Genomic DNA, 136,405 nt, shown 5'->3' on the forward strand with positions numbered 1-136,405 from the left:
GGTGCTGAGGATCGAACCCAGGCCGCACGCATGCCAGGCGAGCACGCTACCGCTTGAGCCACATCCCCAGCCCTTCAAATATTTTAGTAAATTGTAGAGAATGGAAAATGGGATTCTAAGTAATTATAAACTTATTTAATAAAATTCATTGTTTCCTTTTTGGATGTATAACTCTGCAACATTTAAAATGTAATTTACAAAATAACAAGTTAGTGTCAAGATTTCATTTTAAGTAAATATTACATTTTGAAATGCTTAATATTTTCTTCATTAGTTTTTACAAATCAGGATGCACATAACTTGAGGGTTACTAAAAAATGCTCCCAGAATTAAGGAAAGCTATTGACAAGAGAGGCCTCAGAACTACATTCTAGATTCTCCCAAAGCATAACTACAAGCATTAGGATACAGAGAATGGTGTTAATTTGAGAAATAATTCTGAGAAAATTTTTCTCTTCACTGTTTCCTATAGGAAGCCATTGTTTGTAATGTCACAAAGCAATATGACTAAAAATCAGACATTTTTCAAAGTTTAAAACTCTGTAGATTTTTAAAACAACCTAGATTTTTAGCTACCTTGTTTCAGCAGGAATTCGTCTTGTTGAAACACCTGATCGTCAAGGTTAATTGAACAATTAACTTTTTTTCATATAAAGAAACCATAAAATTATACAACCACCATGATATATCCACAAAAGAAATGTTCTCTCCTTTTTATGGAAGAGTCTACCTCATAGTTCAGTCTAGTCAAATTGACACATAAGAAAGCCATCAGTGCTGACAAAAATATTTTAGAATCTACAGTTTAGTCAGTCTAAGTGGTCAGTGAACTTCACCTAGATATCCTTTCTGGAAACTTGGTAGAGCAGGTTTCTAATTTTAACTGTCACAATATAACTGGAGATAAGTGGAAGAACCTGAATGCCTAATGTGAATCCTGTTGTCATCTAGGGTAGAAACTTGTGGAGTTTCAGAGGTCTTCCTAGTGGCCTAATGGTTCCCTAAATAGGTGGTCTAAAGGAGGGAAAACTGATATTTGTGGCAGACTTCTGCTTGCTTGCAACATCTGTTCTTCCATTCTTCTGTAGTGGTATGGCTCTCTCTCTTTTTTTTTTTTTTTTTTTTTTTTACCTGAGCCCGTGACCACTCAGAGTAAAAGCTACTGGGTTATGGTTATTTGTGGCCACTATATTAAGTGCTGTCCAGTGGAGTATAAGTAGCTACAGGTAGTGCAGGCTAATTCTGGAAAGTTGCCTCTACTTGGACTACACAGCAAAAGGCTTCATAGAGGAGGTAAGGAAATTACTTATGACCTTTATGTAAGTCAGCGTCAAGGCCAAATTTTCATATGGAGGCATGATCATTATGTCTTACTGGGACATGTTTGTGTAAGTACACTTGTCTCCTATGTTGGACAGGGTCCAGAGCAGCCTTTGGCACAGAGTAATCATACAGTAGTGCATTACCGCAGCAAAAATACAATATGATAGTAAAGGTTAATGAGGGTAAGTGAAGGATTGAGTGGACGAATGAGCGCTCCTCTGGGGTGGTGGACCTTGTCTTGTTTATCTTTCAGTCTTGGCTTGGCTATATATACCCTGTGCACCGCTGGCGGGGCGCTGGTATTCCACTAGTAAGGGTGGGAATCCTGGTCCAAGGCCCAGGGTGGGAGTGACGACTCCCGAGCGGTAGGGGGCGCCGTCGTGCGGCCGGGTCGGGCCGGGTGGCTACCACAGCCCTGCACAGAACCGCACAGTCGTCTACGCCATGCGCGCGCTGCTGTCGCTGCTGCGCACCGGTAGCGGGTGGCGCGTGGGGGCCCCTGCCGCCGCCCGCCTGCCTCAAGCAACGAGCGCGGGGAGCGGGCCGCGCCGCGCCATGGCCCTGTACCGCACGGAGGAACGCGGCCAGCTCCACTCGCAGGATTATCGCATCTTCTTCAGTAAGTAGCTCGAAGAGGTCCGCGGCGGGGCGCGCCGGAGGAATGTGGCTGAGTAGTGGAACCAGGGGGACCTGCGCTGCCCGCGCGGCCTGCCTCTCTCTTTCAGGCCTTCCGCGGTCGCCGCGCAGTCCAGGCCATCTTCTTGCACGCTGGAGCCCGCGCTGAGCCATGGGAGCTTCCAGCGAGGGCCTCTGACCAAGACCTCAAACGCGGATTGTGGAGACTTAGGACGACAGGCATCCCCGGCGCCGAGTCGCCCTCGGCCCAGCCAACCGCCCTCTCGGAGCGCATCCGAGCGCGCGGCCACCCCTGCGGCCCGCAGCCTTTCGCGGAACCGGGGCGGCAGTCTGGGTTCCCACCGCTTAGTTGAGGAAGGAGGCCGAGTCCGCCAGCGCCCTCCCTTCCGATGGCGTAAGAAAGCCCCTCCTTTCGCGCAGTGGAGAGGCAGGCTGAACTCTGGAGATACAGGGATCTTCTCTCAAAAACACACGTTTGTGCTCACAAGTTTGCACCCCGAGTGCTGTCCACAAGCAAGAGCCGCCCGGGCCTTCTGGTAGGGAGATGGCCCTACTTCCTCTGCAAATTGCACTAGCTAGAGGGTCAAGCGACATGTCGGGCACTGTGCTGGCCAACTAAGACTTTCGGAAAAGGACCCAGGTCTCCGTGACTGTCATTTATGTTTCTATGCACCCCAGGCTCCCCTTTGTACGTTAGCAGCACCCGGAAAGTAGCAACGTCGATTGATTGGTTTTCACACTCCATTGACTTCAGAGCCCCGAGGGGAGCTGTAAAATCCACCTGGTACTGTTACTCACCTATTAGTAATCGAGGTCCTGGAGTAAACCGTGAAGGGCTTCTTCACTGTTTAGCTCTATAACCCTGATTCCGGGCGAATTTCTTACCTTGCCAAACCGTGATATTTCCCCTCCCCCCCCTCTTCTGGAAAACAGGCCTGCAAACATCATATGACATATTGTGTATGTAAAGTGATTAGTTGCAGGGCCTAATATGAATTATTTAACAATAATAATATCTGTAAGCATTTTTGGTATCTGCTATTTTTAAAAGGTTTATAGTTTTTCTGCCTGAGATTACCGTCTAGGGTTATTTTATGGAAGAGATAACAGAGCTTGCCTAAACTCTTGTGAGGCAGCTGGTACTAAAATTTGTTTTCTTCAACATTGGTTGTTCTTTTCCTTTATGCTACAAGCTTTTTTCTCCATCCTCCTTTGGTCAACATTGATCAGGTCGTGTTAAAAAAAATGCTGAACCAATGTTGTGCGCACCTGTAATCCCAGCGATTTGACGAGGCAGGAGCATTCAAAGTTCAAAGCCAGCTGCAGCAAATTAGCAAGGCCCTCAGCAATTTAGGAATCCCTCTCTCAAAAAGTAAAATGGGCTAGGGATGTGGCTCAGTAGTTAAATACCCCTGGGTTCAATACCTGGTACTCCCCCACCCTAAAAAAAAAAAAATTTACAGTGTAATTTTTACTGGAACTAGTTTTCCATAGAAACAATGCTGTACAGTGGCATTTAGCTTTTTAAGCAGATAAAAGCTTGTCCCCTACTGCATAATACATGGAAGTAACCTAGATCTGCAATAAATGTCGTAATTAACAGGCAAAGTAGTTAATATCTATGAAGTGCACTAGATTTGGTAGGCATGGCACAGAGGAGGTTTCATCATGATCCCTGCCCTCAAGAGATTCATAATATTAATGTAACTCATAAATGAGAATATAAAAACACTAAATATGTTTTACTTGAATCTTGATTGAAGAGAGGGAAAAAAGTGCAGAGAAGTCTGGAGCTCACAGTGTAGTTGAACAAGCACTGGATTTGGACTGGAGAGTTCTAAGCTTTAATTCTCGTTCTGCCTTTAACTTGCTGTGTACTGTTAGGCCAGTGTTTGCTACATTCCTTTTTCGTAGGGACAGTTTCCTCAACTGCAAAAGGAAGTAATTTGCCTTGAAGTGATCCTCACCCAAGGCCTTCTTGGCACTGGTATTCCTCGAAGGCACTGGATGAATGATAGAGATCCTAATGGTCTCAGTTGTTGGCAAGACCTCTAACCCCTTATTTTGGAGTCTATTGGCCTGTTTTTGTGGTTTCTTTAGCTGCAAATGTACTTCAAATCCTTGATTTTTCTGTGACTTACATAAGTAAGAATTACTTAAGTAAATATATATATCTTTTCATTCAGTTGAGAAAATGGCAGGTAAGAAAAAAGAGGTCTTACTGAGGTATATGAGCAACAATTGGAATAAAGGAGAGTATGGTTTTGGGGAGAGTCCAAATGGTGAGATTCTAATTGGAGAAGGTATGTTGGATTAAATAATTCCTGAGCTAACCACCAGATGGCAGCCTTGGCAAAGGACTGTTTACTACTGACTGGAAAGAGTAGGACAAAATGATAGGAAGATGCTTGGGGGTAAGTGGGTTCATGGGAAAACAATGGACACATTTCTTTTTTGTAAAGAGGGTCACAATAACTAGGTGGATGGGTTTGAAGGGTCCCAACACATAGAAGTGATAATGTTTGAGGAGATGGAAATGCTAACTACCTGATAGAATTAATACATGAATTGTATACATGAATTGAATTATAGCACTCTACTTCATAAATAAGTACAAATAGTATATGTCAATTTAAAAAAATTTTGGTTTCAAATTGGAAACATAGTACCAGCATCCGTACATACCTTCCCAAGTAATTCTGTCTCACTTTAAAGAGGAAAAAACAACAACAAAAACAAAATAAAACATGATATAGCACTACTGGCTCTGTTCCACATTATTAAAATGGAAGTTTTTCCACAATCCCAGATATATCTCAAATCTCTGAAATACCAGTGTAGTGAGTGATACAACATTTTTGAGCTTCCTCACTGTAAATGGTTGCTCTTTTGTGCCATTAAGGAGAATATTGATAGATATAATTCTTTTTTTAAAAAAAAATTGGTATAACTTTGTGAAAATAGTATCAAAGTAAGACAGGATGATTCAGGGGAAGGAGCATCATGGATCATCAGGCCTCCTTGGTGACAGCTCTGGCCCTGTTAGTAACCTGCACAGCCTTGTATCACTTCACCATTCTGTACCGCATTTTATTAAATCATAGAATGAAAAGTTTAGACTACATCATTTTCCATTCTGTTCCATAACTTTAACACAAGCATCTCATTATTATGATTTCTTTTAAACAAAATATTTCATGGTTTAACAAATTAAAACACTCATTGCTTTATGAATAAAACTATTGCCTTCTTGTAGAGTAATATTATACATGTTAAAGTACTAGGAAATTCTGACATAAATTGTCTCACACTTTTGAACCACAGAATACTTATTTCACAGAACATTGTTAACATCTTAGTGATATTAGAGTTTCATGGAACTTATTTTGGGAAGTACTGTGTAGGACAATTTCTACAACTTCTAGAAGCAACTGGGTGTGATAACAGTTCTAGACCAATGGTCCATTATATTGTAGTCCTGACTTTACCATCTTGGACAAGTCTTGGCTCAACTAACCACTAGATGACATCTCGTAGCTCAGATGGTGTTCCTTAGCTCAGTTTCTCCATCTGTAAAGTGGGTCGTCTAGCACTAATAGTTTTATAGAATTGCTGTGGCAGTTAAATCAGACTGTATAAAGATCAGTATCTTACACACAGTAGATATTAAATATATGCTATTTCTTTTCAATGTTAAGACATTAGACATATCTTATATATTCCTTCTAGGAATCTTCATAGATTCCTAGAAGGGTGAAAGGTAATGGAATATGTATAAAAGTCAATATTTTGAAAATGTTCCACTTTATTAATTTCTAGGTTTCAGAATTTTAGTGGATACTGCCCTACAGTCTTTTTGTGTAATCTTTAACTGTAAAACAATAATGAAATTAAATTTGTGTATATGAGATCAAACACCTACCACTGCATGTTAATGATATATTGGATGTTTTTGTTTGTTTTGTTGTGATAATAAACATTTTAGATTTTAAACTTTTCCTACAGGATAGGGAAAAGCTGTGTTTTCCATAATTTGAATTTTTGTTACTATGGGGTAGATAACTGGTTTATTTAGAGAAACAGTGCTGTGGATAGTTAAAGATACTTTTATGTAGACTGAGAATAAATCATGTAGTTCTTCATCAGTTTGCTTTATCATTTATGGTAAGCATAGGCTTGTGTTGAAATTATGGTAAGTTTTCTCTAAGTGCATAATTTGAGTAATAGGTAGAATATGACATTGAATGTGCTATATATTTGAACTTAGTAAAGCTTCCTATGAATAAGTTCTCATGACCTTTTAATTTTTTAAGTTTGCCCATATAGAACTCAAATTGACACGTTAAAAGATAATGGCTATTGTGTGAATATAAAAAAAATTTGATTTCCTTTTTTTTAATCCTCTTAAAAACAGCTTAGTTTCCTAAATGAAGTGCTCTGAAATATAAATCTTGTGATCTATAAACTTCTTTAAATTTCTGGATCTTACCAGAAAATAAAACAAATATAGTGAAATTTGAAATCTTTACTGGTACACAAGATCAAATACTGGTCTACACCTCTGGTTTAACTACCTGCCACATTTCCCTTTGTCAGCTTCCTATCATCCTGGCCTCTTTGCTGTTTCTCAGATAGCCTGAGAAGTGCTCTCCTCAACACCTGTGCTTTCTGTGCCTTCAGTGCTCTTCCCTCAATGTCTGCTTGACCTACCCCCTCATTCCATCAGGTCTGTGCTGACATGTTACCTATCGGGGAGATCTTTCTTGATCATTCAGTATGAAATATCACCCCTTCCTTTAGTCACTCTTTACACACCCTGGTTTGTTTTCCTTTAGAATGCTTATCATACTGCTATAGTATATACATATTCATTACTTCTGTTCTCCCACTAGAATGCAAGTTCTATAAGAACAGGGGATTGGAATTTGTATTCCTGGTACATAGAATAGTGCTTGGCATAGAATATGTGTTCAGTAAATATTTACCAAGTGAATTAATTTAAGGAAAACTTACAAGGTAAATAAGAAAAATAGAAAGCAGAAAGAAGAAAACTTGAATTCGAAGTTAATGGGTGTTCTCTGATATTTTTAAAGGCCAAGGCACCCATGCAAAAGGAAAAAGAGGAGACGAAGAAATAGCCAAATTGAGCCCTTGAAAACTAAAATATGATATTTTTTTAAAAAAAATACAACCTCAGCAGAAAGTACAGTGAGCTGAATTGTGTTGTTTCAAACTACAAAATTTGCGATAATTTGTCATAGCAGACTAAGAAACTAATATAGATGAATCAGAAGAGAAAGTAAATCTATGTGTATATATTTTTTATCAGAAAAATAGAACAAAATATCAGAATAGAAAAAGGAAGAGACATGGAAATTCTAGGATGTCTCACATGTGACTCATGTGAGTTTTAAAAGGAAAGAACAGATACAACAATGGAGAGGATATTATCAAAGGGATAATAGGAGAGGGTTAACAATCAAATGACCCAAGAATCAGACCCACTCACTTTGTTGTGCAATCTCAGAAAAATGGAGACTGTGAAGAAGATCCAGAAAGTGACTGGAGGGCTGGGCAGTAGGCCACTTGCAAAGGGATGAGAATCAAACTGTTATCTGACTTACAGCACCAGAGAATGCTTAAAGACTGTGGGAATAATGCCTTCAAAACTCTGAGAGAACATAATTTCCCTCCTAGAATTCTCTACCCAGCCAGCCATCAGTCTGGGTAAGGACCAAATAAAGATCTTTCACACACTCATGTGCCTCATGTGCAGTTGATTTTAGAGAACACATGTTAGGGAATGGTCCCCCAAACAAAGAAGTGAACTAAAAGAGATAACTGCATGGGACCCAGAAAACCAAAGGTCTTAGGATGCCAATAAAACATCAAATCCAGATGACAGCAAGAAAATAGAGGGCTCCAGAGAGTATTCCGGTTTTGATGGTATCTGTGAGGTATTGGAATAATTTGTAGATATGATTGTGACAGATAATTCAAGAAAGGTAATTAGAAGCATAAGGAAAAATAGAAGTTGAACAAGAAAGGAAGCTTAAATTATAACATCCTATTTGTCAAAAATCAACACATGAAACAGTGCTTCTCAAACTTGCCTGAGCATAAGTTTTAATGAGTTCTCATCCTTCCTTTGTGTACCAGGGGAAATGACTAAGTGTGCTGGGAGGACTTCTTTATGTTCAAGCATATTTAAACACCTCTGTAAGTGTGCATTACTTAATGGAAGAAACTACTGAGAAAATTAAGCTTTCGAGAAATTAAGTGATTTACAGGAATATTACCCATTAAAGCATTATCCTTACCTGAGATCTAAAGATATATTTATTTTTTTCCAGTAACAATTGTTTTATTATTTTTAATTCATTATTATTTATGAATGCTATTTTATGATCCAAGTCACTTCTAATCTATATGGTTATCTAAGTCTATACACTGACAATTTATTCACTTATTTGATAATTAATCACTGACTAATAATGATCATTCAAAAATTAGTAACGTTATTTATTTTGTTCTTTTGTTGATCGTAGATAACTTTGAAAATAAAGTAAATGATTTGAAATTGGATGTGGAATGCATTAGAGAAACTTTTGTTTTGTTTTTAAGGTTTATCCTTTTAATTTGTGAAAAAGGCTTATAGGCCATAGCCAAAGTTTTATAGACTTTGCTCTTTGTATGCTTTGCTTCAATTTTATCTCTTCCTTATACACATGTTCTTTAGAAGTTGCCTTGCTGTCAGGGAAAAAGAAAAATGAACAGTTTGGAAGGGAAAAAATGAAATAGTAATGGAGATATTTATTCAACGAATCCTCTCTGGGCAGATATTTATTGAATGTCAATTTACATGCCAGCTAGTTTTCTAGATACCGGGGATCCAAAAGAAAGTAGAACATGACAAAGCTGCTAAAGAGAGAGCAGTACAGAATTAAAATCTACATGACTTAAGAAATTACTAAATGAAAATTTTGTATGGTTGTATTAAGCCTAGCTTTTAGAAACAGATATTGTTCAATGCAACTGTATATTGGGTCATTGCACTTGTTTAAATAATATATACTTTTAAAAGTATTTTAAATACATATTTCAGTATATAACTTTTAAGATAAGGTAGTTTCTGTTATTCAATTTGTTTTGTTTTAAGCTTAATATTCTTACCACTTTGAGTGGAAATAAATGATTTGTTTCTTTCCATAGTGAGACCATTGAATCTTTCTTCTTCATCTTTTTAAAAAATATTATTATTTATTCTAAATAGTTTTACATGAAAGCAGAATGCATTTCGATTAATTGTACACAAATGGAACACAACTTTCATTTCTCTGGTTGTATAGGTCAAGTCCCACCATATGTGCAGTCATACACATACCTAGAGTAATGATGTCCATCTCATTCCATCATCTTTCCTGCCCCCAAACACCTTCCCCTTCCCTCCCTCCTCTTTGCCCAAACAAAGTTCCTCCATTCTCCCCACAACCCCTCCTCCCCCGACATGGATCAGCACCCACTTATTAGAAAGAACATTCGACCTTTGGTTTTTGGGGATTGGCTCACTTTGCTTAGCATGATATTCTCCATCCCCATCCATTTACCTGCAAATGCCATAATTTTATTCTCTTTTAATGCTGAGTAGCATTGCATTGTGTATGTGTACCACAGTTTCTTTATTCATTCATCTGTTGAAGGGCATCTAGGTTGGTTCCACAGTTTAGCTATTGTGAATTGACCTGCTGTGGACGTTGATGTAGCTGTGTCACTATAGTATGATGATTTTAAGTCCTTTGGGTATAGACTGAGGAGTAGGATAGCTGTGTCAGATGGTGGTTCCATTCCAAGTTTTCCAAGGAATCTCCATACCGCTTTCTAGATTGGTTGCACCAATTTGCAGGGCCACCAGCAATATATGAATGTACCTTTTTCTCCACATCCTCACCAATACGTATTATTGCTTGTATTCTTGATAATTACCGTTCTGACTCAAGTGAGATGAAATCTTAGAGTAGTTTTGATTTGCATTTCTTTGATTACTAGAGAAGTTGAACATTTTTCATATATTTTTTGATTGATTGTATATCTTCTTCTGAGAAGTGTCTGTTCAGTTCATTAGCCCATTTATTGAAGGCGCCGAAAATATATATTAGCAAAAATATGGCCTCTTCAACAAATGGTGCTGGAAAAACTTGAAATCCATATGCAACAAAATAAAATTAAACCACTCAAAGTGGATCAAGGACCTAGGAATTAGACCAGAGACCCTATACCTATTAGAAGAAAAAGTAGGCCCAAATCTTCATCGTGTCGGATTAGGTCCTGACTTCCTTAACCAGACTCCTAAACCACAAGATGTAAAATCAAGAATTAATAAATGGGATGGACTCAAACTAAAAAACTTCTTCTCAGCAAAGGAAACAAACATGAAGAAAGAGCCCACAGAGTAGGAGAACATCTTTATTATACATACATCAACTAGAGCACTAATCTCCAGGATATATGAAGAATTCAAGGGCTGGGGATGTGGCTCAAGTGTTAGCGCACTCGCCTGGCATGCATGTGGCCCAGGTTCGATCCTCAGCACCACATACAAACAAACATGTTGTGTCTGCCAAAAAACTAAAAAATAAATATTTAAAAATTCTCTCTCTCTCTCTCTCTCTCTCTCTCTCTCTCTCTCTCTCTCTCTCTCTCTCTCTCTCTCTTTAAAAAAGAGAAAAAGAATTCAAAAAGCTTGACATCAATAAAAATAAATACCCCAATCAATAAATGGAACTTTCTTCTTATGCATTATAGGTGAAAATTGGGAATTCTGTTACTAGGTCTCCTAGGGAAATTGTTGTCAGTTTTAGTCTAGTTCACTTAGTAATGAGTCTCTTCAAAAGTGAATTTTTTTTCATAGTTTGGATTTTAATTTATTGTAGGTATTTTCTGTTTGAGGTGTGTTAGGTCACAGGAATAAGTAAATGATTTCAGCAACCTAGTACTGTTTAGTTGGTATATATTTTTCTTTGGTCCTCAAATAGGAACAAATTTTAAAAGTTGAATTAAACTTTAAATCAGGAGTTAATGCTAATTTGAAAAAGTTGGGTAAACTTAAAAGAGGATGAGGATATTATTGCTATAAAGAACAGTGTGTCCATTGATTTAATTCTGTGTTTTTATTCTCTACAGAGAATGTAGCTGGTCACTACATTTCCCCCTTTCATGATATTCCTCTGAAGGTGGACTCTAAGAAAGAGGTATTATTTTAACTTGTCTTGGGGGTGAAAATAGGTAGTGCTAGTATTGCCATAAGATGATTTTTTTTGAAAGCCCCTTGAAAAAAAAGAATGTGGTTGTTAATCAGGAGGAGAAACTGAGGAGTCATAACAGGATTGCAAGTCTCCTTCATGAATTAAAATTTGCATGAAAATAGTATTCTTCCAGAAAGGATTGGGAGGAAATGATGTGAGTGGTTCATAAACTTAGGCAATCTGGTAGGAAATAAGGATTAAAGGTAATAACTTAGGAAATTAACAAGAGGCTTATAATTTTAGTAATAATGATATTGTTAAATTTTTGGATTATTTCAGTTTGCTAACCACTATATGAACATATGCTATTTTATTTAATCCTTGTGGGTTGCTCTTATTTTCTCCAAGACATTAAGGCTGCAGGCATTTTATTGACTTAATATCTCACAGCAGATAAGTGCCGGAGCCAAGTTTTAAAGTGGTATTTCTGACCACAGAGCTCATGCTCCTTGACGGTTCTGAATCAAGAACTAGAAAAGTAAACCAGGGGCCATGGTAATGTTTGAATAGAACCTAGTCAGTTGACAATTGTATGGGTATAAAGGATATTTGTTGAGGAGGAACCTATTGTAGGGAGAACTGAGAAAGCCTCAAAAATATGCACTGGGGCATTTTGATACTAATACCTTTGGGGTATTAGTCACCTTAGAGGCTGAACATCACACATCATACTGAGTTTGTGGAACACTGAAGTGGCGTTAGCAAAGAGTACCAAATTGTCATTAATAGTGGCAGTAGGGTCAGTGGTAGGATTTGTTGAGTGCTTGTGGTACTTGGCCAGGCACTGTGCACAGCATTATCTCAATCCTTTTGGAACTACTGTGATTCCCTTTATTTTGTTAATGATGTTAAACACCTTACATGGTTACATATATAGACGATTGTGGAGGTGGAGTTGAATTTAGGTACTTTAATTCCAAGAACTACCCCCCTTCTCTCATGCAATGTCTTATTTATTACTGTAAGTGTTTTTACAGGACAAGGGGTCACGTAATCTGTAGAAATAAAGAAACCAGAGATGGCAGAAATAACTCAGTGTTTCTGTGTGTGTATGTGTGTCCATGTGTTTTGTTTTGTTTTAGCCAGGGAACTATTAAACCTGAATTTTTCCTCTCTTCCCCACACCTCTCTTTGCTTTGGCTAAAGCATTCATTCATTCATTTATTCATCCAATGAATAATCATCGCATGTTTATTATGAGGTAGACATTATTTCAGGGACTGCTTGTGCAGTGGAAGTGTTTAAGTGTCATTCACACTCAGTTGGAGGAGACAGACAAGCACAAAATCAATCAGATAATGGTAAGTTCTAAAAGGGAAGTGTAGGACAAAGAGTTGACTAGTGAGTGATATTGTTGGGGTATACCATGGCAAATCTGTGTACCTTATAATAACACCACAATAATGGGAAGTCATGTAGTAGGCAGGGATAGAATTAGAAGAAAGTAATATGGAAACATCTTGGTGGGCATAATATTCCAAAGAGGATGGATTTGGGTGAATGTGAGATTCAGGATTGGACAAAATTGAATAGGTTTCCCTAATTTTCAGCCAGTGGGATTGGAATTTTTGTACCTTATAATTTGGGATGTAGAGTTTTAGTAATAGAAATAATGTTTCAGGGCTGACCTGGAATAATTATTTTTCTGTTTGTTTTCCTCATTAGTAGTCGTTTTGGTGTGTAAATGTTACGTATACTGGGTGAGCGTCTGAGTCGCATGATTTTCCTTCCCAACACACCACGTAGTCTGGTTTAATTTAAAAATGCTTAGTGGAGGCGTAATAATCACACCTTGGTAGAATTCACAGGCAGGAGGTGCAGCGAGTACTTTCATGGCTTGTTAGTCATGCTCCCTGGAGTTTCATTTCAATAATGAAATGACTGTTTTAAGCGTAATCACTGGAAATTGCCAGTCTTTACTTTAAGACTGAACAGAGCCTTTGCTTATTTTATAAAACCTTGGAAAATATACTTGAAATAGATTCAGCTTTTCTGATAATTTATTTTATAAAACACATCTATGCTGTGTTCACTGGAGATGCTAATACTGAAGGAAAGACTATGTGGGCATTTGGTAGGTTCTCTGTTGAGTCAGACTATGTGGGCCTCTGTATTAGAATGGATATACAATAAGCATACTTCTATTGCTGTGCAGTGCATCTGTATTTTGTGAAATATTACAATCATAAATACTATCTTTTCTTTTATAGGAAAATGGCATTCCTACAAAGAAAGCACGAAATGATGAATCTGAGGTATATCTAAAAGTTTTTATTTCTGAGAATCACTGTTTTACTGTCTCTTAACGGCTTTGATGATCGTTTAGATTTGTGAAAGTACGTCTAAATGTTTTCCCTGCAAGACTTTCATGTGCATGGGTTTGTTTGTTTGTTTTTGTAATCTTTCTTTAAGGCAGCTAGGACAGAAAGCACCATTTAATATTGTTTATTGTGATTAAATATTTATAATATAAAATTTGCCATTTTAGCCTTTTAAAAGTGTATAGTTGATTGGCATGAAATACTTCCATAATGTTGTGCAATCATCACTACCATGTATTTATCCCAAAGTGTAACTCTAGACCCATTAAGCAGTGGGTTCCAACTTCTTCTCCCCCAGCCCCTTGTAGCTACTCCTGTCTCTGAATTTGACTTTTCTAGATACTTTATTACTATTTCATTTTTATTTTTACTTATTTTTAATTCTTTTATAGTTGTAGATGAACAGAATGCTTTTATTTTGTTTATTTTTATGTGGTACTGTGGATTGAACCCAGTGCCTCACACATGGTAGGCAAGTGCTCTGCCTCTGAGCTACAGCCCCAGATCACCGTTTCATTTTTTCAGTGAAAAAAACTAGAGAATCAAAGCATGAACCCAGATTTTAGTAGCAAATTATCACAGTAGATAACCGTAAGTAAATGTATGTCATGAAAATTGGTCTGTTAATCTGTTAAAAATTATAATAGAGAAGATAGTTGGAGAGCAGGTTTCAGAATTGAGAAACCTGTCTTTTTGGAATACAGGAGAAGAAAAAGTTATATCAACTATATGCCAAAATAAATATATTCCAAATATATCTTTCAACTGTGTGACTGTCAAAACTTTTATAGTTATTCACATAGGACCAGATCATTTGATTGACATCTTTTCCCATCTCCTACTCTGGGTGCCCTTTTATTGTGCTGATGCCAATCAGCTTTTCTTACCACTCTTTACTTTTATGGCCTTATCTCCTTCTATTCTCTATCCTTACTGAAACTTTTGACTCTAGTGTTTCTACCCTGGAACCACTTAGAGCACTTATTAGAAATTCACATTGCAGGCCCCATCCCATAGCTGCTAAATCAGAATCACTACTTCGTGGGCCCTGGATGAACTACATGCTTAGCAAGTATTTAATGTATATCCTAAACATGAAGTTTGAGAACTACTACACCAGATGTTGGGCAAACAGACCCTCAGGGACTTGAGACCTTATAGTTCCTAGCAACTTGTATATTAACCTGAAACAGTTATTTCAGTGGCAAAAAATATATATTTTGTGTTCAGACAATCAAATTAAAAATTCTTACACTGTAGTTTCTATGTTGGAGACCATCCAATACATGTTTATTTGAAAGACAGAAGAAGAAAGGCTGATTTTCTCTTGCCCCTCCTGGCTTTTCCCAAAATACAGAAAATGTAGTGACTCTCTTTTCATATTATTAGTTTTTCTTTTTTATTTCTGCAACAAAAATACATGGAAAAAAATGGAGGAAAAGAAAAGGGCTGGCTGAAGGAGAAGTTCAATGGCCCTGCCATATGCACAGCTTTCTGATTTGATTTGAGTTCCTTTTATCTTTTTGGTTTTCTAATAAATTCTGGCAGGCCATTGTCAGTTTATAATTAACACTAATCTTAGGAAAACCAGACTAAAATTGACTTTAAAAAATTATAGGCCAAATGCATTTTAGCTGTAGAGAAGAAAGGCAGGCTAGGAATAAGCCCGAAGTGATCAGGAGCAAATGATGAAGGAGAGTGTGGCTTTTGGGGTTAAAATTCAAACCTATTCTTCATCTATTGTTCTTTTGGCCTAATTCAAGTCTGTGAGTGGTTTGGTAGGTGTCATTGTGTGAAACGATTGTCACTAGCATGGTCTCCTCTGTCATCTCTGAGTACTCATCCACATGCATTTGTCCTCTTATAGCTAGGCTTTCAAGGATGAATAAATTATGTGAACATCTGCCATTTACTTTGGTTCTTCTTTTTAACAGCTTCTTCAGACATATTTAAACAGGTGCAGGGGTACCTCATGAAAGAGCATAGAAAATGAAACATAACAGCAGGACTGTGTGTACCGTTGCTAGGATAGGTATGAGCCTTACTTCTGAGGAACACTGTTGAGAATTCATTTTCAGCTTTGTTTACTTTCTTAATGGGTTTGCAGTTTTGCCATTTGTAATATTTAGTCTTCTCTAGAAAAACTTGATAAAACCAACATTACTTTTGTGCCTTAATGTATTTTTATATTTAATTGTAAAAAATGGCATTCTTTGAATTAATAGCTTTTGTGTTTCACTAAGAAACCCCCAGGAACTTGTTTAGCAGTGCTTTAAGCCAACTCTGGCTGCATATTAAAATAGCTTGGAAAGATTTTAAAAATAAGCAGTGTCCTGGCTCCACCCCAGCTCAGCGGAATTCAAATAGGTGGGTGGTGGGGCTCTAGGCATTCTTTTTATTTTTTCCTAATTCTTTCATGCTCACCAGGTAATTTTGATGTGTGGCATGATTAAGTATATTAAATTACTCAAATGTTCACTGGTTTTTTGGTTTATTTCTATCTGTTGTGAACTAATGATTTTTTTTAAAAAAAGTACAATCCAAATAAGTAATTAGAACAATGTAATTCAAGTTGTAATTTTTTTTATTTGTTCTTTTTAGATACACATGACAGTAGAGTATGGTTTGACATATTATGCATACCTGGAATATAACTTATTCTAATTAGGATTCTATTCTTGTGGTTGAACATGATGTGGAACTTCACATATATGAACATAGGAAAGTTATATCTGATTCCTATCCTCTTCCCTTCATTCCCCTTTCTCTAATCCAAAGTACTTCTGTTCTTCTTTTCCCTACCCTCCCTTGTTGTGGGTTAGCATCCACATATCAGAGAGAACATTTGGGCTTTGGTTCTTAGGGGTTGGCGTATTTCATTTAGCATGATAGTCTTCAGTTCCATCCATTTATCGGCAAATGCCATAATTTCATTCTTTTTTATGGCTGAATAATATTCCAGTGTGCATGTGTGACATTTTTTTTTTTTATCCATTCACCTGTTGAAGCGTACCTAGGTTGGTTCTGTAGCTTAGCTATTTGTGAAATAAGTTGCTATAAACATTAATGTGGCTGCATATGCTGATTTTAAGTCCTTTGGGTATATGTTGAGCAGTGGGTTAACTGAGGCAAATGGTGGTTCCATTCCAAGTTTTCTGAGAAATCTCCATATAGCTTTCCAGAGTGGTTGCACCAATTTGCAGTACCAACCAGCAATGTGTGAATGAATGTTTTCCCCCACATCCTCGCCAACATTTATTGTCATCAAGTTCTAATTTTGGATGATTAGATTCAACAGACATAAAAATTACTGTCAATTTGCTACGATATTTTTAAATGAGCCAAATACCAACCTGTTTGCAGACTGGCCCTAATGCTGGACCACACTTGGAGCAATGCTGTTTTAAACCATTGCTCCTTCCTGATCACTCATTGATTACAGATATAAAAAGGCAGGCAAATCACCTTGAACCTTATGTCTTTCTCTTTGTAAGGCAAGTTGTGGGAAATTGTTTTTATTCCCCATTCTCCTTGGTTTAAGAATTCTACAAAGTTCAGTTGTAAGAAAAGAAGACATAGTTCTTTTGTAATTTTATCAAGTCTGATATCGTTAACTAAACCTGCTAAGGTTAGGAAGGCATATCTAACTCTTTGTGAACTTTGTTAACTACCTATCCTGACATCCTTAATTTTATATTATGATTGTAACTTAGCATAAATATTCTTTTATAATATTCAAATATTTAATAATTTTCTGTGGACTTTCTTTTAAGTGATATAATTGATCTTCTTTCCAGCTCATGCTGACTGGGACAGAGATGAGAGGTGTGTGAGACTGAATGTGTGTATGAGGGACCCAGTCTCTCACTCCATTTTAGCTGGAGAATGAAAATCAGAGCACATTTCTTGACTTCATTCTAGTTCTGCCACTACATTGCAAAGGTACTTTTGTGTAGTAACCTCTAACACTGCAGTAGGGGTCAGATGACATATAAAGGCTTTTATTCTGCCGTTCGTGTTAGACAACTTCTTCCATTTTTAGAAAAAAATTAAGGCATGAGTAGACAAATGATGCAGACACTGAGCATTTTTTTGTGAGATCAAAACCTAAAGCATGTTTTTAAAGTCTCTACTGATTTTCATTTAGCAAAAGTTTCTCCAAGTGAAAAAATAAGAGATCTGTAAAACTTTTTATGTTCTGCTTATCTTTCTCTCTCTCTTTTTTTTAACCACAGAATTTGTTTAATATGGTTGTAGAAATACCTCGGTGGACAAACGCTAAAATGGAGGTATGGATATATTCTGTTAAGGAAAATTGAAATGCTAACTTAACGGTGATCTACATTGTTTTTAACTGCTTGGCATAATACTTTGAATTAGATGATTGACAGACTATAATGAACACAATTAAAAATATTGTTATGCATTTAGACTTAAATTTAAAAAAGGAAAAGTATTCAAAGCTGAGAATACACTTTAGATACTAAGAATGTATTTAAAATTTTTTAATTTTGTCTGTGTACTTTGTTATATGTATACTTTTCATCACCTTTTCTTTGACAAGATGGCTGATCCTTCCTACATTTTCAAGGTTTCCTTAAATAGATTTTGAGATGTATTCAGTTCATAGACACAAGTGAAACATTTATTTAAGGTTAATGATAGTTTTAATTTCTGAGGACTTAATTCTCCTTTAGATTTTTACCATGCCTGTAATTAGTGTGTTTTCCTGACTACTTAAGTTATTAACACTATCTAATAGCCTTTGTTGTTTACACAGTGAGTTTTTAAAAAAATTATTTTAAATTTCCAATGACTCCAGGAGGCTGAATCAGGAGGATCACATATTCAAAACTAGCTTCAGCAATTTAGTGATGCCCTCAACAACTGAGTGAGGCCCTGTCTCAAAAAAATAAAAAGGGTTGGAGATATGGTTCAGTGATAAAACACCTCCCTGGAACCAAACCTGATACTACCAAAAAAAAAAAATTAATTTTAATCTTTTCCATGAGACATGAATCTATCAAGAATAGTTCTTTTCAGTGTTTTATGTTCTTTCTTCAGTTAGATAAGATCCCTTATGTTTCTGAGCAAAATTTAATTTGTGACCCTTACATTGTTTAGTTTAAGTCTTCAATAACTAGGGATGTGATGGCAAGTATAATTTTCTGAATCTGTATTCAGAAAATTATTAGTAATTTTTGTTAACATTTTAATAGAAAGGAAAGGTGTTCGATTCTTCTTTTTATATTGTTGTAAGTATAATGTTTCATCATTCTTGCTGTATTTCACTTCAAATATAGGAGCAAGGGTGTGTGAGATTCTACCTATGTTAAATAGCGTTTCTTCATTCAAACATGGCTTTAACTTTTTTTTAAAAAAATAACAGATTTGAGTTTTTGTTTTGTTTTTAAATGACAACATGAATGTGTTTGGTAGAAAAATAACTTAGAAATGAAATCATTTGATTAGATTGGGTTCTTTTAACCATTTTATAAAGTTGTATAGCAAATGAACAATTTATATTTTATATATTTATGGAATACAAAGTGATATTGTGATTGATGAATACAATATGGAGAAACTAAATCAAACCAATCAGCATACGTACTACCTTAAGTAACTATCATTTTTTGTGCTGAAGGCATTTGAATTTACTTGGCAATTTTGAAATATACAACACATTATTAACTATATTCACTATGCTTTGTAATAGGTCAAGAACAAAACAAAAGCTTACTCCTCATTTCTGAGATTTCGTACCTTTTGACCATCATCTACCCAGAACCCTCACAGCCAAGTGTCTGTAACCACCATTCCACAGTCTGCTTTTTAAAAATGTTATATTGCATGTATTTTTAATTGATACATAAAAACATGAAAATTACACATATTAGTAGGGTACCATGTGATGTTTTTATACATCTGTACATTGTGTAATGTTTAAATCAGATTAAATATTTCTATCTCTGCAAACATGAATCATTTCTTTATAGTGAAAATTTTCAATATCCTTTGTTCTAGCTTTTGGAAATTTACAGTCCATTATTGTTTTCTGTTGTTGCCCTACTGTGCAATAGCACAGTAGCATTTCTTCTATCTAACTGTAACTTAGTACCAATGACTCCTCTCTCTCCACCCCCTGTACTTTCCCCAGCCTCTGGCAAGCACTGTTTGAGTCTCAAATTCTAGGAGATCAACTTTTTTAGATTTCCCATATGAGTGAAATCATGTGGTTCTTGTCTTTCAGTGCCTGGCTTATTTCACTTAACATAATGGTCTCCAGTTCTATCCATGTGTTACAGATGGCAAGATTTCATTTTTTTTTATAGTCGAATACTATTCTGTTGTGTATATATACAACATTTTCTTTATCCATTCATCAGTTGATGGAAACTTAGGTTGTTTACATCTCTTGGCTTTTGTGAATAATACTGCAATGAATATGGGCATGCAGATGTCTCTTCCATGTACCAGTTTAGTTTCCTTTGGCTATATATTCAGGAGTTTATTGCGGGATCTTATGCTAGTTCTATTTTTAGTTTTTTGAGTAAGATCTCTACTTTTTTCTGTATTGTACTAAATTACATTTCCACCAACGGCACACTTGGGTTCCTTTTTTCAATATCCTCACTAGCACCTATTATCTCTAGTGTTTTTTAAAAAATATTTATTTTTTAGCTTTAGGTGGACACAATATTTTTATTTTATTTTTATGTGGTTCTGAGGATCGAACCCAGTGCCTCACGCATACCAGGCGAGTGAGCTACTACTTGAGCCATATCCTCACTCCATCTGTAGTGTTTTTGATAATAGCCATTCTTACTGAGATGAGGTGATCTCTTTTTGTGGTTTTGATTTGGATTTCTCTGATGATTAGCATTGTTGAGCATTTTTTCATATACCTACTGGCCATCTGTATATCTTTTGAGAAATATTTAGGTCTTTTGTCCATTTTTTAGCTAGATTACTTTTTTAATTAATTAATTAATTTCCTGTTATACGTTCTGGATAGCAACCCCTTTGCAGATGTGTTGTTTGCTAATATTTTCTCCCATTGTGTAGTTTGTCTTTTCACTCTTTTTATTATCTCTTTGCTGACCAACAGCTTCTTAGTTGGATGTAATTGCATTTGCCTATTTTTGCTTTTATTGCCTATGTTTTGAGAGTCAAGTCCAAAAACATTGCCTAGAATAGTGTGTAGTTTCCCCTCCCCCTTTTTTTCTTTTTAATAGTATCTGGTCTGACATTTAAATATTTACCCTTTTTATGTTGCTTTTGTGTAACTATGAGGTATCAGGGTTCAGTTTCATACTTGCAAATTGGATATACAGTTTTCTCTAATAAAATTTATTGAAGAGACTGTCTTTGTAACATTGTGTTTTATTGGCATCTTTGTTGAAAATCAGTTGACCATATACATGTGGGTTCATTTCTGGGCTTTCTAATTTATTTTACTGATCATTGTTTCAGAATTTTTTTGTTAATATCATGCTGCACTATTACTTTGACTTTGTGGTATAGCTTGAAATTAGGTGGTATCATGCATTCACTTTTGGGGTGTGTGTGTGTGTGTGTGTGTGTGTGTGTGTGTGTGTGTGTGTGTGTGTGTGATTTGCCTTGGCTACTCAGGGGTATTTTTATGGTTACTTCTGAACTTTAGGATTTTTTTTGTATTTCTCTTTAAAGCAATGACTTTGAAATTTTGATAAAGATTGAATTGAATCCAGTTTACAATTCTTTGAATAGTGTGGATATTTTAGCAGTATTTTTTTTTTCAATTCATGAACATGGGATGCTTTTCCATTCACTTGTGTCCTCTTTGATTTTTTTCCAAAAGAGAAATCAAGAGAACAATCCCATTTGCAATAATAACAACAACAAAACAAAAAACCTAAATTACTTAGGAATAAACTTCATCAAGAAAGCAATAGACCTGTATGCTAGAAAGTGTAAAATGTTGATAGCGTATAGAAGTGCTATTGATTTTTTGTGCTGGTTTTGTATCTTGTAACCTTATTACATTACTTTATTATTCTAACAGATTTTTGGTGGAATCTTTAGTCTTTTATACATATATGATTGTATTACCAGGAAGCCGAAATAATTTCACTTCTTCCTTTCCTATTTGGATGCCTTTTATTTATTTCTCTTGCCTAATTGCTATTGGAAGGACTTCTGATGTTTTGTTCAATAAAAGTGGCAAGAGTGAGTATTGTTGACTTATTTCAGATCATACAGGAGAAGCTTTCAGTCTGAGAATATAGTGAAAATCTTTTCAATAACTCAAGATTGTTGGTAATAAGAGGCCCAAGATGAGTAACAAAAAAGCAAGTTGATTAATCTTTATTTTCTTGCCATTTCAAAGATTTTATTTTTTGTGTTAGAAATAATGGAATTTATGAATAGTTTAATTCCTAAACATATAATTAGTTGTTTCCTTTCCAGACAGCTTTCTCTTACACAGTGCTGTAAATTAGTAATAAGAACTGGCTTTATTTTCAGTCACCTTTGATTATTAAGTTGGAATATGAAAATTTAGTTTGAAAAATGGCAGATTTAAGAAATACTGTTTGGGTATAGGAATAATCATTTCACATCCCTCTCTACCTTCTTTTCCCCTGTGATCTGCTTAGATAGCCACCCAGGAGCCATTGAATCCCATTAAGCAAGATGTAAAGGATGGCAAGCCACGCTTCACGCCGAATATCTTCCCTTACAAAGGTTTTATATGGAATTATGGAGCCCTCCCTCAGGTAACATTTTTGTTATAATGGTAAAACTTTTCTGTCTTCTGAAAAATTGCCCTGTAAATCCTGTGAATTACTTGAATTTAAATTGGTTCTGAGGACATGTCAGTTTGAGAGATTTGTAAATTTAAAAGTTTTTAATGTGGAGTTTTATTGTATCAGTAAATTTTGTTTCAAATCATATATATGTCTATATTCAAGTTTTTCGAGTACGAGGCATATAGAATGCTCAAATTTGATATTTTGAGCACACCTCTTTTTCTGGGCTTGGCTATTGTCAGTGAAAAAATTTTAAGCAAGGCTTTATCTGTAGTCCTTCCTTTAATTGTGCTTTTGTACACATTCATATCTGATATGATGAATTTTATATTTTTAAATACGAATCTTTTAGGTTATAAACTTTTTTTCAGAACTCATTATAAACAGATGACTTGTATTAGTCACTGTTTTGCATTTACAATTTCCTTGAGAAAACAATGAAAATGGGGACTAATATTGATGGAGAATTTTTCTTATTGTTTTTAATCCTTTCTTGCCCCTGTGTCCTCATTCTTATTAAGCAGCAACTCTTCCAGATTATTTAGTGAGTAGAACTCAATGTGCTGGGTCCAAAGTCTAGATTGTGAAGAAATAAAGAAGCATTTGCTTTTATGTTTATAGAACCCTTTGGATCATCTGTATGGAGATTTAATTTTTATGTTTTTATTTATTAATTTTAATATTATACATTAAATCCAAAGATGCTACTGGGGAAATATATGAGAAGGGGATGGGGGTTCAGGCTTAATCTATCCTGGAAAACAGCTGCCAGTGTAGAATAAACATTCACAGGGAAAGAAAAAAGAATTGTACTCTTTAAGAGCCGCCAGCCTCTGATGCAGTCGGACCACCCACTTGGTTAAATTTTTGGCTGAAGGGGAGCTCCTGAAATGATGTGCTAAGAATGAGAAAGTCTATGGAAATCATGAAAGCAGGTTTTTTGACTTGCCAGGTGCATAAACAGACATTCTGTTTAACCCAACAGTTCAAGGTTAAACAAATCTGTAAAGCCTATCGGGTACTGAGAGAGAGAGCGTATGGATCAGGGGATGGCCAAAGAAGCCACTGAATCAGAGAGAGCATAAACAGGCATGTAAAGTAGAGTAGTTGAGGGAAAACTAAAATTTATGTATTTGTTCATGTCTTTAAACATGTGTTAAGGATTTACATACTCCGCAGTATATCAGATGTTGGGTATTCAGACAGATGAGATGCAGATATGCAATCAAGGCAGCATAGTAATTGGCTAACTGTGAAAGTGGGAATCATTAGTGACACAACTTTGGGTAGGATGCTTTGTGTTCTGTGTCTCACTTTCTTCTGTAAACTGGAGAACGTAAAATGCTTATTGCCCATAGTTGTGTTGAGGTGATATAAGTTTGTTATATTAGAATCCTGTGTAATGGATGCTAATCAGTTATAATTACTATTATTATTATTATGACCAGTACTTCCATTATCATCTGGTCCTTTTTCTGAACCTATTTACAGTATGAATAGGATGATTCCCAGCTAAGTCAATAGTTACAATGTAGCATAATAGGTGCGACTAACACTAATTTTATTATTTTATGATGGAAAAAAAATAAAGCAGATCTACTGACAATAGGGAAGGAGTGAGGCATGAAGGCAAAAACAAAAGAAGCTTACATACTTTTCTGTTTAAAGTCATGTTAAATTTTTGTGTTCCTCTACGTTTGAATTTTCAAGATGCTCTTTTCTGTTGTGATATTAGACTGTTAAATGCAGTAGTTCTCAGATCTAAGGAAAGTAAGGACACTGAACATCGAGAGCAAAAGCAGTCCAACAAGAAACAGCAATTGTAAGGGCTGAGGTAGGAGGAGGACAGTGTGGCTAGAACGGAAGTGAAGGAGAGGAAGTAGACCTGCATTCTCTCTGCCATTTTTAACCAGAGATCAAATTGATCTTGCAATGTGTGTGTGTGTTCGAGCATGCACATGCTCACACTCCTGCATGTGCATGAACACTGTAAACTGCATGTGTTCATTATCTACCAAGCAAAAAATGACTAAATTCAACATGTTTTTCCACAGTCGAAGTCATGCATATTGGTTAAGTGAAGAGATAATATAAGATAAAAGCCAGCCCCCAGTCCCGTTTACCTTTTTGATGTTATCTGTGTCTGTCCTCCTCTCTCTCCTCTTCCTCCCTTTCCCTCACTCCCTGCTGACACTCTGATGTATAGGCGCACTCCCTCCTCAGGCCTTCCCAGCTACTGTGTCCTCTCTTTGGAACATTTTCTCAGATATGCATATGCATATACCTCCTGAAATGTTTGCACAAGTCACCTTCTTCATAACTCGGCCACATGAACTCATTTTTGCTTCTATATTTTTTCCTCCTTTTCATAACATCTACCAAAATGTAACCTACTATATAATTTCATTATTTATTATGTTTATTGTCAATTCCTTCTAGCCAGAATGAAGATTTCACAAGAACAGGGATTCTGTCAGATATGTTGATGGATATATTCCAACTGCCCTGCTTAATGCCTGGTACTGAGTTGATGATCAATAAATATTTGTGATGATAATTAATGCATTGTATGTGTTTAGTTTCATAGGCATATATAACTATTGGATTTTGTTCTTTCTTTCTGATTTGCCTTGTAACAGCAGGAAATTTGTCAAGAGCAGTTACCAAGCCAACTGCTTGGAAGAATTTAAACAATAAAATACTGTTTAAGCAGAAGTATCTGTTTAGCTTGTGATTCATTGGTACGCTGTCATTTCAGAACTTCAGCCATCTAGATTCTCCCACATAGTGCCTTCTCAGAGTTTGAGTTTTCTTTTTTTTTTCCTTCCCCCAATTTATTTATAGTACCCAGTTATAATTATTCCAGTGTTATATCTCTCTGGGTGAATATTTAGAATATTTGTCTAGATAATATTATTAAAGGATTAAACTTACTTTAAAGTCAAGATTTCTTCAGTCAATATAATTCTCATAGGTTTATTATTATAAATTTGATTTATTGACCCCCTCCCAATATTATACAGCATAATTTATCAGTTTTAGAGCCCGAAACAAGTGACTAAATCTCTTTAGGCCTGTTATTCTGTATGATCATGCCACTACACCACAAGGATACTGAAACACACCAGTAGAGAATTTTCAGCTCCATATCGAGTTCTCAATATTAGCTCAATGATGCCATTGTTGCTACTAATGGTAAAGGGACTGTTAAAGACTCTTGCTTTAGTTTGAAGCTGAAAAAGAGCATGTAAGTGGTTGAGTAGCTTTTATTTCCTTTAACTTCATGATAGGAAGCCTGATTAATAAGGAAGGAATTCTCAAGACCCACCTAAATATACAGCTTTGTGTAATTCAGTGATTTTTCAAAGAGATCTAAGGACCCAAGCACAGTGATTAAAACATACCAGATAATATTTATAGATTATAAGATAAGGGTCTCAAGACACTTGCATGAGGATAAATAAGGTGTGTTTTAAGCTAGATCAATAACATTCCAATTTATTCATTTTCATATTGTCATGCTTTGTGTATCACTTTATTTTTCCATCAATAGGTTGTTTATAGCTTTTTGTTATGCCTTTCTTGAGCCCTTTTTAATATTTTTCTGTATCCATAGAATGTATTTCTAGGCATATAGTTATGAATCAAATTGTGAGTTATATACCTCGCTTATTTACCAAATTGTTTACAAAAGAAGTTGTAGGGGCTGTGGCTGTGGCTCAGTGGTAGAGTGCTTGCCTGACATACTTGAGGCACTGGGTTTTATTCTCGGCACCACATAAAAATAAAATAAAGGTATTGTGGTCATCAAAAACTAAAAGTATATACATATTTAAAAAAAGAAGTAGCAAATTATGCAATGTGCATCATAGTGAACTCCACTTTTGTGTATATAATGCACAAAAAATTTAAAATTTAAAAAATGAGTAAACAGAAGAAGGAGCAGTAGAGAAAAAGGGTCAGGAGGACAGAGGAGGGGTGGAAAAGGAACATTCTGGGGGTTAGAATGGAGCAAATTATGCATGTATGAATATGTCAGAATGAATCCCATTATTATGTATAACTATGGTGAACTAATAGAAACATTAAAAAAAAAGTAGCAGTTTACACTCTACCTGCAATACAGAAATCTTAGTAGTAATGCAGTGGAAAATAAAAGAAAGAGTTGACCATAGGCATAGAGAAGGACTGATGAGAGCAGCCACCCATGAGACTGTGAGTTTCCCTAGGAGGACTCAGCCATTGGAAGGAGGAACAAAAAAGAAAAGGTACCAGTTGTTACCAGTTTCATGTACCCTATATCCTAACTAGTATTTAGTATTATCAGATTTTATTATATGTTTGAAATCATGTTGCATTGTGATTTTGATTTATATTTCTTTGGTCATTGTCTTTTAGTAAATTTACAAGTCATTTATATTTCTTTTTCTCTGAATTACCTGTTCATGTCTTTGGACCATTTTGGTTGGGTTACCCTTCTTATTTAGATGTTCAAGTCATTTTTTAAATTCTGCATACTAAATGTTATCAGTTTTATTAATAAATATTGAGATTTTGAACTTTCTCTTGACATTTCTTCTCAAGCTTAACTGTGCTTGTCCAGTTGTTTCTCTGCCTAGTTATGCATCTAAAACTCCACAAGAGGGCATGCTCAAAGTTTAGTCAAGATTTCTTCTGATGAAATTATATTTTCAAGTAAAATTGAGGCCATTTAATGTGTATCTTTGGCAATAAATCTAAAACCTTGGGCTGGGGAATATAGCTTAGTTGGTAGAGTGCTTGCCTCGCACACATGAGGCCCTGCATGTGTTCAATCCCCAGCAGCACACACACACACACACACACAAAACAACAACAACAACAACAAAAAAAAAAAACCTAAAACTGTTAATAATAAATTATTAAAGGCAGAAATGGAAATAGGAAGAATCAGTCTGGATATGTTTGCTGGTATGGAAAATTGTGAAGAAGTGGCCCTAAAGTCAACAACATTGTATAAGTTAAGAATTATATACTTGTATACTTATTTTCTCAATAGCAGGAAATAAATTGGTAGACAATATTGAAAGTGGAGTTCTCAGGGGAATGCAGACCAACAATCAGGACCCCCCCAACCCAAACCAGATCCTATACAAGTTATAGGAAGACAATTTTTGTCTCCATATAAAGATGGGCTTTCTTAAAATTAACACTGATCAAAATGGGCTAAATTAGCTCATGAATTTGTAAACACCCTATTCACTGGTTGTGTTAATATAGATTATGCATGACTACTAACAATCACAGAGTTTTAAGGCTAGGATATACCTTAAGATTTTCTTATTTGAGTCATTCTTTTTTTAGCTGAAGAAACTGAGATGTAGATGTCTTAGTCAAGGCAGTTTGTGGCTGAGGTAGGATTAAGATCTAGTCGTCCTAGCATATGGTGGTGTTCATTCTGTGAGGAGGAGTGAGGTCAAAAGGGGGTCCAAAGAGGTTCCCAATTAGAGAAAAGGAATGTCTCAGATATTTTCTGATTTTTTTATATAAGTTGTTGAATTTCAGTTATGCCTTGATCCCATATTGTTTTCCCCAGCACAAATACTATACCATGACACTATCCAGGGTAGGATTTCCTATTGACTGTGTCCTATTCATTTCTATTTCTGGCTTGGAGTGGGTTCTATTGATTAGATGCCTGGAAATAGGAAAATAATAGCAGTAATGGGAAGAGTAGGGGAAAAGAGAAGCTCCACAAAAATAAACTTAGGAGATTCTGAAAATAAGAAAGGAGATTTGAAAGATGAGAACCACAAAATAGAATTGTTATTGTTATCAAAATTTGGATATCACAGATAATGAGTGAGAGTATGGATTCTAATTTCATTCTAATCTACCATTTAGAAGCTGTGTGAGCTTGGGCAAGCTGGAATGCTGTGTTTCAGTTTGTTCATCTGAAAAATAGGGTTAATGGTACATTCCTCACAAGTTGTGTGTGTGTGTGTGTGTGTGTGTGTGTGTCTGTCACCTATATCCAGTCTGTAAGATTAGCACAGTCGAGGTAATGAAATCTTGTTGAACATGATTCTCTTTAAAATAAGATCGGGTCAGTTTATTCCTAGATGTACTATACTAAGTACTACAAGTAAAATATTGGAGTTTATCTAGGGTTGTAAGTCAGTGTCCAGTTTTAGTGATCTACATAAAATTAGAGAAATTAAACTTAGGTGTTCTGAAATCCAAGATAATTTTGATAACAACCTTGAAATGACATAAATCTCTTCATCTCTTACAATGTAAATTGAAGACAAGTTTAGCAAACTCATATGATTCCATTCATAATCAAGTAATTATGAAAATTTGGGGAAGCAGTAGTGCCTAGGGGATATCTAAACTTGATAGCCAAGTTCTGTTATGCTATTTGTTTATTAAATGCAACATGAGTTTTGTAGCCAACATAATAAAATTTTGCCAGTAAACTGGAGAGTTGACATCTTTGCATACTTTTAGCAAGATCTTGAGATATAATGGCAAAGATAGAGGATTTCTTTTTTAATGGAATAATGTGAGACAAAAGTAGGTTTGTCTTTATGTGATGGATAATGTCTTATTTTTTTCATTTGTGAAGGGAAAAGTGTGTTTTTGATGGTGGAAGTCATTTGAAGAATAGGAAGCTTATTTTTTAACACGGAAAGCTAGATCCCTATGCTGTTACCATGTCAGAGGAAGCAGTGAGTGACAGAAGCCACCATTGCAGCATCAGTGGAAACACAGAAACAAGGGCCTAGACAATGAGAACATCCAAACCGAAACTCTGAGAGTGAATGTGAATTTAGTCACTGACTAAACTTGGAAGACAAGTGTGTCTGGAAATACCACCCACTTTCAGAAGGATGAAAGACAGAAGAGAGGAAATACTATAAATCTGTTTTAATTATTATGATGCTTAGGGACGTACTGGCATGTTGGCCTTGAGCCTATGTAATTTCTGAGAATTTTTGCTTTGCATTATGACTGGCTGTAAAACTTCATGATCATTTGGAAAGATTAAGATACATTACAGTGAGTATTAACCTACATTTCTGCTTTTTTTTTTTAGACTTGGGAAGATCCCCATCAAAAAGATAAGAGCACAAACTGCTGTGGAGATAATGATCCTATTGATGTTTGTGAAATAGGCTCAAAGGTTTGTTTTATAGACTGTGTTAATTCTAACATGTGTTTTGTTTTATTCATGCCATAAAATTTCATTTTAGCCTCTAGTTCTTCCATTCTGCAAAGTTTGAGCCTCATGATTCCTCTGATCCTCAGTCTTTTCTATCTTTACTTTCTTCTCCATAAACAGGAGAGAGTAATCTATAGCACACAGAATCCAGCACACTGCCTGATTCTGTTCCCATACACATTGTCTATGGCTGGGCTTGTTCCCATACACATTGTCTATGGCTGCTTTTGCACCACAGGGACAGAGTTGAGGAATTGTAGCAGAGGTTTGCAAAGCTTGAAATATTTACCATTGACCCTTTACAGAACAAGTTTGCCAAGCTTTGTCTTGCTACCTGGCTATTAGCCAAACAGAAACTTTAATACTGATGAAAGCTAACTCTGGTACCCTTTCTTTTTTGTACCTCTTTCCAGTGGCTAAGTCCTCTTAGGAAAACTCACAGTCTCATGGGTGGCTGCTCTCATCAGTCCTTCTCTATGCCTATGGTCAATTCTTTCTTTTATTTTCTATTGCATTTACTACTAAGATTTCTTGGTATATGCAGACACTTAGCTCTTCTTACTCTGTTCTCATTCCCAGCAGAACATCTCATCCTTTATCTTGTACAGTTTGTGGACACCGCAGATAACTCCCTTACCTTCCCCCTCAGACCTGAGCCTGCAAGTGTTCTTTGTTCCCTCCTTCCACTTGTGCCCTAAATTCTGGCCATTCTCCATCTTAAATGCTGATATTTTCATATCCTTTTGCTTTTCTGTATTTATTATTGGCTATTTCCCCTTTACACAAAGACTTGTGAAGAGTTTGCAACACTCATTTCCTTCTCCTTTTTCCCTTATAATCTTGAAATCATTTCAAATTGTTTCCATCTCCCACTTCCCTCCATGATTTCAATGAAACTGTTCCCACTAATGCTACCTGAGAACTTTCTTTGAGTCAAATTCAACAGGCTCATTTTATAGGCTCTGTTTAACTTGATTTGTTTTAGCATTTTATATTGTTAACTTCACCATGTTTCTTGAGTTAAAGTCACTTCTGCTTTGATTATACCATAATAACTGGTACTGTATCTAATCATTCTGGTTTCTTCTTCCTGGCTCCTTTTGAAGTGTTCTTTTCTTCTTCCTGTGCCTTAAATATTGGCTAGGCTGAGGGTATGTTCTTGTCTGACTCCTGTTCTTATGTAGGATCTCTCTTGGTGTGTCAGACCTTTGGATTCATGGTTGTGCTCTCAAGTTGTTAACTTCAGCTCAGATCTATGTGCTTACCTGCCTCTGTGTGCACTTGGATGTCTCCTAGGCTTCTCCATCTCCTCATGTTCTAAACTGTTTTCATTATTTTCCTCTCTCTGATTTACTCCTCTCAATATTTGAGTCTCAGAGAATGACATCTCTTCTCCTTCCTTTTCCATTTCCAGGTTCTTAAGGTAGAAACTAAAGGGTTATATTTTCTCAATCATTCTTTGCTTTTCTTTGTTCAGTTAATCATGAAATATCGATTCTGTTTCCAAAAGAGCTTTTAAATCTGATTCTTTCCATTCACATTGCAGCTAGCTTTGTCTTGTCCATTTTTGTATCTTATTTGACTTACTCCTGAAATTAACCGGTTTCCTTGCTTAGTCTTATTTTTACAGCCATCACTGATTCCAGACTCTTATCCTGCTTTACTCTTTTTAATACCTGTCCCCTACCTCTTTTTCTGGTTTCCTTTCTTGCCACTCCTTGTTTCCATACTGCCATTCAGTTGTGCTGGTCATCTTTCAGTTCCTATTGTGCATCTGTTCTCTTGGGTCTAGGTCTTCATTACCTCTATGAAGAATGGAACATTTCTCCTCCCTTCACATTATTTACTTCCCTATTATTTTCACTTCTCTTCCAATCACTCATCTTCAGATCTCTGCTCAATTATCATTCTTCTGGGAGGTTTGCCTTGGTGTTCCATAAACTGCTGTAATCACTGTTCGTGCTTCTGAAGTGCTAACCATGCTATGTTGTCTAGGTGTCCTCTGTATGGACTGACTGCAAGCTTAGGGAGGACTTGACTCATCATTGTGTTTGTTACTAGTGTGGAGCGCCATGCCTGGCACATAGCAGGTACTTAATTTAAAGAATGCCAAATAGGACCATTATCTGTTGCGCTCTTTTAGTTTAGATTAAATCCACTGTTTTTGGAAACTCACACTAGCACATTGGATGAGGAAAACCTATTGTTCTTTGTTTACTAATATTATTTTGTTGCGCTTCTCTGTTTTCTTTTTCATCTTCTTCATTTTCTGTATTCCTCCTCCTCTTCATCCTCCTCTTTTTTTCTCTTCCCATACTTCTGCCTCCTTTTCTTTTTCCTCTCTCTTCTCTTTCCATCTTTCTTGTCCCTGTTCCAACTTATATTTCTGGTCTTATATAAAGATAAGTTAGAATTCATATGTGCATGACTATAATTCCTCTCACTGTACAGCAGAAAAATGACTGAGTAGTAAACTTTTTTCCCCAAACTTAAGCTATAGTTTTAGGAATTCCATTTTTTAAATATTTTTCTTTCCAGAGGGTCAGCAAAGTATGTATAAAATAAATAGATTAGAAGGAAGGAGGATAAAATATTTTAATGAGTACCTCTGACCCAGATTCACATCACATTCCCAGAATCTTATTTGATAATAATAACTAAATAACATTGCACTGATCAAAAGATTATATATTAAAAAACCTATTCTGAGGATCTAATCCTGGAGGCTGTTTAGTTTATACTTAGTACAAATTATTAACCCATTTTGTCCCATCATCCCAGATGTAGAACAACTGTAAAAACTTAAATCAAGCAACAAATGTACCACTTATGGTAATTTTTAATAATATTTGAATACTTTTTGTGTACATTGAGTTGAAAACTTGGGACTTAATGGGTTAAGTCAGACTGATGTTATGCAAGGACTAAGTGTGAGTGAAAAGAATAAATAAAAGTGTCTTATTTTCACCCATGTAAAAATATGTCACTGTATATCTAATTAATGAGATTGTTATCTAGAAGAAATCATACAAAAACATTAAATCAGATCAGTTGGTTCAACTTAGTAACACTAATTTGTTACCAACAGAAAAAAGAAATAACTCTCAGAAAACTTGATACAAGTTTTTAAAATAAATGTGTTAAAGTCACTAACTATGCTGATAAAACTAATTATTTTAAGTATAAGTGATTTTTAATGCAGTATATATAATTACCACTGAAAGCATATTTTTACACTTTATAAATTTTGGTAGATAGTAGGTATGTAATACATAATTATTGAAAAATATATTGACTAATTGTTGTTATGCTTTGTGTAGATGCAGTATTAATTATACATGATTAGAGTAGTATACTTCAGTGTAGACCAGAATATTGTGATTTACAAGGGAAATTATCATTAAAAAAGAGCAGGGGACGTATACTAGAATATAACATTATTAGAAGTCTTACAAAAGAGAAATGAATTCCTTGGCACTACAGTTGCCAGAAAGTAAAATATTTTCAGTATATTTTACAATTTATAGTTTTGTGGACCTGACTACGACTTAAACCCAATAAGTACTAAAATATTGGGGTTTTTGTTGTTGTTGTTGTTTTTGTTTTTTTCTTCTTCTGTAAGAACAAATTTCTTAGTTTTGTCTGGTTTTGTTTTCATATTTCACCCAGTTTTCTTCAACATTTTGGACTTTTTCCTTCAATATGCAATATATTAAAACTTATATTAATGTAAGTAAAACTAAGGACAAATCTTCCCTTGCAATCCTGCTACCATAATAAATTATGTTTTTTTCCTCGTTTGCTTCCTCCTGGGATAAACATATAAATATTTTGTGTTTATTAGACATTTTTCCAGTGTATTTTTGTTATAGAATTTATATACAGAAATTTTTATGAATGTAGCTTTTCTCTTTTAATTTTTTTTGGAATAACTAGAGGTATCTGGTGGAATTTCTAAAACGATGCCCCAATGATGTCTGTTCTAAACCCTGGAGTCTGTGCATGTAGTGAGATGTCACTCCCTGGATTATGTTATTTATCAGAACAGTTTAGAACAGGGTAGTTATCCTGTATCATCCATGTAGGCTTATTGTAATTACATGAACCCTTAAAAACAAAGTTCTCTGGAAGTGGGCAGACCAGAAAGTGAGAGGTTTGAGTAAGTAGAGCACATCCTTTCTGTTAAAAGATGGCTGAAGGGAAGGTCAGTGAGGAAGAATGCTGTCGACTTCCTGTTGCAGAGAGCAGTCCCTGTTTGACATTCAGCCACCACAAAAAATCAAATTTAAGTAGTTTGTTGTTTGATTTTGGCTTGGTAAGGCCCTAAGCAAGAAAATCCAACTACGCTGTGCCTGGACAGAAACTGGAATAATAACTTTATACTGTTTTAAGCCTTTTGAGTTTATAACCATGCGGTAGCAGAAACCTAATTCAGAGGATAGCAGGCTTTAAGCAGTTTTACTTTCCATTGTATTCTTGGATTGATTGGATCCAGGTGAAGTTTAATCTTATTTGAATTCTGAATCAACATAGAACTTTTGTTATAGACACACATTGTATTCTGCTTATACAAAGGTCCTGAGAGTTGGCACTTGGTCAGTGTGTACCAAAATCCTTGTGGAGCCAGAGAGGAAAAAATTACTATCTATTGAAACCTCTTATGCTCTTGTTTATTTATCTGTTGTTTCCTTGGCTCTCTGCTTCAACTCTATGGGGAATAAATGATATAATCTTCATTTTACTGTTGAGAAACTAAAGCCAAAATATTGTGTAAAATAATTTATCTCAGGTCACTTCTTGGAGAAAGAGAATTCAACCCCACAGATTTATGAGTTTAAAAATCCTGACCTTTGAAATTTTTCCACAACAGCCAGAAAAGTTAGTAATATTCTTACTGTGATTATACCTAAAACCTTTGAGGGATACCTATGCTTTTATTTTGGAATCTCAATCACTTTCAAACATGTTGAACTATATTATTCCCACAGAATTGGTAATAAGATCTATTATATACGTTCATTCCCTCAGAAGGGTAGGCTGATGGGAGAAATGGGAAAGTAGACTTCTTATAGCAAGAGCAGTTTATTCTTTTAGTTAACAAGATTCTCAGTCATAATTGTTCCAAAAAAAGTAATAAATACACAATCACCATCTAAAGAATAAATCTTGGTTAGGGGCACCCCACTTTCTTTTGTGCATAGTCATGAGAAGAGTGCTTAAATCTGCTGCAAGGAGCATTTTGTAGAAAGTCTGTTTTTAACACCACATTAATAGGCAAAGGAAAAAAGCCAACTCCTGAAAGTTGATAATAGACTGAGAACCACAGACATAGAGATTTTTAATATTATGTTTTTTGAGGGATTATGTATTATTCATTTGGTGTCTGACAGAAGACTAAACATTATACAGTCAGCATAAATTTGTTGAATTGATTTAGGTTGAATTGATTTAGATTGAACTGAAGTGTAGAGGTTTCCTAAACATCTTTTCCAGAATTTTTGATTTGAGTTTTCCTTTCCAGTTTCTAAAGGTATTGTAGCAGAGAGGTGGTTTGTTTGAAATAAAACTACCCCTTTCTGTTACCTTTGAGATCAAAGTGTCTTATAATTAAATGAAACTTGATGTTCTCCTGGACATGCTTCCTGCTTGCCTTATAACCCATAAAAAATCTGATCTGTGTTTATGCTATTTGAAAATTCAAAACAAATTATATTTGAGAAATAAATAATATTGTACTTTTAAAAAGTGTATATGATTCCCAGGAATTCTAAAAGACACCTCTCCACCAGCTTCAACACTAGATAGATAATATATACCTTCAATATATAATGTTGAACTGTCCTGGAACATCCCTGGCTTCCTTCCACTAGATGCTGATGATGCTTCCTCAATGGTGAAAATCAAAAATGTCTCTAGACATTGCTAGATGTCTCCCAGAGGGAAAAATCTCTGCTTAAGAGCTATTCATCTGGTACATCAGTGAGTTAACCAGTGTAGCCAGCTTTTCACTGGTAACTTGAACATTTTTGTTTTATTAAGGATCTTACAGTTCTTTGTATGGTGGCCTCTAGAAGCCTTGTAATCAAGTCTACTTGCTCTGGGTCTTCTGCGAGGGTGCTGGATGCTGGTTCAGCCTGATTCCTTTTCACCAGATCTTCTCTGTATATGTCCTCTTTAGAATAGAGAACCACCACCACTAAACACTTTCCTAGGCAGCTATAAAATCTTTCCGTGAAGTACTTCCTTCAGTTTTAGTACGTGGCACACTTGGATCTATAAATATCACCCATATTTTTATAAGAACTTATCAAATCTTCCTTTTGGACTTGGGAATCTTAAGTACTTGTCAGATCTTCCTTTTGGACTTTAAAAATCTGGAATTTATGAAACCACAGTCCAGACTTGAGGGCAAGTACTTGAAATATTTTGTGATTACAGCTGATGAGAAGCATGACCCTTGGGCTAGGAGGGGGATGGGAAGGGTAGAGGCAGCCTTTTAAATCTCAGACAATTGAGACCTAAATTATAAAGGTAAATTCTTTGTTAATAATGTCACTTACTATGATCAGTGATGCTGTTGTATTTCTTTCACAAATGTGGCTTTAACCTTTAACCCCTGGAGGCTTGTAAAAAGAGCAGCTGAGCTGATCAAACATTGGCTTGTGTGAGTTCCTGCCAAGATTAGTTCAGAGGATCCCCTATTTAAGTCTGCATGTTTCCCATTGCCCATCTCCAAAACCAAGAACATTCAGAGCCTCCAGGAAGCTTTCCTTAGTTTCAAAGAGAAATGTTGGAGTGTATGAAGTTCACCTTAACAGCCAGATGCAAGGAAGATATGCTTCTTCTGTTAAGACATAGAGAAGTGGATTAAGAAATCTGGGGTTTGGTATTTCTGTAATGATCCTAACAGCAATAGTTACATGCCTTTTTATAGAATTAGATCACTGCAGGAAATGACATATGAAATGCCACTTGGAAATCTGATTCCCTACTTTTCATTTTTTAGGTGTACTTGAAGGGCAAGCTTTTTTTTTTTTAACATACCTTTGCCAACAAATTTGTAGTTATACACAATAAAATGATGATTAACAGTCTGTAGGGAGGGAGACCTAAGGGATGTCAGTTGCTCATTTATGAAAATATGACAACTATTAAGAACCACCTCCATTAAAATTTAATTTGGGATTAAAAATTTTAATTGATATAAAGCTCATAACAGGAAGTTAATCATTTGAAAGGGTGAAATAAATGAAGAGGCATTTAATTCAGTGTTGTACAATCAATCACCTCTATCTAGTCCCAAATATTTTCATGACCCTAGAAGGAAACCCAGTAGCAGTCATTGCCCATTCCTTTTTCCCACTCCCACATGGCCTCACAACTACTAATCTGCTCTACTGATTTACCTATTCTGGATATTTCATGTAAGTGAAACCATATAATATGGAACCTTTCATGTCTGGCTTTTTTCACTTAGTGAGCTTTTGAGAGTCATTCATATTATAGCACATGTTAGCATGTCACTCCTTTTTATGACTGAATAATATTCATGGAATATTTTTCCATTTTATTCATCCATTTATGAGTTGATGGACACTTGGCTTATTTCCACCTTTTGGCTATTATAAATACTGCTTCCTATGAACATTCACTTACAAGTTTTTGTTTGAATACCTACCTTCCTAGGAATAGAATTGTCAGTTCATATGGTAGTAAGTTTAACTTGTTAAGCAGTCACCAACCAGGTTTCCACAGCATTGTCCATCCTCACCCACAACATAAGAGCATTCCAGTTTCTCCACATCCTTAGCAAATTTCTTATTTTCTGGGGACTTTTGTTTGTTTGTTTGTTTCCTTTTTTTTTTTGTTTTTGATGATTGTCATTCTAGTGGGCATGAATGGTATTGTAAATAACTTTTACTTAAAACAAGTTTACATGTCTTATATTATGTGAAGCAAATGTGGATAATTATTACTATTATTATTATTATTTTAAACATTTAATTTTTAGTTGTAGTTGTACACAATACCTTTATTTTGTTTATTCATTTTTATGTGGTACTGAGGATCGAACCCAGGGCCTTGCACATGCTAAGCAAGTGCTCTGCCGCTGAGCCACAACCCCAGCCCTGGATAATTATTTTATCCAGGAAAGTAATACATCTATTTTTTAAAGTTTTATTTATATTTATAAATGTTACATTTATAAATAAAATTATTGAGGTATAATTGGTATATAATAAATTATGTTGACTACATATTTAATGTGTACAGATTGATGACTCAGCATAAGTATATGTAAAATGATTACCAAATCAAGAAAAGGAACATTTTCATCACCCCAAATGTTTTCCATTCCTTTGTAATCTCTCCATCTCCAACCTCCTCTGCCCTCAGGCAAGGACTGGTCTGCATTCTCTTACCACAGCCTGGAAAAAGCAGAAGCTTTGGCTCAGTTTTATGTGAATTGCAGGTCTTTCACTCCCTGGCTCTGATTTCAGGCAAAAATTACAACTGTTGTTAAGTTTCAGTGTCCTCATTTCTAAGGTGGGGCAATCTACCCTGCACAGTACTGTTCTGTGCTGTGAAATAAAATGATATACATAGAGGGAACGGTTTAGTGCCCATATCACCATGTTTGGTAAATGATTACTTCCTTTTCTGCCTTTGCTCTTTTCCCTTTTCCTTTTATGGATTTCACTACCCTCATCTGGATGATCCTCCCTAATGTAGATCCAAATCAGCTCTGTATCCATAGTATCCAATAGTCTGTGACTTCCCATCTCCTCTCCTTTCTTTTGCCACAATCTTGCCCTGTTGGAGAACCTACTCTGACACTCTGTTCCAAGGGCAGATCAGTAGTGCTGGGAAAAGGAGGGTACAGAGGTGAGAACCAATGCACACAGTGTTGACGCCACTTATTGAAACTCACATGTATTCTGTCTTATGATATTCTCCTGGCCTAGAGTATGTAAGTCTCCCAAATTGTTGTGCTCAAATTCGGGACCCCGAAAAGACCACCAGAGACCAAGATCGATGTAAGCAGCAAAGAGGTGTTTATTGCAAGCTAGCTCGGTCCTCTGCGCACACAGCAACTGGTGATGCTGAGAGGCCCCAGCCTAGGGTTTGCAGCAGTTTTATACACTCTTTGGGGAAGGTAGGGACTTCACATACATCATAGCATCTCTTAGCAAATCATCACACACCTCGGGAAAATAATAAAAAACAACTCTAAAATATGATTAGCACATTGACTGGCAGGAACAAGTTGGGTAAGGGTGATTGGTTAGTACAAGAGGGGGATTCGTTTGAACTGATTGGTTTAAGCCACGAGGGGAGTACATGCTGAACTACATGGTTTCCCAACATGTTATCAACCACCATAAACTACTGGGAGGGTCATCTGGCATCCCAGTTATTTTTTCTTTCTCATGCTGATTGGGGGTTGCTATGGGTCCTCACCTAGCCTGACTGAGTCAAGGACACCTTGTGCTGTAGATCTCTCCTGTTATTTATAGATAAACAACTCAGCAGGGTGGGTATGTGCCTAGGGGTGCTCTGTGGGTTAGGACAAGAGTCATGCTCCCTTCCTTGGACAGGCTTTGCTCTGAGGCAGAGGCTGGTTTCTCAAAATAAAATAGCAAATCTTTAGGAAGAGGAATTCATTCTTTTTTATATACAGTGCCTAACATATTTCTGTGTACTTAACAGAAGCTAAACATGTGAGAGTCTGGTTGATATAACTATATATCTACTCCTAAAAATGAGATTTCCATTTATTTATATAATCACATTAATCTGTTCTGTAAATTACTTACAGCTTCATGCACATTTGGTTCAAGATTTTAGGATCATTTTGTAAATATTCTGAAAGCATTTATTTGACTTAATGTTTTTAAATCATTTTTTTTCTCAAATAATTTCAGAACACAGAGTGACTTTTTTATGAATACCTTATTTTCTAAATGCAAAGCTGCATTTTGAATCATGAAGAAATCATGAAGCATGTGTTCAAATTTCAGCCTTGCAGTGAAATTTGATAGCTAACTAAATCTTTAAAATTAAAAGGATAGGACCTGGGGATGTGGCTCAAGCGGTAACGTGCTCGCCTGGCACGTGCAGGCTTGGGTTTGATCCTCAGCACCACATAAAAATAAGAATAAAGATGTTGTATCCACCAAAAGACTAAAAAATAAATATTAAAAAATTCTCTCTCTCTCTCTCTCTCTCTTAAAAAAAAAAAAGGATATAGAAAAAATGCAGGCATTGGCAACTCGAGGGAGTCACTGAAATACATTCTTCTTCCAGGGATGCTTTACCACTGAGCCACATTCTCAGCCCTTTTTTTTATATTTTATTTAGAGACAGGTTTTCGCCACATTGCTTAGTGCCTCCATAGTTGCTGAGGCTGGCTTTGAACTCGTGATCCTCCAACCTCAGCCTCCTGAGTCACTGAGATTACAGGTCTGAGCCACTTCACCTGGCCAAAATGATTTTCTTAAGCACATGGAACATCTGCTTCCACATCTTGCTCTGTTTAAGGGTTTTTTTTTTATATAAAATATTTTAAAAATATCTCATAAAAAGTGTTGTTTATATCTTTAACATTAATAATTTTTGTTGTTATTCATTTTAATGTTTTGCTTTTCACTAGTAGTTGATTAATGTTGTTTGAAAAAAAAAAAAGTATGATGAAGCAATTTAAAAGGATTTTGAGTACACTTTCCCTCCCAAGGAGCTGGAGCCATGTTCAGATTATGTGATGATGTATGTATGTGAGTTTACATTTTATAATGAGTAACAGGTTTAAATTATCTACTTCCTTCATGCCATATTTTCAAAATATATGAATTATGATTTTACTTATATAAAGTGATTTGTTTTGATTTTTTTAAATTAATTGTGTGCTTAGTAAAATTACATTATTTAACTTTTCAACTTAAATATTGACTATCATGTGAACCTTTCTGGGTAGCATTAGAGAATGAGTTTTACTTGTACAGAGAACTTCATTTCTTCTCAGAACAACAGGAGGGTTATTGCTTTGTGAACACAGGCTGCTTTGTTTCTCTCATCTCCTCCTTTCTCTGACTTTACTCCTTATTTGTCTTTGATTCTCATTTACCTATAGATTTTCTTGGTAATAGAACAAGAACACACTCAACTGTGCAATGTAATTTCCACAATTTCTGAGCTTGTTGGTAGAATGAAATCACAGGTTTTATTTCAAATTCTCATTCTTCATAATGTAGCAGACACAGACAGAGAAAGTCCCTCCAAAACTGAGAAAGCAAAATATGGATGGGAGGATCCAGCTATCAGGCAGCTTCATATTGTGTGAGAACTCTAGGAACACTAAGTGGGAATATTGGTTCAAACCTAAAGGTGGTTGTATTATGAGTGAACTTGAGCATCTCTTTTTTTTTTTTTTTTCAGCAAGCTGATGGAAGTCTAGAATTACAGATACCTACCACAATCTGGCACAGTTTAATCTGCTTTAGATAGAGTGAAATCAAGTGCCAAAAATCATCACAGAACTTTCAGAGCCATCTCAGCAGCACCAGAGAAGGGCAGGGAAAAGTATGTATTGTTAGCCAAAGAAAAGCAATGATTCCTGCAGACCACTCAATTTGCCCTCCTTACCAGGGAGCTTTAGCCAAGGGGCTATGGACAATCGAGGTATTCCCTCAAACCCTCCTGAAAACATTTAAGTACTACCCTGTTTACATAATATAACTATAAAACTGGTGTGATTCTACATCATGTACAAGCAGAAGAATGAGAAATTATACTCCATTATATATGATGTATCAAAGTACATTCTACTGTCATGTATAACTAATTAAAATTAAATTTAAAAATTTAACAATTAATAGTAAAGAGTCTAAATACTTGTTGCCAAGATATTTGAGATGGAGAGATTTCTTACTGGGCCTTTCAGTTTTGGACTCTGCCAGATATAGTAAACATTCAAGCTTTGACTACAATGACCTCTGAATGTCTCTGGGTGTGGAGGTAGTAACTACACCAGCTGTCTCTCTACTAGGTTGTAGAGCTGTGTATTCAGTTCTTCACCTGCCTAGCTCAACTTTTTTTTTTTTTTTTTTTTAATAAGGTTCCCAGAACTCAGGTTGTTATGCCTAACCAAACTGACTTTGACCCACCCTCCTCTGGCATGAACCTCTCTGGCTCCAATGTGTCTATGGCATTTCCAAGTGCTTAAATGTTCTTAGGAAGTTTTGAGTATCTCTTTATACCATTAAAGGTTGCTTTTCATTTTTTATCTGTGAATTGCCTTCATGGTTTCACATTTTTCATTGAGTCTTTGGTGATGATTTTTTTAGTAATTTTTAATAGCTCTTCGCATATAAGAGATCTTATATTTTTTGTTTACATTTTTTATTATTAAACTTTTATCAATACATAATGTAGCCAAGCACAGTAGCCACAGCTGTAATCCCAGAGGATCAGAAAGCTGAGGCAGGAGAATCACAAGTTCAAAGCCAGCCTTAGCAACTTAGCGAGACCCTGTCTTAAAATAAAAACAAAATAAAAAGGGTTGGGGTTGTGGCTCAGTGGTTGGGTGCCCCTGAATTCGATCCCTGGTACCAATAATTATTTATATTCGGTAAAATGTACCCACTATAGGTATAAAATTGACTTTGGACAAATGAAACATTCACATAACCTACTTCTTCTAGTCAAAATATGGAACAAATCCATCACTTCAGAAAGATTCCTTTTGGCCCTTTGCAAAATCTCTTTGATCCCAGGCATTCTAGATTGGTAGTGTTTTTTTAGAATTTTTGATACCCTTATATATGATCTTCCCCATCCTGTAATATTTATTCTGTGTCACTGATCTTGAGCAATTTGATTATTAAGTGCTTTTCTTTGTTTTGGTTTGGTTATTTTTTGTTGTGGAAGGGATTGTTGTTTTTAGTGCTTTCCCACTCTTGTACGTTTGTACTTTATACCAATTTGGGGGGCTTTTTGGACATTTTTCTTCAAATATTTTTCTGCTTCTTTCTTAGTCTAGGATTCCAATTATACATAAGGGAGTATGCTTGATGTTGTCCTGCAGGTCATTGACATAATTAATTTCTTCTTAGCCTTTTTGTCCTTGATCTTCACTTTGGAAAGTTTCTGTTCCCACACCTTTTAACTTTCTCCTTTTATAATGTTTGTTTTGTTGTTAAACATATCTAGAGGACTTTTCATTTCAGATAATGCATTTTTTTCTGCTCTAAGGTAGAGTTTGCCTTTTTTAAAAATATTTTCCATTCCTCACCTTCACATTTTCATATTTTTCTTTGACTCCATGAGCATTTTTACAACAGTTGTTTTAAAGTTTCTGTTTGACAATTCCATCATCTGTCATGTCTTGATTGATTTCTGTCAGGTGATTTTTCCCCCCCTGTTTAGGGCTTACTTTTTCCTAATCATAGGCAGAATTTTGGCTGTTTTGACTGTTATGTTATTGAATAGATTTTGTTTGTCTTTAAAGAATTATTTGTTTTGGCAGGTGGTTTGCGTATGGACCATTTCAATTGTTTCTGGGTTTTTAGAAAAAAACAAACCCAACTTTCTTAGGTCAGGTCTAGAGTAACCTTTACTGGAGAGCTAGTTTAGCTCTATCATTAAGGCTTGCCACTGGACCCCCTAGTGAATGTTGGTCATGCTGAACACATTTTTCTTGGGCATTGAACTCTTGCTCATATAGTTCTCTGGAAGTTATTGGTCTCATGGAGTCTCAATTCTCAATACACAGGTCAGTATTACAGCTGTCTCAAAGGATTCCCTCTGATTTCTGAAGGTCATTGTCATCTCCAGTACTGTGCCCCACAAATTCCAGCAGACTCATCTTCCTTGATTTATTTATATATATACACACACACAAACAAACACACACGGTCTGAATAGTGTGTTGAGCAGAAAACCAGGGCAGCCACAGGCCTCTCCTGGTTTGTTTACTTCACTCTGGGGTCACAGTCCTGCACTGCCTGTTGCTCAGTGTCTGAGAAGAGTGATTTTGTATATTTTGTCCAGTTTTCTGAGAGGACAAGTTTGTTTTCTTTTTAACACATAATTCCATCATGGGTGGAAGTGAAAGTTTTGAGATACATAGTTTTAACTTTTAGGACTTTACAAGATATTCTTTATGATGGTTTTTACATTTTTTTTAGTTATTGAAATTTTTTATTAAATTTCAGTCTATAGAGCCTTTAATATTTCCTATGCTTTTTCTGATATGGATAAATTCTCCAAAGTTTTGTAAATGTTGAGTTTCTTTTCCATTTGAAGGTTCTATCTCCTGGAGAGGTTATTCATGTGAAGATCCTTGGAATTTTGGCTCTTATTGATGAAGGTGAAACAGATTGGAAATTAATTGCTATCAATGCGAATGATCCTGAAGCTTCAAAGTTTCATGGTAAGTCTAAAACTTGTCAGAAAATTAAATAAATGAGTATGTCATTGATATTCTTAGAGCTTAATGTCATTGGAATTCTTATGACTCATTTAAAATACAGTTTATGTATTTGGGAGTTATATATTTGGTGTTTTATTCTCTTTTCATGGAATGTAAAGGGCAATTCAATATGTTTTCTGAATAGTATCATAAAGAGAGAGCAAAAGATGTAGGCAGACACATGATATTTTTCACTAAGCAAATATATTCTATGATTACCCTTATAGAAAAGGTCCTCTCTGTCTCTTATTCCCTCTCATTCTCTTCCTTCTTCCCTCTTTTTCTTTCTTCTCTCCTTTCTTCCTATCTCCTACTTTATCTTACTTCTTTTTTCTCCATATGTTCATAGTTCTTTTGAGTGTTTGCTTCTATTTTGTAAACAGTGTGTTTATACCTCTATTTCTTAATCCATATATTTTCCTTTCCCCCCATTTTTTCATATATTTTTTTTATTGACTCTAGTTGCTACTATGAAAAGACATGGAATTTAACTTCTTGAACATTTCTCAATTGTGTTATCATATTTCCTCTATTATCCTAGTAATTCTAAGTATTATACTTCAAGCTGTATTGTTCAGTGACCACAAACAGTAACTCTTGATTTTTGCAGTATAGAACTTAGGACATTGAGATTTCACTTGTATATTTTTCTCATGGTTAAATTAACTACCTTCTATAATATAGAACTTCAGAAATGACTAGAAAGATGTAGTTTTCTTCTCTGCCCCTTATGACCCAACTTCTCTCAGCTGCACTTCTTGTTCTACGTGTCAAGAGTTATAATGTTTGGGGATCTACCTCAGTGATAGAATGCTTGCCTAACACGTATGAGGCCTAAGGTTTAATCCCCAGTACAATAAGATAAAAAAAATGAATTTATAATGTTCAAGTTATGTTCTTTAATTCATGTTGTGTTTCATGGTTGAATATGAAAATTAAAAACTAACATCATTTATAGCATCATTCTGTAAATATTAGTCATAAAGATTATCATACCATCTGTTAAATCATCAAATTTGGACAGACTCTTCTGAATCTGCTGGGTAATTATCTTGGGGTTTCTTTCCATTGCTTTCCTGGGTGACTTCTACTCCCTCTTAGATTCTATCCTTTTTTTTTTTTAATCTTTCTTTTTCATGTTGGTGGTGTACATTTTCCAAAAGTTTTTACAGAAAAATTCTACAGAAGATTATGAGTTAAAACACTTGTCATTCATGGCATTTTTGGTAGACAGATAAATAAAGGGAAAAATTAAAAATGGAGGTAGGGGGGTGCTGGGGTTGTGGCTCAGTGGTATAGAGTGTTTGCCTAGCATGTGTGAGGCCCTGGGTTCGATCCTCAGCACCACATAAAAATAAAATAAAGATGTTGTGTCCACTGAAAACTAAAAAATAAATATTTAAAAAATTTTTTTCTCTCTCTCTCAAAAAAAAATGGAGGAAGGGTAGCCATCTGGAAGCTTTTTTTAAAAATTCTATCATTTTCTGAGCATGTGTATAATATAGTAATTTAGAAAATTTTTCTATATATTTTATTTTTATTTATAAATCTTAAATATTTATAGTACCCTAAAAAAGAAACTATTATTTGGCATGGTTAGTATAAATTTTTCTTCTATGGAAAGTTAAGACATCCAGTTTATACATAAATGTATCCTTTTTTATATATGTGTGTGTGTGTATGGTTTTTCTTAAACAATATTAATATAGACACATTTAAGCTGTGATTCTTAAAAAAAGTGTCAGAATTTTTTCATTTTGTGTGTATGTGTGTATGGGTGTATGATGAAATAACTTCTTTGATCCTAATGAACGTGTGTGATATGTGCAGACTTTGGTAGAACTGTCCTGTTTTAATATATATGGTGTTTAACTTAAGCATTACTGAATGAAAACTAGCCATTCTATCCGAGAGCATATTTCAATTAGTAAAAACTTGTTTCTGACTATATTTCTGTAATTTTAACATTAATATTGTATTATTCATGTTTTACCTTCTGAAACTGGAATAGACTCTGTGAAAATCTTTAAAAAGTCAAAATAACAGTTGAAACCAAATTTCTTATACTCTCTGAGGAAATTGGTCACTTTGGCAGGCTCATTTAACACTCGGAGAGCACAAAGACCATTTAATACACTGTAATTAGGTTCCAGGCCCTAGTGCTCTTAATGGTACCTTAATGGCCTGAAAGAGTTAATAAGACTCCCAGGGCACCTAAATTGTTACTGGAGAATGCCTTGGCCATTAAAGATAATAGCACTTGGTTATGAAATAACCAAGTTCAGAGTTTTTTAAGATTGAAATGCTGGGGCTTGTGTCATTTTTCTCTTGGTTAAATTAACCTTCTGTAATATAGAGCTTCAAAAATTGACTTGACAGATGTTTGAGCCTCTTCAGAACTTCAGGAGAGAGAGTGTCACGAGGAGGTAATTTAGGTCTAGAAACCATTTCAACATGTAGAGCAAGAGAGAATTCTTTTATCTGGTCTTTAAATCAATGAAAACCATTGTTTTTTGTCCTGTAGAAACTGTTACCTGTACAATAATTTTACAGTTTTAAAAAAAGAAAATTAAGAAACAAAAGTTAAAATTTAAAAAAAAAAGTTACATTGATGAAGATATATTCTGGATGAATAAATTATAAGACTATTAAAGGGATTATTTTAAATTAGGCATTTGGGAATTTTCCAAAGGCCAGCATCAAACTAATCCTGAAGTTATCAGTTTTTATGCATTTCATATATGTTGAATTTCAATGTATATTTAAGGTAATTTAAAAGTTAAATAAAACTATTTAAAAATTCATTTTATTGACTTTCAGGGTAGGAATAAACATATAGAAAATGGATCTACTTAAATTTTCATTTACTAATAAACACTTATAGTGCCTTTGCAATTATTTTTTTAAATAAGCAAATAATTACGGTATATGATTTTCTTCTTCCTAGAACATAATTTAATACTGTCATCTAAGAAAGGAGAAAAAAAGAAGGAATAGCATAGTTATCTTAAGGGGAAATATTCATATTAACCTTTGATAGCAGAAGGAGGAGGGTTCAGATTGCTTTCCTGAACATGTTAGAAGACAGTGAAATACTCTCTGTTTTGGAAGAGAGTAGCAAATCACTGTGGTCATCCAAATAGCACCAGCTTTGTGGAGCATTAAGTGTGTGCCTGGGAACTATGCCAGGGGTTCTTTTGAAATTATCCATTTAATCATCATACAACTTCAATCAAGATACGAAGGTCCCATTTTTTTTCAGTTAAGGAAACTGAGGTACCAGGGGAGTGGATGCTAATAACTTGTCTAAAATAACATCAACCCTTGGAATCCAGACCCCCGTGTTCCTCATTGTCACATTGCATTGCTCTTCTAAAAAAATTCTGGGATGATCAATTATATTTTTGTTCTCTGGGAATACTGACCATTTTCTCTTAATTAAGCATCAGTAAGATAATGATAATTAGAGGTCCAGCTTAAAAAATAAAATGTAGCTCTTCTGATCTTTATCCCTTTGATTTCATTAATAGGTGTGCCTTAAGAGGCATGAGTATTAGGGATGGGTGGGAGGAGGCAGTTGAATAACAAGAACATGCTCCAGTTAAATACACTGTAATTAACAGGTAAATTACTGGGAGTTTTTTTGCCTCTTTAATGAACCTTAACCTCTTCACAAGTTTTTTTAGGTTTTAGTCAGGCTCCTGTGATGTGAGAAGTATGGGGAGGTTTAAATTCTAAGATTCTGCCCTTTGTTTGTTCATTATCTGACCTAGGAGAAGTCACATAACCTTCCTAAGCTTGGGTTTCTTTATGGATAAAGTTGCAGGGAGGGTCCTTTAATTAGTAAATGGTCCCTAGGGTTTTCCCCATCTGAGTTTTTGTTATAGGAAGTACTTTTAAACCATTATTTTTAGTCTGTTTTCCTCTGTAATTAGAAAGACCTAAATTATCTTCAAAGTTAATGCTAAAGGAAACAATTTATTTTTTATTATTAACACATACTAATTGTCTAGATTAATAAGATTCACTGTGATATTTCTGTGCATGCATAAATTGTGAAAATAATTGTTTAAAGGATTGTGACATCGATTTCTTGGGGACCTTGGCACATTTTTTTGAGTGCTTTCGGGTAGCTGGAAGTTCAGTGGAGGTCTCTCTGACCCAAAGCCTGGGCTTTTAGCCACTTTACTATATACTTTAAATCAAAATTAGGTTAGAAAAATGTTTTAATTTCTTCTGTGCACATTCCATTGGTCATGAGAAATTTCTTATACACTGGTAATATGAATATTTATTGTTGGAAATCTACCAAGCCTATCCTAAGAATTGTTTACTAATTCAAAAAATATGGACCTATAGGTAGTATGACCTTGTTTGATAATACTTATTTTGAAGTGTGTTAATTTCCACTATTTTTTTTCATGAGGTTAATGTATGTTTTTGTACATCTTTGACTTCATGAAAGTAGAATTTGCAGAAAAGGAGAACAGAGAAGGAAAGGGCAAGCACAATGAGGATAATGTTCACTAGCCTACATGTTACGCATGGACATGCAGAACAATCTGGAAACATGAAAGTTTTTAGAAATTGTAAGTAAGCACAAACCATTAAGAAAATTAGTTCTCTGAGCAGGAAGCTCTACTTGTAGTGTAGAAGATACAGTGAGTGTGTGGAATGAAACTGTTGTTTCTTGTGAATATTTGTAAGAAGACATTAGAAACACATGTTCTTGCCTCCCACGGATTTTGTTTAGTTATACACGTTTAGCTCTGTGAGAGCAGCACATAGAGTACTGAAAGGGTTTTGTGCAAATGATTGTGGCATCATTTTCTTTGGTAAAATCCTATCGAATTATAAGTTCCCTGTTCAAATTTATTATTTTTTCTTCTTTTTTATCCCCTTTGGACAAAATGTTAGCATTAGGCCTTTTTTGTTTTTCTTTCTTTCTTTTTTTTTTTTTAATTTTGAGATGGGATTTTACTAAATTACAGAGATTGACCTCCAACTGGGATTCTTCTGCCTCAACCCCACTGGTTGCTGGATTAACAGGTGTGTGTACCACCCTGCCTGGCTTTCTTTTGAATAACAAGGACAGAGATGTGGTGTTAAATTTCTGTTATTAATTTTTATCTAAAAATAGAAAAAAATACCTCCTGACTATATACTTTCCTTACTTTGTATTTTAGTTTGATGGAAACAGTTCAGATGAGAGTAGCATTTTAATGTTTTTGTTTTGTTGTTTTCTGATCTCTGTCCTCTATTTGTGGATATGTATGGTAAGGTTAGAGATGTGAGTTTTACAATTTGATAATATTCCCTGAGTAATTCCATATATTGCCTGGTATGATATAGATGCTCAATAAATTTTTTGGAACTGATGAATACATGTGTACTGATAAATCAGAGATGTTTAAACCAAGACTGAAAGTATCTTCAAATTAGGTGCATTTAAAAATACAGTTGCGGGCTAGAGATTTGGCTCAAGTAGTAGCGCGCTTGCCTGGCATGCGTGCAGCCCAGGTTCGATCCTCAGCACCACTTATAAACAAAGATGTTGTGTCTGCCAAGAACTAAAAAATAAATATTAAAATTCTCTCTCTCTCTCTTTCTCTCTCTCGAAAAAAATAAATTATTTTAAAGAGAGATAGTCTTTATTCTCACTTGAAATTCTGAAAAATATTTAACAATTACAGTTGTTTCTTTAGAATTGTATTACATACCTTATTATTTTTTATATGAGTGACATTCTAACCCTTATCATCTGTTATTAGTGATTTTTCTAATTAACTCACAGTCCAATACATCTTACAATCTGTCACCAATACTTCCCTATTTGACCTCAGAAATATTTTTCAAATCTATTCTCTCCTTACCATTGCCTTTAAATATTGTATCTTGTTTTTTCATTGAAACAATGTTAACATTGCTCTGCTCACAGCCTCCTGCCATAAAAATTTATATTCCACACTATTTACTACACTAAACCTGATTTTAAAGAAAATTTACCTTAAAGGAAAGTAGAAAACCTCCTGACCCCTCACTCTGTACAGAAAAATCCACATTTTCTAACTTGGTAAAAGCCTTATGGTGATCTCCTCCCACCTATTTTTTTAGACATTCACTTATTTACTATTTACTAAAGTTCAAAACACACCAAGCTTTTCTACCCCCTCAGATATGCCAGGCTCTTTGCAGCTCAGTGGATTTGCCTGCATTTCTGCCTCTCAGAAATACTCTTTGTCTACTTGGAAACACCTGCTCATCTTTTAAGAACCAGTCTAAATGTCATTGTCTCAGTGAAGTGTTTTCTGACTCTATAAGATGAAGATAGTTGGCTAGTTACCAACCAACTCCTTTTTTTTTCCCCTCCCACATCATTTTGTTTAATTCTACGAAATGTCTGATTTCACATATTTGTGATTTGCTTGTTTCTATGTCTGCTCATCTCTCTAGATTATGAATTCTTTCAGTGCTGGGACTATCTCTCATTTACCCTTTTTTATTTTATTCAGCTTTATTAAATTTACATACAGATTCACTTCATTTTAAGTACATAATTCAAGGAATTTTGACAACTACATATACTTGTCTAACAGCTATCAGTCATAATACAGAATATTTTCAGTACCTTGCAAATTCCCACATACCCCATGTAGTCAATCCCTTTCTCCTCCCCTAAGTCCGCAGCCAACACAGGTCTCTCTGCTGCAGTGATTTTCCAATCAGTAGTGTATGGTGTCAGCGATCTATTAGTGAGGACTTTGGCATGTGAAACATGGTCCTGGTTGTATGAATTCTTGTTCTTGCATGCTTTGGAGAGCATGCATGTAGCCACATCTATTAGAGTGATTTGTTCCCTTTGTTGCTGAATTATTCTGTTGTATGGTATGCCACAGTTTCAACTGTTGTTGGAAAATTGTATGCATGTGTGTGTCTGTGTATAAATGTGCAGATGCCTTTTATGTATGTTATTTTTAGTGTTTTATCAATTCCTAGCTATACAGTGATTTTTCAGGGCCATTATACATATTAGAAATAAAGTAACCTTTAGTGAAAATGTGGACTATTTTTCTAAATCATTGGTTTGTAAGGAGTTATTCATTAAAAAGGTTTTAGGACATAGGAGAGATGATAATCTTTTAAGAATTAATCTCTTATTTTTTATTAGATGATTTTTCTCTATTATTTAATCATGGTGATCTTGATTTTTTTTCTCATTTGATTTGGATTTGAAGAAATGATATACTTTACAACATGGCACAATATGTGAATACCAGAACTGAAATTTGAACATAGTGCTAATTCCAATCTTTTTTGTTCTGGCTTACCTTAGCTCTTAAAAATTTCTGCAGTATACTCATTGTCATTATTTTCTGCATATTTTAGTCTTGATTTGCTTTTGGATCAGAAAGTTTTATTTAAAAAGACTTTTTTCTTTTTGCTTATTTATTTTATTATTGATCTTTATATTTACTGTGCTTACAGAATGTGTTGTTCTATTTTTTCATCTTTAAATTTTCTTGATTTTTTTTTTCATTTTTAGTAAATAATCTTTTTTAAAGTTCATTGTACTTTAATAAATCTCTAGGTTAAATAGATCTCATTCTTTAGATTTCTCTAATATATACTATTCATGGGCTGTTTTGATAAAATATACCTTATTAATTTGATTTTCCAAGTTATTTATATCATTGTTATTTGCTTATTTGGGAAAAACAGTGTTGTCTTAAATAATTCTGAAGTTTGGGCAATATTGAAGTCTCGGCAAATAAATGTGATTAGAAATGCCCTCTGGTATGAGAGTATATTTTTAGGTTGAAAAAATAGAAAGAATTTTCTAATTTACAAAATACTTTTTGTAGGGTTTTATTTTTGTTTGTTTGATTAGTAGATTATAATTTGTGGCAGTCTATTAGATTTTAGAAACAAGTGTATTGATATACACTGAAAGGAAATTTGATTTTATAAAAGATATACCAAATTCCTAGTGAAGGAAAAAGATGTCATAGAGGCTGCTTTTTAAAAAAAATAAAAGTGTTGCATTTCTGTCATCTACAAGAGATAGAATGGTGGGTTTTGAATAAGGTATTTTTAATTATTCATTTTTGTAGAAATATGAATTTAAATTAAAGAAATTTCCAAAATTTCCAGTGGGTTTATTTTTTTTCCAATGGGTTTATATAGAACTATGATTATTTATAAAACATTCTTTTATTGTTTTAATATGAAAATTCTTATTGATCTTATAATCTTTGTTAACTGAACTTTCAAATATGGAAACAGCTCTGTTTTAAAAAGTAAGTCACCACTGCACATTATTAATCAGAAATTAGGACACTTTTTATGGAGCCTTTAAAAAAAAAACTAGGGTGATATGTGTTTTGGTGACTAACTGCTTTACTTTTTCTAGGATTTAAATTGTCAATATTACAGACTTGTTCTTTTCAGCTCTTTGATACTTTGAATCTTATGTAAGAATCTGATCTTGACTGATATAAACCATTTTTCTTCCATTGGTGATTCCTCTCAGTTCTGCTTTCTAAAAAAATACCCCAGATCTGACAATTTATCCCTGCTCCACCCTGCATCCCTTGGCATGCCTCATCAGAGTTCAGCAGTTGTAGATGCTCTCGATAGCTCTCACTAGAGCTCTCCTTCCCTACTTACTCTATACAGTGCCGTCCTTTCTACACATGGCAATTGGAGAGTTCTGTCTAAAACATGTACTCCTCTGCCCAACACCATCCCCGAGTAAAAGCCAGGGTGGCCCAGTAAGATGTGCGTGACTGGCTATTGTCTGCGTCTCTAATCTCATCTCTTCACACTTCTCTTTCTCACTCTGCCCTGACCATAGTCTTTCCTCTTCTGTTCCTCAAATGTTAAAAGCTCACTTTTACCTCAGGATATTTGCATTTATAATCTTCATCTCTGGAATACACTGCTTCCAGAAACTTGAATGAGTTGCCTCCCACACTTTGTCCAAGACTGATAATATATGTCTTAACAGACACTGTCCCGACCACTCTTGTCTAAAATCCTCTTCCCACCCCAATTGTAAAGCAGGCTGTCTATGTGTCTTATAGATTTTTTTTCCCCTCTAGCTTTAACTATTTTCTTACCCAGGTCTAATTTAACAACAGATATTTTTAGCAGTTTTATTGAATTCAAAACATTCAAATTAATTTCACAAAAACAAAAGCTCTTTTTTGTATTAATATGATATATAATATTATATACTGGCATATATAATATGTAGTTGAATTTCACAATTATAACAATAGATACATGATTATAACAAAAAGTAGAGTTGACAGAAATACTTTGTGAATAAACATACCTGATGTATGGTAAAGCTAAAATTTAACTGATAGAAGCAGAAGTGTGGGCTTCTTTCTAGACTACAGTTTACACAAAACTAGAACTTGATTGGTAATACAAAACAAAAACTGAAATTTGGCTAGATTATATAAAAGAGCTCCTTCCAGATTCTTCTAACTTTCTTAGATTAGTTCATCTTGATATGATTATCTATGATAGAAACTTTCACGTAAAATTCGAAGAGTGGTAATAAATGACTGCTAGAAAATTATTACTTTTATTAAAATATTTGTAAAAATATATTGAATAGAAAGGTTTTGCAAATGGATATTGATCATGTTTTCACAAAATCATAAATAATACATAATCCCACTGAGTGATACTCTTAAACATGATTAAATTGGCAAATTTTATACTATGTGTATTTTACCACAATTAAAGAACCTTTGGATAATGTTACTATGTCTATATGAGAAAAAGTAGAAGTTATGGAATTAGAAGACATTATATAATACTGCTTCTGCCATGAATGAGTTGAGTTAATTTTGGTAAACCTTTTAAGCTACCTTAGCTATAGAGTCTTTATATTTAATATGCATTATATCCTCTATAATGTCACAACAGTCTGTAAGCTTCAGGCACAATTTTACATAATTTCAGAAGAGTAGCTCATGAAATTGACTTTGTTAATATTGGATATAAGAATTTGGCTTCAGGTATTTGCTATTGAAGATTTTTAAATGTTGAATGTTAATTTTTTTCTTTGTTTTGAGTTGTTTATTTCGAGAATCAAAAAGTTCATCTTGTATTTATAGAATTATACTTTTTATCGGCATTATTAAATGTTTGATTTTTTAATTATTCATGTGTTAACTGGTTCTCTTCATAACTTTTGAGGGAAAAGACCCCTAGACTGAGATAGTCTTTCTGTTTTTTTATTTGAAGTCAGCAAATTAACTATCAATAATCAAATGAGATGAATGGGAACAGAAAATGGTAGATTAAGGTACAATGATGAAATCATAACTAGATGCAAATAATAGAAAATTATTTTAGTTTGGAGACTGATATAATATGCATTTCTTTCAACTTCACTGGAATAAAAGATGTTTTCCTCTGAAAAAAATAATCGTGAGTTGGAAAAACAATTTTCAGAAATGTTTTTTAAAAATAGAAGTAGGGAGTAAGAACATGATCAATAGAAAAATCACCTTAGAATTCAATACAATTGTGCTTGATTCGGCAGCACATATACTAAAATTGGAACGATACAGAGAAGATTAGCATGGCCCCTGCGCAAGGATGACACGCAAATTCGTGAAGCGTTCCATATTTAAAAAAAAAAAAAAGAATTCAATACAATTGACAAAATTGTAAAAAAAAAAATCAGAATTTGAAGGGGGAACAAAAGTAGATTAGGTGAAATATTTATTGAATGTTCTATTTGGGGCTTGACAAAGAATTATGTGATTCAGTATACAATACATAATACTGAGGAAGTGATCTTAATCTTTAAAAAATAATATCTTGCACATCTATAACCAAACAACTCGGGAGGCTGAGGCAAGAGGATCACAAGTTTGAGACCAGCCTTGGTAACCTAGCAAGACCTTGTCTTAAAATAAAAAATAAAAAGGGCTGGGGATGTGTGGCTCAGTGGTAAAGTACCCTGGGTTCAATCCCCAGTACAAAAAAAAAAAAGACGATCTCCATCACTTACTGATTACTCAAGATGTGTTGACTGATTAATAAAGCATATGTGGCCTGTGTTAAATTTCAAACGATTTCTTTCCCACACCTTGGATAACTATAGCATTACTGCCTTTTGTTCAAAAATTGTTTGATAGATTTGTGGCCATTGATATCATTTTAAATTTTAGTTTGAATACTTTTAGACATATCAAACTTGTATAACATGCAGGAGGCCAAGTGTAAAAAAGCAAAAGATTAATTCTTTCTGTTTAACCAGTGGCTGCAAAATGCTTGCCTTTTCCTTGTCAAGCTTACAGTGTGGAAATTCCTGAAAGAATTGAATGGCCAAGTCTGAAACCAAGTGTCTTTGCATTATCCCAATGTATGATATGGTCTTCTTGATTTTAGTTTTAACTTTCTAATTTTTCAAGTGCTACCAAATTTATTTGTTAATTGCTCTAATATATTCTGCATAAAAGTACTATGCTAAGTGTCCATTATGCCATGTCTGAGGCAAAGTGTTTATTTGTTATACTTTTTGAATTATTATTTACTGGAAAGTATACCTTCCCTAGGGATTTCTTTGGAGGTGGAATTTTTTAGTATTAACACAGTAATTTTATCTCCAGCTATATTCCAGTGAATGTCATCAAAACACGTTGGGGTTAAGCTGTTTGTGTGATAATAGAACTTCAAAGTGACTACTGAAAATCATTACAAAATTCAAATTTAAAATTCTATGTATCATTCAGATACCACTCTCTTTAAAATTGCAGGGTTACTTTATTTTTCTCTATGAGATTATTCACCATTGGACATATTGTGTATTTGTTTATTTGTTGTCTTTCTCTTCCTATTATATAAGTCATGACAGCAGGGGCATGTTTTTGTTTATTAATCTGTCTTACTGCTTCAAACAGGTTTGACACATTATGAAGTATTTGAGTAAAAATGTGTGAAACCCTCGTCATCCACCTTCAGTGTGTTCTCTTGTGGGTGCTGCCCTCCTCATTGTGTGTTCGGTATTCTTTTAGTCTAACATTTCTTAAACACTGACCCTAATGTTGTGATTTCCCTAGTTTAAATCCTGCATTGTCTATAAAATGAAATCTTTCCCTTAACTTATGTTCTTCAGTGGCCCGGCCCTTCCTGGGTATATCCTTCCTCTCTGCTCCTCCTAACATCCACATCCTAATCTCACGGAGCCAGCTGTGCTTGAATTTTCTGAAATATGTTCCCTTACTTTGACGGGTGCTGTTCTTTCCACTTTCCCCCTTTTGTCTGATTTTTGCTGTGCCTCCCACTTCTGTGATGCTCTTTCACTCCCTCTTTTAGGAGGTCACCATTCCTATGTATATCTCCATCAAAACCTCATTTCCCTTTATTGCTGCTGTTGTCTGTTTCTTGTAACTAGACCTCTGAGCATCTTGACAAAATGATTATTGTATTCATCTTCTTATTCCCTGTGCCTATCACATCATGTGAAGATACTCAGTAAATGTAGATCAAAGGACTACTATTTTGCACGTGAAAATAGATGTCTAGAGGGGATATGATATGTGTCAACCATTACACCTCCAGTTAGCATAATTAATTATGATACTAGTTGGACTTGGACCCTTGTGTCCTGGCCCCCTCAGTCCAGTGCTCTGCTACTAAATGAAATGAATTTTGTATTTTTAACAAAATGTCTTTGTGTTTTTTCTCTTACAGATATTGATGATGTTAGGAAGTTCAAACCAGGTTATCTGGAAGCTACTATTAATTGGTTGACATATTATAAGGTGCCAGAGGGAAAACCAGAAAATAAGTTTGCTTTTAATGGAGAATTCAAAAACAAGGTAAAAATGAAAATCTGAATTTTAATATGTGCCTCCTGGTGCTTGTACAGTACTTATTTCACTTGGACTATTTCTTATGTGAATCTTTATACATTGCTCGATCACAAAAGTGCTTTTTAATGACTCATATCTTTAAGGACATTATCTTATCATTTAAAAAATGTTTTTCAGGAGATTCTAGTGAATCAACAATGCTGAAAAATATCTGTTTCCATCATCTATGTATATAGCTCCTTTATCTTCTCAGAACATAAAGGAATTCCACAATCAGTTACTATCTTTGCAAATTGTATATGAAGAAAAACCCTCCATTTACTATTTTGAGAAGGAGAAAATTACTTACCCTTAATGTAAATGCATAGGGTCTTCCCTCTTAAGGGTTCATTCTACGGTGACTGTATTAAACTGCTTAACAACTGCATTTGAGTTGTCCTATTATCATAAGACTTTTCTATTAGAGTAACACAGAGTTACCATAAAGTATCTCTAATTTGACACAAATGCAGAGAACAGGCCAAGGAGTTAAAGTGTAGGATATTTTTAAAGTTATTACCCCTAAGTAAATTACATATTCTAAACCAACCTCTAAGTGAAACATACTTTAATGAGTAAAGCTTGTCTTGCAAGTAAAATAAGGTATGTTAATGAAAACCTAAAATTTACTGTAAGTATTTTGTTATACCAGAATTGATTGTTGAACCCAGTACCCTTAATATATTGAGGGCTTTATTTAAGAATAGTAAATATAAACATAAAACTATTACTTTAGCCTAGATTCTCTTAAAAGTTAAATATTAAAACATTATTCCTATCTTTTTCCTCAGAATATATGTTGCATTTTATGTTTGAAATAAAATAGATTTCAATTCTTTGTGGTACTTTCATGACCTTTTATTGCCTTCAGGTATATCTACCAAGTCTTGAATTTGTAACGAGTGAGATGTCTTTTGTGTTTTGTTTGCTACGGACAAACAGTTTTTCCTGAATGAAGATTAGGTCATTTTTAATTTTTTCCAGAAAATAAGCATTATACAAATTGCTTTTTACCACTGCTATTTAAGATATGGAGGCAAACTTAATTGTTTCTCTTTGACATGGTTGTAAAAGATGGCTTCCCTTTTTTTTAATTCTAGGGTTTTCCTGACTACTCCTTTAAGCAAGTACTGGAATTGGTTCTAAATTGTCACAATTATCTGAATAATTTGGCTAAAAATCTTTTTTTGCATTATCCAAATGATAAATTGCATATCTTGTCCATGTCTTAAGCAGGATTCCCCAGCACCACTTCTTAAGAATTAAGCCATTCTCCTTCATCTTGGCCAATAGTAGACTTGAGAGGTTAAATTTCCCATCATCATTATATCTCAGAACCCAAGAGTCTTTATTCTTTCTTATCATAATATGTTTAGTTGTCACTGAAGGAGAAAAAAGCTGATAACAAATTAGTTAATAATTAAGGACTATCCTTAAAGAAACAACATTTTGAGCAAAAACATTGGAAGAATTTTCTGCCTTGGAATAAGCAGATTTTCCTTAGATAAACACATCACATGTATATCTAACAAGTGTATCTCTCTCTTCTTTTAAAAATATTAACTTGTTTTTGTTGTAGTTGGACACAGTACATTTATTTTTCTGTGTTGCTGAGAATCGAACCCAGGGCTCCGTCCATGTTAGGCGAGCGCTCTACCACTGAGCCACAACCCCAGCCCCGAGAAGTGTATCTCTTATTGATCATGCACTTTCAAACATATTATGACTTATCACTAGAAAAATTGGGGAAAATGTTAAGGAGGTTTACAACTTTCAGACGGTGCATTGTCCAAAATTACTTTTCAATTAGACTTTGCAGTTATTGTAATGATAAAATAAGTGGGTGCATGCTTACTTACAAATTAGGTTCTAAGGTAAGCCCTTACATACAACATCTTATTTATTCTTTTAGCAACTCTTAGCTTTAGATAAGGGATTGGCAGGCTCTATCTGGTGAGGTCAGATAGTAAATATGTTTGGCTCTACAGACTTTATGGTTTCATCACAATTGCTCAGCTCTGCCATTGTAGCACTAAAGCAGCCATAGGCCAAGAAGTGGTGACAGGCATATTTGACCCCAGACCCCTGACAGTTTATTCCCATTGTGTCCCATTTTAGACATGAGGAAGTTGAGGTTTCATGAGATTAAATACCCGCCCAAAGTCATACAGCTACTAAATAAAGAAGCTGGAATTTATACTCAAGATTGCCTGCTCTTAACAACTGTCGTGATATTAATTCTGTGTTAGAGTAACATTGTGATCACTGTGTCTTATTTTGTTGAAACTAGGCTTTTGCCCTTGAAGTTATTAAATCTACTCATGAATGTTGGAAAGCAATGCTTATGAAGAAATGTGATAGAGGGGCTATAAATTGGTAAGAATTTGTCTTTTCTATGTATGTAATGTTATTTTATCTTTAATTGGTACTAAATAGCCATCTAATACTGCTCAGATATCAGATTTTTTTAAAAAGAAAAGGTGTTCCAATTATTTTTTTGTTTATAAAATACTTAAGAAGCACCTACTCAGTGTGCAGTACTGAGAATTGGGCACTGTGAAGCTATGAATTGACATTTACCTTAGGGATTTGTATTTTAGTAGAAGACGATGACAAGTAAATAAGCTTTAAATTGCAGTACATTGTGATATGTGCAAAGATGAAGTAAAAACAGTATCTTCACATGAAAACACATGATTACTATATGTACCTCATCATATCTTGATAAGAATAGTAAAAACTTTCTCATCCAACATGATCTGGGTCATTAGCTGATTTATTAAGAGGAATCAAATAGTAGTAACATACAGTACTCCAACATTTTATTTTAACTTAGACATTTAAGTGTGTTTATTCACCAATCTTTGGATGTATGGCTATGACCTTTTCTTTTTATATAGATCTCATGTAGATTTTCTCCACATATTTTAACATAATGTATAATAGAAAAATAAAGATCCTCTAATCCTTAAGCTCCTTACAACTTAAAAATCCTTGCACATTTTTAGTGTTTTCTTTTCCAGATTTTTACAGTTGTGTTACCCACACCTAATTTCACATCTAGCAATTTGCCTTTATTGATGCTTTTTAGAACCTCAGTGTTGTATGTAGCCTGAATAGTCTGGGTATCATGTAAAGAAAAGAGGTTTACTTAGTTTGCAGTTTTTGAGGTTTGAGGACATGGCACCAGCATCTGTTTGGCTCTGATGATGGCCTTGTGGCAGATGGCATCATGTGTGGGAAGAGAAGCAAGAGGCTTGGCCTAAGCTCTATCTTTTATAGCAACCCACTCTGGTGGGAAGTGACCCACTCCTGTGAGACCAGCCTTAATCCCTTCAAGGGGACAGTCAGGACCCAGTCACCTCCCACTAAACCCCACCCTTTAAAGGTTCCACCACCACAACACCCTGGAGACAAGCTTCCAGCGCATGGTCCTTGGGGACAGTCATATCCAAACTAGCTATATTCTGTTACCTCTTTTACAGTTTTTTACAATAAAACAGTCATTTTTTAGCTTAAGAATTTTTAGCATATAAATCATAAGCATGTAGATAAATTAAAGTGCCCAGAATCTTAATTCATTTTTACTCATTTTTTCTTAATTTTAATTACTTAATTCCTAAAATATATTCAGAATTGTTTCTTTTGCCTCTGTTTAATGAATTGCTTCTCTTTTAATTTCATATAATATTCTATTGTTGACTAAGAAACCCTCCTTTTTCTTCCTTTTTTAGTGTTTTTCCCAATCAGTTCAGTTTAGGTCCACACTATTTCTCACAGCCATTCTCTCCATCAGTATTACATACAATGCCTCAGAAATATCTCAGCAAATTGTTAAAAATTTATTTGCAGGGTCCCTTCTCTAAACTTGATATACTAGGATGTCTAAGGGGTGGCCTTTAAGCAGGTATATATTTTTAAAGTTCCCACATGATTCTAATGAGGCTCTCTGCTTAAGAAGCATGAAATCTAAACTTCTAAAAAGCCAACCAAGGCTTCCATAATTTGACTGAGTTGTCTGTCCTCATTTTCCTCCACTTCTTGCCTCCTATTTTATTTGTCAGAAACTTAAAATAGCTTTGCCACTCCTATGCATACCACACCCTTCCTGATCTCTAGACCTTCACTCATTTGGGGCTGTTTCATATGTTTTTGTTTTTTAACCATGATTGTCTTTTAATTTCTTGAACTACCTTACTCATTTTTGAATGCCCTTCTAGTTATAAAACTGCTTTAATTCAGTGACATAATTTCTATATTCATATTTTTATTAACAACCACTCTCCTATTTAATGTATTTTATATATCACTTCCAGAATTATCTTTCAAGAGTACACATATGCCTGTCATTTTGATACTAGAAAAAATAACTTTCTGTGACTCCTTTCAATTGTAGGATTTGATCCAGGGAGTGTTGTGTTATTTGTTTATATTATTTATTAGCACATAGTAACAGGACTTACTGAAGGTAGTTTAAATATACTTATTGAGTAAAGGAATATATATTCAGATTTTCCAAATTATTTGGGTCTTGAATTTGTTTCTTTTTGCTTTGCTAGGAGGTATATTTAATTTATGGAATTACTTTTTATATACCCAAAGCTCCAGTTCATTTAGCTTTGTATACATTTACCCCAACCTCACTTTCTTCTACAAACTCTAGAGGTTGTGATCCAAAATCATTCTTTCTTACACTTTGATTTTTTTCCCTTTTCTCCAGTTAGCATAATTAATTATGCCTTAGAATGAAAAGCCTTGACAAATCTATATCTTGCACATTGTCTTTGAGGATTCTCATGAGTATTATGAGCCTTTTTGATTTGATATTGCTGGCCCTATAAATTTTATCTTTTATATATCTGTTTGTTCTTTTCAAGTAATTGTCTATTTCATTGTATTATTTCAAAAATGCAATTTGGGTTTGTTGTACACAACATTTTTTTATATTACCGATTCTTTGTTCTAATGTCATGTCTGCTTATTTTGGTTAGCACAGTGGTTCATGTGTCATATTACATTTATAAATGTATTTATTTTTATGGTGTTGCATCCAATTATAATATTATCACTTAGAGGAAGATTTTTTTCCTTATAGTCCCTTCTGTGGGTCAAATTTTATTATTCTTTTAAGCTGAAATGGAGTTTCATTATAACTTTGTATACATTCCAGAAAGTTATTAAGATTTGTATATCATTTTTGGAAGTATTTTTAAGTTCAGGAAAGTGCTATGGAGTATTCTATATTTGTAACTGCCTTAAAAATGTACAGTAATTTTAGTTGTCCTATTTTATATTCATTGAGTTCCTTGTTTATTGACTGAAGTTATACAATCAGTGTGAAATATTTGAAGTTCATTTTCTTTTTGGGCAATTTTGCCTTTTTTATCATGTTTAATAATAATGTCCTGTTTTCTTCTTCAGCACAAACGTGCAGGTATGTGGTAGCCCTTTCCATTGCACTCCAGAGAAAGCAAGATCATTAGTTGAATCGGTAAGGAGCAAATGTCCAAGGCATCCTTTAATCATGTAGTTTTGTGGGAAATCTTGCAAAGATTCTGATGTCTAGCACTGAAATATGTTGAATCATTTTGGGAAGCATAAACTTAAAAAATTTTTTTGGAATTTTTTTTTTAATGAAGAGAATGTAAACAAAAATTTTAAAACCTTTTAGTTGAGTTTTTCAATTCTGTTTTCAAAAGTACATTAACATTTAGCTAGTTTTATTTGATGCTATTTTTCTTAGCATCATCAGTTTGTTAGTATTTATATATATTTATTGTCCTCTATGCTATTCTGTTCCTATAAGTTGTCTGTCATCCAGTGGAACTGGCTCTTGGTACAAATGCATATCAGCTTAAACAAAATGAAATACGTAAGACTTTCTTTTCTTATTTCTATTTGGTTTGGCTGTCTCACAAACTTGCTTTCTCTAAGCTAAAAAGAGTTCCCTAGATTCTTACATGTCTTATTGATAATTCTGCATAGAGGCAATTGAATTTATTAGTAAATTAATGCTTCATTTGGAGAACACTAAATAAGAAAATTAATATTCAGATAATTAAGTAATATCGATATATAATATATATTCAGGAGAGATCTTAGGCTTAAAATCCCATTTATAAATTAAGGGTTTTTAAAAACTAATTATAAGCTAGAAACTAGTGAATTGTTCTTTACTTTAGGAGTAACTAAAATGTTCCTAAACATTAGTTGCTCATTATGGCTGCTTTTAATTTTTTGCTGCTGTTTGTTTTGTTTTGTTTTTTCCATCAATTCACCAGCTATTTAATTAGTGTCTGCTGTATTGTAAAATCTCAGTGCTGGCAATTCAGTATTAAAAATACAAAAGCCTCTGCCTTTGTAAAGCTCAAGTTTTATTTGGGGAGATGGAAGACAAATAAATATGCAAGTAAAATATACAGTGTTTCAGTAGCAGTAAATACTATGAAAACAGAGCAGAGAGGGTAAAGTTCCAGGAGTGTGGCGGAGTTGTAGTTATAGAGGTGGTCAGAGACAGCCACATTGAGAAGACTGACGTGTGAGTCCAGGTTTGTAGAAGGCCAGAGAGTGAACATCTGGGGAAGAGTGTTTCCAGTCCAGGGTCCATGAGGAAAGAGGATGCCTGACACCCTGAAAAAATATGCAAGGAGCTACAATGGCTAATGGAGCAGAGTGTGGAAGAGAACAGAGGACATGAGATTGCAAAATTAGGAAAAGCCCCTGCGCATACTATTTGAAGGGTTGTGTTTCTTATTCTGAATTAGGTAGGAAACCAATAAAGTGTTTTGAGCCAAGAGGTAGCATGATCCGACTAAGATTTTAACAAGATCACTCTGGCTGTATTGGTGGAAATGGACAATAGGAGGCAAGGGAAGATGAAAGGAAGCTATCATAGAAATTCAGGTCACAATACTGATTTATTTTTTCAACTTATCAGTGCTGTATCTCTATAGGTTATTTTCTGAACTTGGTTTTCATCAAAATGTATTTCTCTTTAAGGAAAAAAGGAAAGGAAAACAAAAACTTTTCGTTTTTATTTAAGCTGTCTGTTTTCCAAATCTCAGATTAAACTCTGCTCTTTATTTTATTTTGGGATTTATTAATGGAGATTTAATAGATACTTACCTTAAAATGATTTGCAAGATTAAAGTTTCTATGTTATATCTTACTTTTTTATTTGCTTCTTATCATATTAGTGGGAAAACAGTCTTCTTGGAAAAGAAATTATTAGAGGATATAGATATGATCTAGATAGATTAAGAGAATACCTTTAAAATTCAGAAACACTAACATTTGGCTTTAATTACATGTTTTGGTAACTTTGTTACAAAAAAGCTTAATAAAGAAGGTATACTGTACTGATTAATATTGCACTAAAAATGTTACAATAGAAAATCACATTTTAGAGAAACTTATCTCATGTCACTAAGTGGAACTTAACATATACCAGTTGAGTCATTAATTAAACTATTGTTAAGAAGCATATATTGGATGGAGATATTGAAAATCAAAGGGAGATCAGTAGAGGGAAAGGATCAGAGAATGGAAGGAAAAGAGGGACAGGGGAAGTGCAAAGGAGTGATATTGGCCAAATTATATTGTTATCTTGTGTGCATGTATGAATATGTAACAATAAATTCCATCATTATGTACAATTATAATGTACCAATTAAAAATGTGGAAATAGAAAAAAAAGATATACTGCAGAAAGATAATTATTGTTGATGCCAGTGGTAAATTCATGAAAATTTAGTCTTCTTTTAATACTTTCCACGTAATTTTTAAAAGAAAAAAATACACAATTAAATATACTGTTGAAATCAAAACAATCATTAAGTAGTCATCCAATAATATGTACTGACCAGTTAGGGAAAATATCACTATATCTAAGAAAAATAAAAGCCAACAATTGATGATGATTATTCTGTACAATTTTAGAAACACAATAGAAAATATCTGTTGAATTTATCATACTTAGGTTAGAGATCTTAAGGGTAGTAGATTTAGAAGAATTAAAATGGCCTAATAGATCATTGGGTTTTGTTTATGATTATGTAAATGTTTGAATTATATATAACCATAAAAGGTGTGACTGTCAAAACCAAGCTGTTAATTAGATACCTGCACTCTGGGAATACATAAGAAGCAGAGTGTCTGGGCCACAGCCTGTGACCCTAGCAATAGGACTGCTCTGCTAAATGGTTCAGCCATGGGACCCCTCAATTACTTTTTTTTTTTTAATATAATGTGAACTTCTTTCCTTCCTTCCTTCCTTCCTTCCTTCCTTCCTTCCTTCCTTCCTTCCTTCCTTCTTCCTTCCCTTCCTTCCTTCCTTTTTCCTTCCTTCCCCCCCCCTTTCTTGTTAAAACCTCTACCTAATTTTATAATCAAAAGGTATAAGGCTACTTTTCAATACTTGAGAATGTTATGACTAACAGTTGGAACTTTATTTCAAAGAGCAATATAAAGAGCATTTATAGTGAACAAAGAAATGTGTTTGTGTGTGCATGTAGACATACCCATGTTATTTGCCTTTCAGATAACATTAGTTGGTATTCTTTAAAGATATTTCAGTTAAATAATAAGATTGGTTATGCTACTTTTAGTATCCTTTGTTCTACTTACATGTTATTTTAAAATGTTAGAAGATTAAAATAGAATTATAATCTTAATCTAATAGACATAAAATTTGAGAATACATAGCCTTTTTCAAATACAAGAGCTAGGGATGTAATTCAGTGGCAGAGCACCTCTGGGTTCAAAACACACAAATCTATGTATTTAAAATTTTTTTAAAAACTTTTAAATATGCACCCAAAATTATAACAAACTATAAAATATTTAAAACTGAATGACAGCTACTCAGTATGTGTTAAAACTTTGGCAAGTACAGCAAGACTGTTACTTGAAAGAAATTAAATGTATACAGCAAAATGAAGATAGAAAATTAGCCATTCAACTCAACAATTACTCTGCTTTTTTCCTCACTTTATATTAGAAGAAAGAAAATTAGAAAGAATAGAGCCAATATTTAATTCAAAAGAAAGCAAAGAATGGCAAAGGATTGACTTTTTAATTTGGTTTCCAAAGGCTGAATTTTGTTGTTGTTGATTAATAGTAATAAAAATTTATGAAATAGAGCAGGCACAAATTAAAGATATCAGGAATTAAAGACATAACTACAAACAGGAGACAATCAGAAGAAAATACTAGGAGATGCTTTTGGAAGTACCTTTCTAGACACAGATGAACTACCAATTTACCAATATTAAATCATAAATAAACAGAATCCCCAAGTAGTCTTATAAAAAAAATTTTTCAAAAATTCACAAAGATGGCAGTTATCAGTCTATATATATATATATATATATATTTCATCAGAATCCCAACAGGGTTTTCACTAAATTTGACAGGGTAGTTCCAGAATGTATACAGAATAGTAAATGAACAAAAATAACCTAGAAAGGATTTATAAGTTTAAGTAATGAGGAAAATAATATAAGCAACTGACAATACCATAAAATGAGTTAAAAATAAGCCATTGTATGGAGAAATATTTTCATGTAATGAAACTTTAATGACAAATGCTTTAGCATCTAAAATAATAAATGATGTATTCAATTCAACAAGAAAAAGATAGCCTAGTAGGAAAAAGGTGGGTCGACAACATGAGTGGACAGTTCACAAGAGAGCAAATGTAAATTAAATGGCCACTAAACAAACGAACATTGGCTTTGTCTCACTAGTAATCAGTATGTCAAAATAAAAAATAAGAGCTGGGGTTGTGGCTCAATGGCAGAGCACTTGCCTAGCATGTGTGAGGCACTGGGTTCTGGTTCTCAACACTACATATAAATAAATTAATTTTAAAAAGGTCCATCAACAATTAAAAAAAAATTAAAGAAAATAAGACATAATACAGTGTTGTAATTATCTGATTGATGAAAGTTTAGATGTCTGATGATACCAGATGTTTTCAAGCATATGGGAAAGGACACCTTTCTTACTGGGTGGATATGCTTTATAGGGGTGTATGTGGTATAACTACTTGGAAGAACATTAATAATTTCTAGTGAAATTGAAGGTGCTTATAACTCACTGTTTAGAAGTTGCCTTTCTAGGTAGGTATATCTCTCATAGAGACATTAATACATGTGCTTATGTAATCAGATGTGGAAAAATTGGGAACAATAAGAGACCAGGTAAATAAACTGTAGAAAATTCATAGTGTTATGTTTTTCATTATGTTTAAGAACCAGGAAATCCTTGACTATAGGTGAAGAGTGAAGTAGCTGATGTTTTACATGAACCTATTCTTTGTATTGTTATTTTCAAATTTAAATATCATTTACTTTCAATATGAAAAAGATGTTTTTAAAAAATTACCTCCAATCCAAATCTCACACACACATACCACCCTCCAGATGTTCTCAACAGCTGACTATTGAACCTACCCTTGATGCCATGATTTTTTTTTTTCTATTGTTTTCTTTCTTTCTTTTTCCCCAGTACAGGCAATTGAACACAGTGCCTAGCACATGTGAGACAAAAGCTTCACTACTCCCTAGTCCTTTTATTTTATTTCAAAGCAGGGTCTGGATAAGTTGCCAAAGCTGGCCTCAACCTTGGGATCCTTCTGTCTCAGCCTCCCCAGTAGCTGGGTAAGCCACCATGCACCATTGTTTGTTTTCTTTTAAATAAAGCTTTGTATATTCTAAACATATTCTGCCAATCAAGAAATATATTTTAAGCCGGGCACAGTAGTGCATGCTTGTAATCCCAGCAGCTCTGGAGGCTGAGGCAGGAGGATTGTGAGTTCAAAGCCAGCCTCAGTAATTTAGCACAACCCTAAGCAACCCATTGAGACCCTGTCTTTAAATAAAATATAAAAAAGGCCTGGGGATGTGGCTCAGTGGTTAAGCACCTCTGGGTTTAATTTGTACCAAAAATACAAATACACATATTTTAAGAATGAATAAATGAAAACATTTTCAAAATTATTTTTAAAATAATATGTAGTGATAAATGTCTTAGAGTAGCTTGCAGTTTCTTTTCTGTAATGCTTTTTAGGTTAATGAGAAGTTGCTCAATTATTCTATTTTTTTACACCATCCATTTTCTTCTTATGATATATTTGGCAGCTCCAGAAAGAAGCAGCTGTTAATTTTCAAAAGGAAATTTAACCAGATAATTTTCCAACAAACTTTGCATAATAAGTATCCCATACATCTTAAATAGAGCACAACAGTTTCAAAGAATAAGTTGGTTACTATACAGTCTGTTTAGAAAGCAGGAGCAATCAAATCCCCATGCCTAGTCTCAGTGAGTGGAGTTTTTATGTTCCAGTGTTACTGTCACACTCAGATTCATGGTCTGCCATCCTCAAAACCAATAATGGTTAATTATTTTTTCTCTACAAGAAAGGCAGATAGAATTTTTCTTCTTCTTTTAAGTACTTGGAAACATTTAAAGATATCATTTATAAGTGTCTTACTTATGGTTATGTTATTCTTTAATATAAGAAAAAAAATTCTAAGCCTTATCCTAAAATAAAGAGTAGAAAGAAAATTAACTGTAAACCATTTATGATTTATAGGAATGTATTGGAGTTTTTCAAGGGAACAGAACAGATAGATATTTATACAGTTATGCCACTGTTTGTCTAAGTGGACCACATATGACTGTGGTCCCATAAGCTTATGATAGAGCTGAAACACTCCTATTGCCTCATGCCATGTAGCTGGTGATGCTGGTATAAACTGCTATTCTTAGTCATTTAAAAGTATAGTTATGTACCATGCATAAGTCTTGATAATGATAATAAATGACTATTTTCTTGATTTGTGTATTTGCTGTACTATACTTTTTATCATTACTTTTAGTGTTTACTCCTGTTTATTAAAAAAAATAGCTACTGTAAAATATTGTGCCATTGTACATGAGAAGCAGCCTCACACATCTTAAGTTAACTGAGTCTCTTGATTATATTAGTTATCATATGCTTGATTTGATCTCTTGTTTTGTTCATCATAGTTCCTAATTGTATAAAGTCTATGAGAATTGCCAGTACAGGACCACATCAAGTGATTGACCTGAAAATGAAATTAAAAGTGATTAAGGATTACTAAGGTGGAAAATCAGTAGTTATCATTTACCAGCCAGGCATGTCCCATTCCACCATAGCTACAATCCTGAAGGACAAGAACAAAATGACGAAAGCTGTTAAAGGATCTGCTTCATTGAAGATACCAACAGTAATGAAAATTTGAGAAGGGCCTGCATCAGACATGGAGAAAGTTGATGGATTAAAGATCAGACAGGCATATCCCTCTCAGCTCCATGATGATCACAGGCAAAGCAAAAGTTTGTTTGCAATTGTGAGAGAGAGGACCAGACCTGACTACAGTGTTGAATTTACTGCCAGCTCGGGAGAGCTAAATGATTTAAGAATTTTTATTCATTACCTAATGTGGAAGTGAGTAATGAATCTGTGGGAGCAGATGTTCAACAGCTGAACTTTTGGAAACTCTAGAGAAGCTGACTGTGGAGGAAAATTCTATGCCAGAGCAGACATTCAGGATGGATGTAACCCTCAGGAATAGTATATCTGAAAGGACTTCATCCATGAAGAGGCTAAGCCAGTGCCAGTTTTCAAGGATTTGAAGAACAGAATAACAGTCTTGCTTGGGGCAGTTTTGCCAGCTACAAATTGAGACCCTTTGTGATATGGCAGAGTAAGAACCTCAGGGCCTCCAAGCATACCACAAGCACACAGGCAGTGAGAAGTCATAGATGGCCCTCTTCCAAGATGCCCCCTGAATTGCTGGGTCAATAAAATGGAGAAGCACTGTTATTTTCAAGAAAATAAAAAGCTTTTTAAGATATTGCTTATGGTACATAATCTTCTCTTGCCATCATCCAATGTCACAGCAGTGTTTCTGTCTTAAAACTCCACCTCCTGGATCCAACCAAAGGATCAAGAAGTAATAGATCAGCTTTTAACCTCTTCTGCCTGTGAAAAACCTTAGCTCAGGCTGCTGCCGTAGTTGAAGAAGACCTGATGTAATTCTGGATTGTTATAAGATAACTGCACCAAAATGTTGCTTAGTATTGGTGATGTCACCTAGGAGATGTCAAACAGCTTTAACCTATGTGGGGGTGAAGATGACAGGACCTCTTAAAGGTGGTTCCTGAGTGTGGTGATTTGCGTGTGGTTTGTCTTTGCCAAACTCATGTTAAGGTGTAATTCCCCAGTATAATAGTATCAAAAGGGATAGGTCTAGTGGGAGATGGTTGGGTCATGACTATCCTCACGAAAGGAATAATGCTAGTCTCACAAGGTGGATTTAGAAAAGTCCAAACCTGGTCCCTTCTCGGTCACTTGCTTCCTCTCTTGCCATGTAACCTTTCTCCACATGTACCTGTTTTTCTGCCATGTTGTGACAGAGCCAAGTGCCCTTATCAGATACCAGAACTATACTGATTGGATTTTCCAGTCACCAGAATTATAAGCCAAATAAACCTCTTTTCTTTATACATTACCCAGTATCAGCATCACAAAGTAGACAATGACACTAAATAAATGATGATGAATTGTTGGAAGTGGAACAGGCAAGAGAAAAGGAAACTACAGAAGAAGTAATAGAAGACCGCCAAGTAAATTCACAGTGAAGGGTTTAGCAGAAAATTTTACTGAACTCAACAAGCTCTCCTTACAAAGTTTGAAAACATGGCCCCAACACTGAAAAGTTTTCATTAATAGAATTGTTCATGGAGCATTACTGTTCACAGGTGAATCTGTGGTGTAAAAAGATAAGCAAACCATAATGAACATATATCTGAAGAGTGGCACTGCCCCAAGAGGAACCTCAGGCTGGTCCTTCTGGAGGGATTCCAGAAGAAGGTGTAGTTCTCTTAGAAAGTGACAGTGTTATAGGAGATATTGCTCCAAAGACCTTGCAGTGGGTCAAGGTGTGGAGATGAACACAGTGGTATTGATCCTGACCCTGGGGCCTAGGCTAATGTGCACACTTGTAGTCTTAGTGTTTAATGAAGAAGTTTTAAAAGGAAAAGTTAAAAATATAAGAAAGCTTATAGAACAAAGATATAAAGAAAAAAAATTGTACAGAAGAGTCAATATTTTAAATAGGGTTGGGGATGTAGCTAAGTGGTAGAATATGTGCATAGCATGCACAAGGCCCTTGTTTCAATCCCTAGTTCATGCACACATCAATTTTTTTTTAAGTCAAAAAATCAAGTTTATAAAGTGAAATGTTACAGCAAGCTAAGGTTAATACAGAAACTATTTAATTTTGGTACATTCACACAATTGAAATCACCTACTAAAGTGTTTTTCAGCATGTATGTCCATTGTTAAACAATTCATGACCGTATTTATAACAAGTTTTATTGCAAGGAATTAGTTTGTATGTTTATGGAAGCTTGGCAAGTTCAAATTCTGTAGGTGGGCTGGTAGGCTGGACTCAGGAGAGTAAATGGTGCAGTTCTAGCATGAATGCCAGCAACCTGGGAACCCAGAGGAACCATTTGTGCAGATTAAGTTCTAAAACAGTTAAGTTCTAGAGAATTCCCTCTTGATGGGGAGGTTAGTGTTTTTGTTCTACTCAGGCTTCAGGTAATTGGATGAGGCCCACCAACTTTATGGAAGGTAATCTACTTTACCCAAAGTTCACTGATTTAAATGTTGCTATTATCCAATAACTCAGTCCAGGTTGACCCATAAAATTAACTATTCCAGAGAATATTTTTAATATTGCTGAAATTCATATTTTTCTTTTTGCTGAATTGTTTCTATTCAGTACTGCCCATCAAACTAAGCAACAAGAGCCCTGCCTCTTGGTTCCTTCTTTTTAGAGTCCTGCTTTGGCACTAATTCAGTCACATCCCTTTCCTCGGAGCAAGAAGACCAAAGGGTCAAAGTTAGAGATTCACCAGGAGCCTTTTTCCAGGGCCTCATGGAAATCAGGTTGCACAACTCCCTAGATCCATACTCCTGACAGTGCCCACTCTTGCTTCTACTGGGGCCAGAATTGGGTGGTCATTGGAGGCAGGAAGTGCATATAGATGTGTGGCTGTTGTTTTTGCTCATGTTTGGGTGAGAACTTAACAATGCAGAAAAGAGTGTGGTATAGGAAGAGAAGTAGGGCAGGACCAGGGCCATGTGCCTCTTTCTTTATCCACCACATTCCAGCACATGTCTCTGAGGTCCCCAGAATGCTAAAAGAGAGGTTAGAACAAAGATATTTATCATATCAGAATAGTTGTATAGGAGATATTTTATATTTTATTCATCATTTCATTTCATTATTGTAACTTGAAAATATTTATATGTATGGTATGTGGTCTTCCATTTTTACCTCTGCCAAGACCCTTCATGTTGAGAGTAGAGAAATTTGGAGGATTAGAAGTGGATTATTAAATTTGCAATTATTAAATTTTTTGACTTGGGCAGAGATTACGCAGATGTTCACTCTATTGATTCATTAAACTAAATACAGAAGCTTTGTGCTGCCTTCCCAATAGAATGTTAAAAATGAAAACAAAACAATGTTGTTCATAATTAGGGGGTAAAAATCTTGTTTCTTAGAAAAACATTTTTTCAAACTTGTCTACCACAGATTACATAATCTCTGTTATAAGACTCTGGGCTCAGCCATCAAAATAAACAGAAAAGTTGATTTAAAAACTCTAGAAGATAGCAAAATGTATATTTACACACATTATATTATAGCTGTATTATGTACATGCACCTATATTTGAATGTGTTTGATATTTTGAAAGAAAATCTCTTCATATTTTCAGCTACAAGACCCTTAATAGTTCTCATAGGTTATTGATAGAAAATATCTTCCAGCATGCTTTTTAAATTTGCCTCTACATCTCTGGTTTGTTTGTTGGAGATAATTAGCAATGATAATAAAATACAAAAAAAAAAAAGGAATTTTTTTAGGTTAGGAAACAGTTGTATGTCAATTTTGTTCTACGATTTCATGAAAATATTTTAGTTCTGGATTTGTCTTCCACACATAAATATTCATTATAATAGACTGTGTTCTTATCTTTCAGGTCTTAACATCTTCGTCAAATAAAGAAAGTAATATAGACGGTATAGTATATTTTGTTTCTTGAGTAACATATATGAATTTATTTGTTTACAGTAGAAGAAACCAAAAAATTAAGTTATTAATTAAAAAATTATATAAACTAAGAAAACTATTTTCCAAAGAACATTTGAGTTTTTAATAAAATATCATTTTCTAATTTCTGAAAATGAGAAAAACATTACTTTTAGGATAGAAAATGGTTTGATTGTGCAGTGGCTGTTTTTGCTTTGTTTTGTTTTTGTTAAAGTAATGAGATTCCAGCTAGTTCTTATAATAAGACACTCCAGATATCTGATTATGGAAGGTTCCTTTATTATCTCTCATCATTTTAATATATAACTCATTTTAACTAAAGCTCTTAAAACTTATAATAGGATTGAAAATAAATACCGTATTTTTTTATTACCTTTACTTGAAACTGTTTTGAGAAACAAGTAAGGATATTCTATGGTAAAAATTCAACATGGGAGCATATGCACATAATGATTTAATCTTTCAAAATATTGCAAGGCTTTTGGCCTTTTAATATAAAATACAAGAGTCCCTTTTACTTTACAAATTTGGAGGGGAAAATGAGAACTATTTACTATGTGTTGAGTTGCAAGATGTTTAGAAAGGAGTAAAATCCTAGATATGATTGCATGGGAAGGCAAGATGTGTTCCTTATATGCTAAATTAACAGATTGTTTCTTGCAATACTATCTCATTCGGGGAATTGGGTGGAACTGTAAAATTGGAATTTTACAGTAAAAGGTTTTCCTAGACCCTTCTTGTTGTAACTAGGATACTAACTTCTGTTTTGTTCATTAGAAATGAAAATGACCCTCAAAGGGGTAGGAAATAAGTTGGTAAGGCTCTCGAATTTTTAATGTAGTTTTATATGAGGCGTGAGTTAAATGAAAGAGAACATAGGACAAGAGTTTAGAGGGAAGTGGCTTTAATTAGAGAAACATAACATACTACAAATGTGACTCTTTTCATCTGCTTAAATGTCTCCTAAAGGTCTGAATTAAATGTCTTATGCTTTTCTTCCTCCCTTCCCACCCCCACTCCTCTTCACCTCTTCCTTACACCCTTCTCCCCCCATGTTAAACACAGACCAAGTATGGCACTTCCTTGGCAAGTGATTTCAACGTTTGAAGTTCTGCCATCAAGATTTCAACTTCTAAGGGACTCCAAGACTCATTTTCCCTTAGTGCTGGAGACAGGCAGGCCTATGAACATTTGCTGATTTTCTGTTGAATCTTCAATTGTTTTCAATAACATAATATGTAAATAAACACTGAAATTTTTGAATTTGTCTCTTTTTGCATATTTATTGATACAAAGGAAAAAGATTTGGTTTAATTTAATAGCAAACATTTAGAAACATTGCATTTTGGCCAGTTTTAATTTTTATTCATGAAGGAACACAATTATTTTATTAGCATTTTTGTCTATATGGTAAAGGTGAAAATCACAAATTTAATAAGTCAAATTTTTACTGATCCTATTCATACTGTATTTTCAAGTTCATTGCTAATAAAGCTTTTGTTTAGGCAATTTCTGTCCTCTCTTATTAGTGCTTGTGTAAATATGTCACATTTTTAGGCTCTTTTCTATAATTTATGATTATGGAGATCATAATCTTTTTTGATTCTCATTCTTTCCCATTCTTTCAGTTCTCATCTCTACAGTGATGACTTCCAACACTGCATAGGAAGCCCAGATCTGTCTCCTGGGCTTTGCCTATTGGACAGCTCTAAATGCCTTTGACCCTTCTTGTCCAAAACTTAACTCATCTTCTCTTGTCTCGAACAACGGAATTATCATTCTCCTAGTTCCCTTCTTGAAATCCTGTTGAATCCCTCTTTACTCATGAAAACACATTAGTTTCTTTCTTTGCCATTCTTATTCCTTTATACCCTTACTCTGCTGGAGTTTTCCCTTTATTTCACTGCACTCTTGTAACAGCCTCCTATCTCTTCTCTGTGCCTCTCAGATCCAGCCTTTCCACCTCTTTCCCAATTGCTCTAGTTCAATTTCATGCTCTCTTGTATCTTCACCAAGTGGTTGTCCTGCCTCCAACTTGATTCCCTCCATCCCATTCTCCACATACTACACAGTGATTTTCCTAAAACATACATCTTTTTGTTGTTGTTATTGTTGTTCTAATTAGTTATACATGATAGCAGAATGCATTTCAATTCGTTATACACAAATTGAGTACAACTTTTCATTTTTCCATTTACATGAGTCGCACCATTTGTGCAATTGTACATGTACCTAGGGTAATGATGTCCTTCTCATTCCACCATCTTTCCTTTTCACCATTCTTTTTGACCCATACCTCTTCCCCTCCCTCCCCTTTGCCCAATTCAGAGTTCCTCCATTCTTCCCATGCCTGCCCCCCTATCATGGATCAGCATCCATTTGTCAAAGAGAATGTTTGACCTTTGATTTTTTTGTATTGCCACTAAGCGTGATATATTCTCCACCTCCATCCATTTACCTGCAATACCATAATTTTAGTCTCTTTTAATGCTGAGTAATATTCCATTGTGTATATATACCACATAAAACATACATCTTATTATGTTTTTCTTATAATGCTTTCAGTGTTATCATATATTCTTGAAAATAAAAATCGGATTATTTTCTCCAGAAACCCATCTTCTAACTGTGCCATGCTACTCACCCCTCTGTAAACACGTTATATTCCCAGCACTTCTGCTCTTCCCTTGCCAATTTTGTTCATGACTCTTGTCCCTTTTTCTATTATCACTATCAATACTGCATTTACTAATATATTTTTGTGGTTCACAAAGCACTGTTATGATGATACTTTCCATTTAATGCAGTGTACCTATTGTGCAAAAGGTACTATTTTAAATACCACATGTGCATATATCCTGTAAGGTAGATGTTGCCCATTTCAAAGTTGGGGCTCTGAGAAGTTTTTGTTGTTGTTGTTGATTAACATCAGATTATTTATTTTGCTTACACAAAATAAGGACAAGGGAACTTCATTATTTCACCAGTTGAGAATGGCTGTTCTCCCTCCAATCCAGATTTCTCTTGGAGGACCAGATATGTCAGCTTGGTTTGATTGACTCCATGTTTTGTTTTTTTCCCCCCTGGAACATTGTCTCTGTTGAAAAACTGGCTTCACAAAGAAGGTGGCAGCAGGAAAACTTCAGAATCCAAAGCTTAAAAATAATTCTTGGGCAGTGTGGGGTTATTTTCTGTCTCTGGGGGGGTCATCCAGTGTCCGAGACCTGGGAACAGAGGCAAAGTCCCCAGCCACCCATCTAGGAGATGTCACTCTCAGTAGCATCTGGTGTCCTGACCTGTGCTCGCCCAGGATGACAGTGGGTAAGGAGCAGAAGGTCACAGGGGTCCCCTGACCCTCTGGGAGACAGAGCTCACCCTGGGCAGACCCCGGGGCTGAGGGTCAGCAGCCAGGGGAGAATCAACGATTGTCTCCGACTGTGGTCCCTGAGGTCCTGGGGCAGGGATGCAGGAGGCAGCCAGTGTCACAAGATGTCCCCATCCCCAGCCAGGCTGGCACCTGGCTAAGCAAGGAGAAAGACGGTGTCCCTCCTCAGGGCCTGGCCCCTGCCCCTGGTCTCACTTCCTCCCCGGCACCACCTGGAAGGGGAGGAAGTAACACCCAGAGGAAGGCCGGGAATTGAGGCCACCATCACATTCAATTTCAGGGTGTGACAGCTCAGTCTGCCTCCAACAGGCCCCATACTCGGCTCCCCTTCATGGGCCACATCCCTTCTGAGAGTCACGCCCTGCCCTTTATAGGCACAAGGACCCAGAAGTTCCAGGGACACATCCATGTTTAGGCCCCCGGATCCGGAAGTTCCTCAGGTGCATGTCCATGTTTAAGCCTCCAGAACCGGAAGCTCATCAGGCGCACGTCCATGTTTAGGCTCTGGGATCCGTAAGTTCCTTTGGTGCAGATCCATGTTGAGACTCAAGGATCCGGAAGTGCCTCGGGCGTCCATGTTTAGGCTCTAGGATCCAGAAATGCCTCAGGCGTCTATGTTTAGGCCCCAGGATTCGGAATGCCTTAGGCATCCATGTTTGGCCCTCTGGATCCGCTACTCTGCCTTCTAAACAATAAATAGCAGACACATAGTTAGTTCTCCAGAGTGCAGAGCATCCCAGCCATGATGTCTGGGGTCAGTGAGCAAAGGGAGAAGTTGGGACAACAGGGAGAGAGCTTTCAGTGGGTGACTTTCTCCAGATTATATCATTTTCTAAAGTATTTGATGTCGTCCAAGTATTATTCTATATCCTTTTAATAGAAGCTGTCACAGTGGAGTTCACAGAAACATCATTCCAGGAAGCATGTCATTATTTGCAGTGGAAGGTCTTAATCTGACTGGGCAGTGAGTGAAATTATCCTCCAAGAGCAGTGCTTCCGAAGATAGCCCCTAATGACCAGGCAGAACTAATGTCTGGATGAGAGGTGCTCTGGGCAGCAGGGCCAGCTTCAGTGGCTCCTCAGAGGAGGTATGTTCATGAACAGCAAGTAGACAAAGTTATCCTCTCGGTGTAGAAAAATCTCGGTATGGGATCTCCAATATGTTACCGCTGTTGAACGATGACGAGTCCTTGCTTCCCCGATGTTAAAGAATAACATCAAAGAAGCACGCCGAGGCAAGGTCAGAGTAGAAATTAAAAGTTTATTAAAGGACAGCAGAAAAGACTTCTCCTGGAGGAAGAAGGGGACCCAAGAGGTGGAATCCCTCTGAGAAGTTTTATAATTTGCCCAACATCACACATAGCATCCCTGTTGTACAGATGAGAATATAGGCTGCGAGAGTTTAATGACTATCCCAAGAGTAAATAGCAATGTTTTCTTTGAAATTACATGAACCTCTTTGAGGGACAAGAAAGAATATAATGGGAGTGTGGGAGTGTGTGTGTGTGTGTGTGTGTGTGTGTGTGTGTGTGTGTATAAAGTTATTTATTTTATTAACATACTGACTTTTTAAATTGTGCAAATAAAACTTATAGAAGTATAAATAGAGGACATCTACCCTTGTAATAAAAAATGAGCTGAATTATCAAGGGATAGATTGATGGATTTATGCATGTGGCTTATTAGTCTTCCAAGAGTGGAAGGGAGAAATCATGTCTTATGGGTCTTATGTGAGGCAACTCAGACTTCATATTCGCCATTTGCCTCCTCTTTTCCAAGCAGTGAATAATAAAATGCTACCTAGTTCATCAGCCTTGCTGAAAAGATGAGTCCATCCCTCTGCAGTACCCTAGTTATTAACAATTGACTTCAAAATTTGTGGTTTTTCATAATTATAATCTTAATAAATATAGAATTTTGAATTCAATGATTGCAAACATCTTTCCACATTACTATATATTTTCTTTTTTCCCCACTGCTGGGGATCTAACCCAGGGCCTCATACGTGGTAGGCAAGTAGTCTACCACTAAGCTAAACCCCCAGTCATCATTATTATAATAGTGACAATTTACATTTCATGAATGGCTCTTTTATGATTGTTTCAGAATGTTTTTCAGACTAGCTAATCTTTGCCAGCAGAATCCCTTGGAACAATAAATTGAATGGGCTTTATATTAAATACTTAAAAAGGAAAACCACTGGGAAATAATAGAGCCAGTCATTGCTAGAACTCCCTAAAAGAGACTACAAAACCAAAACTGACCCCTGGATGGGTTCCACCATCCAGGTAACACCCACAGCCAGTTCCCACATCTGTGAAAAGCCAAAGGACTGAACTATTCAAGACTGATTTTTCTTGAACTTGCTATTATTTCAAATATCTGATAAATGTATGAGCTTTTGTTTTTTTCACACAGATAGAATCACACAAGATATATTTAGTATCGCTCTATCATTCTTTAAAGGAGCACATTGAATTTCATAAAATCCATTCCTCCATCAATGACTGTGTGCACTTTTAGTAGTTTATATACTCATTAATAACATTTGATGACTAATTCCCAAGAATCTGCTGCTGCTCATTTGTTACTACCTTATTATTATCATGTAGTACATTACATCTTTAAGTTCTGGTTAGTCTCTCATTTTCATCCTTCTTTCTACATTCTGTCTGAGGTGTATTTGATAGTTGCCAGTGGGCCCTGTGAAATTCTTCATCAGAACCACCTAGAATACTCAAAGTACAGATTTGTAGTGTTCTCTAAACAGCTACTAAATGAGAATTTCTGAGGTAGGTCACAAAGACACTTTCCTACCCCCCATGAGTTATGAATTAGAGTTCTAAGCCCTTGGAGTTAGATTCATAGGATAGCTCACATTGCAAGTTTTTCAATGTTAATGTTCTATTTTGATTATCTTCCTCTAAGAGGAGATAAGGAAAATCAGATGTCTGCCTGTCATATGGACACATACATAGACTGTTATTATTACCTCCTGTTAGAAAAAAAAGGGGAAATAAAAATTAAATTAAGCTTAGTATTCAATATTATATGTGTTTTGGGTATAACAAAAAATTTACTATACGTAGTAAGAATAAGTATTTCTGGTCTGGGGACGTGGCTCAAGTGGTAGCATGCTCGCCTGGCATGCGAGGGGCGCTGGATTCAATCCTCAGCACCACATACAAATAAAGATGTTGTGTCCACCGAAAACTAAAAAATAAATATTAAAAAATTTTCTCTCTCTCTCTCTCTCTCAAAAAAAAAAAAAGAATAAGTATTTCTAAGAAAACTACTAGATAACACTGTTAATTAAGCCCGTAGTAATTGGACTCCCCATCCGCCACACACTTGGGCTTCCTAACACCCAAAGAGAGGGAAGCCTGGGAAGCCTTGTGACAGTGAAAAGGTGGAGCTATCCTGACAAGTTCTGGAGGGAACAATGATGGGCACAGAAGATAGAAGAGCTTTGTAAAATATGTGGGAACTAGCCACAGATCAGGGTTTCTGTGACTGACTTGACATCTGCTCTGTTTAGAAGACAGTTGAGACCAAACTCTACTTTTCAGGTTATTCCTTCAGTGAAAGAAGCTAGGAGCCCAGTGTTGCCAGACATAAGCTGTTCTTTGTATCAGTCCAAAATATTTATTGAGCTCTCTTGTGCATCTGTCAGTCATTCCTGAATGCCAGAACTCTCAAAGGATCCTGGTTCACCCTGAGAGGGAGGATGTCACAGCTTCCTCTTCGATGTTCAAAATGCCCAGTACATAGAGCTCTTCCCCCCTTGTAAAATAGCTGGTCGCAAAAGATTGAATCCCATTGCAATGACTTCAGTTAGCCAGCCCTCTGTTTTTATACATGCTTTCTCGTTAAAATTTACTCAACCATTATTTATTGACTGCCTCCATGAATGTGCCAGAAGTATTCCAAGTTTCCAGGATGCATCTGTATCCTGAAACAGAAAATCTCTGCTTTTGTGGAACTTGCATTGTGTGAAAAAGACAGAACATAAACATAGTAAATTTATATAATATGTAAAAGAAGAAGACTAGGATACAGAGGGATTAAGAATCAAGCTGGTTTCAGGGTAGGGGAAGAGAATTTTTTAAAAAAAATTTTTAGACATGGATGGACCTTTAATTTATTTATTCATTTATTTATATGAATAAATATAAACCAGTGCCTCACACATGCTAGGCAAGTGCTCTACTACTGAGCCACAACCCCAGCCCGAGAATCAATTTTTCAAATGGAGTAGGTCAAGGCAGGCCTCATTGGAAAGATGAAAGATGAGCAAAGGGTTGAAGGGAAACAGGAGTGAGTCTCAGTGGGCCTTGGGGATGAGCCCAGAGGTAGAAATACTAAGAACAAAGTTCCTAGGGTAGGAGTATATCTAGCTTGTTCAAGGAACAGCCAAGAGGCCTTTGTGGATGGAGTGGAAGGAGTGGGGCAGAGCAGCCCACATGGGCCTGTAGTCCTCCTGAGGACTTGGCCTTTTTTTACCCTGGAAAATGAGAAGCTATTAGGAATCTTGAGCAGAGAAATGGATCACTGTGAAAATTTTTTGTGCTGGGCTTGTGGCACTGGGATGAAAACTAGAAAATTATTTACAAAGTTTCTACAGTAACCCAATAAACTTGTAAAGACTATTTCCTTCTTAGAGAATCTTCTTAGTATAATCACCTACAATCATAGAAAAAAATTTTTATAAGCAAATAAATTTTGTAAGGATTATTCCAAGTTATATTGCCACTAACAATATATTGGATTTCTAGTTTCTTCCTATATTTCCTAGAATAGGATAATTTGTTTAATTATATTTATATAATTTAATTTTTACCTAAATACTTACTAGTATTTAGGTAAAATATATTTAATTTTTACCTAAATACTTACTAGTCACATTGTCTTTATGAATTGTGTATTTTGTCTACTTATTTACTGGATCTTAGTTTTTAATCAATTTCTAATATCCTTATTAGTTTTATGTGATGAATACTGGATCCATGTCTAATGAGATTAGCCACTTTCAACCCAGAAATCTAAACTCAGGCCCTGAAAATATTTATGGTGAGAAAACTGGGGGAGCCAAGATGAAATAAACTAATTTTTATTGTTTGAGGCAGGATCAGTTACAGAGCTGTCCCTATTATTTTGTTGCTTTTCGTTCTCTGTTATAAGCTCAAAATGAAAAGAAAGTGACATTTTATAACTTTCAATAATACACTAAACTAAAACAGGATAAAAGAGATCATTGTGGTTGTGAAAGAAATCATGAAAGAATGTCAAATAGTCTTAACCAGTGAAAGCAACTCACAGTGGATGGCAGATCCTTGGTCTTGAACTAGAACTTGGTAGTTCTTATATGTTAAAATTAGGCATTAAAATTTTTTTCCAAGTTGCAAGATTAGGGATTACCATCCTAAGGCAGAAGTTTTTCCCATTTGAAAGGTAGAACATGAATATTAGAATTTAGGCCCAAATCTCATTCATCAGTAGCATTTCTATCCACAGATAGACAAAAACTGATAAGCCCACTGTGAAATCAGCAAGTTCACTCACTGTCACTTCCTGTCTAGCCAACAGCAACTCAGGCAGACTGGGTGCTTCTGGCTTTTGGCGCCAACACTTCCTAATTGCCCTTTCCACTTGGCCATGAGGCAGCTGGAGCTAGTTCTTATCCTGAAATCTCAGCTCAAATGCTGCCTTTTTTGTGAAACCTTCCCAATCCCTTCAAACAAATTAACATTTACTTCCCTGGGAGAGGCTAATTGCACTGTTTATTCTTCCATAGTATTCAGGTATTTTGGCTTACATGGGAATTGTTCATAGGGTCTTTACTGAATTATAAATTCATGGAGAGATTATATTATTAATATTTTTGCATTATTGTTTTACACATCAACAATTCACGTATCCTGTGAGGAAGACATATATTCTTTTCATTTTACTTATTAAGTTTGGCGGTCAAGTGAATTCTTGGGAATCTGAAGCTTGCGCATCACATACTCATACTTCTCCTGTCACTGAAGCTGAAAGCATTCAACAGGGTTTCTCTTGTTCTATCCCAGAGAGATAAGGTAAGAATCTATTCATGTTAAGAGTCTCCAAAAGATGAAAGATGTCTACTCTGAATACCAGTTGTTTTAATTTAAATCATTTTTTTTTCTTTTTGGTTTGTTTTTAACGTATATAGACCAGATCACTACATTTAGAAAATTAATCAATCTTATATATTAAAATTAAGCATTAAATTTTTTTCCCCAAGTTGCATTATTCCTGCCTCCTAAAATCCCACTCATCATTGAAATTTTTGTTAAAATCCTTTCTTCTTTTTTGGCTATGGAAACTCCAAATGAAGACAATAAACATCTGCCTAATATCAAAACAAAAGTCAGTACCTCATTCTTTATGCATTCCATATGCCTTTTTTAATGCAGCCTGGAAATACAATGTGTTTCTATTGTGTTTTTTGAAACAATGATTAGTGTTATCCATTCTGTTTTTTTTTTCCTCCAAGTGAATAAATAATATCCAGAAAGTAAGATTCTCTGGAAGGGATCTTAGCAGTAGCAGCATTCAAGGCATTCTGAGAGTTCTCATATGAGATTCTTTTAATGCCCTGGGGACTGAAGCTTGACTTATGGATGCTGATCATCACATGTTTTCTTGCTGCTTTCTTGGGGAATATGAGACAAAAATAAATAGATGAAATACTTGACAATAAAAATAGACTCAGGGCTCAAAGGCCAAGATTCTTGTTCCAGAACGGCCTCTCACATGGTTTTTAATATAATTATTGGTAATAACTTCCATGTTTGAAACATGACCTCCTGAACTTGAAAGTAGAAGTCACATATTTTGATTTTCAGATCAGAAAGATGATGAGAAGCACATGAGAGAAGACCTAAATAATCAAAGAAAGTAGTCAAATAAGAATAATAAGTAGTAAGGGAGAAAAACCATAATCCATGTGGATCTAATATAAGTAGTTCAATTGATAAACTCTTATGAAAAAAATCATTTAAAAGAGCATCTGTTGCACTTAAACTAAACCAATTCACAGAATATTTTTCTTACAGAAACGTTAGCACTTCCTTTTCTTCCCACAATATTAAATTTATCATTCCTCTTGATATCTTTCTTTAGTTATGTTTTTTCTTACAACAATTTAAAAATTCTAATTTACTCAAGAAGATTGTGAAACTCTTGGTAGACTTTCAAACCAGAATTTAATATTTACTAATCCGCACCCCAGCTTCTACTCTCTGACCCCTCAAAACAAGGTCCTACAAATGTCAGTAGCATTAGCGTTAATATTATGTCTAGAGTATACTTAACCACTTTAAATGGATTTTATGTAATTCAGCAACTGCAATTAACTGTAGACCATAGGTTGCTTTTCCAAATCTAAAGAGGATTTGCAATATAGAATTTTTAAGACTGAAGATTTCTGCTTCTAAGAGGCAGAATGTAGACTCACAAAGATCATTGCCTGCTATGGTTTGGATCTAGGATGTCCCCTAAAGGCTCATGTGTTGAAGGCTTGGCCCTTAGCTGGTGGCCTATTGGGAGGTGTTGGAGACTATAGGAGGTAGAACTGAGTAGGAGGAAGTAGGTCCCTGGGGGCAGGCCCTGGAAGAGGATACATTGTCTCCTGCTCCTTCCTGTCTCTCTGCTCCCCAGCTGCCACAAGGTGAACAGCTTTCTTCTGAATGACTTTCTGCCTCACAACAGGCCCACAACAATGGAGCCGGCGTGCCAGGGACTGGAACCTGTGAAACCTTGAGCCAGAATACATCTTTTCTCCTGAAAGTTGTTTTCCTCATGTTGCTTGCCACAGCAATGAAAAGCTAACACAGAAAATTGGTTCCAAGAAATGGGTCATTACTGTGACCATACCCAACCATGTAGTTCAGAAGTTGGAACTGGTATGTAGGAGGAATTTGGAAAAATTTGGAGATGCGGGCTGCAGAAGCCTTAGAATGCTGTAAGCAGAACTTACCGAGCAATTCTTGTGAGAGTCCTACAATGCTAATGGGGCTGTGGCCAATAAAGACTGCTCATGACATTTCAGTTAGCAACGAGGACTCCATTGAGAACTGGACTAGTCCACATGTGTTACATTCTAGCAAAGAACTTGTGTGTATTTTGTCCAAGTCTTGGGACTTTATGTGAGGATGGTTTAAACATGATGGACTAATTAATAACAGTGGAGGAAATTTTAAGGCCGCACAGCATTCAGGGAGTATTGCTGGTGACTTTTAGCCAGGTTTACTGCTAGGGAGCTCGGTTTCCCCAAGGCTGCCTATGAAGTTGTTTCCCCAGGATTCATGTTCAACCATGCAGGCACTCAGAGGAGCCATAGACCAAGCAGGTCTGGCTACTGATTATACTGTCAGCAGACCTATACGTTGTCCACATGGGGCTGATTTTGCAGAAATGCAGAATGCTGGAGTTATGGGGTCACAGAGGCTTTCACCCAGATTTAAAAGGAAAGCCTGAGAGGCCAGGCAGTGTGTTACAGGGTCAGGTGCCCTGTGGTCAGTCCCTGAGAAGGTAATGTGTAAACCTGTGAGAGTGAAGCCAAAGCTGCAGTGGGGGACCCTAAGGAGTTAGAAATGCCAGGAACAGATGAATGGGTAAAGAAAATGTGTTATATATACACAATAGAATATTACTGAGTCTTAAAGAAGAAAGAAATTATGGCATTTGCTGATAAATGGATGGAGCTGGAGAATATCATGCTAAGCAAAATAAGCCAATCCCAAAGAACCAAAGGCCAAATGTTTTCTCCAATATTTGGATGCTGATGCACAATAAATTGAGGGTGGGTTGTACCAAGGAAGAATAGAGGTACTTTGGATTAGACAGAAGGGGAGTGGAGGGAGAGAAGGGGATATATGGGTGGGAAGGATAGTGGAATTAATCAGACATTATTACCCTATGTGAATATATGATTACATGACTGGTGTAATTCTACATCATGTACAAGCAGAAAAAATGAGAAGTTACATTCCATTTATGTATGATATGTTAAAATGCATTCTACAGTCATGTATAACTAATTAGAACAAATTTTTAAAAAAAGAATAAAAGCCCTACTAGGGAGAAAAATAATCTCTACATATGATAAGAGGAATAGCCTACCTTCCCTACACCTAACAAGATCACCTTAAAATTCAGGTAGCAAAAGCTTACCCATAACTAGAAGAGAATATTGACAAATCCATACTCATTGTAATTAGTAAACCAAGGAGACAGAAAATTAGTAAGATAAACTATTTGAATGACACAATAATCTTGAACAATTATTATGATGATGTATTTTACATTCACAATTAGAGAATGTTATTTCCAAGCAAACACAGTAGAATTAAAGATTTGACTGTGTACTACAAAAAAAGAAAGAAAGAAAGAAAGAAAGAAAGAAAGAAAGAAAGAAAGAAAGAAAGAAAAGAAAAAGAAGTGCTAGACACATAGCATATCTGCTGAGGAAAGCTGCAGGCAATGAGAAAAGCCAGCCCAAGAGAGAGGCCCCATGAGCTGCAACCAGCAAGGACATAGGTGCAGGGCTTCCCAAGCCTTTTTGGGCTCACATCTTGCCACCATGTGCCCCAGATGCCAGCTACAGAGCTATAGGATTTAATTAGTTTGCCCTGCTGGGTTCATCCTGGGGATGCTTTGGTCCCATCCCTCTTCTACGCCCCTTTCCTCCGTTTTGAAATAGGAATGTTTGCACCATGACTGCCCTACCATTGTATGTTGGACATATGTAACTTGCTTCTTAAAAATTATTTTTACAGAGGCTCACAGCTAAGAGTTTGCCTTGAATTTTGGAGGAGACTTTGAACTTGATCTTTCAAGCAGTATTGGAACTATTAAGACTACAGGGGGGTACAATTGTAGCTCAGGAGTAGGGTGCTTGCCTAGCACCTTGCCTAGGCACTGGGTTTCATCCTCAGCACCACATAAAACTAAATAAATAAAATAAAGGTATTGTGTCCATCTACAACTAAAAAAAAAGTTAAAAAATAAAAAAGACTACAGGGACTCTTGGAGATGGAATAAGTATGTTTTGCACCGTGAGATGAACATGAGCCTTTGGGGGCCAAGGGCAGAATAGTATGTATTGGATCAGGAATGTCGAGGGTTGAAGGCTTCGTCCCCAGCTGTTGACACTGTTAGGAGGTGGGAGCTCCTTGGAAGAAGTAGGACAGGAAGCCCTGGAAGGGGCGGCCATGATAGGAGCTTTCTTCCACCATACCCTCTCGCCATAACTTTTTGCCTCATTTCAGGTCCAAAGCAATGGAGATGCCCAACACGGAACCCCTGAAACTATAAACTAAAGTAGTTCTTTTGTCCTTTAAGTTGTTTTTGTCTGAGCAATGAAAGGCTAACACATTGCTTAAAGCCACACAGTGATGAAGATTGACATGAAACTAGATCTTCTAAACCCAAACTTGTTTTGTTTTTACTTTTGTTTTGGGGTTTTGGTCCTGGGGATTGAATCCAGGGGTGCTCTACCATGAAGCTAAACCTCCAGACCTTTATTTTATTTTTGAGACAGGGTCTTGCTAAATTGCTGGTTTGGACATTGTGATCCTCCTGCCTCAATCTCCCAAGTAGCTGGGATTATAGGGCACACAAACCATACCAAGTTGTTCTTTCTTTCTTTGGTCTCATTTTCCTTTGTGATTTGTCTCCCTTAAATTAGAAAGTAACCATTGCCCTTCGTGGTTTATGCATGTAATAATAATCGTAGGACAGCTGGGAATGGTAGAATGTACCTTAGTCCCAGTTATTCAAGAGCCTGAAGCAAGAGGATTGCTTTAGCCCAGGAGACCAGCCTGGAAAACATAATGATATCCCATTTCAAAAAATAAATGTGAATAATTGTTTTTCTGGCCAAGAGAATGAAGATAGAAATCTTTTACTATTTTTTGTTGTGAATTTCCAACTGACAGCTATTTAAAATATTGATGTTAGTACAAGATAGTATTCTTCATAAGGAAATTTATTTTTGTAATAAGAACTTCTTGGTAGGCTCTCAAATTTCAATTTGATTACCACTGTCCAACCTGGAAATATTTCTTGCAAATGTGACTATAAATTAAGATCAAATATAAGTTCAGGAATATTATATATAGCTTAACAGTTTAAATTAAAAGTTATTACTTGCAATTAACTCACAGGAAAGGAGGGGGGGCAAAATTATGTTGAATTTTTATGTAGGAGTCTGAGAATAGGTTCTTGGCTCATCTTTGGAATGCTTACAGCTGTAGCTCCCCAGAGCCTATGTTAGGAACTGGGAAGAAATGACTGCAAATCTTTTTTGTCTTTGTCTTAATACCGAAATTAGAAAATGAAAGTTATGTCAATCTTAGTTCTTCAGTATTCAAAGTTAGTGGTGTGTTAGTACTTTTAGCAAATGAAAAAACATAAACCAACCATTCTATTAAAAGTACTATCCTTGCCTGACATGGTGGTGCACACTTAAAATCCCTGTTACTGAGGAGACCGAGGCAGGAGGATTATAAGTTTGAGGCCAGCCTGGGCAAGTTAGCAGGACATGTCAAAAAATAAAGTTAAGAGGTGACATGTAGCTCAGTAGTTGAGTTCTTATGGGTTCAACCCCCTGTACTTCCAATAAAGAAGTAAATAAAAATATTGTCTTTATACTAGTATTTGTGTGTATATTTCCCCATGCTATAAAACAAAAATTACAACAAATTAGATTTGCCACTTTTTTGGTGAGGTTGAACTCAGAGTTGCTCAACCACTAAGACAGATCCCCAGCCTTTTTTTAATATTGTATTTAGAGACAGATTTTTCTCTAAGTTGCTTAGGGCCTGGCTAAATTGCTGAAGCTGCTGGCTTTGAACTCACAATCCTCCTGCCTCAGCCTCCTGAGCCCCTGGGATTACAGGCATGAGCCACCCTCCCTGGCGTGATTTTTCCACTTCTTAATGCTCTTTTCTAATTGTGCATTGAATGAAAGACAGAATTCCAGAGAAAACACATGATGTAGGAGCAGAAATTGACGTTGACCAGATCCTCTGTTGCACAGATTCATTCTCTCTAACCATTTGTCCATTCCACGAAAGCTTCCTGCAATGTATTACAAGGAACATCACTATGGGAGGAGTATTGAGATTTGGTATTGGGTTGGGTCCTTGCAGTGACCATGACAAAGAATTATTTACTGATAACTATATTAAGTAAATTTGACTATATACTTCAACATATGCTCATACAAAAAATAAGTAATTTTAAAATGTAATTTCAAGTTAGAGTATTGCTTACTTCTTGGAGATAGAGAGTACTTTTAATATGCATATGGAATTTGTTTTCTCGCTCTTTTCCCTCCCCTAAAATAGATAACTTCACTCCCAAACAGTTTTGTACTTGACAGTTTCTGTGGTGTACCCTTATGTGTGGCTTAAAGTTCTGCTTCTTGGGGAAAAAAAAAAGAGATAACAATGCATCTTTATTTTCTTCACAAACAGAAAGTTTACTATTGCTTATATAGAACAGAAATATTTGATGATAAGATTAGTGTAAAAATTCTGTCCCCAAGAACAGGCATCCAATTATCTTCCTATGTTCTTTGAAAATAGGAATATAATACTTACCATCATCATCAGGTAGTGAGTGACCCTTTGTTCTTTGTCACCAAAGAGAACATTGTTACTAAAACCAAAGTTGTCATGGCATTGTAAGAAGGAGTCAATAATTTTAATATCTTTGATACAACAGATAACAGGTTATTTGACAGTCCTTTTAAATTTTTTTGTAGTTACAGATGGAAATTATGCCTTTATTTTATTTGTTTATTTTTATGTGGTGCTGAGGATAGAAGTCAGTGCCTCACACGTGTTAGGCAAGTGCTCTGCCACTGAGCTATAGCCGCAGCCCTATTTGACAGTCTTATTTGCATTCTCTCTGAGATTAATTCTGCAATCATTTCAGCTCATAAAGAGAATTTCCCCTTACTCTGTTCTCATTAATCTTCTAAAGAAATATGCTATATTTTTAAGTTTTGAATTTAAAATTTTTAGATTGTGGCATTTAGGCGAGAAAAAAAATACATTAAGAAATTAGTGGTCTTAAGAATGTCAGTTGTGTGACCTTGGCAAGAAGTTACACTGACCGAAAATCTCACATGAGTTAATGATGATGAAATGACCCTTTAAACTGAACTGTTCCATAATTATGTTGGGAGTGTACTTGCTGCTTATGCTCAAACATTGGAGTGTTTGAGGAAGAATAGCCTCAGGTTTGCATTTGTCTCCTCTTCCTAACACTCAGGATGAACAAGAATAGCTTATTGATTGATTCATATAAGAGGTAAACCATTGTTAAAATAATTTGCCCCAAAACAGTCAAATACGTGATTATATTTGTGTGATTTTTAAAAATTTGTTACTTTATATATCCTAGAAATTAGTGTTCTATCTGACATGCATATAGCAAAAAATTTCTCCCAAAATGTAGGCTCCCTCTTTACCACATTGATTGTTTCTGCTGAGGAGAAGCTTTTTAGTTTGAATCCATCCCATTTATTGATTCTTAATTTTATTTCTTGCACTTTAGGATCTTGTTAAGGAAGTCAAGGCCTGATCCAGTGTGATGAAGATTTGGGCCTACTTTTTCCTCTGGACTAATTCATAGGTCCTTGATCCACTAATTCATAGGTCCTTGAGTTGAGTTTTGTACATGGAGAGAGAGGTTTAAGTTCATTTTTCTGCATATGGATTTCCAGTTTTCCCAGAACCATTTGTTGAAAAGGCTAGCTTATCTCCAATGTATATTTTTGGTGCTTTTGTCTAATATTTATGTGGGTTTGTCTCTGTGTCTTCTATTCTGTACCATTGGTCTACATGTCTATTTTAGTGCCAATACCATGATGTTTTTGTTTCTGTGGCTTTGTAGTATAGTTTAAGGTCTGGTATTGTGATGCCTCAAACAATCCAATCAATAATGAACTAAGGAGTGTAACAGACACTTCTCAGAAGAAGATACACAATCAATCAATAAATATATGAAAAAATTCAATATCTCTAGTAATTAGAGAAATGCAAATCAAACAACTCTAAGATTTTAACTCATTCCAGTCAGAATGGCTGTTATCAAAAATACAAATAACAATAAGTGTTGGTGAAGATGTGGGGGAAAAGGCACATTCATACATTGCTGGTGGGACTGCAAATTGGTGCAGCCAATCTGGAAAGCAGTATGGAGATTCCTTTGAAAACTTGGAATGGAACTACCATTTGACACAGCTATCCCTCTCCTCATTCTATACCCAAAGGACTTAAAAATAGCATCTACAGTGAAGCAGCCACTTCAATGTTTATAGCTGCACAATTCACAATAGCTAAACTGTGGAACCAACCTAAATGCCCTCCAACAGATGAACGGAATATTATTCAGCATTAAAAGAGAATAAAATTAAAAAAGAGAGAATAAAATTATGACATTTTCAGGTAAATGGATGGAGTTGGAGAATATCAAGCTCAGCAAAGTAAGCCAATCCCAAAAAACTAAAGGCTGAATGTTTTCTCTGATAAGTGGATGCTGATCCATAATGGGGGAGGGGAGGTGGAGACAATAGAAGAATTTTGATTGGGCCAAGGGGAGGGAGGGAAGGGGTTGGAGGATGGGAGTAGGAAAGATGGTGGAATGAGATGAGCCCCATTACCCTAGGTACATGTATAACTGCACATGTGTTATCTCTCCACATTGTGTACAGCCAGAGTAATAAAAAGTACAATGAACTGAAAGGCTTTCTGCTGTCATGTATAACTGATCAGAACTAATAAAAAATAAATTTAAAAATTCTGTTACTTTATTAAACTATTTCTGAATAGCAGATTACCACAAAATTTTGTCACAATACAATACATATTACCCACAGTTTCTGTGGTCAGAAATCCAGGCAGAGCTGAGTTCTACACTTTTGGATTGCCTCTAAGAATAGAACAGGAAGGAAGAGCATGAGGAAAAGACTAACAGTAAACTAAGACGAATGGGGGGAGAGAAAGGAAGAGAGAAGGGAAAACATATGGAAATGGTAGGAGACCTTCAGTGATACACAAAATTATAAGAGGTTATGAGGGGCAAGGGGGTGGGGGGAAAAAGGGGAGAGAATTGAACAACAGCAGAGGAGGTAGAGAGGGAAGATGGGAGGGGAGGGGAGGGGAGGGGGGATAGTAGGGGATAGGAAAGGTAGCAGAATACAACAGTCACTAATATGCCATTATGTAAAAATGTGAGTATGTAACAGAAGTGAGTCTGTATTATGTATTTGGGGAGTTCAAAACCCAATTGAGTCGAATTTATGAAAGATGATATGTCTTGAGCTCTGTAATGTTTTGAACAATCAATAAAAAAAAAAAGGAAAAAAAAAAAAGACTTGACTGGAGATGATATGTTTCCACTCTTACATGGTGGTTAGGAGGATTTTGTTTCTTGCTAATTTCCTTGCCACCCAGGTGTCTCCAATAGGTCACCATGCTTCATCAAAGTGTACAAGACAAGAACAAAATAGTCTTCCAGCAAGAGACTTCATAATCCTTCATCATAATCCTAATTATGAACGTGATGTCGTATCACCTTTGCTGTATTCTATTGGGTAGAAGCAAGTTGCTAGGTTCAGACTACATATGAAGAAAGAGATTCTACAAAGGAGTGAACAGAGGAGCCAGGGATCATTGATTGCCATTTTAAAGTCCCCCTACTATCACTGTAAACATAACCAGTAGAAATTCAACAAGGGCCAATAGAAGATTGTGACTGAAGGGAGATCAACATTCCAAGGGCGAATGTTTCCTGGCAAAGGAATTGTGTTCATCAGAGTCAAAATTGAGGCACATTATGGGAAAGTTTTTCCTAGGAATAGCCTCAGTGTATCTAAAATCTTGGCCAATGATAAGTAGTCACACCAAGCATAAGCATTCAATAAGTAGTTGTATTCATCTGAAGTATTTTATGTTTTGAGATTTTTGTAAGTATCTGGTGAGTTGTGAAAAATATAGAAGACGCAGAAGAGTGAATGACTTGGAAAACAGAAGAAGCTAATCAATTATTTTAAAAGCAGTTAAACTAGTGAACAAACTATTAGAGATTGTAGTAGAACACCATCAAGGAACATAGCACTGGAACTCCTGAAAAAATTTGGGTTTCTCACACTTGACTGCAGATTATCATTAAAGTATCAGAACTCTCAGTGGCTGTCAGGGAAGGACAGTGCCTGGGCTTTTTGAGTGGGTGTACATGGTTATGGGGGAAGGATTTGTATTGACTGAGATATCAAGACTATTAGGTAAATGTTCAAGAAGCAATGAGATAGCATGGTATGATTGCTAAAGCTTTGGATCTGAAGTTGAACAGACTTCCATTTGCATTCTAGTGTCACTACTTAGCATTTGTGTGAGCTGGGGTAAATGACTTAATTTTTTGAGCTTAGTTTCCTTTATAAAGTGGCTTTACCAATAGTATCTCCCTCAGCGGTTTGTTTTGAAAATCAAATGAGATAGCATACATACCATTTAATGACATACAGTAAATATTCACTAAACATTAACTATTACAAATTGATAGCTATATACCAAAGAAAGAGAAAGAGATGAAGAAATGGGATGGTTCAATTTTTGGCCAAGGATGAGAGAATGATAGCAATGTTTATTCACAAATAATAAGGGTGGAGTTCACAAATGGTACAGATGTCTTATTTGTGTTAGGAATGATAATATCATTTTCTCTCTTGTTAAATTTAATGTGGCAGCATGTGACCATATCCAGCAGATTCTTTATGTGCTCAGATGAGAGGTTAAGTCTGGAGATGATGGTTAGAGACGCTTTATCAGTTAGCTTTTCAACACTGTGACCAAGATACCCAACAAGAACAACTTAAAGGAAGAAAATTTCATTTTGGCTCATGATCCCGAGGTCTCAGTCCTTAGATGGTTAGCTCCATTGCTGTGGTCACAAGGTAGGACAGAACATCATGATGAAAGGGCATGGTAGAGGAGTGCTACTTTGCTCATGGCAGCGAGGAAGCAGAGAGGGAGAGAGAAAGAGGCCACAGGAAAGATGCACCCTTCCAGGACATAGTCCCAGGGACCTATCTCCTTAGTTATGCCCCACTGAGCTACAGTTATCTCCCAGTGAGTCCATTCAAACTAGGATGGAATGATTAGGTCACGGTTCTCACAACAGATCATTTCTACCTCCTGCTTTAACACAAGAACTTTGGGGGGACATTTAATTTCTAAACCCATGACAGATAGCATTGTCTTGTGATCACTTAGTTGTAGTTGATTGGTCCAAGGTAAGACTCTGCCTCCTTCTCTTGACTATTCCACCAGGCAAAATGGATTTATTCAAGACCTAAGCCTAAGCTGAGCCAACCGATATCCTCTCTTAGAAATCTAGAATTCAGACCAAGACATTTCAGCCCAGTCTTCCTGCTCCCTAGAACAAAATAGATATAAACTAAAGATGGTCTGCGTGGAGGAAAATAAAATAGACACACAAGGGAAGGAAAAAAAAACTTAAGAATTCTAGATGTTCTGATTCCTTGATCTCAGGGGTTCCTAAGGCTCAGCTTCATTCTTGCCTGGGATCCTTTAAAATTTATTCTAGTTCATGTTAGGTTTCTATTACTTGCAACTCCTGAGTACAGTCAAGAAGTCACACATAGGAGACAACTGTAGGTGTTGCAAAGACTTCTGAGGCATTTGGGGGACACAGATACTGTGAAGGGAGTATACAGTAAGAGAAAAAAGAGAATAACACCAACTTGGAATTGTGGGTGTCAGGGAATTCCAGGCTGGAATGGAGGGATAATAGGACAGCCACATCAAATGCTTGCGTGGTTGAGGAGAATGAGGTCCAAGGAATCCCAGTGAGTTTAGATTTGGAGGAGCCACTAGTATCTTTGACTAACTGTCAACTTTGCAAACAGTGTTCCCTCCTTCATAAAATCTTCTTTGCCTAGCACACAGGTTGAGCATGTCCATATTTAATTTGTTTCTGTTGGATAAATATGTTGACTGCATTAAATCTATGTTGGTTATGATTCAAAATAGTCTGATCTTTTCATGGTAAGGTTACTAATTCTGGCTGAGTCATTCACTTAGTCTTGAGCTCGGAAGCAGAATAGAAACAGCTGAGACTGACATCATTGTGGCCATTTTACACTTGATATTAGCTGCAAAGCCAAGAAACAATTCACTGTGGCCATGAGGAAAGGCAGGAGAAGAGGTTTCTTCGGGCTGCTTCAGGAAGATGGAATGGAGACCTTTCAGGAAGGGAGAGGCCCAGAGCAGAACGTAGTGTGGCTCAGAAGGATCAAGCTCATCAGAAACAGGTTTTTTTAAGAATCAAGAAATATTCAGACCAGGTGAACTGAATACATTGTTGCTTTTAGAAACTGAATAACAGGGCTGAGGATGTGGCTCAAGCGGTAGCGCGCTCGCCTGGCATGCGTGCGGCCCGGGTTCGATCCTCAGCACCACATACCAACAAAGATGTTGTGTCCGCCGAGAGCTAAAAAATAAATATTAAAAATTCTCTCTCTCTTCTCTCACTCTCTCTTAAAAAAAAAAACCTGAATAACAAAGTAGCAAATTGCATAGCTTTATAAACACCGGGTTTTCGCTTAAAATAAGAGTGAATAGGGGCTGGGTTGTGGCTCAGTGGTAGAGCACTTGCTTAGAATATGTGAGGCATTGGGTTCAATTCTCAGCACCATATATAAATAAAGGTTCATCAACATCTTAAAAAAATTGAAAAAAAGTAACTCTGAGCATATTAGGGAGCCTAACTTACCCCTTTTTTCTTACCTCTTTTTAATTTTTTTAAACTGTGTGGTTCCATGTATCTGTATTTGATTTTCATAAGAAAATGTATTTGTATTTGATAAGGAAATGAATTAATTTGTGTCAAAAAATATATGCATAGGTGTTTTAAGAATATGTTGTAGGTTTTTTTTACCCAGATTTACATTTCTCTGGACCTAAATCGCTGTCAAAAGAGGCACATAAATCTTCTATAAGCCTGATGACCCAAATGAGAAGAACAGAAAGGTATTCCCTAATAGTGCCAGAAAGACCCTAAGTCCCTCTGAATCTTACCTGTGGTCAGAAAGGAGAAACAAAACACAAGATTTTTTTTTACATAAGACATTTGGGAAGACAATGTGAGAGTATAGACATGTATAACTTTGACCAGAGAAAACACTAATTTCAAGTTAGACTGCATGTCCCCTACTGACACGTATGACTACCAGTATAGAAAATGTCACCCTTGGGTGATTCCCAGCTCTCAAAATCTTCTGTCAGATTACTTCCAAGAAAGAGATGGGTGCATATTGATCCCCTACCGGACAAAATAAAAATTGGTAATATTCTGGGATCAGCTTTCCTGCTGCCAGTGTGGTTCTTGTTTACAGCTAACCAAAGCTTGTGAACATTCATGGTAAGAGGGGGTGAGTATGAGCTTGTCACCTGAAAGCCTTGGCAGCTCTGAGGTGAAAGCATTTTTGTTTAAAGAAGTAACTAGAAACACTAACAAGTTTAACATATAATATGGTGGATACAGCCACTCAAATTTATTGAAAAGAATTTGCAGTAGGGAAAAGTGTCTCCCAACAGGTTAGGTGGAAGAAAGTTAAATACAAAGTAGCATCTGCTCTGAGTAAAAGTTTGTTACAAAGTATACAAACAGAACATAAAAGAATATAGAAAACTAGGGATGGTGTTTGTTAAAGTGGAAGACATCTAGATGATTTTCACAAATCCTTGATATTAGGATTTGAGGTCATAATGTTAGGAGTGTAACAAATCTGAAGTAACCAAAATTGATGGATTTATAGCAAGCAATAGGGTTTTACTTGAACTACAATAAAAACATCTTACCACTAAGCCATAAACATAATCATTGAATCAAAGAGTGGCTCAAATCCAGATATGTGTGAGCCAAGCAGTTAAATAGGGTGATAGAGTGGTGAGGTCCACATCCCAGGCTAAGAGCCAAGAGAGCTCAGAAATGGTAACAGGATCACTTAAGTGAGCTTGCTCTCTCCATAAAGAAAGGCTAATAGCTAAACCCTAAAGCTGAGCTGTTGAGAAATTATGAGTAACTGTGGGTTTATGGCTAGTTAGGAAGAGAAACATATATGTCAGCTTCTTCTGGGAAACAGTCCACAAGATAAACATTTAGGGACGGTCTAGTGATGATAAATTGTGCATAGAAAATTGACCAAAAGAAAAAAAAATGAAAATTTTATTTGGGAGGAGATGGGTCTAACAGACTGCAGACAGATGTGGTGTTCTGCAAAAGTAATTAGAATTGGAGTCCTTGAAAGACGGCCAGCTCAGCCACGGAGCAGGAAAGTCTCACTTCCCTGGACTTAATGATGTGAACGAAAACATGGATGCTCTCTGCTTGTCTGTGTCTAATGAGCAATTGTTTCGAATCTTCATTTTTAGATGTAGACTTATCTCGTGGTGAAAAGCACAGACTTTGGAGTCATATACATTGCAGTTCCATCTTACTTTAGGAAATTTACTTAAATGCTATTTATTCATCAATAAAATTAGGAGAGTGGTCTTTTCTTAGAGATGATGGTTGTTTGCATGCTTTACTCAGTTCATAAAATCTACTCACATTCCTTCACTCAAGGTAATTTAAGAAGAAAGGAAGAATAATTTTAAAGATACTCTTTTGAACCCCCAAGGACAGGAAATGTTGAAAGCCTCAGAAGCAAGTAAATTCAGGAATTGAAATAGAATGGGGATTCTGAGTCAGTCAGTCTTTATTAGAGCCAAGTTGAGCTTTGTCCCTGCATCATTCTTCAGTCTCTCTAAAGGCTTGCAATAGATCCAGCATCGCTTCATTCATTGCTTCTAATGTTTCATCTGTATCCAATTATAAATTCCTATAAATATGAATTTAATTGACATATTTACCTGGTATCAAATGTCTACCTCTGGTCTAGTCGACGGTGCCCTGGTGCATCAGGTTCTTGTCAGAGGAGAATCTGTCCTTTCCTGGAATGTGATGATGAGGAGGGTGGGAATAAAGAAATCATAATAGGTATCTCCATAGCTGATACTCAACTAGCTTAGGAACAGTATGAAGATCAAATTAGATAATAGATGTGAAAGATCTAGAATAAAGCCTGCCTGATGTATGTGAAGTAACTGGAATATTGCATAGCTTAAAAAATAACACCTTTGAAATAACAAGCTGATGGGCAAAGACCATTTATTCTTACCTACTTGATTTTGGAAACCATATTTTGCTGCACCTGTCATGGAGAAGGAAGCGAAAAGAAATATTAGGCACATGTGAGATCTCGGAAAACTTTTCTTCTATATCAAAGCAGCAATGAGAAGGAGCTGCTCCAGCAGCTGATGTTACTACGATGGAGTTCTTCCCAACTAGTGAATGTTTGCCACCCACCCCCCAGCATCGGGGTCCTATTTGTGCTTCCCACAAATGTTTACTGAATCTGGGTACCAAAGCAAATGGAAATTTACTTATTTGAAAAGCTACCTAGCAAAATGACTAAACTCAGTATTTTTCTTAAATTTATGCAAAAGACATATGGTAACTGACCAACTTCTTTTTTATTAATTTTTTTATTTTGATGAGGGTATTGTGTATTAGAGGCTAGATAGGGTGAAAATAAAAGTTCCTTGTTTTAACATTGAAATCATGCTTACTCTGAAGTACCTCTTCCCTGACTAAGAGAAAGTATCCCACAAGTGGAATAAAGGAGTCAGGCCCCCACAGAACCAAACTCAGCTAAAACACAAGCCACTACCAGAGAGGCACTGTTTGCTTCCTGCCTAAATAAGGTTCTCTATTTTTAGAATTTAAATATCCCTTTAATTAAAGGAACATTATGAAATGGGCATGAATGCAGTTTTCCTTTCACACCTGCAGCAGTTGTGGTATCTAGAGGTAGTGCTGTCTATAAAAGAAAAATTATCCCAATAAACTGGAGCTCTGAAATTGATACTGTACACTACGTAACTTTTCAAAAAAAATTTCCAAAACTCATACACAATGGTCAGTTTCTCACAGGTCATCTGAATTTACTAATGTATTACATTTTAAGAATATCTTCACTCGCTGGACTGCCAAATTTTAAGACAAAAAATATAAATAAAGGCAAAAAAATTAATTCTCTTTGAAAGATTTTTTTAATGATTTCATACTTGTGGGAGACATTACCTAATATGTTTTCTTCTTTTTATACTTGCAGCTTTCCAGACTTTATATCCTTTGGGGCTAACTTCTACTTTAGTCTAAAGTCAATATTTATTTTAGAATAATGAAGTTGTCAGGAAACGTCTCATAGAAAACCATGATGCACATGTTATGAGGAGAAATATACCATCTTTCACATGTCAGTGAATTGACTATGGTTACCTCTGATTTTAGGCTGGAGGATTTGGGGAACAAGGCCTATCTTCAGCCAAACTTAGAATAACATCAAGGATCTATATTGTTCTACCTGGATCCAGTCGACTCTGTGCAGACTTCCTGAAATTGCCCCAGGTGGGCTTGATAAGACAGGACCTAGAGGGCCCTTTTCACTGGGGAGTAAAGATAATATGGTTTTATGGTGGATTCATTAGATCTTACTAAAACACGTCAGGATTGCATGGACATTATAGATGTGAACATTGGCATGCTCATGTTGTTAAAAGGCTAGGATTGGGTAGAGATCAGATGAACATTCTAGCCTTCCTGCAGATGTTGGAAGAGTCTTCTCTGAACCTTGAATAAGTATTATATTCATCATTTCATTTTATGGTGTTATCAACCCAAACTTCTCTCCTGAGCCTAACCAGTGAATCCAGCTGTCTTTTAGATATCTCCAGCTGGCAAATCCATAGGCATCAGCATGTCCAATATCAAATTCATATTTTTTTCTCTCTCTAAACCATACTTGTCCCATTGATGAATAATGGGTTCCAGCCTCTTTCCGATCCAGAAATCCCAGAGTTATTCTTAGTAATTCCTTTTCTACTTGCCCCTATATCCAATTTTACTAGGTCATATCAATTTTGCCTTTTAGTAAATCTTTTATTTGGGGGTCTGTGCTATTCTTAGACTATCTTTAAAGTCCATTCTTTTAGTATTTTGCTCTCTCAATCCAAAAAATGGTTAGTTTCCAAAAGAGGGTCATTTAAAAAATAAACGAATATTCTATAAGAAAACAGCAATATTAAAAGTATATATTTCAGTAATTCAGCTAAAAAGCAATGTAATAGTAATGTGAATAATTTTAAAAGTTTAAAGGAAAATGAAATATGAATTTTGTTTCACCAAAAGCAATGATAATGACAGTGCACAGACAAGTATAGTTCTTCTCAAACTTTAATGTGCTTCCAAGTCACCTGGCATTCTTGTTAGAAGGCAGATTCTGGTTCACTTGGTCCTGGGTCAGCCTGAGGGTCTGTATTTTTAAAAAGTCTCAGTGATGCTTCTGCTGATGGTTAGAAGACTACATTTTCAGGAGTAAGTGCTTAACAGTACAACTTTCATTAATGTTTGCATCTCAAGGAATTCTTGCCTCAAACATTCTTGTCTTACTAGAAGAAATATGAGGAAAAACTGGCCTTTTAAAAAATTATTGGAGATATTGTACTGATGTTGGTGCTATGATGAAGTAGTCAAAACCCATTTGCATTTTGTCATTGTAGGTGATAACCTTTATTTTTATACCAGAGGTAAAAGCTTCAATTTGCATGAACCTAGTAACATAAAATCTACAGATAATGTAAGCTCTTTAAAGGTTAAAAAAAAGGAGGGGGGAACAAAACAACACTCTGGAAATCCATGTTTGCAGGGCAGGAACCTAAAAACACCTCAACAGCAACTGAGAAATCACTTTGCCTTATGCTTAGCCACTCTCAGCATGTGAAATTGAATTGCCAGCAAAAGACTCCAAAATTTTAGCCAATATAAGCCACATTATCCTGAAAATAATACATGATTATTTCCCTTAAACAATTGAGAATTTTTATTACTATTCTAAAAATAAAGAAGCATTCTAAGAATTGTAGAATTTGTTACATACCTGAGAAACTTTGTTTGTAAATTTCTTTATACAAATAAGATATTGTTATCTACATGTGATTTTGTTTTGCTCTTCATATAGTAGTATAGAAAATTTTTATCATTTGCCTTTTGATATCTGCATTGCTCTTATTTTCATATATGTATTGTGAAATTCTATTATGAGCTGAAATTCTTATGAGCTGAAGTGGAGGGTTCATTACTATTAAATGAAGAAAAAAAATTAATACCTGTATGACTTTAAGTCACATACTGTAACTAATTGCTTTAGAAGCATTATTTCATTACACTGTGCATCAAAATTTAATGTACGGTATTATAAAGCTGATGTGCAGAAATGAGTCACTGTTTCTAGCTGTCACAAAAACCCCCCACACTCAGCTTTGTGGTTCCTTACTTGTCCTAACATATGCAGTAATAAAAACATTACTTCTTATGAAATAAGTTTCAATGAAAAACTTATTCCATACTACCTATTGCTAATGACAGAGGTGAGAAGAGACAGAAAGCAGTCTAAGAAAATCATTTGGATATATTGAAGAATGGAGTGTAGTATTTGGCAGTGGTTCAGATAAGCACCATCCAGAATCAACTTCATCATTGTGAAAGGACTTCAGTGGCCATTCAGTTTGAGGGCAATAATACTCAAGTGAGAGAGAAAAATCCAATGAAAACCTAAACATCATTTAACTTATGGTATCAATGGACACAGAACAGGAATCCCTCAATGGAAATGGAAAGTTTGGGAGAAAGTCACTTCCAGGAAATACTGCCAGATGCAGCAGAATCCAAGTCTTCAAGGAAAAGTCCCTTGAAAAGGTGAAACATTTGCTGTATCCAAAATTTTTAATTCCTTCTCTTCTCTCTTTCCCCTCCAGCACTCATCTAGTTCAAGTTTTTGTGATTTCTCATCCAGATAATTACAGTAGATTCCCCTTTGGTCTCACTGTCCACCACTCTTGCTGCTCAACCTATACCAACCCAACTCACTATCCACATCAGAAACAGAACCACCTTTTCAAAATATAGATCTGCCTCCAAATCTTGCAGCAATGCCTTATCAAATGCAAGGTGAAGTCTAAACTTCTCTTTTTTTGCATATGACTTCCCCACAGCCTGGTCTCTCTTCTTTTTTCACTCCTTGTACCCTAATCTTAGACTTACCTTTGTGCGATAAGTATTTAGCACAGGGTCCACAAAGGACTCAATGATTTTTTACATAGATTCAGTATATGATTATTTTCCTTGATTCATTTATCAGCAGATAAGTTCATCTAGGTGTATGTAATTCTTTCAGTCAAGCAGTAGAAACATATTTTGGGTCCAAATGCCTACTCTCAGATGGCTCTTGGGGCTTCCTCTTTTGGATGATTTACTTTAGAATGCTCACAGTGGCATGAGTGCATTTGATTTTACCACGTCATTTGTACCAGCTGTATCGTTTTAAGTAATCTAGTGGGTTTGTATGCATCGCAAATGATATGGCAAATTTCTTAACAATACATTTCTTTAGTTTTTCCAACCTAGTTCTAAAAGAGAAATAAAGAATCTGTGGATACAGAGAGGCAGGAAGCTCTGGGGCTTGCTGGAATAGGACCCAGGAATTCTTTCCCATTTGCATTGTATTGGGCTTACTGTAACTATTAGAAAACATTGGTCTCTGGACATGAATAAACCAGGACACTACTCCAGACTGAGCTGAAAGTTTGTCACACAGGAGGTCACCCCAGGGTATGTGTAAGTCATCCTTCATTCAGATGGGTTATGGAGGCAAAAACTCCTCTGGACTTTCATCAAGTAACTTTCCAGTTTTCTTGTGCCCATTGATGGCTCCTGATGCCTGCTGGTGTGCTCAGCCAGTGTCTATCTCATCATATTTAAGTTCCCTGGGTCTCTTCATTGTTGTTGCTACATTGTGAGTGATTTGATATTAGGAACTATATCTGATACATTCCATCCAACACAGTCTCCACTGGAAACGCACTTGCTGAGTAAAGGGCTGAAATGGGAACAGTGCCTGCACTGGGGCCTCTTGCTGTTTCTTTCTGTAGGAACCTTATGACTGTAGCAAAGAGCATAGGGGCTGAGGGTGTTGGGGACCAGGACAGCAGAGCGAAGGGGAGAAGAGAGCGCCCGGGCCAGCTATTCCAGCTCTCATCCTACTTTCTGTTTGGATAGCACATTACATTTGGCTGGGGCTAAAAAGCAAAATCCTATATTTAATGAGCCAATAAAATGCCTGGAGCAGCAGGGGCTTGGGGGGACTTGACTTTCCACTAAGCTAAAAGCCGATAATTGAGCCTGTGCGCCAGCTGAGACCTGGAGATTTCTACTGAAAGAGCCCTGGCTTTAGCATTTTTTTTTCTTTCCCCCCACTCTCATGTGCAGCCAGCTCCTGATGACGACTCAGGACTCATTCTCCAGAGAGTTAACTGCTATCACCTAAATTATTTTGATTAACCCTTAACTCTGAGAGTCTCAATTTACTGACATGCCACATTAGCGGCAATGCTCTTGTGTAAATGACTGGGGGCTGGGGCGATGCACCCGGTTCAGTGCCAAGGGGTTGAGGTTGAGGTTGAGACTCTTTCTCTCTTTCTGTCTTCTTTTTTTTAAGGCTTGAAATAGAATCGTAACTGTTTCTGCTTCAGAAACACACATGGGAGAGGAAAAGGTTAGCAAGAAAGACCATTTTGTACTATTTTAAACGAATCTACCCCTCAAGTGACAAATTTAACAGTGAAATTGCTTTAGTGGGGATTTAAAAAAAAAAAACTTATCAAAGGGAGCCCACTCCTCCATCATGTCTAAGCAATTTTCATCATCCATTTAACACTTCTAAGAAATATTTTTAAAAAACAAATGAAATAAAATATTATGATTGACTAGATCAATTTGCATTGTGATGGCTTTTAAGCTTGATCTAGTTAGTACCTGGGAACATAGAAGAAGATACAATAATGGAATCAATCATATTAAAACTGGAGTTTTAATATATTGTTCAATGTGTATGAAATGAAATTAAAAAAAAATTCCATGATTGCTATGTCAGGTTTACTATATAACTGATTGTGCACACTTCCAAGTTTAAAGACAATGGGAAAGACAATTCATACAACTTAGGTCAATGTATTGTATTGTGGGCTAGAGCAGCTGTATCAATCTGTGTCATTTCATTTGCAAGGGGATTTTCTGCCACTTTATTTTTTTTATTCATTAAAAAATGTCTTTAGAGCATTTCATATAGTAATATAGGATAAAAGGAATTGTTTAAAATGTTTTAGTCAGGAAATAATTCCTGTCTGGCCTACATTTGCAAACCATTTGTGCATGCAATTTGACTAGTTGGGAAACTGACTCTGCAGACTTACATTCTAGAAAAGCTTTTGTCTTCTCTCCTCCTTTTGCGCCAGTGCCTTCTGCAACAATCTCATATAATTTGAGAATTAGAAGTCTGAGGCAATGAGAAACAAAAGAATAAACCAAGGAGGTAAATAATGAATAAGAGATAAGTGGGTGCCTGGAATGTTCTTCTCCAATTCCCCCAACCATACAGGGTTAAAAGAGATTTAAAGCTCATTTGTGTATTTCTTCATGTATTCACAATTACACATCATCCTTATTATTAAGAACTTTTCCCTTAGACTCTCTCCAGAAGGTACATATAAAACACTCTTTTGTTTGGGGAAACAAGATTTTCAAAGGCACAATTAAAAATCCAACCAAGATCCATCACCACAGAATAAAACTAAAATCAATAATAGTTGATAGTAATGTAATTAATGTCAAGTATTATAAAAGAATTTATTAAAGTGAGTTCCTTGCAGAGATTTATTTTTAAAATTAAGAACACATTTACAAAAAAAAGAACACATTTACTTAGCTTAACTTGAAGTTCTGAAATCAAACCATATGCATTAACCCTTCCGATTACCTCAGTTGTTCTCAAACTTTAATGGGCGTGAATCAGAATCAACTGAAGGGCACATTAAAACACAGATTGCTGCATTCCACTTCAAATTTGCTAATCCATAAGTCAGAGACAGAACCAGAGAATTTGAATTTCCAAAAGTTCTCAGAATTCTAAAGATGTCCTACCAGGAATCCCATTCCTTGGTTTTCCAATCAAACATCAACCTTGGTACTGCTGTGAGAGGATTTTGCAGGTGAAGTTAAGTTTACTAAATAAATAGGAATTATCTGGGTGGGCTCAATGTAATCACACAGGTCCTTAAAAGCAGAAGAGGCAAGATAGAGGAAGCTGAAAGTAAGGTTGGGGAGGTTTGGTGCATGAGGAGCAATCACACTGCTCTTGGTAGGACCTTGGTCTTACATGGAACTGAATTCTGATAATCAGAATGAGCTTGGCAGTAGATGCCTCTGCAGAGGTTCTAGAAAGGAGAGCAGCCATGCTGATACCTTGACTTCAGCTTCCTGAAAATCTGAGAGAGAACACTGCTGTGCCCAGACTCCTGACCTACAGCATCTATAAGATAATGAATTTGTTTTATTTTAAGTCACTAAACTTACAGTAATTTATTACAACAGCAACAGAAAATCAACACACCTGGGAACACAAATGCTGCTGGCAGGACCGCAATTTGAGTCATTGGCTTACCTTTTGTATGTCCACAATTATTACCAATTCACAGACTTCTGAAAAACTTCTCATTTTTGGAAGTAGAGAAACTAAGAATGAATGCTGTTATTATTTAAAATAAACTGTAAAATAGAACAGTGCTAAACTCTTGCAAATCAAATATATAGTAGCTATAATAATGACTACTGATACGTATCATGCACCAAAACGCTCAGTGTCAGACACTGCTAGGTTATCTTTATGAATTTTCCCAGTTAGTGCTCATAGTAACCCTATGAGGCAGACATTACCATTGTTGTCCTTCTACAGTGTACATATGAGACTCAGAGGAAACTTCCCTAGAAGCAGGAAGTCAGGTGAGCTGCACAATAGGAGGAGAGCAACCACTCACACTGTGGCCCCATCTAACAATGTGCTGGGTGGCTTGCTCTGCCAGCTTCCATCTAGTGACAACAACCAAGACCTACAAGACCATTTTCCAGCTTCCTGAAGGCAAGGTATTGGTAACCTGCAGGGACAGTACAAGATTATAAAGTAGAAACTATAATATCACAAATCCATACTGCTAGAGAGGAAGACACATAGACAATACAAAGAAACAAGGGAAGACAATGCCTGAAACAACCAAACTAATACAATAATAGATTTGATTGACAGCACAGTCGATGAGATGTCAGAGAAGGAGTTCAGAATGTACATAACAAAAATGATCTGCAGAGATGGCTCATAACAGCGCATGCAGGATCCAGGATTTCACTAGGCCTGGTTCACCCCTCCCCCAGAAGGACAGACACTGCCAGAGCCTAGCCTCTGGTGCAGGATTGCCCCTTCTGACCAGTGGACTACTACTGGAGCCGAGATCCAGCCCAGAAGGCTCACAACAGCCCACACGGGATCCAGAATGTCAGTAGGCCTCGTTCATCCCTCCCCTGGTAGGTCAGACACTGCCAGAGCCTAGCCTCTGGTGCAGGACGGCCCCTTCTTATCAGCAGACTACTAAGCCCAGCAGCCCAGGTCCACCCACTCCAACTTACTCAGGTCCCAGATCCAGGATGCAGTAGCATCCATTGAGAGACACCAGTAGGGTTTGGAAGCCCAACATCAAGGTGAGGTACAGACAATCTGCACAGGTATTACAAGAATAAAGGGAAGAAACTAATATTTCAGATCCACACTGCAAGAAAGAGAGACACATAGACACCATGAAAAAACAAGGGAGGAAAGTGCCCCAAACAAACAAGGATACTATAATAACAGAACCAATGCACAGCAAAGTTATAAAATATCAGAAAAGAAGTTCAGAAGGTTCATAATTAAAATGATCTGTGAATTAAAGAATGACCTAAATGGGCAAATACAGGCAAAAACTGATCATTCCAACAAAAGATAAGAGAGCAATACAGGTAGCAAAAGATTACTTCAAGAGAGAGATAGGACCCTGAAAAAAAAAGTCAGAAATCCTTGAAATGAAGGATACAATTAATGAAATAAAAAACTCAGTAAAAAGCATAACCAACAGACGCAATAAAGAATACTAAGTACCCAATCTGGAAAACAAAGTTGATCACACAGTCAAGAAAGTTAAAAACAATGAACAGAACATCCAAGAATTATGGGACAGCATCAAAAGACCAAATATAAGAGTTATTGGGATAGAGAAAGGCACAGAGTTTTGAACCAAAGGAAGGAACAATCTCTTCAATGAGATAATATCAGAAAAATTCCCAAGCATGAAGAACGAATTGGAAAACCAGATACAAGAGGCTCACAGGACACCATATGTACAAAATTACAACAGATCTACACCAAGGCACATTATAATGAAAATGCCTAGCATACAGAATAAGGATAGAATCCTAAAAGCCGCAATAAAGAGGAATCAGATCACATATAGGAGGAGACCAATTTGTATCTCAGCAGATTTTTCAATGCAGACCCTCAAAGCCAGGAGATTGTGGAACAACATATACCAAGCTCTGAAAGAAAATGGATGCCAACCAAGAATCTTATATCCAGCAAAACTAAGCTTTAGATTTAAGGATGAAATAAAAAACCTTCTATGATAAACAAAAGTTAAAAGAATTTACAACTAGAAAGGCTAGGCTATAGAACATCCTCAGCAAAATATTCCAAGAAGAGGAAATGAAAAACAATGATGAAAATCAGCAGAGAGAGGGATCACACTAAAGGAAAATCTAATCAGAGGAGAAACCAAGTCACATTAAATACAAAATATAAACAAAAATGGCTGGGAATACAAATCATGTCTCAATAATAACCCTGAATGTTAATAACCTAAACTCACCAATCAAAAGACATAGACTAGCAGATTGGATTAAAAAAAAACCAATATACTGCCTTCAAGAGACACATCTCATAGAAAAAGACATTCATAGACTGAATGTGAAGGGTTGGGAAAAATCATACTAATCACATGGACTGCAGAAGCAAGCAGGGGTTTTCAGCCTCATATCAAATAAAGTAGAATTCAAACTAAAATCAATCAAAAAGGATAAAGAAGGACACTACATACTACTCAAATGAACCATACACCAATAAGACTTAACAGTTATAAATATATATGCCCCAAACAACGGAGCAGCTATGTTCATCAAACAAACTCTTCTCAAGTTCAAGAGTCAAATAGACCACAACACAATAATTTTGCGTGCCTTTAACATACCTCTTTCATCACTAGATAGATCTTCCAAACAAAAGCTGAACAAAGAAACTATAGAACTCAATAATATAATCAATAACTTAGACTTAATTGACATATATAGAAATTCCAACCTTCAACAAAAGAAAATACTTTCTTCTCAGCAGCACATGGATCCTTCTCTAAAATAGACCATATACTATGCCACAAAGCAACTCTAAGCAAAAATAAAAAAGTAGAGTTACTACCCTGTCAGATACTATTCTGTCAGATCATAATGAAATGAAATTAGAAATCAATGATAAAATAAAAAATAAAAATCCACTCCAACACCTGGAGTCTAAATAATATGCTACTGAATGAGCAATGGGTTACAGAAGACATCAAGGAGGAGATTTAAAAGTTTTTAAAGGTGAATGAGAACACAGATACAACATATCAAAATCTCTGGGACACTATGAAAGCAGTTCTAAGAGGAAAGTTCATTGCATGAAGTTCATTCCTTAAAAGAAGAAAAAGTCAACAAATAAATGACTGAACACTACATCTCAAAGCCCTAGAAAAAGAAGAACAAATCAACACCAAAAGCAGCAGAAGACAGGAAATAATTAAAATCAGAGCTGAAATCAATGAAATTGAAACAAAAGAAACAGTTGAAAAAATTGACAGAACAAGAATCTGGGTCTCTGAACAAATAAATAAAATTGACAGACCCGTAGCCATTCTAACGAAGAGAAAGAGAGAGAAAACTAAAATCACTAACATATGTGATAAAAAAAGGCAATATCACAACAGACACTACAGAAATACAGAAGATAATTAGAAATTATTTTGAAAATCTGTACTCCAAGAAAATAGAAAATATCGAAGGCATCGACAAATTTCTAGAATCATAATTTTCCCAGATTGAATCCGGATGATATACACAATTCAAACAGATCAATTTCAAGTGACTAAATAGCAGATGCCATCAAAAGTCTACTAACCAAGAAAATCCCAGAACCAGATAAATACACAGCCGAGTTCTGCAAGACCTTTAAAGAAGAACTAATACCAATACTCTCCAATTTATTTCAGAAAATAGAAAAAAAGGCAGCACTTCCAAACTCATTCTATGAGGCCAATATCACTCTGATTCCAAAACTAGACAAAGACACATCAAAAAAAGAAAACTTCAGACCAATATCTCTACTGAACATAGATGCAAAAATTCTCAATAAAACTCTGGTAAATCGAATACAAAAGAATATCAAAAAGATCGTGCACCATGATGAAGTAGGATTCATCCCAGATTGCAAGGTTGGTTCAACATATGGAAATCAATAAATGTAACTCATCACATCAATAAATTTAAAGATAAGAATCATATGATCATCTCAATAGACGCAGAAAAAGCATTTGACAAAATACAGCACCCCTTTATGTTCAAAACTCTAGAAAAACTAGGGATAACAAGAACATATCTCAACATCATAAAGGCTATCTATGCTAAGCCCTGGGCCAACATCATTCTAAATGGAGAAAAATTGAAGGCATTCCCTCTAAAAACTGAAACAAGACAGGGATGCCCTCTTTCACCACTTCTATTTAACATAGTTCTTGAAACATTGGCTAGAGCAATTAGACAGACAAAGATATTTAAGGGATACACATAGGTAAAGAAGAACTCAAATTGGCACTATTTGATGATGATATGATTCTATACCTGGAAGACCCTAAAATTTCCACCAGAAAACTCCTAGAACTAGTAAATGAATTCAGCAAAGTAGCAAGATATAATATCAACACCCATAAATCAAGGCAGTTCTGATTATCAGTGACAAATCCTCAGAAATGGAAATGAGGAAAACTACCCCATTCTCAATAGCCTCAAAAAATAAATAAATAAATAAATAAAATACTTGAGAATCAACAAAACAGGTGAAAGATCTCTATAACAAAAACTACAGAACCCTAAAGAAAGAAATCAAAAGAACTCAAACTATAACATGATTCTATATTTAGAATATCCCAAAAAATTCCACCAGAAAATTTCTAGAACTTATAAATGAATTCAGTAAAGCAGCAGGATATAAAATCAATACCTATAAGTCAAATGCATTTCTATACATCAGTGATGAATCCAGTGAAAGAGAAATTTGGAAAACTACCCTGTTTAAAATAGCCTCAAAAATATAAAATACTTGGGAATCAATTTAACAAAAGAGTTGAAAGACCTCTACAATGAAAACTATAGAACACTAAAAGAAGGAAATTGAAGAAATCCTTAGAAGATGGAAAGATCTCCCATGCTCTTGGATAGTGAGAACAATATTGTTAATATGACCATACTACCAGAACTGTTATACAGATTTGATGCAATTCCTATTAAAATCTCAATGACATTCTTTGTAGAACTAGAAAAAGCAATCATTAAATTCATTTGGAAAAATAAGAGACCCAAAAACTAAGTAATAATAATAATGATAATATTCTGTATAAATTTTATATAGTATATGTAATATTTGATTTTAAAACTATCTCACTGTAAAGAGGGCAAGTCTATAAATTTCCTAAGGGCCGCTTATAGCTCTTCTTTTATATACATCTCAATTATGTCTAAAAATTTTATATCTACCTGATGATGTACATTAAATCTTTTAAGTTCATGTAATTTTGTCTGTTTAGTACTTGAGCAGATATGATGGCTTGTTAATACAATTTGGGTATTTTCTCCTTGTGAAATGAAAAAGAAAGAAAAATAAGAGATCTAGAATAGCTAAGGCAATCCTTAGCAAGAAAAGTGAAACAGGAGGCATTACAATACTAGTCCTTAAACTATACTATACAGCATGATATCTGCACCAAAATAGACATGTAGACCAATGGTGCAGAATAGAAGACACAGAGACCAACCCACATAAATACAGTTATCTCATTCTAGGCACCAAAAAAAATATGTTGGAGAAAGGATAACCTCTTAAACAAATGGTGCTGGCAAAACTGGAAATCCACATGCAGCAAAATGAAATTAAACCTCTATTTCTCACCATGCACAACCTTCAACTCAAAGTGGGTCAAGGACCTAGGAATTAGACCTGAGACCCTGAACCTAATACAAGAAAAAATAGGCCCAAATCATTATCATGTCAGATTAGGCCTTGACTTCCTTAATAAGATCCTATAGTGCAAGAAATAAAATCAAGAATAAATAAATGGGATGGATTAAAACTTAAAAGCTTCTTCTCAGCAAAAGAAACAATCATTGAGGTGAACAGAGAGCCTAAGGTATGGGACAAAATTTTTACTACAAGCACATCAGATAGAACACTAATCTCCAGGATATATAAAGAACTCAAAAAAATTAATACCAAACAAACAACCCAATCAATAAATGGGCTAAGGAACTGAAGAGACACTTCTCAGAAGAAGATATACACGTGATCAACAAATATATGAAAAATTGTTCAACATCTTTTGTAATTAGAGAAATGCAATCAAAACTACTCTAAGATTTCATCTCACCCCAGTCATAATGGCAGTTATTAAGAATACAAGCAATAATAAATGTTGGTGAGGATGTGGGGGAAAAAAGTACATTCATACATTGCTGGCGGGACTGCAAATTGTTGCAACTACTATGGAAAATAGTGCAGGGATTCCTCAGAAAACTTGAAATGAAACCACTATTTGACCCAGCTATCCCACTCCTTGGTTTACACCCAAAGGATTTACAATTAACATACTATAGTGACATAGCCATACCAATGTTTATGGCAGCTGAATTCACAATAGTTAAACTGTGGAACCAACCTATACGCCCATCAATAGATGAATGGATAAAGAAACTGTGGTATAAATACACAATGTCATATTAATCAGCATTAAAAGAGAATAAAATTGTAGCATTTTCAGGTAAAAGGATGGAGTTGGAGAATATTATGCTGAGTGAATTAAACCGATCCTAAAAAACTAAAGGCCAAATGTTTTCTCTGATAAGTGAATGCTGATCTATGATAAAGGGGCATGGGAAGAATGGAGGATCTTTGGATTGGGCAAAGGGAAGAGTGGGGAGAAGTTATGAGGGTAGGAAAGATGGTGGAATGAGATGGACACCATTACTCTAAGTACATGTATGATTGCACGAATGGTGCTTCTCTACACTGTGTACAATCAGAGAATTGAAATGTTGCACTCCATTTGTGTACGATGAATTGAAATGCATTCTGCTGTGTGTACAAATAAAGAGAACAAATAAAAAAACAAACAAATATTTAAAAAAAAAAACTGAGTTGAGCTGTGAACCTAGGCAACCTGGCTCCAAAACCTAAATGCTTTTTTTTGTTTTGTTTTGTTTTCATGGTGAGAGTTCTCACTATGCTGCCCAGGCTGGTCTTTAACTTCTAGGCTCAAGGGCTCCTCCTGCCCCAGCCTCCCAAGGAGCTGGGAGTATAGGTGCATATCCACCGTGTGCAGTGGAATTTAATCTTTTGATTATTATTAACTTCTAATGTTATTTTTTATCTGGTTATGCATTTTTATTGCCACTTGAGTTAAATATCTTGGTTTTTGAAAAATAGTGCAATGCAATTAATATGATTTTGCCTATTAAGTTTTGCTAACAATAAAGCACAACAATAACTTATTCAGTACTTATTAAGCATATACTATTATTAAGCATATACTATATGTCAGGCAATGTGCTAGGATTGACTTACAAATTTGTGAATGATTCATGCCCTTGTTGAACTTACATTAACTAAAATCAGCAACCATTAAAATACAAATGATATAACACTGGTCATTTGTAGTGAAACCAGAAGTAGTATAGCATTGCAATCATCATCATTTGGCACAATTGTTGTAATCCTAGAAGTGCAACCAGATCTGACAGATTTAGTGAATCAAAATATAAGAGTTCTAGTTAAACTTGCATTTTGGATACACAATAAATCTCTTTTTAATGTCGGTAGGTCCAAAATATTGCATGGGAAACAGTCATAATAAAAAGTAATCTGTTTAACTAAACAAATAATTTTTAGTTCTTTATTTTACCTCGCTACCCTAAAATGCAGCAAAATAAAAAAGTGAAGATATATGACTATTATTTGGAACTAATCAACTGGAGAACTATTAGTACCAATAAAAGTTTAGTTTAATGGCTGGTTATAAAATATACACATATCAATGTCTTTTATATCTACTAACAAAATTATTTAGAAAATGAAATAAATCAGCAATCAACTAAAAATAAAGATGAAACTTATAAATGTGTGGAATAATAACAAGAAAGTAATAAAACATGAGTGATGTTAAAGTTTTAATGAAAAAATATATAAGAATTTTCTAAGTTCAGGTTTCAATTCCCACTAAATGATATATTTATTGCAATCCTATTAAAATCCCAGTAACATTAGGGGTGGTTCAAAATGATACTAAAATTTTAGGGCAAATAGCATGTAAAAATAGCTTGAATGGCTGGGGCTGTAGCACTGGCCTAGCATGCATGAGGCACTTGGGTTCAATCCTTAGCACTACATAAAAATAAACAAATAACACAAAGGCAAGTTGTCCATGTAAAACTATAAATAAATAAATAAATAAATAAATGTAAAAGAGCAGTGAAAAAAGTGAGGATGTGGCCACACTGAATTTGGTTCAAGAGGTAAATAAAATTTATTTTTGGTAAATAAAGTAGAATAAAGCCTGGCTGAAAGCTTTCTGGAATACAGGTGTGTGTGTGAATACATAAAAGCAGTGTTGTGTAACAAAGTGAAACCCTAGCATTAATAGCATAATGTCTCAGGCCACATCTCTGCCATTAGCATACTGGGGTGTGAAGGAAGAGGAAGCTACAAGGAGTTTGGAAGTCTTTGCCTCTACTTTGTGTGGTCACCTTATTTTGTACAAACTGTACAAAAGAGTTTGTACATAGATGGGTGGGGTATGTTTTCCTGCCAATCTGTGATCCACCTGGATTTCAACAAAGACACAAATTGATTTTCACTTATTTTGAAGAGGAGAGGGCATGATACCTAGGCAATAGCCCACAAGGCAAAGGGATTTTAGATTTGACTTTAAAATATTTTATAAATATTTTATAATATCTAACAGACAAAATGCCAATATTCTTAACATACAAAGAACTCTCAGTGTCAATAAAAAAGTGACACCATTGAAAAACGATGTTTACAAAAGAAGCAATAGGAATGAATGGTCAATAGATATCACACAATATGCAAACGAAATAGCTTATTAAACTATCAGTTTAATGTGGGAAGAGATAACTAACACCTTATCTGAAAAGGATAATGAACACCCTCATAAATTATTGGTTAAAAAATATGTATCAATGGGCTGGGATTGTGGCTCAGTGGTACAGTGCTTGCCTGACATGTGTGAGACACTTGGTTCGATTCTTAGCACCATATATAAATAAATGAATAAAATAAAGGTCTATCAACAACTAAAAATATACTTTAAAATATATATATATCAAAGCTGGAAAGCCCCTGAGATTTTTGCTTTCACTGGAAAAGCCAGGAAATTAGTCTGTTGTGGTTTTATGGATGCCTGGGTAAGAGATAAAAGACTTTATTACTCACAGCAGTAGCAATAGCCAGAATAGCACCATTTTTTTTTCAATTCCCTAAGTCTGAGGGGATAAGGTGATCCTTTATCTGAAACCCACTCCCCACTATTCTGGGATTGAACCTGGGACCTGATCATGCTAGTCAAGTGCTATACTGCTTAAGTACACCCCCAGTCCATTGATTCAGAATTTATGCTAAAGTAGATTACTGAGAAATAATGCAAATAGACATAAATATATTTTTATTGCAGCATTTAGACTATCAAAAAATAGAAATAACAAATATGTGATTGTTTAAGTGATGGTACATCTATAAAAGTACATACAATCTGTCCTCTGTATCTACATGTTCCACATCCTTGGATTCAAACAAAAACAGATCAAAAGTATTTGAAGAAAAAAGTTATGTCTGTACTGAACACCTACATACTTTTTTCTTGTCATTTATCTAAACAACATATAAACAATATAGTAACTACTTTCTTGTCACTTACCTAAACAACATAGTACAACGACATGTAGTATTTAAATTGTATTAGGTATTATAAGTAAGCTAGAGATGATTTAAAATATATGGAAACATGTGGATAAAGTATATAAAAATACTATGCCATTTTAAGCAAGGGGCTTAAAACATCTGAAGACTTGGTATCCTTGGGAGTCCTGGAATCAATCCTCCAAGGGAAAGTGTGTTATGAATCTATTTAAATGATTGAATAGACCTATATTGACACAAATTTAAATAAATATGAAACATAAAACTTGTGGGAAAGTATTATAGACTGAATTGCAGCCCCCCTCTCCCTGATTTATTTGTTGAAGGTCTAACCCACTATGTGACTCTGTGGTGTCTGGAGATAAGGTCTCTCAGGAGATGTTCAGTGTACGTGAGGCTGTGAGGGTAGGTAGGGCCCTAACTCATAGTCTTGAGCCCTTACAAGATGAGGAAGTGTTGCAAGAATGTTTCCTCTCTATTGTTTGACTTTCTACAGTAAACAAGTTTTACTTTTATATTCAAAAAAAAAGATCACATTTTTATTTTCAGAGGTAAGGGGGTGCCCTTTGAAACTAATCTCAGCATAACTTCATTTCTGTTTGATTTTCAAGGTTTGTCATTTATATGATTACAAGACATGATAGTTCTCATTTAAGTAATGATTTTACTGATAAGCTGAGTGCATCTCCAGATGTTATGATAAATGTTTCCTGATGAAAGAATAGGAGGCTTAAGAGACAAGACTAATACCAAATGGAATGTTCAACCTCATTGAATGTGAATTTGAGCAGGTTAAAAACTACCCAGCAATTAAATGAGTGGAATAACTTTTGCGTCAATCTTTGGGCTGCTCAAAATAATCCTGACCTATTTTAGTGGTCTTCTAGTTTCCTCTCACAGAAGCTTTGATTTAGATGTTGTTGGCGTGGTAAATTTTTAAAAAGCAGATATTTGGAGGTAATTTATTTTAATTGTAATTAGTACTTTGGGGTAGATATAAAAGCAAAGGCAAATGCAGGGCTGGTGCTGTAGCTCAGGGGTAGAGTGCTTGTCTTAACTCATGGGTAGAGCATTTGCCTCCCATGCAGGAGGCACTGGGTTTGATCCTCAGCACCACATAAAAAAATAAATAAATAAAGTAAAGGTATTGTGGCCATCTACAACTTAACAAAAAAAGCAAATGCAGTCTCACATTAAGGCAAATTATTTCTTAATATATAAAGGAACTTGTTTTCATAAGCTGTGTCACTAGGCAATCTGCCTTATTCAAAGGAAGTATTTCCATTATAATTTATATTGGTTTAATTATAATATCCTGATATTTCTATGTAGTTATGATATATCAACTCTTAATAATCTATCACATTTATTTTATATAAGACCAGTGATGTATCTGTGGCCTGAGTTATTGACAGGGAAATAGATATATAAACCAGATGCCAATTGGGGTTTCTATTTCTTGAAAGTTGGGATCATTTTTTATTAAGTCTTCAATATTCCAGTTTTTGTGCATTCAAATTCCCCACAGCATTTCTGTGACTTCCCAAGTTTACTTTCCTGTGGTTACCTTTACTCCTCCTCTGTCTTGGCTTATTCATAACATTATAGAAATAATACAGTTTATTCCATTGTAAATCCACCTGACATCAGCTAATTAGACCTGCAACCATTTCACTTTATTCTCCATAGAAAAAGTCCAATTAGTCATGATTTTGTGGGTTTAGTAGTTAAGATTTGAAGGACTGTCGGAAGAGATCACACCCACAGTCTACCACCAGTTTGCCTGCCCACTTGTCAGACTCTGCCACCCTGGAAGGGCCCCATGCTTCTGACACAAGACGCTTCTCATGATCTGAAAATCCCTGAGATAATACTATGGTTCTGTTAGTTTGAATTTTGCTTCTATGGGAAACATTCTTTTCAGGTTGTTTTGCCACCTGGAATAATAAGGAAGGCACATGTGTCCATTTCACCATCCTGGTGACTGTGTAACCTGACTGATGCTCTTGTCACAAAATAAATGATGGAGTGATCCAATAAACAAACATTTATTAAGCATCCTCGAAGCACCCACTCTTACAACATTATAAAACTACAGAATATTAGAAATAAGAGGGCTGCTGGTTGTCATCTATTTGAACCCGTTTTCTGTATACAAATGAGAAAACTAAGCAATAAGATCACACAGCTGATGGGTGGCAGGACCAGCATCTGTACACATGCCTTCAATCCAGTCCAATTCTTCTTCTTAGATATCACTGAATATGGAGGATCCTTAATTGAGTTAAGGATACAAGTAAATGTTTGTAGAAATATCAGGGATGGGGGAATAGAAGAAGTATACAGAAATTGAAGAAATAAAACAAGCAGTGCCTCAGAATGAGAAATAGTGAAAGAGGATATGCCACACCACAACCCTATTGGGCTCATTCAAGTGAGAGCAGTTCATAAGCACACTGAGGTGTGATGCAAAGGGAATGAACAAAGCTAAATGTGTTACTAGGTGGGAAAAAAGAAAAATGTAAAACCAGTGCTTCACCAACCTTGACAATGTTTCATTTTGATTTTTACCCCCCAAAATTCCTCTGATGTCACTTTTCTTAATATGGGCTATGAAAGTAGGAGTTGGTAAATTTTTGAGAAATCCAAAGGTTTATTGGAAACACTGGAGAAAGTTCAATAGTTCCAATATGTAAAATTAAGTATGACAGTGTTAATCCAGGAAACCTCACAGGCAGACATAATATATACAATCTCTCTAGTCCAGAAGTTATATAACACTGATTGGAAGTGGTGATAGAAAGCGGAAATACTGTTGGAGTCTTTCCTTTGTTCCCTTGTGCATTAAAAATGGAAAACAACCATTATGGAAAGAATGCTTTTTTTTTTTTTTTTTTTTTTTTTTTGCTCTTGGTTCTGTAATATTTTCATTCTTACTCAGGACACAAAGTATCTTTACATGTGAATTGGTAACTTGAGCCTGTAATAATCCTTTCTTCTACCACTGAACTATATCCCCAACCCTATTTTTCAAAAAGTTTTGTTTCATGTAAAGAATAAGATCCACATGAGCTAAAATAGAACATAGATAATTAAGAACACAAAACAAAGTAGAAGAGAGTCATGCAGAAACTAGAACTAGAAATTCGCAAAATGAGGTGCTTTCTCTGTTGTGTAAGTCTGCATGTTCTTTTTTAATCACTGTTTCTTTCTTTCTTTCTTTTTTAGAGAGAGAGAGAATTTAATATTTATTTTTTAGTTTTCAGCGGACACAACATCTTTATTTGTATGTGGTGCTGAGGATCGAACCCAGGCCGCACACATGCCAGGCGAGCGCGCTACCGCTTGAGCCACATCCCAGCCCTATCACTGCTTCTTAATATCTCTTTCCCCAAACTAATTGTTTCATCAACACATGGCCCAATATGGCTATGTGACCCAACACTTCATGATCCTTCTTCCAACTCTGTACGCATCATATTATTCATTCAGTTCTTCTGTCTCATGGCTCAGATTCTTCTTTGTTGTCTTCTTTTTGTTGTTGTCGCTTATTAATTTATTTTTTATGTGGTGCTGAGGATGGAACAAGTAACTCACACATGCTAGGCAAGCACTGTCACTGAGCTATAGCTCCAGCCCCTGGCTCATATTCTTGATGGAGAACTGGTTTGTTATGCTCATTTTATTTCTCCATTTCCTTCTGAGAAGTGACCACTGTTAGAAAACTCATCTGTGACTAAGGGAGAGTTCAAGGCTGGGCTGGCTCATAGCCTTCTTCCAGCAGCGAAACATGATTTGCTGGATCTAGGGAAAGTCCACACTCTATGATTTGAGTTAATTCTTTGAATCACATAGTTTCAAATAACAATTTAATCACCCTTTGCAACTTAAGTGTTTCTAAGTCATCTTTTGGTCTGGAATCCAGATTTCCCTAGTAAACATTTAAGAAATTTAGAATTGGAAAAAAATAAATAGAAATAAATAAATTTAAAAAAAAGAAATTTAGAATTGGGATTTAGGGATTTCACCAGGGAAAGCAAGTTAGAAACACTATGAACTTACTTTCCTTAAGCTTTAAAGTGACAACAGGCACAAAACTGCAAAATTTTCTTTTTGCTGCTCATTCTTTCACATGGTCCAAATTTAAGATAAAATCAAAATAAGTTTTGATAGAAGCATGTAGTTTTCATGGTAGAATCCCTCATTAAAATAAAATCCAGTCTGAGAAAGAGGAGAAGTAAAAGGGTTCATAGTAAGGAAGATGTGGGAGAGCTGGTAGGTTTTTGTCCCCCTCCCCCGCCTTTCTTGTCTCTAGGTTTAGCTAATGGCCAAATCATAGAATTGCATTTGCTCTTTTGTGGAGAGGTGAGAGTCTAATGCAAGGCATCATTCACACTTCCTGGTAATGTCTGCAGGATTTGGTGGGTCACAATGAAACATTTTATTGATTCCATGATGTGAAATCAATTCAAAAATCACCCAGACCTTTAGCTCCAGGCTGTCTCCTGCACATGCAGTGACGGGCTCTCTGTTCATCACTGTGGCTAACACTGAGTAACACGTGGGGCCCAATTACAGTCCTGGTAAGAGAAGCTTCAGGGAGGTAATTGTGGTTTCCTGCATCACCTTCACAAGGCCTCTGAGATAGGCAGTTCGTGACTGAGTTCCCAGTATGGAACCGTAGAACAGTGAGGGCACCAATGTGGCTTTCAGTCATTTTTACTTCTGTCTACTCGATTGAATCAAAGCTCTTGCATCCCTTTAATAAAGCCATTTCCTACAGATGCTGTGCAGCTGTCCTTGTCTGAAGATGCCCTGAAAAAGAGAAACAGGCTAGAAGCCCTTCATTTCCTTTGTTCATCATAAGCAGACTTATTCATTGAAAACAAAACTCCCTCCCAGGACAGGAGAGAACAGGAGGAAGTGGGTTAAAGAGAAAGGCAGAAAGGATGGAGGAGCTTTGTCAGAAGCCTGCCTACGGAGGCTGTATTCTTGAGAGCATCTGGCTCTCTTGTGCATGCTATGATTGAATATTTATTATGGTTAATAAAGTGCTTTGGTTCACATAAGTTTCTTAAAGAGAACATAGCACCTAAGCATTATGGCTATTAGAATTTAATCCATCTGCCAGAGAGATCAAAACTTATCACAGCTGTCTGGACAGTGTCTTATGTGTCTTAACTGCTTCTCATTGACTTTGATCTGCTATTTTTTTTCTGGTTTTACATGTAGCTCTCCTCTATGTACAGAAGAAGAATTAGCATGAGTGTATCATAATAAAAAACATGTCATTCTTTCTATTGAGAAATAATTTAGTTCTACCCTGTATTCATCTAATTGTTTCCCTTTGTGAATAAAAAATTTCAAGTAGATCATAATGGCCAATAATATTCTCAGGCTGTGCTAGAGACTCAAAGATGGGCTGCTTAGAGATCTGGTCTCCTGAACTGCATTGGACTGGTAGGTCTGTTACTAAAATTTAATAATCAAAATTTAATAGTATATGATTTAATTTTTACTACATTTTTCCAGTTGCCGTTAATCTCTGGATTTTTAATTTTCACAGCAAAAGATATCCTCAATGCCTGACTCAGTCCTGAATGCTTTTATCCTACTTAAAAAAAATTAGATTAGGTTTTCTGGTGATTCCACAGTCACCTGTTAATATATATGAGACTCATTCTTGTAATATGTTCAACACATCTTTTGCATTAAAATAAACCACTATCCAAGTTCCTAACAGTGAAAATAGAAAACAGCTGGTGAAAACAAGGTGGTATCCACAATAAGACATTATTTATTTTTTGTGGTTAGAAGCAAATGTTTCCAGACATTTTTTTCTTTTATTGCAATATAGCAAAAAAAAAAGTTCTTTGGAGAAGGCCACTATCTTAAAAGCACAGAAAATATTTAAGTGACATTATCTTAACTATGGTATGTTTTGCTGATGACTGATGGGTACAATCACATCAGTTTTGTTTCTTCAAGAACAAATTGTCAGTTTGGAGTTGTGGCTTAGTGAAGAGTCCTTGCCTAGCATGTGCGAGGCACTGGGTTCGATTCTCAGCACTACATTAAAAAATAAATAAATAAAATATCCTGGGCTGGGGATGTGGCTCAAGTGGTAGCGCGCTCGCCTGGCATGCATGCGGCCCGGGTTCAGTCCTCAGCACCACATACAAAGAAACGAAGATGCTGTGTCTGCCAAGAACTAAAAAATAAATATTAAAAAAATTCTCTCTCTCTCTCTCTCTTTCTCTCTCTCTCTTTAAAAAAAATAAAAAATAAAATATCCTGCCCATCTACAGCTAAAAATATTTTTTTAAAAAAGAGAATACATCGTCAATCTACAGTATGAGAGACAAAATTATTGGCTCTGTCTCTGAATAAGCAAAATTATTAGTTGCATCCCTGGAAGGTGAAAGTTCAGTATAGGAGGAAATTTCAGATACATATTTTGAAGGCAGGATTGTTGGCCATGTCAGTTAAATTAAAGGCTACTATTATTTTACTGCTGAGCTGTGAAATTTACCAGTTTTGTTCTCTCTGCCATTTGAATTGACTAAGTGTACTCCATCCAAATTGTCATGTGCACTGGTATGTAGGACTGATGAGCCCCATGTACTTTTGTGTCATGGCTGGAAAGACTGTTACATAGTGGCAACCAACCAAGTAGTATATGATAAAATGTCCTTATTTTAATGGAGAAGGAAACATCCTGGATTCCTTTAATGGGTGTTCCAATTCAAAATGAAAGGCATCCCAGGTCAGTGGGAGGTAGAACCAAGGAACAGGGAGTGGGATAGTCATTATTAGAGCACTGTATTTAAAACATGGCATGTGACAGGTTTGCACTAAGACAATAATTCACTTCTGAGTAATGTGGCTTGGTGCTGTGTATATGTGTGTCAGGAGGAAGGCAAATTGTACATTTCTATATTGGCTTCCATTTGACTGATGAAGTTAGCTTAAGAGTAAAAGGAACATCTCTGCATACTTTCATACCAAGAGTATTCAAATTTATTTGAGAAACTAGCCTAAACACTGCTGCCATGAGGAATACCAAACTTCATGAAAGGATTCAAAGTCCCTCCCCAATTATTGAAATGATAGCACTGTGGTGTTTTTTGTTTGTTTATTTGTTTGCTTGTTTGTTTTGGTTTTGTTTTTGTCTTTTTGTTTGTTTTTAAGATTAAGATGGCTTTCTTCAACTTCTAGGAGTCTCTGGGGGCATCCACAGGAATTAATTGCCTGTTTTGTTTAGATTCTGTGGGGTTGTGATTTTGGTTATGGAATGCAGACCCAGATGTGACTCTAAATTAAGGAAGTACTTAGTGGAAAGTCATAGCTTTGGGACTTTCAGTTTGTTCTTTGGCATAACTAGTCCAGTGAGTTATACTGATGTTACTTATGAGGGATTAGGTGCTAATAAATCCATCATAAATGGAAAACATCGTAAGATAATGCATTTTTAACCTGCTGAGCAATACAACTTGGAAACACAGTATGCTGTAAAGTATGAGTTGTTCACTTTTGTGATTGTGTGGCCAATAGGGAGCTACTCAGTATTTTAAGAGTGTATCATAGCACATATGCCTCGATGGGAAAATTCTAAATTCTAAGTATGGTTTTTACTGAATGTGTATCACTTTTGCAGCATTGTAAAGGTGAACAATTTTAAGTCAAAACATAATAGGTTGGGAGACTGTATTATGAAACACGAGCTCAATTGTATTTATTTTTTCGGTACTGAGGAATCAAACTCTGGGACCTTAAACAAGCTAGACAAGTGCTCTACCACTGAGCTGCACCTCAGCCTAGTCATAAACCTTTAATGGCTTCCCAAGGCCTACAAGTTAAAGCAACTTGTGTCCTAGGCTAGAATCTATGAACTTCTATAATGGAGTCCCCTTGGTCTTTTTAATTTTGTTCCAAGACCTTACATATGTCCTTTAGGTAAACTGCTGCAATCATCATGTATTTCCCAAGCCCAAACCTGTTTAGCCTTAGCCCTAATCCTAACCTTAATTCTCACCCTGACTCTTCCTATGTTAGCTTGAAAGCTAGAACAAATATATCTACAGTGAAATCAAATGGAGCTAAAGAGCACTCTACTCCTTTTAATTGCAGCAGTTATTACCTCTCTACTACTAATTTTGTCACTGACTATATACTGTTCTCTTTGTCTTTTATGTATTTAATATTTTAAGTGCTTGGCATGCATACTGAATCTAGTGTTAATGGTACAATGGGAAACAAGGTATGTCTGATTCTCCTGTTGAACTGCAATGCCCAAGAAAACAGGCTGTACTATAACAAATCAGTAAGCGGTATGAAGGGAAACACAAGGCAGACTCCTTACCCAGATTGCAGTTCAGAAGAAATCTTTCGGTAGAAGTTACATTTAGTATAAACCTGAAGAGGAAGTCAGCCAGGCACACAGGTGAGAGATCTTAGCTCTTGCAAGAAAATCATGGCAGGACAGTTTATTAAAAGCAATTTGAATTAGTAGCCACTATCTATCCTTCTCCCTTTTCTAAGCAGGTGGATGCTACTGTATGAGATGGGGGTGAGGAGAGGTGATAGGTATACTTATCTAGGGGCACTGCAAACTCTCCTAAGGTATTTGAACATTATCTTATAAGGAACAATTAAAGAATTTTAAGAAGGGGAAGGACAAGACCAAATTTATATTTCATTATCATTACTAAGACTCCAGTGGAAAATGATTACAGGTTTGATAAATAATATGATTTACCTGTTCTAGTGTTCTGTCCAGTTTAGCATTTGGCTTAGATTTTTCATTTTTTGACATATTAATCATTTTAATTTCTAGCTTCTACAGGGCTTTTTCTTGTAGTGTTTGAGGTGTTCAACAAATAGATTATCTCCTTAACCTGTGGTTAACTTTGAAAGGCACCTAAGAGAGCATGCAGGACACTCCTGATAGAACAGCCCAGCAAGTACCAGTATCCAAGCCCTTTAGGTTGCCAGTAGCCATTGGAGAAATATCCTACCTGATGTACCAGCCAGCTGTGTCAGCTTGTACAATACAGGAAACTTTCCCCATTAGTAGAAAACATGTGACAGTAAAGATTAAACATATATGAAATAGTGAACAGGAAATAGTGTGGTCTTGCCATGAGCAAAAAGAAAAATCTCAGTATTTTCTACAGTTGCTTTGTATCATAGGTGCTATGTCTGCAGTTATTTATTGTATTCTTTGATGGTGAGCTTTCATTTAGCAACAAACCCTTACAGTAGCCATAAGTTCAAAAAATCAAAGTACATGTTTGTGCAAATTATGTACTGAATTATTCTTTCTTAAGAAAGTTGATATTGATTAGAAAACTTGAGTGAGATGTTAACTAAATGAAAACCAGAAGACAGATCTTCTGAAAAAATCATCTATTTCAAAACTCAGTCTTTATAAGAAAACTATATGACTCAGTAATTCAATGTGTACAAATGTAGAAAATGTGCTTCCTGATCACTCTGTAAAGTATAACTTTTCATTAGAGCAACATGACTAGTCATGTTTGATCGCAAGTTTTCAAGTGCACATACAAAATGAGCCTATAACTATTAATATATTAGTTCCAATGGCAGAAGAGAAAATTTTGGTTAACCAATGCCAGCCTATCTGTATTATCAGATACTTCAAATAGAAATCAATTTCAATAACAGTCATTAAAAAAAATCTAACGTACAAAATTTAAACCTTTTTGGAAATTCATTTGGTTGGTGTTATTATGAATGCTGATTGAAATTTTGTTTGAAAGGAAGTTCATTTTTGAACAAGAAATTATTTTACAATAATACAAGTACAAATTTTGATGAAGCATAGACGTGATTTAAACTAAATTTTAAAAACTTGTGGATTTGAAAAAGAACTTGTGGATTTGAAATGTACTTGGATTTGTTTGTAATGTGTGCATACTTTACAATTACTATTAAACAAGCTGTACTAGTACCAATTAAATACATGTTAATATATTTGCAGAGTAACTAAAATATATTTAAAAGAATATATATTTTAAAAGTAATATATTAAAAGTGAACATATAATAAAAACTCTGTAATGGAATTTATCAGTCCATGATACTGAATAAACAAAACTGCTTTTATGGAGCAAAATTTGTTTATTTTCTCTCTTCTGTTTATCAATAATACGATTTTAGAAATGTCTGAGCCTTTGCAGAATACTTTATAAGTAAGTCTATGTGACCTGTGGTGATTCTAAGTTTTTTTAGATGGTTATTTGAACTTCTGATTGAATTTTTGTTTAAAATAATTTGGGACTTTTTTATTGCCAGTATTTAGTAAATGGAACACCAAAAAGTATAAGTATATAGCAAGTGTGTTATAAAAGAGAAAAGTAGAAATATGAAGGCATTTAAATTTATCCCTGTAAAAGTTGAGAAAGGGGGGGATAGAGAGGGCAGCAGAATACAACAGACACTAGTATGGCTGTATGTATAAACGTGGCTGTATAACCAATGTGATCCCACAATTTGGACACGTGGAAAATGAGAATTCATACCCTATTTGAATCAAATGTATGATATGTCAAGATCATTGTATTGTCTTGGGCAACTAATAAAAAAAAGAATGGCAATGAAGAAGACTTAAGTGGTACACAATGATGCATTTTGAAATTTTAAATTCTGTTTTGCAAAACTTCAATTTGTGGGGAGATTTTTTTTTTACTTTAAAAAATGTATTATAGTTATACATAAAAGGGGGTTTAGCTGGATGGAACACACTTTTAATCCCAGTGGCTCAAGAGGCCAAGACAGGATTGCAAGTTCAAGGCCAGCTTCTGCAATTTAGCAAGGCCCCAAGCAACTTAGTGAGACCCTGTCTCAAAATAAAATAAAAAGTCTGGGGATGTAGCTCAGTGGTAAATATTCCATGGATTAAGTCCCCAGTACCCTCCCCCAAAGAAAATGGGGGTACAGTTTGATATAATCATGCAAGCACTGAATATAACTTCCTCCCATTTCAGTCCCCACTACTTTCTCTTTCCTTCCCTTGTTCCTTTCCCTTGTTCCCCCTTCCTCTACTATAGTACTTTTCCTTCAATTTATTGTTTTTTAATTGGTATACACATACACTCATATATATATATATATATATATATTAATTTGGTCAATTTCATTCCTTCCTTTTCCTGTCCCCTCCTCCTGTATCAATCCCTTCCCTCTACTCCATTGATCGCCCTTCTATTTTTATGGAGTCTCCTCACTTTCCCCCCTTATTTTGCTCTAGCTTCATTGTTTGAGAAAATACTCAACTCTTGACTTTGAGTCTGATTTATTTCATTTAGCATGATGTCCTCTAATTCCATTTATTTATCAGCAAATGTTATGATTTCATTCCTATTTTGGCTGAGTAAAACTCAGCCAAAATGTGTAAAATGTGTGTGTATCACATTTTCTTTGTCCATTTATCTATTGATGGGCACCTGGACTGGTTCCATAACTTGGGAATTGCCCTGCTATAAACATTAATGTGCCTATGTCACTATGGAATGCTGATTTTAGTTCTTTTAGATAAATACCAAGGAATGGAATAGCTGGGTCATATAATAGTTCCATTTCTAGGTTTTTGAGGAATATCCATACTGCTTTCCAAAATGAAAAATACTTGCTCTCAAATTATATCAGAGCTATACTAACACACAGCATGGTATTGGTATCAAAAGAGATATGAAGACCAATGGACTAGAACAGATAGAAACAAACTCATATAGATACAGTCATCTGATACTCAATAAAGATGCCAAAAACATATGTTGGAGAAAAGTAGCCTTTTAAATAAACAGTGCTAGGAAATCTGGATATTCGTATGTAGAAGAATGAAATTAGATCCCTTTCACTCTGCACAAGAGTCAAATCAAAGTGAATCAAAGACCTATGAATTAGACAAGAAATTAGCAGACATTGCAACTGCTAGAAGAAAACATGGGGTCAACACCAATATATTGGCACAGGTACCTACTTCCTTAACAAGACACTTAAAGCTCAAGAAATAAAACCAAGAGTCAGTAAGAGGGATGATATAAAATTAAAAAATTTTTGTGTAGTAAAGGAAACAAGAACATTAAGAGAGAGCCACAAAATGGAGGAAATATTTGGTGCTACTCTTCTGACATAGAATTAACATCTAAAGTTTATAAAGTACTCAAAAAACTTCACACAAAAACCTACAAATAAAACAGTCAATAAATGGACTTAAAAGACATTTCTTAAAAGAAGAAATTAAAATGGCCAACAAACATATTAAAAAATGTACAAAATTTCTAGCAACCAGGGAAATGAACATATAAAATGCACTGAGATTTCATTTCACACCAGTAAAAGTGGCAGTCATTAAGAATACAAATAATGATAAATACTAACAAGGATGTGGGGAAGAGGTAAGGTCGTACATTGTGTGTGGGATTGCAAATTAGTACAAGCACTGTGGAAAGCAGTTTGGAGATTCCCCAGAAGACTAGGAACGGAACCACCATATGACACAGCTCTTCCACTCCTTGGTATTATCCAAAACACTCTTTTAATATGGCTGCTGTTTTAACTGGATAAATTAGTGCTCTGGGCTGGGATGCTGGGGAATGGAGAAGGCTTATAATTTTTAGTATCTACATTTGATGGAATGCTCAAAATGACAAATGGTGGCAAATTTGTGGGTAATTTTTTGTAGAAATATGTATCAAAGGCACTGTTATGGTTAACAACTTTCAATAGCTTCTGAAATTTCAGCATTTAAAAAATTTTCTGTTAATTGGGAAATCCATCAATAGGTTTAATTTATTTATAAGAAGAAACCAGATGCTATAGGGTGGCATAAAGCCAGTATCTGAAAATATTTGACCTGGCATATCTACTATTTCAATGCAAAATTCAATATTGGCCTGATTTTATCAGGTACTAAAAAGAGTGCTTTGGACATTATGGATTATAGGGCAGTCACTAAAGAAGTAATCATTTCAAATTTGTTAATCATGAAATTCAATATTAATAAAAATTGCAGATAGTTTTATGAAAAAACTTTTAATATTTTTTAAAATAACCATGATATAAAAATACAGAGATAAGTAAATTAATACAGCATATAAACTTTTGATGTCAAGAATAATTTCTGCTAATCTAAATTTATATTTTAGACAATCCATATAAAGAAAATTTGCTTTAGGGGCTGGGGTTGTAATTCAGTGGTAAAGGGATTGCCTAATACATGTGAGGCACTGGATTCGATCCTTAGGACCACATAAAAACAAATAAAATAAAGGTAATTGTGTCCACATCCAACTAAAAAGACTTAAAAATTGGCTTTAGTATACTGTTATTTTTAGACATAAAACTTAAAAAATTAAAGCTTGACATTATAATCATTTTAAAGTATACAACTCGATGACATCAATTATATTCTCAAGGTTGTGTGACCATCATCACTGTTTCCAAAACTCTTCAATCACTCCAAAAAGAAACTGTACTCATTAAGGAATAATTCCTCACTTCCTTCTTGCCCCATCCCCTGGTAACTTCTGTATATTTGTGTCTCTATGATCTTGCCTCTTCTAATTATTTAAGTGGAATCATAGAATATTCTCTTATGTTTGGCTTCTTTCTCTTAGTGTGTTTTCAGGGTTCATCCCTGTCATAGCATACATCAGAACTACCTCTCATGATGGAAAAGGATTTCATTATATCTATAGATCATATTTTGTTTCTCCATACAAAATGGACACATGGATTGTTTCTACTTTTTGGCTATTGTGAGTAATGCTATAATGAGCATTGGCATACAATGAGTCTCTATTTCACTTCATTTGGGTGTAAACCTAAAAGTAATTGCTAGGCCATGTAACTCTGTGCTTAGTATTTTTCTTTTAAATTTTCTTTTTTTTCTTTTTTGAGCAACTGCTAAACTGCATTCCACAGTGGCTGTGTCATTTTACTTTTCCACTAGTGATACACAAGGATTTTAGTTTCCTCAAATCCTGGTCAACATTTATTTTCCATCATTTTAATTAAAAAAATTTATAGCCATCTTAGTAGGTATGAAGTGAGATCTCATGATGGTTTTGAGAAATTTTACTTATAATAGCAGCTATTTGGATAGGACTGTTTTATCAGTTTAGCATTATAATGAAATCTGATTGGTATCAACTTGACAGACATTTCTAGATATCATAAATCAATTAAACGATGAACAGGGAGAGCAAAGAATAAAAGTGGACAGATACAAAAGCAATGGTTTCAGTGTAGCAATAAATGTGTCCTGAACTGGGATAGTGGCAAAGGAAAATTGAGTTTAAAAACGTACATTTTGGGAAGATATTTAGTAGGTGAAATGAATAAACTCAATATGGTGAATAGAAAGAGGAAAGAGTTAAGCAAGATGCCTAAATATTTGGCTTCAGTAGCAGAGTGAATAGTGGAGCCATTACTAAGCTGTAAATCCCCAGAGGAGTCGGGCAAGCATAGAGGTGAAGGCAGATAAAGATGATGATAAGCTGGACATGTTGAATTTGAAATGTCCATGGGGCATCCAAATCAAGATGCTTATCCAGCAAGCAGTTGGAGCTCTGCGTCAGATGCTCAGGAGAGAAATTGGGCATAGAAAGTTTGGATTTATCTTTTTTTCCCCCTGTCTTCTTATTTCCATAACAAAAGGATAAGCTCCTTGAGAGCATTTCAAACATTTTCTTGTTTCTCTGATTTTTCAGGCATATAGCAAATTTTAATTGAGAATCTTTCACGTTTGAAGCATTAACTAGATTTAAGAGGAATTAGATAAAAGATAAATAAGGTATAGCCTTTGTTCTTAGAGAATTTATAATCAAGAAAGGGCAAAATAAAAGTTTTAAAATAAATAATATAGAAATACAAGTGGGCTGCCCTGAGGCAGAGAGAAAAGTATTATTTCATTCTAAGGGGATTTTGAATGAATGATATCTACACTTAAAAGGACTTCAGTACTTTGCTGATCGAATGATCTAATCGTAGCGGCTGCATAATTTGTGTATCATGAGAATCTGCTCAAAATAATGAATTTTAATTTTAAAAGCAGGAAATATTTGCCCACTACATGTTTATATAAACTCTCTTTTTACCATGGTTTCTGTGTTTACACACATGCTGTTTTCTATTTGCTATTTAATTTTGTTCTAAGAAAAGTTAACATCTTTAATTAATAGTATGAATTTTCCATTCACATTTATATTCTATAATGATAGTTCAAAATGCAAATATCAGAGCATCTGAAAGCTAGTATTACTATTACACAATTTGAAATTTGTGGCTAATTCCCTTCAATGAATGCCTAAAACTGTCCAGAAGTGACAAAACAAACCAACTCAGGTAAATTAGAAGAAGAAAGATATCCTCATTCCAAGCACCTGGGCACAATGACTTCAATATTCTAGACAAGTACAAACTCTGGACATAAGGACATTTGAGGGATAAGTGCAGACCATAACCAGCTATGCAGGGTAGGTTTCAATTTTCACCAGCAGCCAGATTGCTAAACTGTGTTTTGGCTGGGGGCAGCATCTGGGAAAAACCAGCCATGTGCATCCCTTTCCTGAGGGCCTATACCCCAACTTAGCACAAATAGGAGAACTCCAAGGATCTTTAAGCCTCCACAATGGGATAGGATTGGCACCTAAATCAGGAACAGATGAATTAGGGACTTTCATGCTGAAATGCAGACTCTAGTAAGCTGCTAACAAGATATGTCAGGTGAAGCCAGTCCAGGGTGTAACCAGCCTCCCTGTGCTCTGCCCTGACATGTCACCTGTTGCATTGTCTGACCTCAACCTATTTCTACTCCCTCCAAGTAATAAAGGACAGTTGTGGACACCGGGACAGAGGGGATCTTTGGTGGGACAGGACATCAAGAGGAGACTTAGCAGCCAGAAACCATTTTTGGGATGTGGCATGAGCCAGAATCCAAGTTCTCAGTACATTTTCCATTGCCCATCAGACTTAGCTTACAGAACACAAATTCAAAGTAAAATTATTAAGAATTTCAGGAGGGGGCCTGGGGATGTAGCTCAGTGGTAGAGCACTTGCCTAGCACATGTGAGGCACTGGCTTTAATCCTCAGCACCACATAAAAATAAAGGTATTGTGTTCATCTACAACTAAAAAAAAATGTATGTTTGTTTTCTTTTTTTAATTTCAGGAAGGTGACAGCAGAGCATTAATTCTCAGCATGGGGTCTGTGTGACTTCACTGATTGCATACCCTGAAGTTAGCCCTGGATGTAAGCAAAATATAAGGATGAAACAGGTTATTGAATTTATGGCTATGTTAGTTTTTCATTACTATGACCAAAACACCTGATAAGAACAATTTAGAGGAAGAAGTTTATTTTCACTCATAGTCTGAGAGATTCAGTCCATGGTCAGCCGAGTCCATTGCTCTGGGTCCAAGGTGAGGCAGCACATCATGGTGGAAGGGTGTGCTGATGGAGAGGTGCTCCACTTATGGTGTCCAGGAAGCAGGGAAAAAGGGGAAGGGGCTGCAAGGAAGATGAACAGTTTCAGGGCATGCCCCTAGTGACCCATTTTCTCCAGCTACACCCTACAAACCTACAACCACCCAGTTAGTCCATTTAAACTAGAATGGACCGACTAGGTTACAGTTCTCACCATCTGATCATTTTACCTCTAAATATTCCTGCATCAACACAGGAGTTTTTGGGTGACAGTGCATATCCAAACCATAATAGGCATGACTCTGTGCTTTCTATGGCCTTGTATTCATGCAACCATTTTCAAGGAACTGGAAATATGATCTTGTTAAAGGTGATTATAAACATGCAAGACTCAAATGGAATGAAAATGAATGTCCTTTCCTCTATCAGATATTTCCAGGTCATATACTTGGAGGAAAATATCTGGCAGTCTCTGAAGTTGCTGCAGAATGCCCAAGAGAACTGGATCTATGTGTTGAAATGGATGTATGTTTATACCCAACTTTTCTTTTCCCTGATCACTTTTTATTTTAATGTGGAAAAATATAAACAAACCAGGAACACATCAAAATATGAATGCATCCAATCTTAATTTGGTCTTGATTGTTCTTTGGCCCAAAGGCAGGACAGAAGTGTAGAAAGCTTTGACATTGAAAAGAACCATCTTTCTAAAATAGCTACTTTTACCACGTGTAGTCCTTCCAATTCAGCATGTCACTTAATATTTTCAATCTGTAACATAGTCATTCTAGTTTTTTAGAAAGCTAGGAAGGTTAAGAACGTGTTCAAGTTTCAACATGGTAGAACCAGAATTTCTACCCAGGCCTGTCTCACTTTTGGGCTGCTTGTCACTCTTTGGAATTAGGCTCTTGTCCTCATTCAGCAGACTGTAGTCTCTCCCAAAGAGGACTCAACTGTGGATGAGACATCTGCCAGGGGTTCTAGTTAGTGCCTAAAGAGGTCAACTTTTTTTTTGTGTGTGTGATGCTAGGGATTGAACCCACAGCATGTGAGGCAAGCACTCTACCAACTGAGCTACATCCCCAGCCCAAGAGGTCAACTTTTTATTAACCAAGTCAGACTTAGAAACACATTCTAAGAGTAGCAAGTATGAGAGAGAGGGAGGAGGAATAGGAATAGCTCCCTTTCCCCACTAGGAAGTCAGGAAGTGGGGATGGAATGGAAGAATGGAAGCTCCCCTCCCACTCCCACTCCTGCCTTTCAATTCTAGAAGCCATAATTGGCTTACTGAGTGGCTGGGTGTGACATAAAAGAGAAAGTAGATAGAGGACTATTCTCACTTACCCCAGTTCTCTCTCTTCCCTGATTTCAAACACAGCTGTTGTGCACCCTGGAATGTGAGGGCAAGTTATTTTATTGCTGGGCTCAGTCTCTTGGAATTGTGAGGTAGATGAAACCCTGCCACTTGGGAGTGTCTAGCCTTCTCAGAATCCTTATGTTGTCATGAAAGAAGAGGGAGCATTCATTTGAGGAAATGCATTTCTCCTCTCTTTCTTCCTCCCAACTTCAGCATCACCCGTGGCCCTTCCCCCACCTTTCCTGGGCTGACCCAACTTCCAGGATAGGTCACACTCTTTTTGAGTCATTCTTTCTGTTCCAGAGGCTCACATGAGAAGTGACTCAGAAAAGCTGAATGGCCCTCTTTTATCTGAAGGATCTCATGGTGAGAGTCAGTGAGCAGCTTTGTCTTTCGGTTGGAGAGTGTCATTCTGGACAGCCCTGGGGGATTTCCCTCCTCTCAGGTTCCAGTTATGAATGGTTACCATGAGAGCTTGTGATTCACCGCTCTTTAATAGCCTGAAGTAGGGCGGGGGAGGGGGCCCTGTGACATCAGTTGCTGGTGTGTGCTTGGAACCAGACGCACACCCACGTTCACCCACACTCTGTCATTCAGCGCTGGAAGTGCTGAACAGAGCCGATCCAGGTCATGTAGCGTCATGGTGTGATGTTTTCCACTGATGCTTTTCAGAGTCAGAGAAGCGCACAGCCCAACCAGGAGGGTTTTAATAAGTCTATGTGGTACATACAGTCACCATCCTAAGCAGTGTCATTGGACTCAATGCCATTTTTCTTTCCCTCCTACCCACGCTTTCTCACTGACACACATTTTGCTAGAGAACCGAGAATTGGCCGACTGTGTATTTTAGCAAGTTCCTTAATGTGGCCAGAGTGTTCACACGGCTCTGCTGATAAGTCTAGATGAGGCTGATGCACATGTGGCCACCTGGAGAGCCAATGGGAGTAGCTCAGTGACAGATCTGCTTAGCAAGGGCGAGGCCTGGGTTCAATCTCCAGCAGGAAAGAAGAAACAAACAAATAAATACTTAGCTGGGCAAAAGACTGACCTACTGGGCCTCTGACTGTTTTGGTGGTTTAGCCAAAGACCTGACTGAGGCTGCTGCAGAATGCCCCAGAGAACTGGATCTATGTGTTGAAATGGATGTATGTTCATACCCAACTTTCTTTTCCCCAATCACTTTTTATTCTTCTTAAGGTGGAAAAATATAAACAAACTAGGAACACATCAAAATATGAATGCCTCAGCTCTTCACATATGACTTTACTTTCTGCCATGCTTGGGAATCACTTATATTAGTCCTTTGCTCTTCAGGAAATTATTGAAATTCTATGTCTGTTTTTTTTTTTTACTTATAAATTAGAGGTAATAGTAATTCCCCTAAATGTTGGTTAGGAAGGATTGAAAGAGTTAATGCATGTAGAGCACTTAGATGAGGGTTAATAAAATTCTCTATAGATGTTAGTGACTAGTAATATCCTTACTAAGCCTCTAGTTCAAACTGCAAATATCCTAGTAATGTCACAACCTACTTGAGAAACAAGGCATAGCCTTTGGAAGGTTCTGTTCCTTGACCTGAAAATAATTCCACTGACCTTTGATATTATCCTCCTCCAAAAGCACCTGAGCATACCTTCTATGACCTGTCCTCTCCCCGAAGTTGCACTGAAACAGAAGGCTGCAGAGCCTGGGACCCAAGTCACACTTGTCCTTATTTCCAGGCCTCTTTATAGTTCTACATAAAGATGCTCAATTGACTTGGCATGGAGGGTCATGCTTTTGATTTTTTTCAGAAAATGCCACTTTTGCTTGGCCATGCTTAGCGGATTCTCTGTAGAAGTTGATTTCAGGTATTAGTAGCTCTAGTATTACTATGTTTACTATAATGTAAGTGTCTCAGTGAGCACAGGAATCGTATTTTTTGAACTGTTGTGTTTCCTGGGTCTAGAACACTGCCAGGCACATGATTGGTGTTTATTAAATATTTGTTCAAGGTCTAAAGAAAAACAACAACAATAAAAAAAAAAAAACATTGGAAGTGATGAAGGGGGTAAATGTGTTTAGGGAGCAAAAAGGAACTGATTGAAAGTCTATAGTTATAGAACTACCACAGTTTCAATTTAGGTTTTATTTGCTTTTTCTTAAATTGTGATTATATATGTGGATGTTATGTATACACATATATGTATATACACATATGTATATATACATATGTATGTGCGTGTATGTGTATGTGTGTGAGTGTATATATTTAACCACATTTAAGTGTACAGTTCAGTGATGTTAATACATTCACATTGTTATTCAATTATCACCACCATGCATTTTCAGAATTTTTTTCATCCCAAACTGAAACTATGTACTCAATAAACTCTAGCTCCCCATTTCTCCCTACTCTCAAGCTCTGGTAGCTACCATTCTATTTTCTGTTTCTATGAATTCGACTGCTCAAGTCAAATTTTTTAATTTTGATAAAGAAAATTTATTTTGTTGTTGTGATTGTCTTCTATGCTTTTTGTGTTATATCCAAGAAACCATTGCCAAATCAATGTAACAAAGTGTTTCCCTCATCTTTTTCTCTAGGAATATTATAGTTTTAGCCATTACATTCAGATGTTTGTTCTATTTGAGTTAATTTTTGTATTGTCATAAGACAAATGTTCAACTTTTTCTTTTACATGTGCGTATCAGTTTTTCCTGGCGCCACTAACTGGAAAGACTTTCCACCCCACATTGAGTGGTCTTGGCACCTGTGTTAAATATTATTTGCTTACAGATGTGAAGGTTGATTTCTGGGCTCTATTGATATTCCGTGGTCTGTATGTCTTTTTAAAACTGGTTTCACAGTGTTTTCATATCTGCCGCTTTGGAGCAAGTTTTTAAATGAGGAAGTAGGAAGCTTCCAAAATTGTTCTTATATTTCAAAATCATTTTTGTTATTTAACATCCATGATATTCCATATATATCTTAAGATAGACTTTTCTAATTCTACAAATATCATTACTGAAATTTAGACAAAATTCCATTGAATCTGCAGATGCTTTTGAGTAATACTGACATCTTAACAATATTGTCTTTGAATCCATGAGCATGAGTTACCTTTCTGTATATTGGTATCACCTTTGCTTTTTTTCAGCAGTGTTCTATAATTTCTAGCATATGTCTTCTGCCTCCTTCGTTATATTTATTCCCAAGTGTTTCATTTTTTTTATGCTGTTATAAATAAAATTATTTTCAAAGTTCCTTTTTTTGCTTGTTTATTGTTGGTGTAAAAATGTAACTCATTTCTGTATTCTGAAGATTTACTGAACTCATTGTTGGGACTTTTTGTGTAATCTTCCAGGTTTTCAGAATAAAAGATCATGTCATCTTTTAACAGATTATCTTGTTTCTTTTCAATTTGTATGTCTTTTCTTTTTCCCTTGGCTAATTTCTCTGATTAGGATTTCCGTTGCTATGTTTAATAATAGAGATGAAAGCGGCATCCTTAATCTTGTTCCTGATCTTTTAAAAGAAGAACTTTCAATCCTTCAACATTGAGTATGATTTCTTTTGTGGATTTTTCCTATACAGACTTTATTATGTTGGAGAAATTTCCTGTTCCTAGTTTGTGGGATGTTTTTATCATGAAGAGGTCTTGAATTTTGTCAAATACTTTTTATTCATCTATTCAGATGAGCCTATGTTTTCCCC

The 136,405-nt window shown here is 35.6% G+C and overlaps 1 protein-coding gene and 1 non-coding gene across 3 annotated transcripts; both read left to right on the forward strand.

Moving 5' to 3' along the window:
- Positions 1–1,634: 1,634 nt before the first annotated feature.
- Ppa2 (inorganic pyrophosphatase 2) lies at positions 1,635–74,349 on the forward strand. Of its 2 annotated transcripts, XM_078021852.1 has the most exons (13): positions 1,635–1,942; positions 11,140–11,207; positions 13,472–13,516; positions 17,818–17,871; positions 22,219–22,338; positions 29,450–29,536; positions 43,880–44,006; positions 56,769–56,896; positions 59,220–59,305; positions 62,351–62,420; positions 67,439–67,590; positions 73,016–73,055; positions 74,152–74,349. In XM_078021852.1, the coding sequence occupies exons 1-12, from the start codon at positions 1,768–1,770 to the stop codon at positions 73,020–73,022; spliced, it is 1,119 nt and encodes a 372-aa protein (XP_077877978.1). In that variant the 5' UTR covers positions 1,635–1,767; the 3' UTR covers positions 73,023–73,055; positions 74,152–74,349. The 2 variants fall into 2 exon arrangements, with proteins under 2 accessions (XP_077877978.1, XP_005339862.1); XM_005339805.5 differs by lacking the exon at positions 67,439–67,590 and having other exon boundaries at positions 1,639–1,942.
- LOC120892631 (U6 spliceosomal RNA) lies at positions 54,594–54,700 on the forward strand. Its single transcript, XR_005737418.1, has one exon. It is a non-coding gene; the product is annotated as a U6 spliceosomal RNA (small nuclear RNA).
- Positions 74,350–136,405: the final 62,056 nt, after the last annotated feature.

Source organism: Ictidomys tridecemlineatus, chromosome 9 (assembly GCF_052094955.1).
Source record: "Ictidomys tridecemlineatus isolate mIctTri1 chromosome 9, mIctTri1.hap1, whole genome shotgun sequence".
Classification (NCBI taxonomy): domain Eukaryota; kingdom Metazoa; phylum Chordata; class Mammalia; order Rodentia; family Sciuridae; genus Ictidomys; species Ictidomys tridecemlineatus.

Excerpts from the sequence above, each read along its gene's own strand:
- Ppa2 (XM_078021852.1), top strand. The coding sequence starts at position 1,768 with ATGCGCGCGCTGCTGTCGCTGCTGCGCACCGGTAGCGGGTGGCGCGTG. Across the intron at positions 1,943-11,139 it reads GGATTATCGCATCTTCTTCA|AGAATGTAGCTGGTCACTAC; the intron begins GTAAGTAGCTCG and ends TATTCTCTACAG. Across the intron at positions 56,897-59,219 it reads ATGGAGAATTCAAAAACAAG|GCTTTTGCCCTTGAAGTTAT; the intron begins GTAAAAATGAAA and ends TGTTGAAACTAG.